The sequence below is a fragment of the Salvelinus alpinus genome, chromosome 4 (assembly GCF_045679555.1).
Source record: "Salvelinus alpinus chromosome 4, SLU_Salpinus.1, whole genome shotgun sequence".
NCBI classification, from domain to species: Eukaryota; Metazoa; Chordata; class Actinopteri; order Salmoniformes; family Salmonidae; genus Salvelinus; species Salvelinus alpinus.
The window spans coordinates 43,799,460-43,943,638 of record NC_092089.1 but is presented as its reverse complement, the minus strand read 5'-3'; the positions used below and the strand labels follow the sequence as shown (position 1 = coordinate 43,943,638).

At 43.0% G+C, this 144,179-nt stretch overlaps 7 protein-coding genes across 14 annotated transcripts; 4 read left to right on the top strand and 3 right to left on the bottom strand.

Annotated features, from left to right (window-relative positions):
* The first annotated feature begins 25,808 nt into the window (after positions 1 to 25,808).
* On the top strand, positions 25,809 to 27,233 carry LOC139573634 (GSK-3-binding protein-like). Its single transcript, XM_071397307.1, has one exon. The coding sequence runs from the start codon at positions 25,921 to 25,923 to the stop codon at positions 26,407 to 26,409; it is 489 nt and encodes a 162-aa protein (XP_071253408.1). The 5' UTR covers positions 25,809 to 25,920; the 3' UTR covers positions 26,410 to 27,233.
* Positions 27,234 to 47,654: 20,421 nt separating this feature from the next.
* Positions 47,655 to 57,279, bottom strand: LOC139573632 (potassium voltage-gated channel subfamily V member 1-like). Its single transcript, XM_071397306.1, has 3 exons — positions 56,759 to 57,279; positions 53,441 to 54,464; positions 47,655 to 49,316 (listed from the first exon to the last, which is right to left on the bottom strand). The coding sequence occupies exons 2-3, from the start codon at positions 54,426 to 54,428 to the stop codon at positions 48,784 to 48,786; spliced, it is 1,521 nt and encodes a 506-aa protein (XP_071253407.1). The 5' UTR covers positions 54,429 to 54,464; positions 56,759 to 57,279; the 3' UTR covers positions 47,655 to 48,783.
* Positions 57,280 to 63,424: 6,145 nt separating this feature from the next.
* Positions 63,425 to 73,695, bottom strand: LOC139573629 (solute carrier family 22 member 13-like). Of its 2 annotated transcripts, XM_071397301.1 has the most exons (12): positions 73,061 to 73,695; positions 70,266 to 70,318; positions 69,925 to 70,186; positions 66,115 to 66,218; positions 65,881 to 66,035; positions 65,539 to 65,707; positions 65,045 to 65,165; positions 64,814 to 64,908; positions 64,422 to 64,636; positions 64,131 to 64,239; positions 63,779 to 63,988; positions 63,425 to 63,671 (listed from the first exon to the last, which is right to left on the bottom strand). In XM_071397301.1, exons 3-12 carry the CDS (start codon positions 70,168 to 70,170, stop codon positions 63,593 to 63,595), a joined length of 1,503 nt encoding a protein of 500 aa, XP_071253402.1. In that variant the 5' UTR covers positions 70,171 to 70,186; positions 70,266 to 70,318; positions 73,061 to 73,695; the 3' UTR covers positions 63,425 to 63,592. The 2 variants fall into 2 exon arrangements, with proteins under 2 accessions (XP_071253402.1, XP_071253401.1); XM_071397300.1 differs by having other exon boundaries at positions 69,925 to 70,318.
* Positions 73,696 to 73,926: 231 nt separating this feature from the next.
* Positions 73,927 to 80,981, top strand: LOC139573631 (protein DEK-like). Of its 3 annotated transcripts, none has more exons than XM_071397303.1 (12): positions 73,927 to 74,061; positions 74,860 to 75,023; positions 75,251 to 75,349; positions 75,606 to 75,715; positions 75,840 to 75,934; positions 78,106 to 78,226; positions 78,364 to 78,666; positions 78,852 to 79,031; positions 79,243 to 79,342; positions 79,450 to 79,592; positions 79,684 to 79,752; positions 79,948 to 80,981. In XM_071397303.1, exons 2-12 carry the CDS (start codon positions 74,888 to 74,890, stop codon positions 79,957 to 79,959), a joined length of 1,368 nt encoding a protein of 455 aa, XP_071253404.1. In that variant the 5' UTR covers positions 73,927 to 74,061; positions 74,860 to 74,887; the 3' UTR covers positions 79,960 to 80,981. The 3 variants fall into 3 exon arrangements, with proteins under 3 accessions (XP_071253404.1, XP_071253406.1, XP_071253405.1); XM_071397304.1 differs by having other exon boundaries at positions 74,049 to 74,341; XM_071397305.1 differs by lacking the exon at positions 74,860 to 75,023 and having other exon boundaries at positions 73,987 to 74,061.
* A 1,611-nt stretch (positions 80,982 to 82,592) lies between these two features.
* LOC139573630 (succinate-semialdehyde dehydrogenase, mitochondrial-like) lies at positions 82,593 to 87,989 on the top strand. The gene is made up of 10 exons (XM_071397302.1): positions 82,593 to 83,083; positions 84,001 to 84,084; positions 84,189 to 84,359; positions 84,494 to 84,610; positions 84,721 to 84,864; positions 85,010 to 85,153; positions 85,292 to 85,450; positions 85,574 to 85,737; positions 85,988 to 86,046; positions 86,203 to 87,989. The coding sequence occupies exons 1-10, from the start codon at positions 82,802 to 82,804 to the stop codon at positions 86,412 to 86,414; spliced, it is 1,536 nt and encodes a 511-aa protein (XP_071253403.1). The 5' UTR covers positions 82,593 to 82,801; the 3' UTR covers positions 86,415 to 87,989.
* A 492-nt stretch (positions 87,990 to 88,481) lies between these two features.
* On the bottom strand, positions 88,482 to 107,865 carry LOC139573628 (dyslexia-associated protein KIAA0319-like). 4 transcript variants are annotated; one of them, XM_071397299.1, is made up of 18 exons: positions 107,513 to 107,865; positions 106,380 to 106,457; positions 104,707 to 105,365; positions 103,929 to 104,100; positions 103,699 to 103,761; positions 103,477 to 103,569; positions 100,781 to 100,913; positions 100,173 to 100,378; positions 99,809 to 99,974; positions 99,549 to 99,697; positions 99,095 to 99,246; positions 98,824 to 98,962; positions 98,535 to 98,694; positions 98,304 to 98,440; positions 97,945 to 98,067; positions 97,745 to 97,835; positions 90,391 to 90,479; positions 88,482 to 90,300 (listed from the first exon to the last, which is right to left on the bottom strand). In XM_071397299.1, the coding sequence occupies exons 2-18, from the start codon at positions 106,429 to 106,431 to the stop codon at positions 90,143 to 90,145; spliced, it is 2,742 nt and encodes a 913-aa protein (XP_071253400.1). In that variant the 5' UTR covers positions 106,432 to 106,457; positions 107,513 to 107,865; the 3' UTR covers positions 88,482 to 90,142. The 4 variants fall into 4 exon arrangements, 3 of the variants coding, with proteins under 3 accessions (XP_071253400.1, XP_071253397.1, XP_071253396.1); XR_011674633.1 differs by adding an exon at positions 90,834 to 91,051 and having other exon boundaries at positions 90,275 to 90,300; positions 98,535 to 98,962; XM_071397296.1 differs by having other exon boundaries at positions 98,535 to 98,962; positions 107,479 to 107,865.
* Positions 107,866 to 111,131: 3,266 nt separating this feature from the next.
* On the top strand, positions 111,132 to 114,415 carry LOC139573627 (tyrosyl-DNA phosphodiesterase 2-like). Of its 2 annotated transcripts, none has more exons than XM_071397293.1 (6): positions 111,132 to 111,455; positions 111,726 to 112,517; positions 112,928 to 113,019; positions 113,175 to 113,293; positions 113,462 to 113,632; positions 113,715 to 114,415. In XM_071397293.1, exons 1-6 carry the CDS (start codon positions 111,424 to 111,426, stop codon positions 114,018 to 114,020), a joined length of 1,512 nt encoding a protein of 503 aa, XP_071253394.1. In that variant the 5' UTR covers positions 111,132 to 111,423; the 3' UTR covers positions 114,021 to 114,415. The 2 variants fall into 2 exon arrangements, with proteins under 2 accessions (XP_071253394.1, XP_071253395.1); XM_071397294.1 differs by having other exon boundaries at positions 111,163 to 111,455; positions 111,772 to 112,517.
* The last annotated feature ends 29,764 nt before the right edge of the window (positions 114,416 to 144,179 follow it).

Below are 144,179 nucleotides of genomic sequence, written 5' to 3'. Positions count from 1 at the left end.
ATGAATGATCTCACACATACACACTCAAACACACACACAAATGCACACACAACAACACTTCTTTAGACAAGACTGAGGAAGTAGCACGACACAATTAATAGAAATTGGGTCAGGCGCTGGATTGCCACCAAAACACACCCGCTCCCTAACCTTTAGAAAACCACACTGGGGCTCTCACACATGCGATTATCTCTCTCCCAAGGCCAATCCCAGATGACAGCTTCTCGCATGTCAACAATCCTCTCTGTGCAAACACACACACACACACACGCACACACGTCTCACACCCGCACGCCTAGTCAAGTGTTAGCGAAAGGACATATGTACCTTCGAAGATTCCAAAAGAGTCTGAAAACCTCAACTTCTCCCAGAAATTGAGACCTTTTTGAAATGTTTCCTCTTTGCCCAAAATCAGCTCAAACTCAACCCAGCCTCTCCAACTCCTTCCTAATCGTATTACTCCACTCTAACGTGTGTCTCCTGCTTTTCCTAGTCATTAACAGGATTTTCCCCCAAACAGCAGAATTTCCAGAGCCTATTCCCAACCAGGCAGCCTGGAATAGGGGATGGATCAGGCAGCTTATAGGAATAGGGGGATTGCAGCACATTCACAGAGCTGTGTTTATTTTAGCCCTTACTTCCTTAAACCAGTGTCTCCCCAGTCTGGAGATAATCTGGAGAAGAGATGCTAAATCAGCAGCTTTCTGAGGCTAAGGCTGTTGACTGGTGTGGACTCTCTTCTACTTCCTCCTCTTCTTCTTCCTCTCAGTGAATGGTTTTGGGGCTTTACCTTTAAATCTGAACTCATAAACACACAAGACGCAAAGCACGCAAGGTCTGGACAAGGTGTTCTCGAGGCAAACCAGTGGCACAATGGTGCTGTTACTGAGAAAATGGGTGAAAATACACTACATGATCAAAAGTACGTGGACGCCTGCTCGTCTCATTCCAAGATCATAGGCATTAATATGGAGTTGTTCCCCCCTTTGCTGCTATAACAGCCCCCTCCACTCTTCTGGGAAGGCTTTCCACTAAATGTTGGAACATTGCGTCCATTCAGCCACAAGAGCATTAGTGAGGTCTGGCACTGATGTTGGGCGATTAGGCCTGGCTCGCAGTCGGCGTTCCAATTCATCCCAAAGGTGTTCGATGGAGTTGAGGTTAGGGCTCTGTGCAGACCAGTCAAGTTCTTCCACACAGATCTCAACAAACCATTTCGTTTTGTACCTCGCTTAGTGCACGGGGGCATTGTCATGTTGAAACTGGAAAGGGTCTTCCCCAAACTGTTGCAACAAAGTTGGAAGCACAGAATGATGTAGAATGTCATTGTATACTATAGTGTTAAGATTTCCCTTCACTGGAACTAAGGGGCCTAGCCCGAACCATGAAAAACAGCCCCAGACTATTATTCCTCCTCCACCAGACTTTACAGTTGGCACTATGCATTGGGGCAGGCAGCGTTCTCCTGGCTCCGTTGGACTGCCAGATTGGGAAGCATGATTCATTACACTAGAGAACGCGTTTCCACTGCTCCAGAGTCCAATGGCGGCGAGCTTTACACCACTCCAGCTGACGCTTGGTATTGCACATGGTGATCTTAGTCTTGTGTGCGTCTGCTCAGCCATGGAAACCCATTTCATGAAGCTCCCGATGAACAGTTCTTGTGCTGACGTTGCGTCCAGAGGTAGTTTGGAACTTGGTAGTGAGTGTTGCAACCGAGGACAGACGATTTTTACACACTTCAGCACTCGGCGGTCCCGTTCTGTGAGCTTGCGTGGCCTATCACTTCGCGGCTGAGCCGTTGTTGCTCCTAGACTTTTACACTTCACAATAACAGCACTTACAGTTGACTGGGGCAGCTCTAGCAGGGCAAAATTTTTATGAACTGACATGTTGGAAAGGTGGCATCCTATGACGGGGCCACGTTGAAAGTCACTGAGCTCTTCAGGAAGGACATTCTACTGCCAATGTTTGTCTATGGAGATTGCAGAGCTGTGGGCTCAATTTTATACACCTGTCAGCAACGGCTATAGCTAAAATAGCCGAATCCTCTAATTTGAAGGGTTGTCCACATACTTTTGTATACATAGTGTAGAAAAAGGGGGAACGACAGTAACATACAGTGCCTTCAGAAATTATTCCCACCCCTCAACCTTTTCCGCATTTTGATTTGTTCGAGCCTGAATTTAAAATCGATTCAATTTAGATTTTGTGTCACTGATCTCCCCACAGTACCCCACGATGTCAAAGTGGATTTTCTTTCTCTGAGTATTCAACCTTTTTGTTATGACAAGCCTAAAGTTCAGGAGAAACAATGTGCTTAACAAGTCACACAATAAGTTGCATGGACTCACTCTGTGTGCAATAAGTGTGTTTAACATGATTTTTGAATGACTACTTCATCTCTGTACCCCACACATACAATGATATAAGGTCCCACAGTCGGGCAGTGAATTTCAAACACAGATTGAACCACAAAGACTAGGGAGGTTTTCCATTGCCTCACACAGAAGGACACCTATTGGTAGATAAGTAAAAATAAAACAAGCAGAGACTGAATATCCATTTGAGCATGGTGATGTCATTCATTTGTATTATTAATCCCAGTCACTACAAAGATACAGGCATCCTTCCTAACTCAGTTGCCAGCGAGAAAGGAAACCGCTCAGGGATTTCACCACGAGGCCAATGGTGACTAAAACATTTACAGAGTTTAATGGTTGTGATAGGAGAAAACTAAGGATGGATCTACGACATTGCAGTTACTCCACAATACTAAACTAATTTACAGAGTGAAAAGAAGGAAGCCTGTGCTGAAAAAACAAACAAAAAACCCTGCATCCTGTTTGCAATAAGGTGCTAAAGTAATACTGCAAAAAATATGGTAGAGAAATTAACTTTTTGTCCTGAATACAAAGCATTATATGTTTGTGGCAAATCCAACACAACACATCATTAAGTACCACTCTTCATATTTTCAAGCGATGTGGTGGCTGCATCATGTTATGGATATGCTTGTCACCGGCAAGGACTAAGGAGCTTTTTAGGATAAAAAGAAACGGAATAGAGCTAAGCACAGGCACAATCCTAGAGGAAAACCTAGTTCAGTCTGCTTTCCACCAGATACTGGGAGACAAATTCACCTTTCAGCAGGACAACAACCTAAAACTCAAGGCCAAATATACACTGGAGTTGCTTACCAAGATAACAAGTTCCTGAGTGGCCTAGTTACAGTTTTGACTTAAATCTGCTTGAAAATCTATGGCAAGACCTGAAAATGGGTGTCTAGCAATGATCAACAACCAACTTGACAGAGCTTGAAGAGTTTAAAATAAGAATAATGGGCAAATATTTTACAATCCAATATTTTGAGACTTACCCCCAAAAGACTCACAACTGTAGTAACTGCCAAAGGTGATTGTAACATGTATTGACTCAGGGGGTTGAATTCTTATCTAATCAAGACATAGTCAGGGTTTTTTTAAGTGTTGAAATGTTTCTTCCACTTTGACATTACAGAGTATTTTGTGTAGATCGTTGAAAAAAATTATGATTAAATCCATTTTAATCCCAATTTGTAACACAACTGTTAGTTGAGAATTATCTGTTAATTGAATGATTAGAATATTCCGCCCTTAAACATATAATTGTATGGAATTGGTTAGAATGTATAAAATCATAATCAATAAATGTGTAGTCCTAGTCAGAATTAGGGTAAAACAATTTTAAACATTTTAAACACAGATTGTCTGAGCTCGGTGCCGACCTGACTAGAGATTTGGGAGAGAACGGGGAGTACGTCTCAAGGACAAGGTCTCCCTAATCTCTGTCGGCTGGGTAGTGTGAATGTGTGTGTGTAGCAGGACATTGTGTGCGTATGTATGTGTGTGCGTATGGTTGTGTGAATGTGGTGCGTGGGAAGTCAGTATAAAATGAATTGTTTTGTATTCTTGACTTCAGAACGTTCCCGTGAATAAACCTTTTTGACTATTTTAGCTGGGCCTCCGTCTGATTCATTCCACCAGGATCTTACAAATTCTGGTTTGCAGACTGAGTAATAGAATGAAATTGAGTTATATACCTTGAGAACATAATTCTCTTATCAACAACAAATGTAGAAAAAGTCAAGAGGTGTGAATACTTTCTGAAGGCACTGTCGAGAGACATAAGGAAGGAAGAAGACTAGAACAGGCTAGAAACGCTCTCTCTCTCTTGCTCTCTCTCTCGTAGTTTGTCTCCAGGTATGCCTCTGCACCCTGACTGGGTCCTCGGGGATCTGTTGGTGGCGTGTGTGTTGGAGTTTCTTCTGCAGGCCTTTAAAAAACACCTGAGTCAGTGAGAGAGGCTTCTCTAACAGCTGTTCAGCCTCATTTAGACCCAACCCGCTTCACTCAATGATTAAAACACTGTGTGCATCAGCAAGAAGTTGCCTCACCGCCCTAAACCCCCCATTCTATCCGCAGTCCCTACACAGCTCAGAGAGACACCAAAAGTTTCACTCTATTATCAAGAAATGGGAAGAATTAAGGTGGCCATCAGTAATAAGCCGTAATAACTTAGCAGAGGGTTTCTCTTAATCTCTTATACTCGATCTGCACTGCTCTGAGAGAGTTGAACAGATGCAAAACAAATATTGATGTGTCACTCTGTATATTTTTCTTCAGATGAAACTGAGAGGACATGAGAGTAAGGCACTTTAGTCTATTGAGATGCACCCTAGATCAGAGGAGGTGCTGTTCTGCGAAACAATACAAAAGTACATTCTCATACATAAAGGCAAAGATAGAGGGAGGGAGAGAGAGAGTGAAAAAAGTTCCCAGAAGGAGCAAAAAGTGCATAATGAGAGAGAGAAGGAGGGAGAGCTGGAGAGTCAGAGATAGCGACGGCTGCCAGCGAGAGTTGTAAGCATGACCTTGCCTGATAGGATGACAAAGGGAACCAGCGGCACACTCATGAACGCACACACACACACACACACACACACACACACACACACACACACACACACACACACACACACACACACACACACACACACACACACACACACACACACACACACACACACACACACACACACACACACACACACACAAACAGAAAGTTTCTCTGTTCATTATTCATATGGCCCCTTGTTGATTTTGGGCGTTCGCCCCACATTCTAAATGCCAGGGTATCTCATTTGGATGTTGGCAGCCCCAGACACGGCTGCTGTCTGCTCTGCATTCTTTATGCATTTTGCCGTTTTCTTCAGTTATTCTTTCTCTCCCTCATTCCCCCTCTTCGCTTCCCCTCTATCCTTGCCTGTCCTCTTCTGTCATTGTCCCAAATATACTTCTTTCTTTTCCCCTTCTTTTTATATCTATCTATCTCTCACCTCACCTCACCCCGGCCTTTAGGGACACACATCAGGTCTCTTATTCTTCTTAATGATCACCAGGCGTAGAGAGGCACGAGGCCCTTTTGTGTTTGCATACGTCTGAGTGTGTAAGACATTTGTCTGTGCGCATGCGCATGTGTTATTTTTATATATGTGTCCATGCATTGGGGAGAAAACTCGCTGAACTTGCTGATACCAACAGTTTCCGTGGCTGAAAAACAGCATTCAGAGTAATGATGAAATAAGTCTGTAATGATGTCCTCTACATTAGCTATGTATATCAGACTAAAACTCGTTCTCCCATCTTTCTTTTTCGCCTTCTTATGCACTGTGCAGCACATAAACAAAACGAGGCCGGGGAAAGGCAACGTTCACCATGCCACTCTGATCAAAGAGCATGCGTTGTTTTTGAAATAGAAGAACACAGCGCACGAGGAAAGAGAGGGCACAAAAGACAGACAGAGAGAAGGACACAGAGGGAGGGTGAGAGAGGGAGGGTGAGAGAGCGGAGGGTGAGAGAGCGGAGGGAAAGTTTTAATAATGCATCTGGCAATCCTGACGTCTCCTAGTTATGGCAGAGTCATCCTGAAATGTCCAATTAGTATGAAATATTCAGGCGTGGTGTGTGTCTGTAGAAAGCGACAGAGAGTGGGGAACGGACACAGAGAAGGGGGAATGAGTGTGTGAGTCTGGAGGTGACAGGCTCTATGAGGGACACTAACAACATGCCCACGGTCTGAGAGTGCAAAGGAGAGTGATCATGAAATACTGGGGAGCTCCTAGTGTGTGTGTGTGTGTGTGTGTGTGTGTGTGTGTGTGTGTGTGTGTGTGTGTGTGTGTGTGTGTGTGTGTGTGTGTGTGTGTGTGTGTGTGTGTGTGTGTGTGTGTGTGTGTGTGTGTGTGTGTGTGTGTGTGTGTGTATTTGTTTGTGTCTGTGTGTGTGTGTGTCTGTGGTGTGTGTTTATAGAGATATTCTCATCCAGCGGGTGCTTGCTGTAAGGGTTGCCTCATAAAACCCAACCAGGAGAGTTAATAACACCTGTCCAGAGAATGGCTGGTTCAGCTCTATGGCTGGTGACACTGATCTCTACCCTTGTCTGCTGCATTACTCTTTACAAGCCCCCCTTAGTAGTTCTGTATTCAGAAGGTCAGTCAAGCTTTCCACCAGTCCTATTCAAAAATGAATGGGCATTGTCTGGCTAATTAGCTAATACTACTTCACAGTGTTGCAATGTTGTGTTAATACGTAGAGATAGATGGTCAAACATGCTTGTAGACACCGGAGAAGGAGTCACATAAAACTGCTGAATGTAAGCCTAAGCTTACATTCAGTGGAGGCTGCTGAGTGGAGGACGGCTCATAATAATGGTTGGAATGGAGTCAATGGAATGGTATCGACCACATGGAAATCACATGTTTGATGTCTTTGATACCATTCCATTGACTCCATTCCAGCCATTATTATGAGCAGTCCTCCCCTCAGCAGCCTCCACTGGTGGGAGAGCTCCACCCATGGGACTGGTGGATAAGTACAGTGCATGTTATCAAAGGAAAGACAGAGAGGGGAAACACATGGGTTAGCCAACATGACCATAGTCATTCTCCACAGCACACAATGTTTCCACAATAACCGTTCACATTTTAGTTGGACGTGACAGCACTTCATCTAAAATGAGTTAAACATACAGCAGCTTCACTATGCATTTCAGCTCTACATATTTTGAGGTTGTTTGTCTATCTATCCTGTCTGCTGTGGATGGGAGGAGGGGGAAGAGTAGAGGAGGAGGAGAAGAGGGGGATGAGGAAGGGAGGAGCAGAAGGATGAGAGGAGTGGGAGGAGGAGAGAAGGGAGGAATAGAGGAGGGAGGACAGGAGGAGGAGGAGGAGGGGTAGGAGATCAGCATTCTGCTCCACTCCGATGTGATTCGCGGCACTGGCCACGTCTGCTGGCAGTAACAGATTTTCTGCTGCTCGAGCAGAGCCAGTTCATTTTCTCCCACTTGTACAAACACACACACACACACACACACACACACACACACACACACACACACACACACACACCCACACTCACACTCACACTCACACTCACACTCACACTCACACTCACACACACACACACACACACACACACACACACACACACACACACACGCGTACATACAAACACATGCATACACACATACACTCACACCACACGCATACACATATAATCACCCCAATTGTTATTTTAATTTAACCTTGACAGAGCGGCAAGCAGCAATACACATGTTTACACACTACTGGCCCCAAGCAATAGCAAGTTACTCATTGTTTGAGTTTGTGGAGGGAACTGGCGAGACTGAACGAGGGAGAGAGGATCCCTGCTGTTGTTGTAGGACTAAGAGGGAAAAAGGGATGAGAAAAGAGAGAAAGAGAGATGGAGCTACAGATAAAATGATTCTAGGAAGGGGCAGGGTTAATGCAGCCTATAGCAGTAACATGTAACACTGACATTCTGCAATGACAACAGAGTTTTGCAGCAGACAAGGACAACATTGCACTTGCCTGCCAAAACATTTGAACCTGAGAATATTACAACATGGCATTGGCTGCTTAATGTTATATCATAAATCTCCCCTACCCTCGTTCACCCTCTCTCTCATTTTCTGTCATTCTCTCGTTCTCTCTCCCTCCATCCCTTCATCCCGCCAGTCGGGCCTGTGACACGGTCGGTTCACTTTGACGGCTGGGGGACAGGAGCCGAGGACCCATGATTTTTCAGCGGGCACTTTGATGGGCCGAAAAGTGCGTCACTCATTAGTGGGAGTAAATCGTGTCATCTCTCTCCATCTGCTCCCCCCTCTCTCTCTCTCTCTCTCTCTCTCTCTCTCTTTCTCTTCCTCTTATGCTCTCTCTGTTCATTGCCTGTCTCTCTCTTCATCGCTTGCTCTCTCTGTGTTTGTTGCATGACTTTTCTCAATCCCTTTCTCTCTCATCCCTTTTCCTCTCCCTTCACATCAACAACAGAACAAAATAGCGTACTTGTGAGTATTAATATTGAGCAGAGTACTGGGTAAAAAGAAGATTGTGTAAAAAGGAGAAGAATCTATGGACAGTGGAGGAGAGAAGAACAGGAGTCTAGCAAGGCCAATGTCCTTTAGACACTCAATATACATTTAAGCCCCAGATGGGGTACATACTGCAACTGATGAAATATCAATGGATATCTACCAACAGCTACTCCCTACACACTCATCGACACACACCCACGAAACTTGCGCGCGCGCGCACGCACACACACACACACACACACACACACCCGCTGTCTTAGGGAGACCACAGACAGACTGCTGACAGGCAGCAGGACATACTATGGTCTGATGTGTGTGTGTGTGCGCTCTGCTGTGTCATCAGGGACACTGACCTGAATCTGCACCACGACAGGACCCTGTACAGGACTGAGGAGGGAATGTAGGGTTAGGGAAGGGGGTGAAGAAAGGTGGAAGGGGAGAATGGAGAGGAGTGGGGAAGGTGTGCATGTGTGTGTTAGTGGGGTTCTGTTTACCTTTGTGTATATGAGAGTACTACAACACAACAGTAACTACACAAACAAACTAACAGAGTAGTGGAGCTGGTATAGGCTCATGCTCTGAAAATCCCCCAAATCTGACATGGAGAATTACCAGCGCCTTCCCAATGGGCTTAGACACACTTGAATCCCCACTACCACTAGGAGGCATGAGCTTTGTGTGCGTGTGCGTGTGCGTGTGCGTGTGCGTGCGTGTGTGTGTGTGTGTGTGTGTGTGTGTGTGTGTGTGTGTGTGTGTGTGTGTGTGTGTGTGTGTGTGTGTGTGTGTTCCTGCCCAAGGTAAGGCATAGGATGGCCAACATACAATACAGATACAGCAAGTATAAAAATGGATAAAGAGAGAGGAGACATTGTGATGGGAGACGAAGATAGACAGATGGTGATTAAAGAGGGGAGAAATTCAGAGAGAAAAAAGCATTGGACTAAAGGAGAAAAAGGAGAAGAGGAGAGGGAAAGATGAAGAAAGGAAGTAAAAAATAAAATTGACAGAGAAAGAAAAAACTGATTAAGAGCGTCTGAAATATCTGTACAGTAAATACATCTGTGTCTCCCTCTGGTGGTTATATTTAGTAACTCTGAATCCCCTGAAGCTCTAGGTTGAACTTGCCCTTAGGCACAGATCTAGGATGAGATCCCTCTCTCCAAACTCTAACCTTAACCATTAGATGGTATAACTCAAAACTGAACTTAGATCAGTGTCTAGGGGAAACTTCATCCATACACTCCCTCGCTGACCCTGGCCTCATAACTCCCACGAAGGTTGACATCCTTGTCACTTGTCACTGATATTTCTGCAACAATGGCACTCATTCCGTCAAAGGCCTGACCTTCGCCTTTGGCAATCAGCAGAGGATGGTGTTTGTCAGTTTGTATGTGAGAGAGTGTGATCAGAAAAGTATGGCTCCAGCATCCTAACAGATTACCTACCATAGGGATTTTATGAAGGCATAACTCACCTCCATATTGGACTGGCTGCGTTCGAGCTGGGTGGACGAGGGTCAGCAGGAGGGGGTGTGTGTGTGTGTTCCACATTTGTGTCTGTGTCTTGAGAGTTTGTCTTTTCGTTGATGTATGGGAAGTCTGCTTTTACAACTGTTGTGGTCTGGGGGTGTAGAAGTATGAATGTTCTGATATGAAGGTATATCACCAGACTGATTTCCCCAGGTAGTCAAATCAAATCAAATCAAATTTTATTAGTCACATACACATGGTTAGCAGATGTTAATGCGAGTGTAGCGAAATGCTTGTGCTTCTAGTTCCGACAATGCAGTAATAACCAACAGTAATCTAACCTAACAATTCCACACTACTACCTTACACACACACACAAGTGTAAGGGATAAAGAATATGTACATAAAGATATATGGATGAGTGGTGGTACAGAACGGCATGGCAGATGCAGTAGATGGTATAGAGTACGGTATATACATATGAGATGAGTACTGTAGGGTATGTAAACATAAAGTGGCACAGTTTAAAGTGGCTAGTGGTACATGTATTGCATAAAGATGGCAAGATGCAGTAGATGATATAGAGTACAGTATATATACATATGAGATGGGTAATGTAGGGTATGTAAACATTGTATTAAGTGGCATTGCTTAAAGTGGCTAGTGGTACATTTTTACATAATTTCCATCAATTCCCATTTTTAAAGTGGCTGGAGTTGAGTCAGTATGTTGGCAGCGGCCGCTAAATGTTAGTGGTGGCTGTTTAACAGTCTGATGGCCTTGAGATAGAAGCTGTTTTTCAGTCTCTCGGTCCCTGCTTTGATGCACCTGTACTGACCTCGCCTTCTGGATGATAGCGGGGTGAACAGGCAGTGGCTTGGGTGGTTGTTGTCCTTGATGATCTTTATGGCCTTCCTGTGACATCGGGTGGTGTAGGTGTCCTGGAGGGCAGGTAGTTTGCCCCTGGTGATGCGTTCTGCAGACCTCACTACCCTCTGAAGAGCCTTACGGTTGTGGGCGGAGCAGTTGCCGTACCAGGCGGTGATACAGCCCGACAGGATGCTCTCGATTGTGCATCTGTAGAAGTTTGTGAGTGCTTTTGGTGACAAGCCGAATTTCTTCAGCCTCCTGAGGTTGAAGAGGCGCTGCTGCGCCTTCTTCACAACGCTGTCTGTGTGGGTGGACCAGTGCAGTTTGTCCGTGATGTGTACACCGAGGAACTTAAAACTTTCCACCTTCTCCACTACTGACCCGTCGATGTGGATAGGGGGGTGCTCCCATCCAGGTTCTGACCATGCCCAGATGGAAGACAGCAGAGGGATACAGGGTGCTATGGATGCTGACTGTGACTGATGCTGGTCATAACTGATGTGGTCTATAACTTATGCAGTCTGCCAACTCAAGCATGCTCCCCAACAGATGCAGAACTTGTCATACCAGTAGTACACACTAACGTTTTCAACTGAAAATGAGAGAGAGAATACACGTATGGAAAAGAGAGGAGCGAGTGAAAGAGAAACATCTAACGGAGAGAGAACTAATGGGGGCGGTGAGAGGATAGAGCAGGACGAAAAGGAGGGAGGCTACTCTTGATGGATTGGCCCCTCAGGCTTTAGCTGTAGGCACAGAGACTACCCCTAGAGACACAGAGGTGTAGAGAGAGGGGGAGAAAGAGACATAGTTGGGAGGGCGAGAGAGAGAGAAAGGTAGACAAATTGAGGGGGGGGGGAGAATGAATGAAAGCAAATGGCGAGGAAGAGAGACGGTAAGAGAAAGTGTATGTGCGCATGTGTGTGTAGGTGTAAATTCTCCAGAGAGACCTTAATGGGTTTGGAGAAGCCCGACACAGGGAGGTCATAAGAGATTGCTCCCGGCTTTCTCTGTGTGTGTGTGTGTGTGTGTGTGTGTGTGTGTGTGTGTGTGTGTGTGTGTGTGTGTGTGTGTGTGTGTGTGTGTGTGTGTGTGTGTGTGTGTGTGTGTGTGTGTGTGTGTGTGTGTGTGTGTGTGTGTGTGTGTGTGTGTGTGTGTGTGTGTGTGTGTAGTGGAACACCTTGGGGTGACCGTGGCCTATTGAAGCCTGAGAGCTGACAAAACCTCCACAGTAGAATGATATTCCAGGGGGCTGCCTGTCATTGTACAGTGGAGCCAGAGTGTGGCACACAGTAGGAGGATAGTTTGAGCTCTAAAGAAAAATGTAGACTGGAGACAGAGACCGAGACAGACACAAAGGAAAACAAAGAGAGAAGAAGAGAGATGATAGAGAGCGAGAGACAGCAAATTTGCGGTAGAGAGAGAGGTGAGAGGTACAAGGGATCATATCTGTGCTCACTGACTTCCTCCTGGGTCTTCCCATCCAAACAGAACAGATATGGATGGTTGCCGATGTGACACATTGAGGGAAACAAAGGGGAAATCAGGCAGAATTTGTCACATGAAGCGTAAAGCAACATGACCCTCTGTCATACAAATCCTCATGATTCATCAGCCGGCACGCCCAATTGTGTTGTGTTCGCTTTCCCAACCTATCAGTATCACACGCCAGGGCGACCAATTCTTACACACTCAAGCGGCGCGACCCTGTTAAGCGCTCTCTGAAGATGATGAGATGTGATTCTAAACTGAGATTCCCCTGAAAATCCTGATTCCTGTGTTATTTTGCTGGGCGGTGTGGTATAAAAATACAACCGGCCAGTACATCACGCACAAACGGTGAATATAGTAGATATATGAAAAAAAGAAGAGGAGAACACTGTTGTTCTCCAAGGTAAGAAAGAGACTATTACTGAAGCATTTTCACAAAGGGTCTCTAAAGACTCAGCACATACACCCTGTTACTGGACCCCTAGTCTCTCTCATGCTGAAGGGGACAAATAAATAGCCCTGTGTGAACTATTCAGTCTAAAAACAGATACACTGCTACATAACACAGCAGTCCATAGAGGTTTGAGTACCTGATGCTGTGTGTGTGTGTGTGTGTGTGTGTTGATTTCTGATGGTGCTGATTGAAGAGAGGTCATCTGACGTGAGACGGATGTCATGGATGCTACTGGTTATTTATGTAGTTAATATTTAGACGAGGCTGCCTCGCGCTAAGCAGCCGATCAGGGACACACCCATAAACCATAGTCGACACATTACAAGGCCTCCGCTCAAACACACTCATTCACTCAGACAAACACACTCATTCACTCAGACAAACACACTCATTCACTCAGACAAACACACACAGTCATGGACAGGCGCACAAACAATAGAGCACGAGACCCTCTAACATAAACCAACACATAGGCACACACCACACCAGCAGTGACATAAAGACCTGGGGGTAAACTCAAACACACCACACCAGCAGTGACATAAAGACCTGGGGGTAAACTCAAACACACCACACCAGCAGTGACATAAAGACCTGGGGGTAAACTCAAACACACCACACCAGCAGTGACATAAAGGCCTGTGGGTAAACTCAAACACATCACACCAGCAGTGACATAAAGGCCTGGGGGTAAACTCAAACACACCACACCAGCAGTGACATAAAGGCCTGGGGGTAAACTCAAACACACCACACCAGCAGTGACATAAAGGCCTGGGGGTAAACTCAAACACACCACACCAGCAGTGACATAAAGGCCTGGGGGTAAACTCAAACACACCACACCAGCAGTGACATAAAGGCCTGGGGGTAAACTCAAACACACCACACCAGCAGTGACATAAAGGCCTGGGGGTAAACTCAAACACACCACACCAGCAGTGACATAAAGGCCTGGGGGTAAACTCAAACACACCACACCAGCAGTGACATAAAGGCCTGGGGGTAAACTCAAACACACCACACCAGCAGTGACATAAAGGCCTGGGGGTAAACTCAAACACACCACACCAGCAGTGACATAAAGGCCTGGGGGTAAACTCAAACACACCACACCAGCAGTGACATAAAGGCCTGGGGGTAAACTCAAACACACCACACCAGCAGTGACATAAAGGCCTGGGGGTAAACTCAAACACACCACACCAGCAGTGACATAAAGGCCTGGGGGTAAACTCAAACATACCTTGGTCAAACATCAAGTTTCATGTTTCAAGTTTTAATGTCACGTGCACACGTATAGTGAAATGCCTTTCTTGCAACCTCTAAACCCAACAATGCAGTAATCAATAACAGTGTAATACTAAAATGAACATAAGGTAGAACAACAACATACGAGAAATAGAAATAAGAATAACACAAAGTAAGTAAGCTCTATATACAGGGTCAGTTGCAATACCATATTTACAATTTGCAGGGATACTGGATTAATAGGGCTCCCGAGTGACGCAGCGGCACTCTAAGGCACTGCATCTCAGTGCTAGAGGCATCACTACAGACCCTTGTTCGATCCCGGGCTGTATCACAACCGGCCGTGATCCAGAGTCCCATAGGGCGGCGCACAAATGGCCCAGCGTCATCTGGGTTAGGGGAGGGTTTGGCTGGGGTAGGCCGTCATTGTAAAATATGAATTTGTTCTTAATTTAACTGACTTGCCTAGTTAAATAAAGGTTAAATAAAAAATAAAGGTAGATATGTATAGTGTGTGTGTGTGTGTGTGTGTAGTCAGTATAAATGTGTGCGCATGTTGTGTGTGTGTGAGCAAATGAAGTGAGTGTGTAGGGTCTTGTGAGTGTGCATAAAGTGAAGGTCTGTGCAGCCATTTTGTTAGCTATTTAGCAGTCTTATGGCTTGGGGATAGAAGTTGTTCAGGAGTTTATTGGTGTCAGACTTGATGCATCTGTACTGCTTGCCGTGCGGAAGCAGAAAGAACAGTCTATGGATTGGGTGGCTGGAGTCTTTAACATTCATCCACTCACACACAACAAGGGAGGTAGAGAGCCATGGCGTGCTGAACAACACATACTATCTATACTCTCTCCCACTAAGACGAGGGATCTGGGACCAGTGTCCCACACTGTTATATAATAAGTCATGACCCTAATCCAACCCTCTCCTTCCTGGGGTCATAGGTGTGATTCTAGGAAAACCACAGTAGCAAATACATCACACAGAACATGGGTGGAGATCACAGGGGGCTGCTAAGGGGAGGATAGCTCAGAATAATGGCTGTAATGGAGCGAATGGAATGGCATCAAACACATGGAAACCATGTGTTGGATGTATTTGATACCATTTCACTGATTCTGCTCCGGCCATTACCACGAGCCCGTCCTCCCCAATTAAGGTGCCACCAACCTCCTGTGGTAGAGATGGGGCCGACATGTGGACATTCCCAGAGTCTGTATTGATGACCCAACATTCCTGCACGGGCCATACAGCATGCTGAATGGCTGAATATCTTCATCACAACATCACCCGGTCAATATGTTTATCAGTCTGTTAATATGTTTGTCTGGCTGTGATAACTGATAACAGTGCTGTTGTCAATAACGGTTCACACAGTTGAAAGACGATTATTCACAAAGGACTGTTATGTTTGCAATTAAAATTCTAATCAGGTCCATGGAAATGCTGATACATTAAAGAGATGGGATTAGTGAAAATATATTTTATCTTACGAGAATAGCAGGTGAATCAATATCTCAAGATCGACATGCACTACTACAACTGTGTGGAGTCCGTTCAATAAATAGACACTGCCCTCTAGTGGTTCAAAACAGGTGTCAGTTATGTTTATTTCCTGTGGGTGTACTATGATACCATAACTATTGATATTGCGGTGACTCATTATATTTGCATTGAGGCACATTATGACAGTAATAATATTAGGCACATTATGACTGAATGACAGGTTATACATGAAATTCTATCATTTCAGTTTTGATTTCATTGACTGAGATCCACAAATAGTTTTTGATGCAAGAAATGATATTGAATCTGACCTTTACGTTTGACCCTTGTGGTATGCGAGAGAAAATGAGATTGTGTGTGTCTGTCTGTTGGTGTGAGATACCCTGGCAGTATATTATTACCAGTCTGGTCAGCTTTCAACACAACTGGGTTGAATTTAAGTGTTCTTATGTCATTTCACACACATAGACATGTGCACGGGCACACACACACACACACACACACACACACACACACACACACACACACACACACACACACACACACACACACACACACACACACACACACACACACACACACACACACACACACACACACACACACACACACACACACACACCAAACTGTGACTTGCAGTTCAGAGAAAAGGGTTGGTGTTCCCTTAAAGGTGTGGCATGACCACAGCACATGTAGCATGCACCCATAGACAATGATAGAGGACTCTAGTGGCTAAAAGGCTGTTTTATCTTGGGCAGCACCATTGCGGCTTCCACCATGCTTCCTCCATTTTAAAGTGGTCAACTGGGTGGGGATTCCTATGGGTTGTAGCCTCAATTGCACTGCCCATGCTGTCACAGATATAAAGATGAGTCCTCTATCTTAATCTCTATGCGTGCACCCATCAGTTGTTGAGAGAGCAACTAAAATCTAAACCAATTGAATCACAAGTAAGAAAACTAGCCAATCACAAGGAAACAGTATCTCTTCGGGTAGATTTCCTTATGGTGAGAGGGTAGAGCCAAGAAACGTGTCAATGTTTACTACAACTCTTCAGAGATATCTCTCAGTGTGTGTCTACATATACCAAGATGGATTTGTACAGCAGTGAACCTGACACCCTCCGGACAATCGCTATGAAAAACAATGGAGACAGGGAAGAGGAGGGAGGGGGAGGAGGAGGTTGTTTGTTGTAGCTTTCCTCGTATAACCGCTGGTCTCATGATATATTCATCTGATTACTGGTGGTGCCTTTTGGCAGTGTGTAAACATAGTATCATACGAGCAAAACAACCTGTCACCCCATAGACTGGGTCTATGATTACAGAGATAGATTACACATATTATTGACTGTAGGGTGAGGTGGGTCAGATTGGTAGACTCAGGATACCATGTGTAACATGTCAACATGTTTACTTTAATATATAATTGTTTTTTGTTTTCTGTTCCCCAGGTCACATAACATATATTTGAACCATCATACTCTATGGTTAGGATTTGGGTAAAATGTTATCTTATGAGAACAGTTTAAAAAACAGAGGTATTCACTCAGTTTGCTCTTGCATATCGTGTACCAATGTTGACAAAATCCTCCTCCCTCATACTGTTGCGTTTTTGGTTGAGAAGAGGGACAGCTTAGGGGACGCTGTCTGGTGTGTTGACCACCAGAGCCTAGATAGGATAGGGTTTCTATGCGTGTGTGCATGTGTCCGTGTGACAGACAACGTAGGCAGAGTACAGGGCCTCTGATACACATGGAGACAGCTGGTTCTGGATCTGGTTAGATAGTTCATGTACTGTCAGACATACATACATACATTCATACATACATACATTCATACATACATACATACAATTTGTCTGTTGTGGGATGTGATATGCCCAGAGCCAAATATACTCCATCCCACTCTGAATGCTGAGAAAACATAACGTACTCTGCTGTCATGGGAGACAGAACAGCAGATGATTAGATATGAAAATGTTGTGTAACACTTTATTATTGGGGCCCCTGCATAGGGGCTGTGTACAGTTCTGTCCATTAAAAAAACGTTTTTCTCTTGAATGTTCTACCATTGTGAAGGAGACCAGCAGAGAGCCATGTGGCAACAAGCAGAGAGAAAAATAAGGGGGAGGTGTAGGTAGGAGAGTTTCTAGAAAAACAGAAAATGTCTGCCCTCGTACCGACACGTCCTACACGATAAAGCTTTCGCTGTTTGTTCCCTGCTTCAGAGTCTGTTTGGACTCAGTTCCATAACCTTTAGTCAGACAACATGGCGGACATCATTCACCAGGCACTTTACAATCTGTGCTAAATGTGCTTGTCAGCAGAATACAGTGGCTATGATAGAGTTATGTACCAACAAGCTCTGTCATAACTCACAGCCTTGTGGGTCTAAAACTGGGTGACGCTTGACCCATCCCACCGGCCCCATGGCCATATTGTTGAAAATGTCTCACTCAAGCCAGCTGTGTACTAATGGCTATACTTAGAAAAAAAGAGCCCAGACGGTCAAACGACTGAAATAGCCTCGAACCAGGGTCCCCTATTTCAAAACAGATGGCTCTATTTACTCTGAAGTTCAATGCCACTTCTCTCCTTGTTGGGCCTGTTTGTTTGTTTGGGTGATGGGTCATGTTTGCCTGATGTGTTTTCCTACAGAGACAACATGGCGGTTTTGACCAGTGTATTCGAGGAACAAACTGTTTGGGAAAAGCTGATGACATACTGTATTCGTATGTGTTGCTGTGGATGATGACGAGCCTATTTTGCATAACACTGATCCATTTAAATCTTGGACATGTCTAATGACTAATGAGTCCACTTTCCACACTAGACCATATCACGCACACAGTGCATCAATGTCGACCTCTGGCAATGGTCAGCATGATCTTACCGGCTATTATAATTGGATCTTACTGAGTGTGGGCCTCAATCCAACTTCAATGCTAGGTGTAGACAGAAGGCTCATCGATAACAACAGCCATTCCTAAGGTAGCATTCTCCTCTCACTGCTACGGTCACTGTTGCCCTTTGTACTGGGGTGAGGCCAGAGAGAGAGAGGGAGAGAAACTGTGACAGTTAGATAATAAGATATGGTGAAAAAGCAGGACAGTGAACGCAGGAGCAGGACTGGAGAACGGAGACTCTGCGCAGAGTAAACATAGCCAATTGGCTCATGCGTTGGCAGCGGGCCAGCATCAGAGGGCAATCGGTGCATTCACTGGAACACGTGCTCCTGCCGGCCAACAACACAAACCTGGCCTTCACTACGACACGGGGGCCTGAAAAAGGGTGGGAGGGGAGAGAGGGGAGGGGCCAAAGGGAGGGATTCTTAGAAATAGTAAATGAGTGTGACAAGTGTGGCCCACCAAAAACAAATGTGCCAAACAATGGGCGTCAGTCCCATATCAACTCAGTCAACTCGGTTAGTGAATGGAAAATCTTGATTGGAATTTCTGATCATTGGGATATTTAAGACGTTTCATCTGAAATTAGTTTCAATCTGAAAATGAAACGACTGAGTTGAAATGGAAACCTCCATTCTCATTATTCATTTAATCCCAAAAAATAAATATAATGTTCCATAAAGAATATGGATATGTGTATTAATTCACACACACACACACACACACACACACACACACACACACACACACACACACACACACACACACACACACACACACACACACACACACACACACACACACACACACACACACACACACACACACACACACACACACACACAGACACACACACGGAGCTTTATACTGTCGCCGTCTCCTTCTAAACTCCTGTAATCTCACATACACACCAAATCAGATCACAGTCCCAGGATTTGTCCAGGGTGAGGTTTTCTGAGATTGAGAGAGAAACACCCTCCCTCTAGGCAAGCCTGCTATTATTCCTGCCTCCCTCTCTCCCCAGCTCGTTTCCCAGGCTCCCGTTTGGCTTTGTTTTGACTGGGTGGAGGATCACCATGCTAGCCTGGGGAAGATGAATGCTGACTAAAAAGGGGCAATAAACGCACCATGGGTCTATATCAACTAGCAATGGAGCCAATTCTATTTTGAATTCTATCAATTCATGAAGTGAAATCAAATTCAATTCAGAAATAAAAGAAATCGGGCCATTATTTCTATGAGGAATAATTTCCTGAATTGGTTAACTGTAAATGGCCCTATAGAGCCCTATAGAGCAAAATATTTGATTTGCATGGTGAATGTATGGTGAATGCACATGTGGCCTTACAGCCCCACAGCTCCCACAACAGACACACTATGGCGTAAATCCATTTGAATTCAATCACTTTTTGACAGCATCCCATTTGATTTAAACAAAACTTTCCATACATGGTTGCCCATGGAAGAAGTGGTCAGAAAGGGACTTTTTGGACCTGAATGCCAAATCATTCAGGAGATAAACGGTGCTCAAACTTAATATACTTTAAAATGACTAAAACCAAATAGAAATTGTGTAGAAATGATAATGGTCCTACATTCATACAGTTTATTGACCGTGTTCAGCTCACACAATCACTGAAATGAAGGCTAGACAGTCAGGAAGCATAGAAAATGAAAAATAACATGGATAGGGGACTATTTTATCATATTTTAACAGCGAGGAAATAACACATTTTCAGTGCAGCCCTCTGGACCGCATTGAAGACCGAATGCGGCCCCAGGGCAAAATGAGTTTGACACCCCTGACTTATGTAAATGGTCAAGTCTATTCTATTATCTATATTTCTATGATTTCACTAGGTTTTCTATGTAGGATTAACAGTATAATTTATTCCCATTCAAGTCAACATTATCTGATATGTGGATCTCCAACCATTTTTGCAGTACCATTTGAAAGTTGACATTTCAATTTTTTATTTTATTCACATGATACCCGCCCTTTATTCAAGAGCATGTTGTGTCTCAACCGATGGCGGGCACAACACAACAACCTCAGATTATTTTTTTCAAAAAATTATATAATAGTTTGACAACCCTGTTTGTAAGCTTTTAAATTATTTCAATCTCAACCGTTTATCTTTTCCAGTGATTAAGACATGGATGGATGTCTCATGGTATGATGGGGTATGTAAAAGGGTCAACTTTGAGCACTTTTATCTCTTGAATGTTTTGGCATTCAGGTCCAAAGTGTCACTTTGAGCATGTATGTATGAAAGGTTTCGTTCAAATTAAAAGGGGTGATTTCAAAAACGGATTGAATTCAAATGGATTTACCCTATGACACACACAAATACAAACAGCCGCTCTCACAAACAGCCCTGGAATTGATACTAAATTAATCTCCTAATGTATTGTTGTTTCATAGCAACTAGAAACCCCTCCTGTGACTCTGATCCACTGATCTGAGAGCCTGATTAAACACCCCCACACACTCGCACTGTTGATGCACAAACACCCTACATAAAAACAAAATGAACACAAATACACAGGGATTATGCTTGCTCAGTGTGAAGCATTGGGAGGTCAATAAAAACAGTCAATACCATGCAGGCATTTCAATAGCAAACCCATGTGGTTGGTTCACTATCTCCATATCCTCCATGTTGCCCAGAGTAGACAGTTACATCCTTGAATAGGCTTGTTCTAAAAAGATGTCTTCTTGTTCACTGTGCTCAAGGTTTTCCAAACCCCTGGCTGCATCTAAATTGGCTTAAAGGGCATTGTTTCCTTATCTGCTTTCCTTCATGATGACCACTTCTCCAAAGCAGCAGGAGGCAATAGGGGAAAACAATAACGGATACATATCCAACTAATCCATCAATCAAATGGGACAAAAGTAAAGGAGAGAAATAGATTAATTCAATCACAGTGTTAGAGCACAGACCCTGTTATCCAAGCAGGTCTGTTGTCCTTGGGAATTGGGAGGAGCAGATTGGACCATTTTTTTGATAATCTTTTGAGGAAGAGTTGTTAGAATCAGAATCAGTTTCCAATTCTCTACTTTCAAATCCTTAATCCATATAAATTCTATGGAATACCCCAATGTGCAATTCCTGTAGGATAAAAAAAAACATATGCAGAATTAAGTAAAGGGGTCACAAAAGGAAGCTTTGGTAAAGTTGTGCGAACAACTCAAGGCTCTTTCATGCCTTAAGCACTTTGTTCAGTGTGTTTGGTTGTGTACCAAGGAAACGCCTCACTAGCATTAGCAGGAAGTGGGAAAATGTCTCGCTAATCTCAGCTAGCCCACTGCAAAGAGGATAGGACTACGAATCTACACTCACAGGAACTCACACACTCTCCCTATGTTGACAAATTTACTGTGAAGCACAAGGATTATCGCCTAGGTTACTTGGCAGTAGCATGCTTTGTGCTTTGACAACAATGAAAGAAAAAGAGCCATTGATAAAGTATTATAAATGAAAGGGAAAGGGGGATACCTAGTCAGTTGTACATCTGAATGCCTTCAACTGAAATGTGTGGAAATGGTGGCTCTTAACATTCATACAATAACACTTCTCAAATCCTTATCTCACACTTTGAAGTAGATTATTTTACCGCAGCCCACACATTCTGGAATATGACCCTCAAGTCCTTTATTTCTATGTTTAGTCTATGTATTTGATATCTGTTCTATAAACACAGCATGTTCTGGTATGTTCTAATCTAATTCATGTTCTAATCTACTATTCTCCTCTTTCTCTGTTTATAGAATGCTTGAGTGGCATGTATGAACCTTGTTTTATACTTCAGTTTTACTTGTGTTATTATTACTAACATTAGTAGTAATAATAGTATTAGTGTTATAGTGCTTGTGTTGACCTCTTGCTCCTTTGTAGCATTTCAAAATAAACCTTTCCATACTCATTATGGTCCTCATTGCAGAGAACAGCATTTCAGAAGCAGGCACCTCCCAAATGTCTCTTACTGTACTTTCACCTTACATGACTTTGAGAGGCAGAAATCCAGAGGCAGACGGGTTACACAACTCTCAGTGAAACAGCATGTACAGTACAAACCTGTATGGGGTCATTTGGTGGTGCTGTGTATTGAATGTTATGCAAAGGTCCAACAATGCTCTCTGTTTACTTTAATGCAGATCTTTACACCAATAGCAGTAGAGCAAGGTCTGACATACAACCAAAACATATGTTTTAGATTTCATACACACAGTATAGCAGTAGAATAGTTTAATGCAAAGTAATGGATGAAGCAGGAGCTCTGTAAGAATGCTCCAAATAGTATGCCTAAATCAAATAAAAGTAACTTCAAACCAAGTTATGGCAACACATTATTGTGCTAATTACCGATAATATTAGGTAGCCTACATTTGTCAGTTGGTTGTACTATCCTTTTAAAGGTAGGTCCATATGGTCGCTTAAATGTCAATGTTCTTAAATAGTTTTCTGACATTGTAAGTTGGCTGTAGTTGCCTGCAATAGCTAACTTTAGTCTAAATTACTAAGAGTACATTGACCTGGAAATGCTATTTCAGGGTCAGCCATTTAACATCCAGATAGTTTACCCCCATCATTCTGTGGACATCTTTCGGGGTAAGAAACTGTTTAAAGTATTTTAAAATATTGTTAATTTACAACACTTTGTAATTAAGTAGTGAGTCATTGTTAATCCCTTCCTTCAATGACATCTCATTTCAATCAGCTATCTAGTACAAGCATCATCCATCCCAATTACTGTCACGCATCTATATGCATTACCGAGTCATCAACTGAGGAAGTTATGTCAGCATACAGGGTCTAAGATTTTGTCCAACACACTGTCTGTTTCTCCATGGAGCAGGTTCCTAGAACTGACTCTCTATGGGGACCCAGTTGATAGTTGCACCATGGAGCAACAGCACGCCGAGCAAACTATCCACCGCCTCTGAGCAGGATCCCTTAATCACTGACACAGCGCATGCATTCTCCCTAACCAAATTAGACATGACATTTAAGGACCTAAATTAAGGGTGGAAAACAAGCTACGCTGTTTATAGGCAAAAGTGGAGCTTAGTGTTTGGCTGTCTTTTGGGCAAACTGGGAGTTCCGGTTGAGGTGATGGTACTCACAGCACTGACAAATTAATGTGAAATTGACTCTGACACTCTCCCTCCTTCTCAGAGTTAGAATACCCCCTGATAGCCGTTTCAGATCAAACATGAATTGTACTTCAGAACTTGGGTGTGTATTATGATACATTTTTGTTGTGCCATTCTTTCTAAATCAGACAAAAGGGTGTGGTAAATAAAAAGGTACCTGGACTACAACTGTGAACAGAAGTTGTGCAGCACTGAATTCTACAGCCAGGAATCTACTTCCACAACCCCTTAGTATTATGAGGCTGTTATGTGACTCGACAGATAGCCTGTAAATTACAGGAAATCAGGTGAAGTAAGGTCACTATGCTCCTGAAAAGAGTATCGGGTGACAGCATGTAATCTTTGTTGATCAATCTCATATGGTGAGAGAGCTTTATGATTGGCTGAAGGTTGCAGAGCGTTGCTTTCTCTCAAGTAACAGCATGCACTGCAGCTCTGCCAAGTGAGTCCTACAGCCAATGGCATTCACTGCATCATGTTCACGATGCAAACATTGCCATGTGATAGGGAGCTGGATAGTCAATTGCACTTTAGATTAAGTTGTAGATGAAGTTCAGTTCATGGTAAACACACCAGAGGGCCAAATTATTCATTGGAAAAATGGTATATTAATAAACAGTAGAGGATGCCCTCTTCTCTTTTACTGAATCAAAGATATATGATAAAGGTCAATTATTCTAATACAAGATCTCTGGGAGCATCACATTACATATCCATCAAGTTCAACTCTACCAAATATTTACTGAAGCCAACTACATATTTTTGCTGAGTTTCAGCCCAAATGAGACATTACAAAAGGGCTCTGTCTGTCTGTCATGTAATCTCTGTATGTCCCATAGGTCAGGATCTCATTGTCAAACTCGGATGAGTAACTTGACTGTTAGCTCAGGGTTTATTTATGTTGAACAATGTAATAGTTATTTTATTGTTTTTCAGTGGATGCAATACTAGGAAGAGCCTTATATGGTGTCAGCACATACTCAATGGAAGGAAGAAACCCAATGACCCTCTGCTTTGGCAGAGCTCCAAGTCCTATCAAAGTCAAATGAATAGACACTATACACTCAATACACTGTTTCCCCAGTTCCCCTCCCCCTCTCCGACAAGGATAGAGTCATACTAGTAAAATGGGAACATTCCTGCAACAGGAACACAACCAGCTGCTAGTGCAGACCACAGACAAACAGGAATAGTTGTTGAGACAAACAGGAATTGTTGTTGACCAGCCAGCTGTTTACTGCATGTCTCAGTCATAGCGGAAGAGAATGAGGAAATCGATATTGCATTGTACTCTGAACCTAGTAAACATCTTATAAGTATAAACTACATCCACTACCCATACTGACTTTATTTTAAGCCTTGCGAAGTGTTAAGTAAATCTATCACGTACCCGAATGACATGAAGGGGCTAGGGACAGGCTGTAGTACAGACACGCACCACGTGAACACGATAGTCGCCCCTTATATGGTCATGAGGGCGCTCTTTGACTGGAGCGTTTGAGTTCAGTACGATTCGGAGAAATCAGAAACGTACTCCATGTTCTAACCACTGATGTAAATCAAACGCATACAGCACGTTTTACGCATACAGCACGTTTTGCGCATAAGAGATCGTGTATTCTGATGCATTTACAGGTACATCTGCACAAATTATGCATACAATTTTTGTTTTGTTTATTACCATAATGTAATAATTGTAATTGATATAATCCGAACATTAATCAATTATGGTTATTTCAACAATCCAGCAAATCTTCGTTAAACATTTGAAATATGAAGCATTTTAGAGTGGAGGGATGATATTGAAAATAATATTGCATGAAAACAATTGAATGATAGCTAACTGTGATAAAATACTTCTCAGTCAAAGGTTTTTGATTTCATGGGTTGTGGAATATAGCAATTTGCACCAAGAAATAAGTCAGGTGTATGACAACATGAGGTTGTTTTAAAAACATCGTTCTTTTGACCCACATAACATAGCTAGACAGTTACGAGTTACGTGTCCAGTTGGCTAGATGTGCCAAGACTGAATATAATCAGGGGAATCGTGCTTGTCGGTCTTTAAATAAGATATGAATAGTCAGAGTTGTGTTCAGAAAATGTATGTCATACATGCGGAATTTTGTAATAAAATGTATTATGTAATACTTTGTACGGAAAATAATAGAAATTATGATTCCCACTATTTGAAATAATTTGAATGATGATCGCACCCACATTGGAAATGGTACATTCCGGATCCTACGTCATCCATTGTTTACAAAATATCGAGAGGGTTACTTGCTTGCTTTTCTGCGGAGCAACGTGGTGAGAGGAAGGAACTGATATAGGCTCCCATTCATTTTGAAAATACAGCTAAGAAACACACAAAATACAACAAAATGCCTTGTCGAAAGGAGAACTACATCCTCTTGGAGCAGTCTGTTACCGTCGATTCGAAAGAAGTGGACGCTTTGGTCACGAAAATCGGCGAGGCGCTGCAGCTTCACAACAATAGTGCTAATCAAAAGACGATGTCGTGTCTCCACGGTCTCACCGGCAACTGCAGCAGTAGCAACATCAAACAAGCTAACAACAACAACAATGGCGTGGCCCTGCAAAAACGAACCGGGTGCTGCATACGACTTCGAAACCGGGGTCAACGTAGTAACAGAGCTAGTCCATACAGCTTCCCTGGCTCAAGTAACCAGGAGTGGGACAATTTCAAACCTTGGGACCGAAAGAGGATCAGCGCAGCTGTCGAGAACGACGACCCACATCAGTTACTTCAGGAATTAATATTGTCTGGGAATCTAATCAAAGAAGCAGTCAGGCGGCTGCAGTTCTCTACGACGGAGTGTGGAGATCTTTCGGACAATCTGCAGTGCTGATGATGCGGACAATGTATTCATTATCGAAATGTTACGGACAAAACGAAAATACTATTTTGCTGACATAGCTAGCTAGTTATAACGTTATACTATAAATGTTTAACGATTAAATATGTCATGACGGTAACGTTAGCATGTCTAATTTGTGACCGCTAATTTAGGCTTTTCATTTAGCCAATTAGTTAACGGTAGCCATGTTTGAAACTCACTTCACCTTTTGATGGTTAATTTAGATTTTTGTTATGGGTTGGGACTCTCCTTTTCACTATTCGTTGGCTTAATTAGTAGTTATGTAAACCAAGTGAATACTATGTTAACATAGTGAACGCTTTACGTTGACCTTGTTTACAAATCTAATCAGGCCGCCAGTATTGCCTGTTTTGTTTTTGTCCGTTAAATTTGAAACGAGCCGATTTAAACCAAGGTCTTACGTTACTAGTTAGCATGCTAGGCTAGCGCCACACTCATGCCAGGGTGGATTCCAAACGTCCCCGGCAACCCAACACTAACGGCAGCTTTGTATTTCCTTCACAAAGAAGGAACGGGATCAACAACCAGCTACCAAACCGTGTAAGAGACTGAGGCAGGCGACATTTCAAATGGTTGACTAAATGTCTCTTCGAACTGTCTGGGGGCTGTGTATTTTTCATAATGATGGGACACTGTTGTGCTTAACCTTAATTCCAATGCGGATTTGTGTTTATAATTTTCCAATTGTCTGTCAAGTTATTTACCATGACCACTTCGCAACGAAGTATTTCATAATGTTCCTGAGTATTCAGGCCTTTTGGTGTCTTAAAATAAACACGGTGTTTTTTTTTCAATTTGGTGTGTGTGCTTTTCGCCATCAAATAAAGGTTCCAATAAAATATAGCTAGTAACTGCAGCATTTGGGAAGCCTGTCAACACACTGCTATACAAAACGTACACCGAACAAAAATATAAACATGCAACATTTTCAAATATTTTACTGAGTTCATAAGGTAATCGGTATCTAGTGACCACCATTTGCCTCATGGAGCGCGACACATCTCCTTCGCATAGAGTTGTTTGTGGACTGTGGAATTTGTCCCGCTCCTCAATGGTTGTGCGAAGTTGTTGGATATTGGCGGGAAGTGGACCCTGCTGTCGTACAATGGGTGACATGTCTGGTGAGTAAGTAGGCTATGGAAGAACTGACATTTTCAGCTTCCAGGGATGACATACAGATCCTTGCGACATTGAAACATGAGGTGATGGCGGCGGATGAATGGCATGACAATGGGCCTCTGGATATCATCATGGTATCTCAGTGCATTAAAATTGTCATGATAAAATGCAATTGTGTTCGTTTTCTGTAGCTTATACCTGTCCATTCCATAACCCCACTGCCACCATGGGGCACTCTGTTCACAACGTTTACGTCAACAAACCGATCGCCTACACAACGCCATACACGCTGATACCTGCTCCATGCAGTTGAAACCGGGATTCATCCTTGAAGAGCACACTTCTCAGCGTGCCAGTGACCATCGAATGTGAGCATTTGCCCACTGAAGTCAGTTACGACTCCGAACTGCAGTCAGGTGAAGACCCTGGTTAGGACAAAGCGCACACAGATGAGCTTCCCTGAGATGGTTTCTGACAGTTTGCAAAAATTATTCGGTTGCGCAAACCCACAGCTTCATCAACTGTCAGGGTGGCTTGTCTCAGACAATCCTGGATGTGAAGGTCCTGGGCTGGCATGGTTATACCAACTTGTGACATTGTGTTGTGTAACAAAACTGCACATTTTAGTGGCCTTTTATTTTCCCCAGCGCAATATGCACCTGTGTAATGATCATGCTGTTTAATCAGCTTCTTGATATGCCACACCTATCAAGTGGATGGATTATCTTGGCAAAGGAGAAATGCTAACTAGCAGGGATGTAAACAAATGTGTGGAAAACATTTGAGAGAAATACACTTTTCATGAGTATGGAATATTTCAGAGATATTTTGTTTCAGCTCATGAAACATGGGACCAACACTACATGTTGTGTTTATATTTTTGTTAAGTGTAGTTTCATAGGTGATTACACTTTCCCCATTTTAAATGGTACTGCTTTATTTATTCCATCAATTAATGCTCAAAAACATTTAACCCCTGTTCAATATGTTTTTTGGGGGAAATTGTTGGGCCTTGCCTGTGTGTGTAGTCGCTGTTGGAAAGGACACATGTCAATTTTCTACAGTGTTATGTTCTGGGGTTTGCCCCCAGTGGCCTACACCACACTGGTTGACGATAGTTTGTGGAAAACATGTTTTGCTCTTCCCTTTACTATATAGCCAGTGTGAGGGCCAATAAATTGTTGAAGTGTCTCCTCCCCCATTCATTTCATACTGGATGTTCAGCTACACCTCATTATCATTTATGGTCACAATAGCAGATGTTCGTGCAAATAAAGAATAGATGGTGGCATGTTTTGGTTGTGTCTTACATTTACATTTAAGTCATTTAGCAGACGCTCTTATCCAGAGCGACTTACAAATTGGTGCATTCACCTTATGATATCCAGTGGAACAACCACTTTACAATAGTGCATCTAACTCTTTTAAGGGGGAGGGGGGGGGTTAGGAGGATTACTTTATCCTATCCTAGCTATTCCTTAAAGAGGTGGGGTTTCAGGTGTCTCCGGAAGGTGGTGATTGACTCCGCTGACCTGGCGTCGTGAGGGAGTTTGTTCCACCATTGGGGTGCCAGAGCAGCGAACAGTTTTGACTGGGCTGAGCGGGAACTGTACTTCCTCAGAGGTAGGGAGGCGAGCAGGCCAGAGGTGGATGAACGCAGTGCCCTTGTTTGGGTGTAGGGCCTGATCAGAGCCTGAAGGTACGGAGGTGCCGTTCCCCTCACAGCTCCGTAGGCAAGCACCATGGTCTTGTAGCGGATGCGAGCTTCAACTGGAAGCCAGTGGAGAGAGCGGAGGAGCGGGGTGACGTGAGAGAACTTGGGAAGGTTGAACACCAGACGGGCTGCGGCGTTCTGGATGAGTTGTAGGGGTTTAATGGCACAGGCAGGGAGCCCAGCCAACAGCGAGTTGCAGTAATCCAGACGGGAGATGACAAGTGCCTGGATTAGGACCTGCGCCGCTTCCTGTGTGAGGCAGGGTCGTACTCTGTGAATGTTGTAGAGCATGAACCTACAGGAACGGGTCACCGCCTTGATGTGAGTTGAGAACGACAGGGTGTTGTCCAGGATCACGCCAAGGTTCTTAGCGCTCTGGGAGGAGGACACAATGGAGTTTTCAACCGTGATGGCGAGATCATGGAACGGGCAGTCCTTCCCCGGGAGGAAGAGCAGCTCCGTCTTGCCGAGGTTCAGCTTGAGGTGGTGATCCGTCATCCACACTGATATGTCTGCCAGACATGCAGAGATGCGATTCGCCACCTGGTTATCAGAGGGGGGAAAGGAGAAGATTAATTGTGTGTCGTCTGCATAGCAATGATAGGAGAGGCCATGTGAGGATATGACAGAGCCAAGTGACTTGGTGTATAGCGAGAATAGGAGAGGGCCTAGAACAGAGCCCTGGGGGACACCAGTGGTAAGAGCACGTGGTGCGGAGACAGATTCTCGCCACGCCACCTGGTAGGAGCGACCTGTCAGGTAGGACGCAATCCAAGCGTGGGCCGCGCCGGAGATTCTCTGAACTGAGTATCCAGAAATTGCATCCTGTTAAGTCAAAGTATACCCGACTGAATCTCCATAGAGGTCTAGGGATCAAAAGATGCCAAAATATGAAATTAAGAAGAGAACCACCACTGTTGACCCAAATCCTTAGTATTTTCTACATGACACAAGAGAGTTTGTTCTGCAGTAGGCTACATTAGGAAAATGTTGCAATATTCCCTCTTTCTAGACTATGGTGTGACCCAAAATCAGATCCATGTCCACACCTACTTGTGTTTATTCTACAGAAATTGCTCCTCCATATAAACCTGTTTGGTGAGGACATGTTGAGAAGTAGGCATAGCCATATACTATCCTCATGGTGAAACAGAAACTGACCTTGTTTTCATTCTGTTGGTTTGAATCTGTTGATGACCCCATGTGGATAAAACTATAATGATAACCACTTTAATTTTCAGTACACAAAGTGTGCTACTGTGGAACAGACACCAGATGGCAGTATACGACTAGGATGTGGAAAACATCAAATTACTTATTTTTTTGCCTGTGAATATTTTAGTCATTTTGGCTTCCAAATAACCTCAAAGAATAAGATTATGTAAACAAATGGACTTCTGTATACACATATGGGAATTCACAGCTAGTGTGACAGGCTATGAAGTTGAGATTTACACCAATTTCAACCACAAACAATACTATAAATAATTTGTAAGAGCATTGTGAGGATTTTGCTGGCAACAATCAGAAGCCTATTGTGGCTTGTATGAGGTATAAATAAATGAGGGTTTTCATTGTAAATAGAGAATCAAACCTTCGTAGAGCCTTATCATTTTAAAAGATGTTCAAGAGAAAACCAAGTGTGCCAGTGCCACTCCCTCAGGATATGCCAGATACTGGAAACCTTGCTGCTGCTATTACTTTCAATGTCACAAACATTGAATCCTAGATAATTGTATACATAAGGACAAGCTCCTTGTCCTACATTCTTCCCTACAATTACCAAATACAATCAGAGAGGGTTAGAAGAGTGGGGCTGAAGTCATTTGAATGGCATCCAATCTCTTTTAAGATAATCATAGGTGACACTTTATTTGACCTTAACCCTTATTTGGAAGGTGCTTTCAGGACAAAAATACCCACACCTAATCAGCAGCCATTGTGAGGTGCCACCCATCTCTCCTCTTGCCCTGATCAGATATCAGCTTGGCATATGGAAGGCAAACGTTAGAACACACCTGCATGTTTAACTGGAACAAGCAGCAACAAAACGTTGTTTAACGTACTGATAACACACAGGGTTCATTAACCTCATTACCATGTCTCAACTGAAGTGCCCCAGCAAAACAAGGGGGCTGGTCTACCAAATGCCACCTCATAGAAGCTGGGAGAGAAAAAGCTTCATAGGAAATCTATTAATATTTGATTGGTATGATTGTTGTATACTGACATTGTTCTAGACACAGTCAGGTGCCAAACCAATGGCACATCAGCCATTGGTTTGTTATGCAGCCCTGTCTGAGCCTTACTGTATGGCACGTGTCAAAGCGTGCCTGAGGGTTTTTGCTCCGCCCTTGTGTAACAGTATAACTTTAGTCCGTCCCCTCGCGCGAACCAGGGACTCTCTGCACACATCAACAACAGTCACCCACGAAGCATCGTTACCCATCGCTCCACAAAAGCCGCGGCCCAAGGGGAACCACTACTTCAAGGTCTCAGAGCAAGTGACGTCACCGATTGAAAGGCTATTAGCGCACACCACCGCTAACTAGCTAGCCATTTCACATCCGTTACACTCACCCCCCCTTTCGACCTCCTCCTTTTCCGCAGCAACCAGTGATCCGGGTCAACAGCATCAATGTAACAGTATAACTTTAGTCCGTCCCCTCGCCCCGACCCGGGCGCGAACTAGGGACCCTCTGCACACATCAACAACAGTCACCCACGAAGCATCGTTACCCATCGCTCCACAAAAGCTGCGGCCCTTGCAGAGCAAGGGGAACCACTACTTCAAGGTCTCAAAGCAAGTGACGTCTCCGATTGAAAGGCTATTAGCGCACACCACCGCTAACTAGCAAGCCATTTCACATCCGTTACACTTCTACTTGATTGGTGAATGGTCACTAATTAGTAAGGAACTCCCCTCATCTGGTTGTCTAGGTCTTAACTGAAAGGAAAAACCCAAAACCTGCAGACATTTGGCTCTCTCTGTTTCTCTTTCTTTCTTTCTTTTCTCTCCCCCTTTCTCTCCATTTCTCACTGTCTCAACTCAGAATGAAGAGTGGAGTGACGTCTGTGTATCTGTGTATCCTTACCTAGCCCCGCTCGACCATCCTGATTTGAGAGCTTAAACAGAATGTAAGCTTGCTAGATATGGATGGTCGTACAAGGCTAGTCCTTACCAGTCAATTATGAAATTTGAACGGAAAACCAGTTAGATCGATAGGCGTACAAAGTTATAAAAGCTGATTTGTAGCCCCTAGAAATCTTTTTGGTGTCGGATGAAATATATATTTAGCAGTTAAGCTAGCTACTTGGCATTCAATATCCTTGCAACATCGCTTAAGCATGGAAAGATATTTATGCCATCTCTTTGACGTGCGTGTGTTTAGCCCTTGAGCTAACTCTGGCACTGGATAAATATGAACATTTAGCTTCAGTACAAGACTGAGTCGGCAATGCCTATGATGTTGGATTAAAATCAGGGTGTGAGTCATTCCTTCAGACTACAATGTGTCGTAGTCATCTTGATTTACTCTCTCTCTCTCTTTAGTCTTTTTAGCTTGGGACTGCTTCGCCAAGTGTGCAAATCCCTTCCCAGAATGTGTGGGCCCTAGAGGCTCACAGCGAAATATTTTGGATGATATTTAAAATCCAGTTGTCACTTTGAACAAAATGTTTCACACGATAACTAATTAGTGTCACTTAGGTTGGAAGCTGGTTTATCTCAGGCTGGTATTTTCAATGTAGTCTTATGTCTGTCGCTATATTCAGACATAAAAAAATAATGTGAAAGTCACTGAACAACTGGAAAAGAGAGAAGGACAATCAAACATGTAGAGGGAAGAAGTTGCCCCTAGCTAGACAGTAAAGGTCAGTTTAGCATTTACCCTCCTATATGGTTAGGATTTGAAGAGGGTAAGCAGTCACAACTTGCAGACTTGTTTACGTGCTGCTGTGCGTTTTGTTGCTAACCTTACTTTGCTACCTGACAACTTTACAGTTTTTACTTTTTAATTACCGTTTATATTTTCACTCCGGGCGCTTTATCTGGAAATGGTTCGTCAGGACCTCCACCAGCCAAAGCTAAGTAGTAACATTAACATGATGCCTTCTAATTATAGTCGCTGTACTCATAATATACAGGAGAACGATCGCCTTACGGCGAGGATAGCTGTGCTGCAAGCCCAGCTTCAGACGCAATCGTTAGGCAAGGGTAATTTCAGTGTAGGAAAGGATGAAACAGGGTCTGTGCCACCAGTAAGTACAGATAGTAATGTTAGTATAAATCCCCTCGCACAGTCCCCGCAGCCGGACAACTTTCTCATGGCTTCTGAAGGGAAATGCTGTAGGAATGCTCAACCGGTGTCACTCATTCAGCCTACAGAAACTTTCAACCGGTTCTCCCCATTAAGCAGCCAGTCGAGTCAGAGGACGAGCATTCTCTGGTCTCTACTCCTCCCGTTACGGGGTCTGAGACGTCGAAGCCTCCCACCATTAGCTCTGACAAATTGAAAACCCTAGTCATTGGCGACTCCATTACCCACAGTATTAGATTTAAAACGAATCATCCAGCGATCATACACTGTTTACCAGGGGGCAGGACTATCGACGTTAAGGCTAATCTGAAGATGGTGCTGGCTAAAGCTAAAACTGGTGAGTGTAGAGAGTATAGGGATATTGTTATCCACGTCGGCACCAACGATGTTAGGATGAAACAGTCAGAGGTCACCAAGCGCAACATAGCTTCAGCGTGTAAATCAGCTAGAAAGATGTCGGCATCGAGTAATTGTCTCTGGCCCCCTCCCAGTTAGGGGGAGTGATGAGCTCTACAGCAGTCTCACAACTCAATCGCTGGTTGAAAACTGTTTTCTGCCCATCCCAAAAGATAGAATTTGTAGATAATTGTCCCTCTTTCTGGGACTCACCCACAAACAGGACCAAACCTGGCCTGTTGAGGAGTGACGGACTCCATCCTAGCTGGAGGGGTGCTCTCATCTTATCTACGAACATAGACAGGGCTCTAACTCCCCTAGCTCCACAATGAAATAGAGTGCAGGCCAGGCAGCAGGCTGTTAGCTAGCCTGCCAGCTTAGTGAAGTCTGCCACTAGCAGAGTCAGTGTAGTCAGCTCAGCTATCCCCATTGAGACCGTGTCTGTGCCTCGACCTAGGTTGGGCAAAACTAAACATGGCGGTGTTCGCTTTAGCAATCTCACTAGAATAAAGACCTCCTCCATTCCTGCCATTATTGAAAGAGATTGTGATACCTCATATCTCAAAATAGGGCTACTTAATGTTAGATCCCTCACTTCCAAGGCAGTTATAGTCAATTAACTAATCACTGATCATAATCTTGATGTGAATGGCCTGACTGAAACATGGCTTAAGCCTGATGAATTTACTGTGTTAAATGAGGCCTCACCTCCTGGTTACATTAGTGACCATATCCCCTGCGCATCCCGCAAAGGCGGAGGTGTTGCTAACATTTACGATAGCAAATTTCAATTGACAAAAAAACCACTAAATTTCCGTCTTTTGAGCTTCTAGTCATGAAATCTATGCAGCCTACTCAATCACTTTTTATAGCTACTGTTTACATGCCTCCTGTGCCATATACAGCGTTCCTCACTGAGTCCCCTGAATTCCTATCGGACCTTGTAGTCATAGCAGATAATATTCTAATTTTTGATGACTTTAATATTCACATGGAAAAGTCCACAGACCCACTCCAAAAGGGTTTCGGAGCCATCATCGACTCAGTGGGTGTCACGCCCTGGCCTTAGTATTCTTTGTTTTCTTTATTATTTTAGTTAGGTCAGGGTGTGACATGGGGTTAGGTTTGTGTTTTTGTATTGTCTTGGGTGGTTTGGAGTGTCTAGGGGGATTTGTTAGAGTGTATGGGTTTGTGTTGAGTGGATGTGTCTAGAATAGTCTATGGTTTAGTGTATGTGTCTAGTATAGTCTATGGTTGAGTATAGGTGTTTAGAAAAGTCTATGGCTGCCTGATTTGGTTCTCAATCAGAGACAGCTGGTCATAGTTGTCTCTGATTGGGAGCCATATTTAAGGGAGCCATAGGCTTTAGGTATTTGTGGGAAATTGTCTATGTAGAACGTTTGTAGCCTGTATGTATGTGCACAACGTTTGTAGCTTCACGGTCGTTTTGTTGTTTTGTTAGTTTGTATAGAGTTTTGTGTCGTGTTCATCTTCGTGGTGTTAATAAAAGAAGATGGCTTATTTTCCAAATGCTGCGTTTTGGTCCGTCTCTCAACCACACGATCGTGACAGTGGGTTTTCTCCAACATGTCTCCGGACCTACTCACTGCCACAGTCATACTCTGGACCTAGTTTTGTCCCATGGAATAAATGTTGTGGATCTTAATGTTTTTCCTCATAATCCTGGACTATCGGACCACCATTTTATTACGTTTGCAATCGCAACAAATAATCTGCTCAGACCCCAACCAAGGATCATCAAAAGTCATGCTATAAATTCTCAGACAACCCAAAGATTCCTTGATGCCCTTCCAGACTCCCTCTGCCTACCCAAGGACGTCAGAGGACAAAAATCAGTTAACCACCTAACTGAGGAACTCAATTTAACCTTGCGCAATACCCTAGATGCAGTCGCACCCCTAAAAACTAAAAACATTTGTCATAAGAAACTAGCTCCTGTCACGTTCCTGACCTTATTTCCTTTGTTTTGTCTTTGTTTAGTATGGTCAGGGCGTGAGTTGGGGTGGGCATTCTATGTTATGTGTTTCTATGTTGGGTTCATTTTCAATTAGCCTGATATGGTTCTCAATCAGGGGCAGGTGTTTTACGTTTCCTCTTGAGAACCATATTAAGGTAGGCTGTTCTCACTGTTTGTTTGTGGGTGATTGTTCCTGTGTCAGTGCCTGTGCCACACGGGACTGTTTCGTTCGTTCGTTCGTTCGTTCGTTCGTACGTTCCTGTTCGTGCGTTCTTGTTTTATGTTCTCAAGTACAGGTCTGTTCACGTTGTTTTGTTATTTTGTATTTTGTCAAGTGTTCTTCGTGTTCGTCTTTCTTTAATAAATCGTTATGTATTCAACCCACGCTGCATATTGGTCCGATCCTTGCTCATCCTCAGACGAGGAGAAGGACGAGCGTTACAGCTCCCTGGTATACAGAAAATACCAGAGCTCTGAAGCAAGCTTCCAGAAAATTGGAACGGAAATGGCGCTACACCAAACTGTAAGTCTTCCAACTAGCTTGGAAAGACAGTACCGTGCAGTATCGAAGAGTCCTCACTGCTGCTCGATCATCCTTTTTTCCCAACTTAATTGAGGAAAATAAGAACAACCCAAAATGTATTTTTGATACTGTCGCAAAGTTAACTAAAAAGCAGCATTCCCCAAGAGAGGATGGCTTTCACTTCAGCAGCAATAAATTCATGACCTTCTTTGAGGAAAAGATCATGATCATTAGAAAGCAAATTACGGACTCCTCTTTAAATCTGCGTATTCCTCCAAAGCTCAGTTGTCCTGAGTCTGCACAACTCTGCCAGGACCTAGGATCAAGGGAGACACTCAAGTGTTTTAGTACTATATCTCTTGACACAATGATGAAAATAATCATGGCCTCTAAACCTTCAAGCTGCATACTGGACCCTAAATCCAACTAACTACTGAAAGAGCTGCTTCCTGTGCTTGGCCCTCCTATGTTGAACATAATAAACGTCTCTCTATCCAGAAAAGAAAAAAGCTGTTGCACAGCAACTCACTGCCTTCCTGAAGACAAACAATGTATACGAAATGCTTCAGTCTGGTTTTAGACCCCATCATAGCACTGAGACTGCACTTGTGAAGGTTGTAAATTACCTTCTAATGGCGTCAGACTGAGGCTCTGCATCTGTCCTCATGCTCCTAGACCTTAGTGCTGCTTTTGATACCATCGATCACCACATTCTTTTGGAGAGATTGGAAACCCAAATTGGTCTACACGGACAAGTTCTGGCCTGGTTTAGATCTTATCTGTCGGAAAGATATCAGTTTGTCTCTGTGGATGGTTTGGCCTCTGACAAATCAACTGTAAATTTCGGTGTTCCTCAAGGTTCTGTTTTAGGACCACTATTGTTTTCACTATATGTTTTACCTCTTGGGGATGTCATTCGAATACATAATGTTAACTTTCACTGCTATGCGGATGACACACAGCTGTACATTGCAATGAAACATGGTGAAGCCCCAAAATTGCCCTCGCTGGAAGCCTGTGTTTCAGACATAAGGAAGTGGATGGATGCAAACGTTCTACTTTTAAACTCGGACAAAACAGAGATGCTTGTTCTAGGACCCAAGAAACAAAGAGCTATTCTGTTGAACCTGACAATTCATCTTGATGGTTGTACAGTCGTCTCAAATAAAACATATCAAGACTGTTTCAAGGACAGCTTTTTTCCATCTACGTAACATTGCAAAAATCTGACATTTTCTGTCCATAAATTATGCAGAAAAATGTATCCATGCATTTTTCACTTCTAGGTTAGACTACTGCAATGCTCTACTTTCCGGCTATCCGGATAAAGCACTAAATAAACTTCAGTTAGTGCTAAATACGGCTGCTAGAATCCTGACTAGAACCAAACAATTTGATCATATTACTCCAGTGCTAGCCTCCCTACACTGGCTTCCTGTTAAGGCAAGGGCTGATTTCAAGGTTTTACTGCTAACCTACAAAGCATTACATGGGCTTGCTCCTACCTATCTTTCCGATTTGGTCCTGCCGTACATACCTACACGTACGCTACGGTCACAAGACGCAGGCCTCTTAATTGTCCATAGAATTTCTAAGCAAACAGCTGGAGGCAGGGCTTTCTCCTATAGAGCTCCATTTTTATGGAATGGTCTGCCTACCCATGTGAGAGATGCAGACTCGGTCTCAACCTTTAAGTCTTTATTGAAGACTCATCTCTTCAGTAGGTCCTATGATTGGGTGTAATCTGGCCCAGGAGTGTGAATGTGAACGGAAAGGCACTGGAGCAACGAATCGCCCTTGCTGTCTCTGCCTGGCTGGTTCCCTTCTCTTCACTGCCTCTAACCCTATTACAGGGGCTGAGTCACTGGGTTACTGGTGCTCTTCCATGCCGTCCCTAAGAGGGGTGCGTCACTTGAGTGGGTTGCGTCACTGACATGGTCTTCCTGTCTGGGTTGGCGCCCCCCCTTGGGTTGTGTCCCGTGGCGAAGATCTTTGTGGGCTATACTCGGCCTTTTCTCAGGATGGTAAGTTGGTGGTTGAAGATATCCCTCTAGTGGTGTGGGGGCTGTGCTTTGGCAAAGTGGGTGGAGTTATATCCTGCCTGTTTGACCCTGTCCGGGGGTATCATCGGATGGGGCCACAGTGTCTCCTGTCCCCTCCTGTCTCAGCCTCCAGTATTTATGCTGCAGTAGTTTATGTGTCGGGGGGCTAGGGTCAGTCTGTTATATCTGGAGTATTTCTCCTGTCTTATCCGGTGTCCTGTGTGAATTTAAGTATGCTCTCTCTAATTCTCTCTTTCTCTCTTTCTTTCTTTCTTTCTTTCTTTCTTTCTTTCTTTCTTTTCTCTCTCTCGGAGGACCTGAGCCCTAGGACCATGCCTCAGGACTACCTGGCATGATGACTCCTTGCTGTCCCCAGTCCACCTGGCCGTGCTGCTGATCCAGTTTCAACTGTTCTGCCTGCGGCTATGGAACCCTGACCTGTTCACCGGACGTGCTACCTGTCCCAGACCTGCTGTTTTCAACTCTCTAGAGACAGCAGGAGCAGTAGAGATACTCTCAATGATCGGCTATGAAAAGCCAACTGACATTTACTCCTGAGGTCCTGACCTGTTGCACCCTCGACAACTACTGTGATTATTATTATTTGACCCTGCTGGTCATTTATGAACATTTGAACATCTTGGACATGTTCTGTTATAATCTCCACCCGGCACAGCCAGAAGAGGACTGGCCACCCCTCATAGCCTGGTTCCTCTCTAGGTTTCTTCCTAGGTTTTGGCCTTTCTAGGGAGTTTTTCCTAGCCACCGTGCTTCTACACCTGCATTGCTTGCTGTTTTGGGTTTTAGGCTGGGTTTCTGTACAGCACTTTGAGATGTCTGCTGATCTAAGAAGGGCTATATAAATAAATTTGATTTTGATTATTTTGATTAATTGTGGAAATGTACAGGTTGGATGTGTCAATGCATACATTGTGAGGATTAATCAACAGAGACCCACTCTAAACTGACAATTTGTTTTGTATTATGATGTTGTTGGAGTGTGGAGATGACTTCTGGTGACACTCATTCAGACATCAGGTGATCAAAGGCATGGCTTCCACAAGGAATTATCCTATCTCTGACTGGTTCACCATGACTTGATTGAAATGATTTTCACTCATCGATTAAAAATTATGAAGGTATTAAACTGTGAGTATGATTAAGAGTTCCCGAGTGGCGCAGCGGTCTAAGGCACTGCTTCTCAGTGATAGAGGCATCACTACAGACCCTGGTTCGATTCCAGGCTGTATCACAAACAGCTGTGATTGGGAATCCCATAGGGCGCCGCACAATTGGCCCAGCGTCGTCCGGGTTAGAGTTTGGCTGGGATAGGCCGTCATTGTAAATAAGAATTTGTTATTAACTGACTTGCCTAGTTAAATCAAACATTTTATTTACAAGAGGAAAAGTGAAAGACAGAAAAATCATCCTCACTTAATTGACACGTTTTAAAAAGCTGTTCCAATTAAAGCATACAGTGCATTCAGCAAATATGCAGACCCCTTGACTTTGTTCCACATTTTATTGTGTTACCCCCTCATTCTATAATTTATTAAACCGTTAAATCGTTCTACACACAATACCCCATAATGACAAAGCAATATATATATATTTTTTTAGAAATGATAGCAAATTTATACAAAATAAAAAACGGAAATATCACATACACCTAAGTATTCAGACCCTTTACTCAGTACTTTGTTGAAACACCTTTGGCAGCGATTACAGCCTCAAGGATTTTTGGGTATGACACTACAAGTTTGCCACATCTGTATTTATGGAGTTTCTCCCATTCTTCTCTGCAGATCCTCTCAAGCTATGTCAGGTTGGATGGGGAGCGTCGCTGCACAGCTATTTTCAGGTCTTTCCGTTGCTGTTCGGTCGGGTTCAAGTCCGGGCTCTGGCTGGGCCACTCAAGGACATTCAGAGACTTGTCCCGAAGCCACTCCTACTTTGTCTTGGCTGTGTGCTTAGGGTTGTTGTCCTGTTGGAAGGTAAACCGTCACCCCAGTCTGAGATCCTGAGCGCTCTGAAACAGATTTTCATCAAGGAACACTCTGTACTCTGCTCCGTTCATCTTTCCCTCTATCCTGAATTGTCTCTGCAGCTGAAAAACATCCCTGCAGCATGATGCTGCCACCACCATGTTTCACCGAGGGCTGGTGCCAGGTTTCCTCTAGATGTGACGCTTGGCATTCAGGCCAAAGAGTTCAATCTTGGTTTCATCAGACCAGACCAGAGAATCGTGTTTCTCATGGTCTGAGAGTCCTTTAGGTGCCTTTTGGCAAACTCCAAGCAAGCTGTCATCTGCCTTTTACTGAGGAGTGGCTTCCATCTGGCCACACTACCATAAAGGCCTGATTGGTGGAGTGCTGCAGAGATGGTTGTCCTTCTAGAGAGATGGTTGTCCTTGTCTCCCATCTCCACAGAGGAACTCTAGAGCTCTGTCAGAGTGACCATCGGGTTCTTGGTCACCTCCCTGACCAAGGCCCTTCTCCCCCGATAGCTCAGTTTGGCCGGGTGGCCAGCTCTAGGAAGAGTCTTGAGGTTCCAAACTTCTTCCATTTAAGAATGATGGAGGCCACTGTGTTCTTAGGGACCTTCAATGCTGCAGACATGTTTTGGTACCCTTCCCCAGATCTGTGCCTCGACACAATCCTGTCTCTGCACTCTACGGACAATTCCTTGAACCTCATGGCTTGGTTTTTCTCTGACATGCACTGTGAATTGTGGGACCTTATATAGACAGGTGTGTGCCTTTCCAAATCATGTCCAATCAATTGAATTTACCACAGGTGGACTCCAATCAAGTTGTAGAAACATCTCAAGGATGATCAATGGAAACAGGATGCACCTAAGCTCAAGTTTAAGTCTAATAGCAAAAGGTCTGAATATTTTGTTTATAAAAGTGTGTTTTGTCTTTGTCATTATGGGGTATTGTATGTAGATTGATGACAACCATTTTTTATTTAATCCATTTTAGAATAAGGCTGTAACAAAATGTGGAAAAGGTGAAGGGGTCTGAATAATTTCTCGAATGCACTGTATATCAATATCAAAAGGCAACCTAATCCAAAGCGCTCTATCAAATAAACAGTGTTTTTAATCTCCTCACATTTTAAATATCAACTGGCATTCTATCCAGCCCACTTGTGTTTTAGAGATTTCCACTGACATGATCATAGATGGATTACATATTCCACCCACTGACACAGGAAGGAGAAACTGTATGCTGAGCGCTCACTCAAGCTCCAAGTGGCACTCTCATGCCTTTTTCCTCCACCACACTTTATTTCAACCGAGAGTGCTGTTCTAGTATTGAGCCATAAAGTAACATAAGAGCCCTTAATATGTGTGTTTTAATCGCTCACATCTTGACTTGTGACAGTTTTTAGTCCTCGCAACTGGACTGAAAACATCGCCACTGCGCTTGTAAATGAAAACATTAAAAGTAGTGTTACTCAACCCAATGTATACTGAACAAAAATATAAACACAAGTAAAGTGTTGGTCCCATGTTTCATGAGGTGGAATAAAAGATACCCACATTTTTCTATATGCACAAAAAGCTTATTTCTCTCCAATTTTGTGCACACATTTGTTTACATCCCTGTTAGTGAGCATTTCTTCTTTGCCAGGATAATCCATCTGCCTGACAGGTGTGGCATATCAAGAAGCTGATTAAACAGCACGATCATTACACAGGTGCACCTTGTGCTGGGGACAATAAAAGGCCACTATAAAATATGCAGTTTTGTCACACAACACAATGCCACAGATGTATCAGGTTTTGAGGGAGCGTGCAATTAGCATTCTGACTGCAGTTATGTCCACCAGAGCTGTTGCTAGAGAATTGAATATTAATTTCTCTACCATAAGCCAGGATGTCGTTTTAGAGAATTTGGCAGTACGACCAACTGGCCTCACAACCGCAGTCCACGTGTAACCGTGCCAGCCCAGGACCCCCACATCCGGCTTCTTCACCTGTGGGATCGTCTGAGACCAGCCACCTGGAAAGCTGATGAAACTGAGGACTATTTCTGTCTGTAATAAATCCCTTTTGTGGGGAAAGACTAATTCTGATTGGTTGGGCCTGGCTCCACAGTGGGTGGACCCTCCCAGGCCCACCCATGGCCAGTCATGCTAAATCCATAGATTAGGGCCTAATGAATTTATTTCAATTGACTGATTTTCTTACATGAACTGTGACCAAGTCAAATCGTTGAAATTATTGCATGTGGCGTTTTATGTTTTTGGTCAGTATAATTACGTATTTTGTCTTTCAGCATAGGTGGTCACTACATTTACGTTGGAACCAGGAAATATGAAAGAAGTGAACCAAACAGAAACATTGCAAATGAACAATAACAACCACATGAATAATAGACCAGAAGTCTAAAGCAAACACTGCGCTAGTGATATCAGACCAATTTATTATAATTTGAGTGTTACTGTAGGCTTTGTTAGGGGAAATGGGGGATGTATATAATTCCAGGTGCTAGTTCCCAGCTCATTAACCCAGTTACATTAGACAGGAGGGGTGTATTCTTCCAAGGACAAAGCAAAGGATATTCCCTGTTGGGTTCAGAGGTCAGACAGGTGGGTGGAGCTTGAGGAGATCACACTACTGCTGCATGCCTTTCTCTCCATGCACCACGTCAATGTAGACCACTACTTATAACCTCAGTACTGAATAGCAGGTAACTCATTCTAAGAATACTTACAATTGACTGTTGTAATAGCACCCCCCCCAAAAAAATAAATCCATGCAGCTTGTCAGACCACTTCCAAATGGTTAAACACTGATTATAACAGTCAGAGATCATCATCTTAACAAGACTTTTGCTGACAATTTATAGAACATGGCACTGGAACTTTACTAAAGACGTACCATGAGAGTTAACTGCCGATCCTAATGAACTATGGGACCCTGGAAAGCAAGGGGGGGATCGATTCTCTATTCTGCTTCCAAAATGGGCACTGTGCTTCCTTGAGGACTGTGTGACGTAAGGGTTTAATGAGACTACGTTTGAAGTTTGGGATGAAAGACTTGTGCTCAGGGCCTCAGCGATGGGGGAGGACCAGATATCTACACACACGAGGCACTTGAAATACCCCCAGCAACAAGCAACAGGCTCTGTATTGCAAGAGCTGGGTTCTGCAAGTCCATTCTTTTATAACCATACTATTAGAACGTGAGGATAGTTTTGAAGCTATAGCAGGACGTTTCTCTATAATTTTCAGTGCCCTTGGCCCGGTGTTCTCTCCCTGAGTGTCCCAGCAGTGTTTTTGCCTCATGGCGTGTTTTGTTCTCTCTCTGCCCCTGGGAATGCTTGGCCCTCATTTTGACTTCTGCACCATCCTGCTTCGGATTGAGGCTCTGTACTAGCCATGAAGTTGCAATCGCGAACCGCTTCAAATGACATTGATGACATAGTTGGTTGCCAATGTCAACAATGTTTATAAACGACAACACAGGTCATAAACAATGGTGTAACAAAGCCCTTTTGCTTTAACATTGTTACTTTACTCACCTACAGTAGATTGTGTGTCCTATTTCCGACAGGGCTTTAGTACAGCAAAATGAGAGATGAATGGGGGGGAGGAAAGGGGGAACATTTGGGTAAAACATAAATATTCTATTGATCTCACACACACTGAATACTCACATCTGTCCTCTGCTACTCTGACCTATTTGTGAAATAATACCAGAAATTACTGGTCAATCTCTTCTCATGTCTCTTTCACCCCATACCCCTAAAAGAAGATGTACTACATAGCCCAGCACATGTCCTTCTGCCTGTCCAGGCGGCAATATCCCTCCTTGAACCACTCTACGGTCATCTTAAAATAGTAAGAACGAGTGAGAGAGAAGATGGCAGAGATATACAGGGAAAGTAAAAGCAGAGAAGGCAGGGTTGTTTATCAAATGGAATCTTTTTTTATAGAAACTTAAACATCTTGACATACATTTGACATACATGTTAACAAGAAAGTATGATATTGTGATCAGTAATGTAAACTATATTCTCTAGCAGTTTTTCCTGACTAAACCTGCTGTATGTTAAACACAGCTGCAAGGCTGCGGGATGTCTAACCATTTCCCTCAGGCAGAAAGATTTACCTCAGGGATAGAACTGTTAGCAAAGTGAATATACTTCCAGAGCCATGATATAGGAATTGAGTTTGGGGTCCAAGTACTTAGACACAACTAGCATTCAAACTAAAACAGTTTATATTCTCCTCTCTATTACCATCCTGTATGAGAAACAATACAGTGGCTATTGCCTATGTTTGATAGTTACTCTTTTAAAAAGGTAACATCGGTTGAGTGGTGTATGTCTGTTTAGTGTAAGTAACTTGTACTGGGGCTGCTTGTAAAACCCAAGAGATTTATCCTCTAAAAAGAATCCAGGAAAAGGATGCAGTAAAATAAACAGCTTAACCCATAAAGCATCCAAAGTAAAAACTGTGATGACATGCCTGGTCCGGATGGTGTCTGATCACTGTCAACACACTCTCTCTCCCTCAGTCCCTCTCTCTGATCTCTCCCTTCTCTTAACTGTCTTTCTCTTTCACACACACACAGTTTTGTTTTGCTATCCTTGTGGGGACCAAATAATTGATTCCAATCCAAATCTTATTTTCCCTAAAATTAACCCTTAACCTAACCATAACACTAACCTTAAACCTAAGACTAACCTAAACCCCTAATCCTTAAAACTATACCTAACCCTAATTCTAACCCTAATTGTAACCCTAGAATAGGATTTTTCAGGGCTCACAAGGATAGTTCAACACACACACACACACACACACACACACACACACACACACACACACACACACACACACACACACACACACACACACACACACACACACACACACACACACACACAACTACTTAGCTTGCCTGACTGTGTGTGTGTGTGTGTGTGTGTGTGTGTGTGTGTGTGTGTGTGTGTGTGTGTGTGTGTGTGTGTGTGTGTGTGTGTGTGTGTGTGTGTGTGTGTGTGTGTGTGTGTGTGTGTGTGTGTGTGTGTACGTTTTCTCCAGAGGTTTGGGAGTACTTGTCCAGCTGGGACATGGATAGTGCTCTCATCCCTGTAGATCAAACACATGCAAATTAATTATATTCCAATAGCCTCACCAGAGAGCATGCTGATTGGTGCGCTCTGTCTGATTGACTCCCTTATTATTTGAGCTTCATGTGTGTTTTATATAAACTCACAGGGCCTGTTCAAACGGGACTCATCTGATGCAGCATTAAAAGGACTATTATCACTCTCATGTTGATTACTCTCCTGCCAACACAAAACGTTTTCCTGGGGTTGATGCCAGTTCTATTTGTCATGTATTCCCCAAATACAAATACAGAGGATAGAACATTGTATAAATGATACAATCCCTCCAATAACATTGAATGAGTGTACTGAGATGCACTCTGGAGATGGATGTGGATTATTGTCCTTGATTCTCTCGTCTAGACAGGTGGTTCTCAACCCGTGTACCACAGCACACTGGTGTACCTCAAGGAACTCTCAGATGTGCCTTGAAACTTTTCCTATTATTGAAAAAAAAATGTAACAGTCAATTATAGGCTAAACATGACATGTGGAATGCACAAGGGATTTTTGACTTAGAAGCATTAGTGCCAGTCAGATAATACATTAAATGGGATCTGTATCCTAACATGTTTCTCAGGCTGTTTGAGGGGCGCACATCACGAGCAAAGTCATTTGTATAATTTTGTTTCATCTGTGAAAAACATTAGCACAGGCAAATCTGATATTTATTATGGCTCTGTGCTTAGCTATACCACAGCCTGGTTGCACATTTGCCATGCAGAAAACCGCTCGTCTGTAGCCCAAACCGTTCTAAACTAAATTAACCATCATAAGAAAGGAACTATCAAAACTATAAAAATATTTCAAATAAACCCTATTTAACCTATATTTTTTTTTTAATTGTCACAGAAAATAGATGATTTGCAGTATGGCTCAGATGAGATGGAGGTCATTACCACTAAATATATTAATAGGGACATTTTAGGTGTGCCAAAGAATTTTATATCCCATCAATGTGTGCTAAGGTTTAAAAAAAAGTTGGGAACCACTGGTCTAGACAAATAAGTAGGCCAGAGGTCCCTTGTGGTAAAACAAGGGGTCACAATGAAAATATAAAAAATGTGTTCTGCCAAGTGAGAACTACTACTGTGAACTACCGCTATTTTGTTTGTTTGGCCAGAAATGGTTGGGAAAGGGTTCACTGTAAATCAATTTTCCTCTACATCTTCTCTCAAAACGACTCCCATACCATGTAGCTGTACAATATGCACACAATCCACTCTGTTCCATTTAATGAAACATTCATCACTACTTCAGTGCTGTATGCCCAATGTCTCAGACTGCTGATGAATATTTAGACTGTCCTCATATGTTGACCGGCCCATAAAGCATTGACATCTGTGCAGGTTGGCCATAATATCAGGGACTCCTACATGTCCAAGAGATAAGGGGCTGGCCCTGTGACCCAAAAGCCATGTAAGGGAATCTGTGACTGTCAGGAGTAAAAACAATACTTTCTTGAGAATGTTCGGGAAAAGCTCTTCAGTTTCGGAGAAGGCTGAAGGTGAGGTTTGGAGTAGGCTAAAAATCCCATGGTCTGGAAATATTTTCCCTACATGATTAAATACAGTATAATCCGTATGTATGTACAGTATATCATTTACAGTATTTACAGGTGACTGCAGGGGAGAAATGTGAGAAAAATATTTTATTTTAGTGCTACATAGAGAAAACATTCTACTCTGAGGGCAGGTTGGATTGTGTTATGGAGATGGAACGGTCTCTTCCCACTGGGCACACCACTTAATTGCGTAATATTTGGTTGATACGTTGATCAATGAGATTACAGCTATTTTCACCCACTCAGAAATACAACCAGAAGTTTGTTGAATTCCTAATGTGGTATCACAATGATTCCCTTACATGGCTTTCACTCCTAAAAGCACAACCAAATTCCAATGGAAAATCAAATGTCAGATTTTTGGTTTAGTTGTCACCAAAGTGTGTTATCACTGTGCTTTCAACCATTTAAAAGCACAAAAGTTCAAATGAGAATACAAGGGTAGATAGTTTGTTTATTAATTTATACAACAACTTAACGTGTTATCACTGTACTTCATATACTAACACAACCAAATGACCTGGATTGCAATTGAGATTATTTAAGTACATGGTGTAAGTGGTCAGAGCTGTTTGAGATTCTGAACAGATTATTACAGCAATTGTGAAGATCTCCACAGACCTGAATCCAACATATATTGTTATTATATTATTATCAAAATTCCATTTGAAATCAACCACAGCTTGAAACCCTCAGCCTATATTTGTCTATATTTAGTTTAAACAATAGCGTTTGATGACTTCCCAAATGCTATACAGGCCTAAATAGCATCATTGATGTTATATGATTGATAAAGTATGGTCACATTTCATTTGCTCTGTCAAACCTACCCTGTGGAATGACTTTAACCAATTCCGGATATTTGTGTGTGCTCTGCATACAGACTTGACTCGGAGACTCCTCCTCCCAGCGCTCTAATGGTATTTCACTGTGACCCCGCAGGAAAAAGAGACCGGGGTGAAGAAGAAGTCACATCTGTTTATTGCTCTCCAATGAAATCATGTTGTACTGTTCTATACACCCCAACATACTACATCTTTCAGCGGAGAGAAGTTTTGAAATATCAAACACAATGTAACATCACTCAGTCTATACTGTACATCTTGTCTATGTGACACATACAGAGGAGACAGAACATGCAACAGTTGTGTCAGAGAACACAACACCGAAAAAGGTTAGCCATGAAAGTTGTGGCTAATCTTTCAGGTGACCTATAAGTAATTGTCCCCCATCATCCTTTAGATATGTCCTATACATTGTACACACTGTTGTCATATTCTGACGGTATTCCTAAAGCTGGAATCCTTAATGGTGAAACAACCACGTCCGCTTGCAATGTTTTTCCCCCTCTGACATCATTGCACGAGCTATAAAAGAGCACAGTATGAACCGATTACATTTTTTACCATGCTTCGCGACGCTCCTCAGCTCAGCAAGAAAAACAACAGTGGTGGAGTAGCCAGTAGTGTTGTTTCCCCCAACTGCAGATTCCATCTTTAACCCAATTGACTTAACTTTTCCATAGCTTTTTCTCCACAGCTGCCCTTGTGGTCCGTCTCCACACTACCACCAGAGCTCACCCCCTCCACTACTCCGTGTGCTGGCCCTCTCCCTCCCCTGCAGCTTCAGCATCTCCGTCACACTCCTAGCGTAAACATCCCTCAGGTTCACCCCTCCTCCCCTTGCTGCCTCACCCACCTCCGAGTCACCCAGCGAACCCCGCGCCAGCCTCTTGAGCGCCTCCCCGTGCCGCAGCGCCGCCTCCTTCATCTTGAGAGTGAAGTAGCAGGCAGAGAAGCGTTCGTTGATGATAGCGATGGGCAGTGCCAAGATGAGGATTCCAGACAAAATGCAGAGAAAGGCCAGTACCTTGCCCAGGGTGGTGTCGGGGCGGATGTCTCCGTAGCCCACCGTGGTCATGGAGGTGGTGGCCCACCACCAGGCACACGGCACGCTGCTGAAGGTGGTACCGGGGATGTCATGCTCCAGGGCAAACTCCACCATGGCGAAGATGGAGATGCCCACGGAGAGGAAGAGGAGCAGGAGACCCACCTCCTCGTAGCACTGGGTGATGGTCAGGCCCAGGGACTTGAGGCCTGGGGGACACAGAGATACAGAGGGCTGGGGTCAATTATACATCTTGTAAGGAGATTAAATGACAGATTACTTATTCAGGTCGTACACCTGAAAGTGCATTGTCTAACGTTAGATAGTCTGACGGCTGTCTGCACTGATGCGTTAGCATGATGCCATCTGTTGGAAGACCATGCTGAAAGTGTACACTCTTTGATGGTATGCAAATCTTAGTGTGGCAGGGGCACACTTTCAAGTGTATAATAATTTACCTGAATAATTAACTCTTAAATCAGTCTAAATACCTTTTCACTTGCCTAACATGAAGGTACTGTAGTGCGTCTATCCAACTTATATACTGTATTCCACAAACAGCTAATGTAAACAACAACAAGTGTTGATGTGCGAAACTCATGACTGAGAATTTAGTGGGGAAAATTTAACAGCAAGCTGGCAGTTAAAACAAGTGCAAAACTCTAAATATACACAACTGAGCAGGTGGTAGGACTATTCACACGCTGAAATTGCTTGTAAAGCTCTCCAAACTTCTCAAGTAGAAAATAGATATTGGGTGAAGTTTACCAAGTTAACTTTATGTTCTTTTTATCAAATCTCTGGCACATAAATAAATAGACTTAATAAAAGGTATCACTAGTCACTTTAAATGACGCCACTCTAATAATGTTTACATATCCTACATTACTCATCTCATGTATATACTGTATTCTATACCATCTACTACATCTACATCTATCTATACACCATCGCTCATCCATATATTTATATGTGCATATTCTATTCATCCCTTTACATTTGTGTGTATAAGGTAGTTGTTGTGAATTTGTTAGATTACTTGTTAGATATTACTCCACTGTCGGAACTAGAAGCACAAGCATTTCGCTACACTTGCATTAACATCTGCTAACCATGTGTATGTGACCAATAACAATTGGTGTTGATCAACTGAAACACTATTGTGAAACTATATGGGATCAAAATGCGACCTAGCTAGCACATTATGTTCTTTGGAAGTTCTGGGAAAGCACGTTTTTGGTTTTCCCATTGGTTCTGGAAACGAAGCCATAAGTTTCCTGAGCGGTAAAACTGAACATTTTTTTTAAACGTTCTGAGAACAGAAGTGAACATTTAGCCTGTTCTGGGTACATTTTTAGGTAGGTTCTGAGAACGTTTTACTATGGTTCACTGGTTTTATTAATTATAGGTTATTTGAAGGTAATTAAATCATGTTCTGAGAACATGTTTCAATTAGCCTTAATAACACTGCTAGCTTAGTTTGGATTAACTATGTTGAACTCCAAGCACAGATAGGACACATGTAATTTTTTTTGCTTAGGCATTAATCATGCAAACAAATAAAAAAATTATTATGGCACAGCGTCAGTGAGATTCATACCTATGCTCATCTGTTCTCTATCCATGGAATTAGTCCATTGTACCACTAGGAGGGAGCTAGCATGCCATTTTTTTTACTCATACAAAGCTGTTCATTTTAGTCTATTCAAACATTTTAAAGGAACACTTAACAAGATGGATGATAGTGAGTTGTGTTGATGCTGAGAACAGAATGTATATATTTTTCATTTGCATTCCTAAAATGTTCTCTGAACATTACTAAAGTTTTCTTGTGGTTTTATGGAAAGTTTTCATAACGTTCTCAGAACAAATTTGAGAACATGACCAAATAGAACCATGAGGAAACCTATAGGAAACATTATGCTGTACTACTGAAATTCACACAGAAGAACGTTGTATCTTAACGTTCTCGGAAAACAATGTGAGAATATGACTTTAAATAGAACCATGAGAAATCCTGAAGGAAACGTTATGCTGAAGTTCTGAAATTCCCACAAAAGAAGGTTGTTTCTTAACATTCTCTGAACTATTTGAGAACATTCCCAATTTCAAACAAGTTGGAGAACATTCTTAGAACATTACCAAAATTGAAATGAAATGTAACCATGTTTGAACATTTAGGACACGTTTTGTTGAAGTAAGAAAATAAGAAAATAAAGTTTTTTTTTTGTCAAGTTCCTTAAATGTGCTGAGAATGTTAAAGTCAAGCAACTATCCTGCACCATTCCAAGAAGTATGTGGGAAGGTTGTATGCAAAATAACCATAGGACAACCACGCTCTCACCAAGCTCTAAGAAACATATGGCTCTCAGAACGTTATGTGCTCGCTGGGTCCTTTATTAGATTATATGGGTGCTTTCCAATAGCACAAACAAGGAGGGTTCATAATAATAACACACTCTCAAGGACAACGCCAGCTTTACGGTCTCTCTGAGCTTCATGTATCTGTTTTCATATTGCTTTTGTATGATCTTTTTTCCCTTATCTAATCAGATTAGAAAGACACCCTGAGTGCTGTGTCCAGAGATCTTCAGGAGCAGAGGAAAGAATGATATTATATTAAAATAGGAGATAAGTATAAAATGATACAGTTATCGGGATGCACCTTTGTTCAGGATATTGTCACAGACATATTGTCACAGACATATTGTCACACACATGACAAGAACACTCCTGCCTTTATATTTTCAAGTCACTTTAGTCAGATCATGGGACTTAAACTGAGCAAATGTCATAGACTCCTCAGGGATATCAAGATGTCCCAGCATGTAGACAAAGTGGAGAACATGCCCAGTAAATCCACACTTTTCCCCTAAAAGCATCTGTTTTATTAATGGCCATCACCCAGAGTGAGAAATCTATTTTTCTCTCTCTCTTTCTTTTCCTGACGCCATACTTACCAGTTTGTTGAAGTAGCATACTAGAGGGAATATGTCACAATTGCAGTCATGGATGCCAACAAAGATTTGTAATATATCCCATAATTCTATAAAAGTGTAATGATGGCCTAGTGTGTCAGTGCATCTAAGATCAAAGACAAAGTCGACCTCTCATCACATTTTCTTTTTTCTTTCCTCTTCATTGAAAGGACAAGATGTGACGTGCTGGCTCTGTATCTGCCACAGTCTCTGATCTACTGCCTCCCCTCTTATCTTCTCTTTTGGTGTGGTAACATCATCTCCCTTCATTATGCATGGACTCACAGCCTACATCCCAAACCAGGGTTCTCATCCCTCGCCAAAATCAGCAACATCCAAGCCATTCACGCGCACGGACGCACATTTACCAAGACACACACAAATGGACTCAGGAACATTCATCTGTCAGGCCCCCTTTTCTCAATCTTCTGAGGAAATTTGTGAAATATTAATTAATATTTTTTTCTCCTTCTCCTAGCCTGTCATCTTTCCCTTTCTCACTCTTGCTATTTAGTTCTCTGTGAACTCTGAAGCATTTATTTGGGCTGCAATTTCTGAGGCTGGTAACTCTAATGAACTTATCCTCTGCAGCAGAGGTAACTCTGGGTCTTCCTTTCCTGTGGCAGTTCTCCATCATAGTGCATGAAGTTTTTTTGCGACTGCACTTGAGTTCTTGAAATTTTCCAGATTGACTGACCTTCATGTCTTAAAGTAATGATTGACTGTCATTTTTATTTGCTTATTTGAGCTGTTCTTGCCATAATATCGACTTGGTCTTTTACCAAATAGGGCTATCTTCTGTATACCACCCCTACCTTGTCCTAACACAACTGATTGGCTCAAACGCATTAAGAAGGCAAGGCACACCTGTTAATTGAAATGCATTCCAGGTGACTACTACAAATGATTATACTGTATGTGTCATGCCCTGATCGGTTTCACCTGTCCTTGTGCTTGTCTCCACCCCCTCCAGGTGTCGCCCATATTCCCCATTATCCCCTGTGTACTTATACCTGTGTTTTCTGTTTGTCTGTTGCCAGTTAGTCTAGTTTGTCAAGCTTACCAGCGTTCGTCCTGTCAGCTCCTGTCTTTTCCCAGCCTCTCTTTTTCTCGTCCTCGTGGTTTTTGACCCTTGCCTGTCCGGACCCTGTACCTGCCCGCCTGACCACTCTGCCTGACCCTGACCCTGAGCCTGCCTGCCGTCCTGTACCTTTGCTCCTACTCTGGATTATCCACCCCTGCCTGCTTTGACCTGTTGTTTGCCTGCCCCTGTTGTCACAATAAACATTGTTACTTCACACAGTCTGCACTTGGGTCTTACCTTGATAGTATGTATAGATAGATGACTACATTACCTGTGGAGTGGCGTCCCAGTTTGAGCATGCGCAGGGACCTCATGAGCCTGAGCACCTGCACCACGCGGCCCATGTTCTCCAGCTCTGTAGAGCCACCGTGCAGACTCTCAACTGCCAGAGTCACATAGAAGGGGAGGATGGCTAGCAGGTCGATCACATTGGGAATGCTACGGGTGAAGCGGCACTTGTCGCGTACGCAGACGAAGCGTAGCACCAGCTCGCCAGTGAACCACACCACGCACACATATTCCAGTGCATCCACGAAGAAAGGTGTACCCCCGTCACTGCCCCCACTCTCGTTACCGATCCCGTTCCCACCCACATCCCCCAGATCCAGCGAGATGAGCACAATGTTGACAATGGATACCGCCACGAAGATGATTGACAGCGTGCCGTAGGCGCGTGCCGCTCGTGAAGACTCTGGCTTCTCCAGCAGGTCCCACAGGCGCCGGCGGAGATCTGGGCATGCGGCGTCGTTGAAGTCTTCGTCCTGGCTTTCGTCAGCCTCAGCCTCGTTCCGCACATCCAGGCTCTCCTTGAGCTCCTTGCGGCGGTAGTAGCGTCCCCGGCAGCAGGGATCGATGCAGAGCTCGTCGATGCCCCAGTACTCAATCTCCTGGAAGAAGGAGAGCACGCAAAGCTCCTCCCTGACATGCAGGTGGCCTGTGCGGTAGAAGTTTATCACATACTGGAAGGTCTGTGAGCTGCGGTCGAAGAAGAACTCATTCTCCAGGAAGTCAGTGTCGTCGCAGAGCTCCAGGGCAGAGTCCCGTGTGGACAGGGCCAGCTTGCCCAGCCGGGTTTCTGGGTGGGATGCCAGCAGCTCCTGGGAGAGAACGTAGCGGCTGCCACCCACATTGATGGTGAAGAAGTCCAGTGGGTCGCCACAGACAAGAGGGGGCTCGCTGTAGAAGACGCTGGAGTCTATGGACAGGAGGGAGGTGCTGTCCCCGTAGAACTCAGCTGGGCTGGATGAGCTGCTCATCATGGCGGGCACAGGCCTGCCTGGGGTGGAGGGGAAAACCTGAAGGGCACCAGGAGTGCAGTTGGGTATCAAGGAAAAGGTAAAACACTGAGGTCAACAGTTGTTCAGGTTCAAAGTAGTGACTGGCACCAAAGCCAATTAAGACCACCTAGAGAACAGTTAACATGTAAGTCAGAATCTTCATAATAATTCCAAGAGGAATTCTCTACTCTGTCCCTGCTTGTTCCATCCCCTGTGTAGCCTATTAGCCATGTGGCAAGGGAATACATTTTACTGCTTGGCTAGAAGCAGCCATTAGTTATCCCTAATCCTCAGTTAAACTCCTTCTGCTCCCTGAATGAAGGAATCCACATTTCATTGGCTGCTCCTACCAAGAGCATCGTGTCTGACATCAGATGAGTGAGAGGGGGAGAGAGAAAGAGAGGGGAGCGAGAGAGAGGGAAAGACAGGGAAAGAGCCTCTGGCCGTGTCCTACTTATTCAAAGCTCTTTGTAGAGATTTAAATATTTTAGCTGGCCTACCTAATTAATACAACTAATATTCCTATTCCCGCAATCATTAATTCCCTTTGTTAAGTCTATCTGCTATCTAACAACCTCATGGTGGTAATTAAGTCGCACATATTTAAAAGATAAATCCTGAAAAATGGATATCAGAGCAGTTGATCTGTCGGCAAGAACACAGACACTGTAGAATGTGCTCACCTGTCATGACTGAAAGGAACTACCATATAGTGAAAACATGCTCTGTGTGTAAAAGTGGTGAAGGATGATGATGATTTTCCTCCATTTTAAGTGAGAAGAGGAAGATAATACCTATGCTATACCAATTGATATTGTAACAAATCCAAAAGGGGCATGTAATGAACACGAGGGGACAGAGAACTGGTTTCAAGCCCAGGGCACAGCAGGTGTTTATTGTAAAGGACCACAGGAGGAGGCAGGTAGCTGGGTCCAGGGGCAGGCAGAAGGTCATACACAGGGTGTCCAACAAGGCAACAGTACAGGCAGGGAAAAGGCTAGTAACGTAGTCCGGGAGATCAGGCAATAGGTTGATAACAGGAAATCCGATAGGCTAAGGTACAGGCAGGGAATAGGCAAAAGGCGTAGTTAGTGAGGCAGGCAAAAACTATCATACACGGGAGGAGTAAATCGCGGGAAAACCAGCGCTCCGAAAGACTTGTGTCAGAAAACAAACAATACCTCACAGTGATGGGGTGCAAAGAACTGAACTGAACTAAATAGTGTGTGATAATGACATACAGGTGATTAGAATTCAGGTGATTGGGATGTGGAGAGTGAGCTGCGTTCAGGGGATCTAGGTGTTTGAGAGTGTGAGCTGGAAAGTGGGCTGGAATGTGTGCTGCGTTCAGGGGATCTACGTGTTTGAGGGTGTGTGTTGGAAGCAGACGTTACAGGGCAAAATGTCAATTGCAATTTAAATCAAAAACGTATATGATCCTACCAAACAAGTTACTGAGTATGGAGATATTCTGATTATGTTAACTCTACATGTTTCTACTGTCTCTAAATGGCTGTGTGAGCAAATACACATATAATGAGAAAATAAAATAAGACGCCAGAATCATGAGTAAATTGGATTTTCATGCAGACAATCACATTAACGAATGTGGTCATTGCAGAAGATATTTGATGAGCATACATGAGCAGACTGTATCACAACTGGCCGTGATTGGTGCCATAGGGCGGCGCACAATTGGCCCAGCGTCGTCTGAGTTTGGCCGGTGTAGGCCGTCATTGTAAATAAGAATTTGTTCTTATTAACTGACTTGCCTAGTTAAAAAAAAAAATACATGACAGAAAAGGCAGGATAAATGGGGGTGTCTAGACAATAACATTGTAAAATGGCATCCTATTACACAATACCTACAACAACATTATATTACTGGCTCAACATCATAATGAAAACGAAATGTACTCATGTTTTTCATTTCACTTGCAAATAAAATAACTACCTACATTTTGTAAGCCTAGTGGGTGAGCAGTTTGGATTATGTAATAACAGAGCACCACATGTGTTTCGAATGAAAAATAGCTGTAGATTTTCTGGTTATTATATAAATCATGAATAAATATGCAATATACAAGTTGCTCTCAATTATTTATTACATTGAAATAAAGTATTCATACGTTTTGCATTAAATTGTTATTTGTTGTCAGAGAAATTAGGTTACTGGAATGAACCATCTCTGAAAGATTAGGCTGTACTGTATCAAGTGGACCACCAAACTACAGTAGTAGTCACGAAACTAGCCCGAATAATATCATTTAGCCAATTTAACAACTTAACAAGGGGAAAAAGATTGGTCTTACCTGGCTATATATCGAGAGTTTTCATCTTGATAAAAGGGATGGTTGAGTTTTCCATCCTCTCCATTAGCAAGTTATTTTTTATACTCTGCGTAAAACAGTCAGTTATGTGTTTTGACACTAGTGTTGGTCATGATTCTTATCTTCTTGCGAGCCGAAGTGAAAAAGAGCGCCAGTTACTCGAAGAAAACATGACAAAACTCCGTGCGTTTCAGACAGCTCTATGACCTCAGATGCGCACCGCGCACTAGACCATCTTGGCTCTGTCCTTGCTATCGTGGATCCTTTGGACGTCCCTATCCCTTTAAAGTTGAAATAAAAAATGGTTTAAGGTTAGGGTTAGGTAAGGGTTATGGTTAATGGTAGGGGTTAATGTTATGGTATGGAGGTCCCAATGATTCCGGATTGTTCTAACCCTTTTGGCTCGCGGTGCTTTTTCAAAATGTTGAGTAGCAACGCAAGGAGTGGCGTTAGGAGCGAACTGTTTTTCTGAATATAGCGCATGCAAATGTCTTATGATGGATCTTTAAAAATCCAATATAGCCTATTCATATTAGAAACCATGAAAATAAATATTTCATATGAGTTTTGAACGCGGGCTCGTCATTAATGATATTACGTTATGCAGATGGATATTTCCAGAGAAATGGCATTTTAGACAATTTCACGAAATTGTTCCAGTAAAAAAGGTTCCAAGAGTGTGCAGGGCAAAGGGTGGCTACTTTGAAGAATATCACATATAAAATATATAAAATGTGATATAATATAAAATATTCACTGCTCAAAAAAATAAAGGGAACACTTAAACAACACAATGTAACTCCAAGTCAATCACACTTCTGTGAAATCAAACTGTCCACTTAGGAAGTGATTGACAATAAATTTCACATGCTGTTGTGCAAATGGAATAGACAAAAGGTGGAAATTATAGGCAATTAGCAAGACACCCCCAATAAAGGAGTGGTTCTGCAGGTGGTGACCACAGACCACTTCTCAGTTCCTATGCTTCCTGGCTGATGTTTTGGTCACTTTTGAATGCTGGCGGTGCTTTCACTCTAGTGGTAGCATGAGACGGAGTCTACAACCCACACAAGTGGCTCAGGTAGTGCAGCTCATCCAGGATGGCACATCAATGTGAGCTGTGGCAAGAAGGTTTGCTGTGTCTGTCAGCGTAGTGTCCAGAGCATGGAGGCGCTACCAGGAGACAGGCCAGTACATCAGGAGACGTGGAGGAGGCCGTAGGAGGGCAACAACCCAGCAGCAGGTCCGCTACCTCCGCCTTTGTGCAAGGAGGATTAGGAGGAGCACTGCCAGAGCCCTGCAAAATGACCTCCAGCAGGCCACAAATGTGCATGTGTCTGCTCAAACGGTCAGAAACAGACTCCATGAGGGTGGTATGAGGGCCCGACGTCCACAGGTGGGGGTTGTGCTTACAGCCCAACACCGTGCAGGACGTTTGGCATTTGCCAGAGAACACCAAGATTGGCAAATTCGCCACTGGCGCCCTGTGCTCTTCACAGATGAAAGCAGGTTCACACGCACATGTGACAGACGTGATAGAGTCTGGAGACACTGTGGAGAACGTTCTGCTGCCTGCAACATCCTCCAGCATGACCGATTTGGCGGTGGGTCAGTCATGGTGTGGGGTGGCATTTCTTTGGGGGGCCGCACAGCCCTCCATGTGCTCGCCAGAGGTAGCCTGACTGCCATTAGGTACCGAGATGAGATCCTCAGACCCCTTGTGAGACCATATGCTGGTGCGGTTGGCCCTGGGTTCTTTCTAATGCAAGACAATGCTAGACCTCATGTGGCTGGAGTGTGTCAGCAGTTCCTGCAAGAGGAAGGCATTGATGCTATGGACTGGCCCGCCCGTTCCCCAGACCTGAATCCAATTGAGCACATCTGGGACATCATGTCTCGCTCCATCCACCAACGCCACGTTGCACCACAGACTGTCCAGGAGTTGGCGGATGCTTTAGTCCAGGTCTGGGAGGAGATCCCTCAGGAGACTATCCTCCACCTCATCAGGAGCATGCCCAGGCGTTGTAGGGAGGTCATACAGGCACGTGGAGGCCACACACACTACTGAGCCTCATTTTGACTTGTTTTAAGGACATTACATCAAAGTTGGATCAGCCTGTAGTGTGGTTTTCCACTTTAATTTTGAGTGTGACTCCAAATCCAGACCTCCATGGGTTGATAAATTTGATTTCCATTGATAATTTTTGTGTGATTTTGTAGTCAGCACATTCAACTATGTAAAGAAAAAAGTATTTAATAAGAATGTTTCATTCATTCAGATCTAGGATGTGTTATTTTAGTGTTCCCTTTATTTTTTTGAGCAGTGTATATATAATATATAATATATAGGTTTTCTAACTGCAACACCTTTTTTTGTCCATTCAAGCATGTCCCTGAAAAGGGGCTCATCTACATGCACCATTGTTAACATCAGCTCATATGCATTTGCAAAAGTCCCCCAATCATTTGCTTTGAATCGGACAGAGCCAGGGATCCTCAATTAAATTTTCCCCCGCCATTTCAGTTCTTTAATGATATTTATTTTCCTTCCTTGTTTTATGAGAGGAAGCCAAGGAAGAGGAGAAACGTCAAAGTAATTTTTGTAGGATTTTGGTGCTTAAAATATCCACATCTATTTGTACAGATCCAGGACACTATTTTCAAAGGTAGGTTCATGAATTCCCATTTCGTCTCTACTTGTCACAGTTCACCTTCCGTTGACCCCAGAGAGCCCTCGGATCTTTTCTTCACTTCCCATGGCAATTATGGAAGCGTTGCGACAGGGCAGGCTTTGTCTGCTGTGACTGCACCTCCACAGCTCTCCAGACATGCAATTACTGTCCATATATAGGTGGTCGTTTCTCATATTGTTCACCCATGTGCATGGAAAGAAAATTTATAAAATAGGATATAATGGGTCCTATGTGACATGCAGGACATCAGGATCCAGGTTTATATGTTCAGTGTCTACCAAAAATGATAGTTTCAAGTTCATATGGCTACAGAGTTAATAAACTCAGCAAAGAAATGTCCCTTTTTCAGGACACTGTCTTTCAAAGATAATTTGTAAAAATCTAAATAACTTCATTGTAAAGGGTTTAAACACTGTTCCCATGCTTGTTCAATGAACCATAAACAATTAATGAACATGCACCTGTGGAACGGTCATTAAGACACTAACAGCTTACAGACGGTAGGCAATTAAGGTCACAGTTAAGAAAACCTAGGACACTAGAGGCCTTTCTACTGACTCTGAAAAACACCAAAAGAAAGATGCCCAGAGTCCCTGCTCATCTGCGTGAACGTGCCTTAGGCATGCTGCAAGGATGCATGAGGACTGCAGATGTGGCCAGGGCAATAAATTGCAATGTCCGTACTGTGAGACGCCTAAGACAGCACTAAAGGGAGACAGGACAGACAGCTGATCGTCCTTGCAGTGAAAGACCACATGTAACAACACCTGCACAGGTTCGGTACATCCGAACATCACACCTGCGGGACAGGTACAGGATGTCAACAACAACTGCCCGAGTTACACCAGGAACGCACAATCCCTCCATCAGTGCTCAGACTGTCCGCAATAGGCTGAGAGCGGTTGGACTGAGGGCTTGTAGGCCTGTTGTAAGGCAGGTCCTCAGCAGACATCACCGGCAACAACGTCGCCTATGGGCACAAACCCACCGTCGCTGGACCAGACAGGACTGGCAAAAAGTGCTCTTCACTGACGAGTCGCGGTTTTGTCTCACCAGGGGTGATGGTCGGATGAAGGAATGAGCGTTACACCGAGGCCTGTACTCTGGAGCGGGATCGATTTGGAGGTGGATGGTCACAGCATCATCGGACTGAGCTTGTTGTCATTGCAGGCAATCTCAACGCTGTGCGTTACAGGGAAGACATCCTCCTCCCTCATGTGGTACCCTTCCTGCAGGCTCATCCTGACATGACCCTCCAGTATGACAATGCCACCAGCCATACTGCTCATTCTGTGCGTGATTTCCTGCAAGACAGGAATGTCAGTGTTCTGCCATGGCCGGCGAAGAGCCCGGATATCAATCCCATTGAGCACGTCTGGGACCTGTTGGATCGGAGGGTGAGGGCTAGGGCCATTCCCCCCAGAAATGTCCGGGAACTTGCAGGTGCTTTGGTGGAAGAGTGGGATAACATCTCACAGCAAGAACTGGCAAATCTGGTGCAGTCCGTGAGGAGGAGATGCACCACAGTACTTAATGCAGCTGGTGGCCACACCAGATACTGACCGTTACTTTTGATTTTGACCCCCCCCCCCCCCCCCTTTGTTCAGGGACACATTATTCCATTTATGTTAGTCACATGTCTGTGGAACTTGTTCAGTTTATGTCTCAGTTGTTGAATCTTGTTATGTTCATACAAATATTTACACGTTAAGTTTGCTGAAAATAAACGCAATTGACAGTGAGAGGACGTTTATTTTTTTGCTGAGTTTATATCAATAGTATATTATTGTGCTATTGAGTCTTTTTAATTTATCTGCAGTCCAACTAACATTTATCTAAGCAATTTGGGGGCAGTTTCCAGAGGCACTGTAATGTCTGTACCATTTCTCCCATTGAAAAGTTACTTGGCACCATCTGCTGTTCATGAGAGGCATCACCAACAGGGGCGCCGCCAGGGATTTTGGGCCCCATGAAAAGATATCACATTGGGCCCCACCACCACAGGCCACACCAACCCTGCGCAATTGCTGTAACCACATACCTTCAGAACCCAATCAAGCCATTCAAAGCTTTAAATAACTCTACCTTTGCAGGCTTGCAACTCTCTTGTATTCCAATATTTACTGTACGATATATACTGACAGTGAGCTGTGAAAATATAACACTGTGCAGACATGCATGCAACATTCTGCATACAGTGGAATTCACTATTTGATCCAAGACTGATACCCTCTATAAGAAATGTGCTAAAGGCCATCTTTTACAGTCTAAATTACATTTTAATGGTACAATTCTTGAATGGAAAATTCTCTTAACATTAATGAATAACTTAAAATAAATAACTTAAATATACATTAACCTATTCAACTACAATAAATTAACATTATCATCTATAGAATGATATAACAAATAAAATAATAAAATCAGCAGCAGATTGTTGAACTAAGTATCCATACCAACTAGAAAATAAGCTGCTGTAAAAGTGGAAACTGAAAATGGAAAACAAAATGGAAATGAAAAGTCCTGATGGTGGCGCTAGAGGAAAGGTCAAGTGGTCACCAAATCAATAGGTTTCTTTCACTTGGTCTTGATTGTGCACAACAAATTGTATGACAATCCAGCCATTACTTTGAGATACATCCTGTTCTGTCTTGTTCTCAGTCTGTGGGCATCATGTGTGTAGTGATCCAATATCCATAGCCATGCCATTTAACAGTTTTCACTGGCCCTTGCTCAGCCTTACTCACCAAGAGCCCAGCGCCGGGCCTTCTTGCTAGCAAAGTCACTGATCAAGTCTTGAAGTCCAGCTTTCTAGCTAACAGACTTTCAATGGACAGCATGGCAAGACTGCAAAGCTTGTCCTGGGACATAGTGGACCTCAAATAGTTTATCAGTTTTAGCTTACTGAAAGCTCTCTCGCCACTAGCAACAGTCACAGGCAGTGTGCAAAATATATGTAAAGCAATGCACACTTCTCCAAAAATGCTTTGCAGCTGCATCTTCCAAATTGCATTCAGGAGACCAAGAGGGGACAAGATAGGGGTGAAAGTGGCAGCATATACAGTGTTCAGGTGTCTTACTTCATTTTGAAACTCAGGTGTAAGATCTCTGGAATACTTCATAAATCTGTGGTTGGCACACAGAAGGGACTTTATCCTCACTAAACTGCCAAACTTTCAGAACAGCAGAGAATTCTTCTACAATTTTTTCAGTGGTGTGGAACCTAGTGTCAAAGTCACTTATGATGTTGCCATAGCAGTAAAAAAAACACTGTGTTCCGAAACACCGTTGCTGCACTGTCCTGAGCTGTCTCCTCTTGAGAGGTCTCCTCGTGGAATCTCTTCCTTTTCCTCTGGCGGCTGTGTTCCTTGCTAAATTGAGGTGCAACATCCATTTGCGTAGAAATCAGTGTTGCCTCAGACAGCAGAGACTCCCATCCATCTCTAAGAGCCTGCATCTCTTCCTTTAAGGCTCTGATATTGGCTGCCTCTGTGTCATCAGAGATTTTTCCTGTCGTTAATACATTGCAGTACCTATGTCATTCAACACAATGCTGCCCATCTCCTTCAGTTGGGAGTCGGGCTGGTTCAGGGGTATGGGGATGGGGAGACAGGGCTGCTGAGCCTGAAGCTGCATCTGTTGGGCCTGGCACCAGGCAGGGGCAAGTGATTTAGTATGAATAGCTTGCTAAAAGTTTGCCTGCATTGATTATATGTCGGCTAAAACATCTCTGGATGTTTACTTTTTAACAAAAACAAGAAAATTAAAAGAAACCGCAAGTTTTATTAGTACATTGTAAATCAAATATTATATTAATGACAATAGGTTAATAATTTAATATAGAATTTATTTTACCTAATGTTCAACAAAAAAAATGAGGGCCCCTCAGTCACAGGCCCGTAGAATCATCCAACCCACCCCCTCCCCATATGGCACCCCCGATCACCAAGATTAATATTGTGATAGGCCCATTTTATTTTATTCACAACATCAATCATTTTGTATTATTCATTCATTTAAACAAATAATTAGTCCCAAATGGGTGGTATCATTTACAAAAAATAAGAGATATTTTAGAGTAATATCTAACTCACACCTCCAGAGAGTATGGACCAGACAGTGATCAGAATTTTGAGCTCCTCAATTCAGTTGGTTTCTCCTCCTCATCAAGTCCGTTTTCAATAGTCCCGCTCTCTGATGTTCTAAGATCAACAAGTAAAAATCAATAAGTATGGTGCTTGCTTCAATTCACATACTTCACAATTCAAATATAGACAGCTAAAATGTCGAAAACAGAGGGGTTACTCACATTGTCTTCTCCACGAGTGGGTCTATGTAGTCTTGGAGCTCAGTGTTGAGGGTCTCTGGCAGTAGAAAGCACAGCCCCCCGCCGATGAAGGGCAGGAGGCCACAGATGAGCATGGGCAGGGCCTGGTGGTACACCTCTAGCAGATGCATCAGAGGGGCCAGGATGCCCGCCCCACGGGCACACATGGAGTTCAGACCCACACCATTCTGTCTGCAAGGAAGACATGAAGAAGGACATTGCAATAAATGTATCCAAAAGTGGATGAGGAGAAAATTTGACATGTATACACAGTATGAAGAATGAGGATATTATTCTGCTGTAATAAACAGTATACATTGGGAATGTAACTAACCTTACAACGGTGGGATAGAGCTCAGCAGTATATACATAGACAATAGTGAAGGAGGCTGCTATAGCAAACTTTCCAGTCACTGCAATGACTGTCACCAATACTGGAAGGTCTAAGGGTCAAAATAAGACAGAAATAAGTACCACCAACAGGTATGTTTCAGAATATAACGCCAACTACACCAAGTTCAGGGAAATTTGACAAAGATAAAACATTTGAATGCTACACACTATAAACCCAGATAGGGTAGATGGTTGAGCATTTGCATAACTGGAAACAGCCTTCGGTAGTCACCTTCAGGAATAGCAAGAATTAGGAGACAAGCTGCTCCACCAAAGAAGAGAGTGCCTGCCTGACAGAGCCTCCTGCCCAGGCGCTCCAGGAGGGTGTAGCAGCCCAGGCGAGAAAGAATCTCTGCCAGGCCAAAGATGAACTGGGTCAGGTAGATGTCCAGGCCAAAATGGCCCACGTTAAGACTCACGCCGAAGTAGACCAGGCTGGTCACAAACCTGCCCCAAGGGAGAGTGGAAAAAACAGCTTGTAAAAACAAGATGGGGCATGAAGAAATGCACGCCATGAAGGAATGGACTACAATTGTTGTGAATTAATGCATTTAAACAGTATTTTGAATATTGATCATAACAGATGTTAAGTTTGTATTTAGCTAAGTCATTGGTCACACAAACCAGATGTAGCTCATGGTGAGAGCACGTTTCCTCAGGTTGGGTATCTTGAAGAGGTCCATCATACTGCCCGTTGTAGACGTGTTCTCAGCCTCCAGCTAGAAGAAGATGCAACTAAATAATCTATACCACAAATGCAACTTCATATTATATATATATATATATATTTTTTTTTACATGTTTACATTCTGTATCCCCAAAGTAAATTTATTCCAGTAAGGATGGTTAAATCACCATGTCGAGTAATGACTGGGGGACCTCTCTCCTGTTGACCGCAGCTGCCCTCTGGAGCTCCTGCCTGGCCTCATTCTGCCTGCCTTGAGTTAGTAGCCAACGGGCCGACTCTGGGAGAATCCTAGCGTGTACACACCCACACCCACACAATATTGGTCTACAAATCCCCCAAAAATGTGTGGTCATCCAAATATCCCTTCCAAAGAGGTAACTACACAATACATAAATAAGCCTTTGCTTTGATGAGAGGACAAACTCATCCACATAAAAATCAAACCTTACATCAGTATCTGGGGGCAATTTAATCGTTCCTTCCCTCCACCCGCTGCCCACGCACAAGCCACCATAAGGTATGAAGGTCAGGCTCCCCATAAGGTATGAAGGTCAGGCTCACCATAAGGTATGAAGGTCAGGCTCACCAGAAGGTATGAAGGTCAGGCTCACCAGAAGGTATGAAGGTCAGGCTCACCAGAAGGTATGAAATTCAGGCTCACCAGAAGTAGACAGCCAGTAGGAGGACGGGGCTGGAAAGCACCAGCTGCAGGGCCCTCCAGTTGCGGACCCCGTAGGCGATCCACGGCAGCAACATCAGCCCCACGGCATAGAAACATTGTGAGATGATGGTGAAGAGGGCCCGCTTAGATGTACTGGTCCACTCAGCCCCTTCCAAATAGGAAAATAACTATCACACACTACAATGGTTTGGGGCTGTCAGCTCACCCAATAGTCAAACACTGTTTGATGATTGTAGACAGTACAAGGTGTTATATTTTGGCTAATTGAGATTAGAGATTGGAGTTTATGTGGTAAGAGACAACCTGGGAGTATTGCCCCACCTAGCACAAATGTGTTCATGGCAATGCCTGATATTGTCATGCCGACCACGAACCGAAGGCTAATGTAGACATAGATGTTGGGGGAGAAGGCAGCGGCCACTCCAAACAGCAATTGGAAGAGCAGGGAAACGAGGATGGCGAAGCGACGACCAAACCTGCGGGGGTATTTCACATTTTTGGGGTGACCTCTTCACTAAACTTGTGACAATTTAAAAAGTGGGTTGTGTGTTTTACCTGTCTGCCATAGGTCCAAACACCAGGGACCCTATTAGGAGGCCGGTCATGTAGATGGACTGTGATGCGTCACTCACACCTTTGTTGTCACACACCAGGTTAAACTGATGAGAGGGAAAGGAAAGAGGAGAGAATTTAGTTGCCTTTGATGATAAGGAAATGGATTGCTTCTTTTCATAATAAAAGCAACATATATGCCTAATCTCACAATATATCAGATACAGTGCATTCGGAAAGTATTCAGACCCTTTGACTTTTTCCCAAAAATGTTACGTTACAGCCTTATTCTAAAATGGATTAAATCGTTTTTCCCCCCTCATCAATCTACACACAATACCCCATAATGACGAAGCAAAACAGGTTTTTATAAAAATACATAACTGAAATATCACATCTACATAAGTATTCAGACCCATTACTCAGTACTTTGTTGAAGCACCTTAGGCAGCGATTACAGCCTCGAGTCTTCTTGGGGATGACGCTACAAGCTTGGCACACCTGTATTTTCTCCCATTCTTCTCTGCAGATCCTCTCAAGCTCTGTCAGGTTGGGATGGGATGCACAGCTATTTTCAGGTCTCTCCAGAGATGTTAGATCAGGTTCAAGTCCGGGCTCTGACTGGGACCTCTCAAGGCCATTCAGAGACTTGTCCCGAAGCCACTCCTGCGTTGTCTTGGCTGTGTGCTTAGGGTCATTGTCCTGTTGGAAGGTGAACCTTCACCCCAGTATGAGGTCCTGCGCGCCCTGGAGCAGGTTTTCATCAAGGAACTCTCTGTACTTTGCTCTGTTCAGCTTCCCTCGATCCTGACCAGTCTCGTAGTCCCTGCCGCTGAAAAACATCCCCAAAACAGGATGCTAACACCACCATGCTTCACCGTCGGGATGGTGCCAGGTTTCCTCCAGATGTGACGCTTGGCATTCAGGCCAAAGAGTTCAATCTTGGTTTCAGACTAGAGAATCGTGTTTCTCATGGTCTGAGAGTCTTTAGGTGCCTTTTGGCAAACTCCAAGCAGGCTGTCATGCCTTTTACTGAGGAGTGGCTTCCATCTGGCCACTCTACCATAAAGGCCTGATTGTTGGAGTGCTGCAGAGATGGTTGTCCTTCTGGAGAGATGGTTGTCCTTCTGGAAGGTTCTCCCATCTCCACAGAGGAACTCTGGAGCTCTGTCAGAGTGACCATCGGGTTCTTGGTCACCTCCCTGACCAAGGCCCTTCTCCCTCGATTGCTCAGTTTGGCCGGACTGCCAGCTCTAGGAAGAGTCTTGGTGGTTCCAAACTTCTTCCATTTAGGAATGATGGAGGCCACTGTGTTCTTAGGGACCTTCAATGCTGCAGACATTTTTTGGTAACCTTCCCCAGATCTGTGCCTCGACACAATCCTGTCTCTGCGCTCTAAGGACAATTCCTTCGACCTCATGACTTGGTTTTTGCTCTGACATGCACTGTCAACTGTGGGACCTTATATAGACCGGTGTGTGCCTTTCCAAATCATGTCCAATCAATTGAATTTACCACAGGTGGACTCCAATCAAGTTGGAGAAACATCACAAGGAATATCAATGGAAACAGTATGCATTTGAGCTCAATTTTGAGTCTCATAGCAAAGGGTCTGAATAGTTATGTAAATAAGGTATCTGTTTTTAATTTTTTATTAAAATAAAAATTAACTGTTTTCGCTTTGTCATTATCAGGTATTGTGTGTAGATTGATGAGGATTTATCTGATTTAATCAATTTTAGAATAAGGCTGTAATGTAACAATGTGGAAAAGGTCAAGGGGTCTGAAAACTTTCCGAATGCACTGTATCTGTGGATATAAAAGTGAATAAAGGTTGAAAACAAGACCTAAGCATTGACTTCATGAACAAGTCAAGGCCATTCTTACATAACTAAGGTATAACTCTGATATACAGTTGAAGTCGGAAGTTTACACACACCTTAGCCAAATACATTTAAACTCAGTTTTTCACAATTCTTGACATTTAATCCCAGTAAAAATTCCCTGTCTTAGACCAGTTAGGATCACCAAATTATTTTAAGAATGTGAAATGTCAGAATAATAGTAGAGAGAATTATTTATTTCAGCTTTTATATTTTTCATCACATTCCCAGTGGGTCAGAAGTTTACATACACTCAATTAGTATTTGGTAGAATTGTCTTTGTTTAACTTGGGTAAAACGTTTTGGGTAGCCTTCCACAAGCTTCCCACAATAAGTTGGGTGAATTTTGGCCCATTCCTCCTGACAAAGCTGGTGTAACGGAGTCAGATTTGTAGGCCTCCTTGCTCGCACATGCTTTTTCAGTTCTGCCCACACATTTTCTATAGGATTGAGGTCAGGGCGTTGTGATGGCCACTCCAATACCTTGACTTTGTTGTCCTTAAGCCATTTTGCCACAACTTTGGAAGCATGCTTGGGGTCATTGTCCATTTGGAAGACCCATTTGCGACCAAGCTTTAACTTCCTGACTGATGTCTTGAGATGTTGCTTCAAGATATCCACATAATTTTCTTTCCCCATGATGCCATCTATTTTGTGAAGTGCACCAGTCCCTCCTGCAGCAAAGCACCCCCATAACATGATGCTGCCACCCCCATGCTTCACGGTTGGGATGGTGTTCTGCGGCTTGCAAGCTTCACACTTTTTCCTCCAAACATAACGATGGTCATTATGGCCAAACAGTTCTAGTTTTGTTTCATCAGACCAGAGGACATTTCTCCAAAAAGTACAATCTTTGTCCCCATGTGTAGTTGCAAACTGTAGTCTGGCTTTTTTATGACGGTTTTGGAGCAGTGGCTTCTTCCTTGTTGAGTGGCCTTTCAGGTTATGTCGATATAGGACTCGTTTTACTGTGGATATAGATACTTTTGTACCTGTTTCCTCCAGCATCTTCACAAGGTCCTTTGCTGTTGTTCTGGGATTCATTTGCACCTTTCGCACCAAAGTACGTTCATCTCTAGGAGACAGAACGTGTCTCCTTCCTGAGCGGTATGATGGCTGCATGGTCCCATGGTGTTTATACTTGCATACTATTGTTTGTACAGATGAACGTGGTACCTTCAGGCATTTGGAAAATGCTCCCAAGGATGAACCAGACTTGTGGAGGTCTACAATGTTTTTTCTCTGAGGTCTTGGCTGATTTCTTTTGATTTTCCCAAGATGTCAAGCAAAGAGACACTGAGTTTGAAGGTAAACCTTGTAATATATCCACAGGTACACCTCCAATTGACTCAAATGATGTAAATTAGCCTAACAGAAGCTTTTAAAGCCATGACATAATTTTCTGGAATTTTTCAAGCTGTTTAAAGGCAGAGTCAACTTAGTGTATGTAAACTTCTGACCCGCTGGAATTGTGATAGTGATTTATAAGTGAAATAATCTGTCTGTAAACAATTGTTGGAATAATGACTTGTGTCATGCACATAGTAGATGTCCTAACCGACTTGCCAAAACTATAGCTTGTGAACAAGAAATTTGTGGAGTGGTTGAAAAACGACTTTTAATGACCTAAGTGTATGTAAAGTGTATGTAAAGTGTATGACCTAAGTGTATGTAAACTTCCGAGTTCAACTTTATATACAACAAGTGCCTTCAAGGGACACAGATTTAAAACACAGAACATAGTGATTGATGTCTAAACTTTTAGGAGAAAATTAGGGACATTATAAAAACTATTGTCAAGCTGCCAAATCAAATAGCGTAAACAGAACCAAACTAACTTGGGCTATCTGCACAAAACTGAACTTCTCAACAGGTAGTGCATAGAGTTAAATAGGAGTTGGGGTAATGCAATGATTGCGCTCATCCCTACCTCTGTCACCAGAGTGGGGTTTCCTTGGGGTGTGTCGTAAACCCACCCATCTGTACAATATATGGTGCTGTTGATTCCTTGCTCTTGAATTGTTTCCAAGTCCAAGTCCACCGGTGTGAACATACGACAGCTCTCATATTCCCCAACATCATTCATTGGAAGTGTGAGATTTTTCTGTTGGTCATAGGTCAATTTGGGTCCACGGGCGAGTATCCAGTCGGTGTTGCAGTGGTGAGGAAAATTCATACCTGTGAAAACTTGGCTGAACATGTGAAAGGCCATGAATATGTTGGGTATCGATATTGCCAACAACAGGCGATTTTGAAACGCTCCAAACTCACCAACTACTGGGAGTATCTTTCCGAATGCAACCATTCTCTTCTCGCCTGGGGTCCTGCATGGAAGACATTGGAAAATGAATCCAAGAAAGCCTACCACTTTTGTAAAATAGGGGCTACCTACCTAAAACTATTAAGGATTCTTTGACCAGTGGTACCCCTTTAGGATAACCCTTTTTGGTTCCAGGTAGAAAGGTTGGTTCCAGGTAGAAAGGTCAAGGAACCAAAAAAGGTTCTCCTACAGGGACATCCAAATGATAATTCATGGTTATATATTTTATTTAAGGTTTATTTTTGAATTGTACACATTGTCAGCTAAAAGCTGAATTGCAGCATACATACGCCTATGTAAGTAAGTAAATAAAAAAATATGATATGCAGTATACAGTACAATATTACAGTTAAGCAGCACTAAGCAGTCTCACAAAGGCATAGGGATGTTGTAATATCTGTCAATCTGAGTAGGGGGAAGGTTCAGATTGTGATTGGATCGGGTAGATCTGCCACTGAATTGGCCTTTCTTCTGAGGTAGCCATTTGTTGTAATCCTGGGATTTTGCAAGCTTCTGGGCAAAGGATCTGCAGAGATGGGTGCGACCGGACTCCAAGCCCAGGTCATTGCATGCAGGAGGTGTATGGTGCCCATGATGATTTTGTTTGAATGTCGTTGGATGTTCTCAAGTTGGTTGTGTTGGTGGGCTGTGAGACCTGGGTGCCATACTGGAGCGGCGTACTCTAGCACTAGATGGACAAAGCAGGTGTAGAATGTCAGAAGGTCTTCTGGGAGGAAGGTTGAAGTGGCGATGATGGTTCTTCATGAAGAGCCTTCGGTTTCCTTTTGTGGTAATGTCGGAGATGTGTATGTCCCATTTTAGGTTGGCTTGGAGTGTAACACCAAGCACTTTGGTGCTGGACACAACCTCAAGTGTGTGGCCGGAGATGTATAATGGAGGAAGGTGTCTTGATTCTATGAGGTTCGGGTCATCCACAAAGGCCTAGGAGTTGGATAGGGTACCCTCTGATTTTTATTTTATTTATGCAACCTTTATTTAACTAGGCAAGTCAGTTAAGAACAAATTCTTATTTACAATGACGGCCTACCAAAAAGGCCTTCTGCGGGGACGGGGGCTGGGATTTTTTTTTTAAATACACACACACATAGGACAAAACACATATCACGACAAGATACAACACAACACTACATAAAGAGAGACCTATGACAACATAACAAGGCAGCAACACAAGACAACACAGCATGGTAGCAACACAAAACATGGTACAAACATTACTGGGCACAGACAACAGCACAAAGGGCAAGAAGGTAGAGACAACAATACATCACGCAAAGCAGTCACAACTGTCAGTAAGAGTGTCCATGATTGAGTCTTTGAATGAAGAGATTGAGATAAAACTGTCTAGTTTGAGTGTTCGTTGCAGCTCGTTCCAGTCGCTAGCTGCAGTGAACTGAAAAGAGGAGTCACCCAGGGATGTGTGTGCTTTGGGGACCTTTAACAGAATGTGACTGGCAATAGATGATATCTCAGATAGGGGGGAGTGAGGCCTAAGAGGGTTTTATGGGTCTTGTGACGGGTATACAGAGATGATCAGTTTACAGAGGAGTATAGAGTGCAGTGATGTGCAGTGATGGCCGAATGGTAAAGAACATCTAGCCGTTCGAGAGCACCCTTACCTGCGCCATTGACGTGAGCCACGAATACAATTGGACCAAGCCGTGTGCCCTGGGGGAGGCCACAGGAGAATTCTTGGGCCTGGGATAGAGTCTCATGGGATCTTGTAACCTGGCTACGCCGGAATGGATGTTTCAAATTCATGGCATGATCTGTGGTCGGACAGATAATTGCAAAAGGTGTTTCATTGCAATTGCGTGATCCACAAGATCAAAGGCCTTGCAGTAGTCTGTCAGGACCCATGTGCTGGAGGTGCCTCTGGTGTCTGCTGTTCTGTACAGGCAGTGGGTGGTTGAGCGTCCCTTGAGGCAGCCAAACTGTTGTTTGGAGATGTTCTTTTGAATATCCTGTGTTGCCCATTCAGCAACAAAACCTTCACACAGAAGGGGCGTGAGCGAGATGGGCCGTAGCTGGTCAATCCTCGGTGGATCACTCTTCAGCAGGAGGACTATTGTCTCCTTCCATTGATGTGGACCCACTCCTTCAAACAGGGAGGTGTTGAAGAAGTCAGTCAGGTGGGTGGATATTGCAACAGCAACTTCCCTGATGAGTCTGCCACTGATGAGGTCAGGACCTGGGGCTTTTCTGGTTGGAACGGAGAGTAGTTTCCTGTGCATTTCCCATGGTTCAACAGTAGGGAGTGGCATAGCTGACAAAAATGCAGGTAGGTCTGACAGGTTTAGTGTAGGTAATGATGTGGTGACAGATGAAAACTTGGCATTTATAGCATTGGCAATGGCAGAATGGTTGTCTGGGTCGAGCCTGTCAACTTTGATGGAGATTTTTACTCCTGGTCAGAGATTTATTTTGATGGTACCTGCTTTTTGCTAACCATAACGAGTGTAGCATAAAGAGTGAACAGTGCATCAAAGATGCAGAATTTTCTTTAAAAAGGTCAAATATGTTATTTCCAGTCACATAAATAAACCTATATTTTAACCCCAGAAAGCAACCTGGCCTTTGATTAATACACTCAGCTTATTATTACTGACCATCAAGTCGACCTAAAATAGTCAGTCTAGTGTGGGATAGAAAAAAATCACATTCTGAAAAAGCACTAATATTGTGAAATAGCCCAAATGCAAGTCGTGTCATCAAGTTTAAGGCCTACCTTTACCAGGTGAGTCCCTTGCCTGGCCCCCGCTATTTTGCCTGCGCAACAGGGTAAAGGTGGTAGCAGCACAAAGTACTGTACAGTGTAGTTAACTGATGAATTGACGTGGCAAAATGTTAACTCTTGAGGGAGTTCTATTATCCTGAGCCGCGTAGCAACGGTCAATGGCCCGTGACGCGAACGGGCAAAAGTGGTGAGGGATGAGCGCCAGTTTCAACTCGAACAGTAATCTGCGCCAATAGATCATGTTGTCAACAAGGTAGCATGATGCATCGTCCAGAAACATAAACACATCTATTTTCCATAAAATATGTATTCGAATTTTCAAACTACTTTTCAGTGGGAAGGCAGATAAAGCGTTTTTATCAAAAACAATCAATTTTGCATGTAAAAAACAACACAATGTACTCATTACTCCATGTGCTTATGGCCGGTTCAAAACAACTGTGAACTCGAAAAAAAATACAAGGTCGAATCATGACGTCAGTGATATTCAAATCGGAAAGTCTGAGCTCTTGAAAGAGGTCCGAGTTCCCGAGTTGGAATTCTGAGTTGGCTGACTATTCAAATGATTTTTCCCAGTTAGAGTGCGTTTTTTTCGTTCCGAGTAACCAGTTCTTTTTAACGCGCATTTGTAGCCGACTTCGCTGCGGACTTTGACGGGTCACCCGGCTGACGCCCGGGAGGCAGCTCAGTTCCAAAGCGAATGCAATCACCCGTCACCCGCTATAAACTCCTCCCGCAGGGGTAACTCGGGCCAGATAATCAAATCCCCTCATTGAGTGTATTATCCAATCGATCAATAAAACCAGGGAAATACTGACGTTGGATGTTAGATTAGTCCTAATTGGCTCATTTCTAATATTGTGTGGTTTAGTTTAGTCATGGTCGACTAATTTCTAATGTTGTGTGGTACGTCATCTAAATGATTGCCATTGCCGCCCACACTGCAACAAACCCGCCATTTGGAACCTAATCCAATCCTGTTTGATAACAAGGTAAAGTATTGAATATATTGGCATACTGTAATAGTTGGCTATAGATTTCCAATGAGCCAGAATGGTCATATTAAGTATCATTGTAGTGATAAAACAAATTTCAGAAGTTAGACGCATTCAGTAACTAAAAATAACTGGATGGCTGCTACGTTGACAAGAAGACTGAGCTAACCGCGGTAGCTAGCCAAGTCAGGCAGCATCAGCGGGAACGTATTGACTTTACTAGCTAGCTATCTCGTTGATAGGTTTCTACCTAACACCGTCATTGTCAATAAAACGGGTTAGTAAATATCTAGATAGCTAGCTAGTTTTCAGTCTGTGTGGTGGTAAACTTTGATACATGGCGTATAGTTGGCTAGCTAGCTAACGTTAACGTTAGCTCTCTGTGTTCAAAACAAACCTGCGCGCCAAATCATGTCTGCGGGCGCCACACTGCAAAAAGTTAAACACCACAAGATTGAATGTAACTTACTGTTGTAGCTGGCTAGCCATGTATACTTATAATGACAACTATCTGGTGGTGGGTAAATTGTGATTGATTGTAATTTTAACTAGCTAACGTTAGTTTTTGTTGTATTGTTTGGGCTTGCTAACCCCTTAACATCTTAACTTAGCTTAACTATCTAACAATGTTCTCAGACATGACATTGTCAAGTCCGATGGAAAGTTGTTGACTAGCTAACGTTAGCTTAATGTTTTTAGTTATATTATTCGCATAAAAAGGAGGGACTATAGTCAGGTGCTTCTCCAGGGATATCTGGCTAAACTGATGGTGGAACTACTTTCTTCCCAAAACAGGGCAGCAAATGTTACAAAGTGCACTGACATGACTGAAACAATGGATGAAAAGATGGAGGTTTGTCCCCTGTCAGATGAGTTAGAGAAAGAACCAAAGGTTGAATACCTGGCGGACTCACCAGAAAAGGCCCGAAAACCACGGAATGAAATGAGTAGAGACATAAGTATGATAAGTCAATGATGTTTATGAACCCGTTTTGCTCAAAATAGGCCTACACTGTTAATTTATAGTTCAGTACAGGTATCTAGCTAGTTATCATCCTTCCTTTACCTTCCTCAGCTTTGCATGGGTCCAACTTGTTAGTTATTGCATGCACGGAGGCCTGGTTTGCTACAGTTGATGAAGCCAGCAGCACTGAATTATATTTGACCTGTTATGTTCTTCTTGCAGCTCTATCTCAAATAGTTGAAGGGAAGAGGGAGAAAAAGATGGTGCAAAGACTTGATTTCCAGGTTGCAAAACCTGCAAAGGTGCTGAAAGTTGAAAATGGTAAGATGGAGCATCCTCAGACATGCCTATCACCAAAGGCTATAGATGTGCACAGAGAACTTTTCCAAAGTTTTGTTGACATGAGACAGAATGAAGCCTGTAAATAAGTTCTCATCAGTCTCGTAGTCTATTGGGATGCAACGGTATCATGTACCAGCCCCGCTGGGATCCCATATAATGCTTCCTCCACCATTTTGCCCTCAGTAGTCAGCTCATTATTTAACAGTACAACCCTAATGTTTTCACTCCCTCTCAGGTGGCGGAGATAAATTAGGAGACATTGCGAGAGTGAACCACCACCTCGGAAAGCTGAAGGTTCCAGATCTGAAACCGCTTCATACAATTCTCTTTGATATGCCAGGTAAGGTAAGTGTATCTTACACTTTTTTTAAAGGCTGAGTAATGTCACAATGGACACCCCTGTGTGGGTAAAACAACACTAGAGTTGTTGTTGTTAGTCGGTTGTCATTATTGGTGGTTCTTTCCTCAGATTGCCACAATGAGGAAAAATATGCGGCTGTTCAATGGCTTCCCGTTCGAGGTTGACAGTGATCCCTATATAAAGAAGAAGGAGAGGATGATGAAGTAAGAAGGAGAGGGTTGCGCAGTTAGGACTTGTGAAACAACAGTAGTAGCGTTTATACCGTACCAGTCAAAAGTTTGGACACCTAGTCATTCAAGTTTTTAATTTTTATTTTATTTTCTAATAGTGAATACATCAACTATAAAATAACACATATGGAATCATGTAGTAACCAAGAAAGTGTTAAACAAATCAAAATATATTTGAGATTCTTCAAAGTAGCCACCCTTTGCCTTGATGATAGCTTTGCACACTCTTGGCTTTCTCTCAACCAGCTTCATGAGGTAGTCACCTGGAATGCATTTCAATTAACAGGTGTGCCTTGTTAAAAGTTCATTTGTGGAATTTCTTTCCTTAATGCTTTTGAGCTAATCATTTGTGTTGTGACAAGGTAGGGGTGGTATACAGAAGATAGCCCTATTTGGTAAAAGACCAAGTCCATATTATGGCAAGAACAGCTCAAATAAGCAAAGAGAATCAACAGTCCATCAAGAACTTTGAAAGTTTCTTCAAGTGCAGTTGCAAAAGCCATCAAGCGCTATCATGAAACTGTCTCTCATGAGGACCACCACAGGAAAGGAAGTTCCAGAGTTACCTCTGCTGCAGAGGATAAGTTCATTAGAGTTAACTACACCTGAGACATTTTGCCCAAATAAATGCTTCACAGACTTCAAGTAACAGACACACCTCAACATAAACTGTTCAGAGGAGACTGCGTGAATCAGGCCTTCATGGTCCAATTGCTGCAAAGAAACCACTACTAAAGGACACCAATAAGAAGAGACTAGCTTGGGCCAAGAAACACAAGCAATGGACATTAGACCAGTGGAAATCTGTCCTTTGGTCTGATGAGTCCAAATTTGAGATTTTTGGCGCCAACCGCTGTGTCTTTGTGAGACGCAGAGTAGGTGAACGGATAATCTCCGCATGTGTGGTTCCCACCTTGAAGCATGGAGGTGTGAGGGTGCTCTGCTGGTGACACTGTCTGTGATTCAAGGTGCACTTAACCAGCATAGCTACCACAGAATTCTGCAGCGATACGCCATCCCATCTGGTTTGGGCTTAGTGGCACTATCATTTGTTTTTCAACAGGACAATGACCTCCAGGCTGTGTAAGGGTTATTTGACCAAGGAGGAGAGTGGTGGAGTGCTGGATCAGATGACCTGGCCTCCACAATCACTTGACCTCAACCCAATCTAAGATGGTTTGGCATGAGTTGGACCGCAGAGTGAAGGGAAGCAGCCAACAAGTGCTCAGCATATGTAGGAACTCCTTCAAGACTGTTGGAAATGCATTCCAGGTGAAGCTGGTTGAGAGAATGCCTTAACAGCTTTGCACTCTCTTGGCAAAGGGTGGCTACTTTGAAGAATCTCAAATATATTTTGATTTGTTTAACACTTTCTTTGGTTACTACATGCTTCCATATGTGTTATTTCATAGTTTTGATGTCTTCACTATTATTTTACAATGTAGAAAATAGTAAAAAATAAAGAAAAACCCTTGAATGAGTAGGTGTACAGACTTTTGACTGGTACTGTATATATTTTTTTACCTTTATCAGGGAATCATACTGAGACCAAGGTGTCTTTTACAGATGAGTCCTGAATTAAATAAATGACAGCAAATACAAACGTCAAAATATAAATGCAAGCAGAAAGAAACACGGTCATTAGAAATTAACATTCATCAGTAAAAAGGTCCTCAATCAGCTTTTTGAATTGCACTAGAGGCACCAACACATCCAGTTTTAGAACATTTTGAAGATTGTTCCACAAGGTGCAAGAACTAAAAGCTGATTTACCCAACTCAGTAGGGACCAAAGGAATTTCCAGAGTTAACCATCCCTGAGACAGGTTCAGGTAACTTGTGTCTAAAGTTGAGTAATTATGTTTGGTACAGTGGACTTTTTGTTTATAAATGAAAACGGCAATGTATCAACCTACGTAACTTGACATCAGAGGGCCAACTAACTTTCTGGTAGAGAATGAAGTGATGAGTACTAAAATTGTCGCCTGTAATAAAGCGCAGTGTGCTATGATAAACTGCATCGAACGGCTTTAATGAAGTAACATGTTTAAACATTATCTGAACTATTGTTGTGGATCAAACGTACTCTATTATTGCACAATAAACAAGCAAACTAATGACTAGTATTTGTGTGCTCTGATTCAGGATAACATGCGTACGGTTGAGGACCATCTGTAAAGTGTTGGACCTGGAGAAGGGTGGAAACCAGTCAGTCCTCATCGACAGGATCATAACTTTCCTCATGAGTCCCAGAATATCAGGAAAGGTGAGTTAAAGGTCTTCTTTATTTTTCAAAAAAACTGTCCTCAACAGTTTTCATGTAGTGACTGCTCTTTAGCTAGATACACATTTCTTGAGTTTGTTGTCTTGTCAAACCGAATACAAAATCCTTCCCATCTGCAGCCTGTTATCTCAAAGAAGAAGAAGTCTAAGAAGAATATCTCAACCAAAGACTCTAAGAGCAAGACCAAGGCTAAGGCCAGGAGTACATCCAGCAGTCCCCGGAAGGTCAAAGCAGAGAGCAAGTCCAAAGCCATCGTCACTGATTCTAGCAGTGATGAGGATGATGACGACGACGACGAAGAGCAAGGAGTCACAGTAGAACAAGACGAGTCAGACGCCGAAAAGAAGAGCTGGAAAGCGGGAAAGCGGGAAAAGGTGACGACCGATGAAGATACCGATGATTCTGAAGACTACGGCGATGAGGTGAGCAGAACTGAAATGTTGTAATGTAAACTGATAGGTATTGTCCATTGGAAATGTATTTTCCCCTATTTGGTCTTGGACAATACTAGTGGCACTATATAAATATTCTAGAATTGTAAAAGGGAACGGTCAACCTGTTCTGTCACTCAAAGATTAACCACAGTCCCTTCTCTCCTACCAATCAGGATCCCAAGTCAAATCCAGCAGCCAAGGGCAAGAGAACACCTGCCAAGAAGCGCGCGCAACCAGCAAAGAAGGCAGCTCCTGCCAAAAAGAAAACGAAAGACTCCGACCAGTCTGAGTCTGATTCAGACAAGGATGATGAGGATGAGGATGAGAAAGACAGCGAGAGTGAAGTTGAGAAGGTGAGATTCTTCTGTCAATCTGTCTCTGATTCTGGATTTGCTCAACTCACAGCAAGTCTTGTGAATACAAAAGTCAACAGTTTGTGTTTGTGTTCATATTTGTATGTAATTATGTAACAGATCATGTCTATAATATCTCGATAGGGTTTTTACCCATTTGTCTTTTTATCTTGAACCAATGGAATTAACTCATGGATTGACTTGTCCTCAGCCAAAAAATAAACCGTCAGCTAAGAGGGCAGCACTGGCTAAGACCAAGAAAGCAGACAGCAGCAGTAACAAACAGAAAAAGACTGCCAACAAGGGCAATGGTAAGAATCTGTAGATGTACTTTTATAGCACGTTTCATACGTCATTGGCAACCTGTAGCCTAATGCTTATTGTTATGTTTTTCTCTGCTTGTTTCCCTAAATGGCAGCACTCGACAGCTCGGACGACGATGAGCCGTTGATCAAGATGATCAAGAAGCCTCCTACAGATGAGCAGCTAAAGGAGACGGTGAAGAGGCTGCTGAAAGACGCCAACCTGGAGGAGATGACCATGAAGAAGATCTGCCAGAAAGTATGTTTGCTTCTCAAATATCTGATTTGATATCACAATGTTGGTTGGTTTACCTGTAAAAGTCTCTAACGCAACAACTTCTCTGTCCCAGGTGTACGACACATACCCAGAGTATGACCTGACCAGCAGAAAGGACTATGTCAAGCAGACAGTAAAAACGGTGAGTTACTTGTCCTCCCTTGGTGTTCTGGAATATCAGCACTGTGCTTGCCTTATCGACTACTCAAGTCTGTCAATGTCATTACCCCCCCCCCCCCCCCCCCCAAAAAAATGTGTGTGAATGCTTTTCAATTATGTTTTATCTGTTGGCAGACTGATTTCTTTGTATAACCATCTGTTTTGTTGTTCTTTGCAGCTGATTTCCTAAAGAACATGGAAAAAGACACAAACAGTCCTTGTGACAAATAACTGTGAATGTTCCAATGCTGGAAAAGGATAATCAAAAGAATGTGCCTATCTTCCTAGAACTGCTCAAACGCCCAGTTTTACTTCGTTGTGTTTGTTTTTATTTAAATCCTAATGTTTTTATGTTTCCATATTCTGTAATTTCCAACTTGATTGCGCACTTCTCTTAGGTCATATGTAACATGTTACTTAAGGCTTATGCATTTGAGTCATTGCTTGTTAATAATCTGTGCTTTGTTAATACACTTAACTTTACAGTTTTTCTACTGATCCCAAGCAGAGGGTGTTAGGCTAAACGAACAGTGTTTTAGAGATTCAAGGTTGGTCACTATAAATGGAAACATGTCCTCAGGCAATGCATGAATTCACACACTGTTGATTTTAAATGTATTTCCTGAATTGACCAGTCAAAATGGAATAAGGGCTCTCTATAGCTATCCTTTGCCTTCTGTGGAGGATTTCAAATCTTTCCCTCTGTGGTTTTGATGCACATAAAACAGCCTTATAGCAACAAGGCTGGGGTGTATTCACTAGGAACCAAAAGGGGAGGGCCCTACTGGAATTTGACCAATAGAAACTCTGTTTTTAGTAAGCACGCGTTTTCTGTTGCAAAACATTTTGGACTAATAATGCCACTCCTTTTCCATTCTCCCTAGACATTTTGTGTGAAATTGTTTTGCATGGCAAGCTGTTCAATTGAGTTTGGAAAAGTATTTATTGTCATGGTCAAGTCTTCAAACATATATTCCTTGATTGCATTTATAAGACTTTTATATGTAAATGTTTACATTTTGTTAATCATTCCCCTTTGATGAGATCCTGTTTTAGTCCTTATTTTGTCTCTGTATGCAGTACAGGATTCTGATTTATGTAGTCACCTTGCTCAATGAAGAGTTGGATCTTTTTAGGCAATGTACCTTTGACAAAGTAAGTCATTGAATGAAAATGTTCTGCATATAAATTTTCATCAGATTTTTGAACTAACACTTGTCTATCTAGTGTTTTGCTAAAGCCAAGACACTCATTACTAAGGTGGTAAACAGTTATGATATTGGCCCTGTTACAGCGCATCAAAACCATAATGTCATGTAAATTGTGCCTGCCAGATTGAGCTACAAACAATATTGGTCAGTACTATCTGGAATCCTTGGGATGTTCCTAAGTACCCATTTTACATTTAAAGTTCAATGGGGCTGAGGAATGTCTCAAGGATCCTGGATAGCAGGGACTAAATAATATTGGCTGTGTTCAAGAGGATCAAAACAGTATTATAAACTGGGTGGTTCGATCCCTGAATGCTGATTGACTGACAGCTGTGGCATATCAGACCGTATACCACGGGTATGACAAAACATTTGTTTTTACTGCTCTAATTGTGTTGGTAATCAGTTTATAATAGCAATAAGGCACCTCGGTGGTTTGTGGTATATTGCCAATATACCTCGGCTAAGGGCTGTGTCCAGGCACTCCTCGTTGCGCCTAAGAACAGCTGTTAGCTGCGGTATATTGGCCATATACCACAACTCTGGCCATATTGCTTAAATGTATCATTGGTAAATTGTGACTGACTATTAATAATGAGTCATTATTTATGATGCAAGGTAATTTGTAGATCATTAGTTGTCAGTCTGCTGAAATGTCGAACAAGCCCATTGAGCAGTTAATACAATGTGATTTATAGATTCGCCTTTAAAGTCGGCTTGCGGCTGAACGTTGACAGATTAAGACTACTAATGATGCAACGTACACATGCCTACATTTCAGGGAAGCTGGTTATAGTTTGCGGGCTCTTATTGGACGCAAGAGAAGATATCCGAGCGTGTGCATTGGCCAACTAAACACAACAATGGCGATGGGAAAGACAGACGATGTAACGCTGTAACAAACTATCGATACCTTCGCTTATTTCATAATTATAACTAGCCTAGTATCTTAGATACTGTCTTTGTATTGAAGCACTTGCAGTCAATACGAAGAATACATGTATTGTAAGAAATTGTATAAGATACTGGTAACTTGTTTTAACCACTTCTCAACATAAGCTATAACTTGGCACAACATCCACCCATCCCCCACTATACCCCCACTTTTGTACCTTGTTAAGTAACCACAGACCCACATACTCAACCCTCCCCCATGAATAGGACTCTGTTAAAACAGAGGCATATACATTATGCTCAAGGATGAGACTATAAGACAATGAACTGTGGGAAGGGCCAATGGAAACGTCGACATCAGGCCGAACAGGATTACCCACGACCCAGATCGACCAATCGGAAGGCCAGACTTCAAGATCAACCTACTTTGCTAGTTGTCTATATAATCTGTATGTACTGTGTGGAGCGGCCTCTTCTCCGACGATTTCATAAGAATCTGACAGAAAGGGGCCGTGCACGTTTTTGCCTGATATCTTTACACTTGAATAAAACGGCCTTATTATAAAATTATCCACCTCGTCCTATTGTCTCTACTTGATCTCCTGTCTCCTGTAAACGTTTTATCAACAGTAGCTACACATTTGGTTGCTTTCGATAATGACAATTGTGTTTACAATGTATCTATTTTGAGCGAAGGAACACACGAATTATGGTTTTAGTCAGTAATGTATTGCGTGCATGTGCGTGCGTGCATGTGCATGATCACGTGTTTAATGCGACCGCCTTCAAGACTGGTTCAAACTCGTATCTATCCACGGACGACAACCTTATTGAAATTCACCAGTCACTGAAGCAGTTTTGCTTTGACTGACAGAGCGAGACAGCATTCCACTTGAAACCTCTTGTGGACAAAGCTATTCTCGTGCTATGGGTAGTTTCTGTCTCCTAAGAAGTCGGTGTCTCCCCCGCCAGGTCGGCCTACCATTGGTCATGCATCGGCAATACAGCCTCGATATTTCCGCTCAGCTTCTCCGAACGCAGGGCTATGTGAACGGGCAATGGATCAATGCTCCCTCTACCTTCCCAGTGCTGGACCCAGCGACGGGGGAAGAGATTGCGAAAGTCGCCGACTGCGGTCCAGCAGAAGCTAAACTAGCTGTCGACGCAGCCTACAAGGCATTCTACTCCTGGAAGCAACACACAGCGAAGGTATTCCTCTACTTTAATTATGCTGAAATACAGTTGACTTGACAGTTGACGATCCGCAATTCTGTGAATAACATCTTGATATTTTTTTTCCTTCATCAGTACCACCGCTTTCCCCACATTTCCTAGTTGCATGAAATCAACAGTGTGACAGCTGCTTTCCCTAACTATTGTGACTGGCATGCATGTTAGGCAGAATATAATAACCTAATAGAGACAGTCAAAGTGCACAATTACATATATATTACAAGCATCATAGCCTATACCCCAGGGTTCATTGTTTTGGGGCCTGTACTGTAGTGTACGCTCAATAATAGCCTGGCCCGCAAAGTAGCCACTCCAGGTTGCAGGGCTGTTTTTTTACTGTCTGTGAGTGATTATGCAATTATTAAGCCAACTCACTCACTGCCATATTAATACTCCACTAAGCGTACATCACTAAGCAGGGAGCCTTGAGAGAATATCAAAGTGACTCCAACATCTTATACTGTAGCTTGGGGAGATTCCTGTTCACGACAGTTTTGTCTTTGATCTGGTAAAGATGGCCTCATTGTTCTGGTTTTCTGTCCATGCAGCCAACAAACAACCCCTCCCCTTCTTTGTACCCCCCCCCCCCCCCTTTCCGACTCTCTGTCCCATTTTCGTCTTGCAAATAAATGCTCTGCTGCTATGCATGTGAAGCAATGCTTCTGTGCGAGAGGGACTGAGTGAGTGGAAAGGCAACAACCAGAGGCACCACTCACCATCAACACCTCATACACTTTCAATACACAGCACACATTGTTGCATCAAGTTCCATCTCTGTTATCAGGAGCTGCTAGTTCCAGGGAGCGCTAGTAAGACCAGACGGTGTCCTCCAGATTCTTGTGGATCATGCAACTTACTGATTCCATAATCTGATTTAATGTTTTCTTCCTTAGGAAAGAAGTGTCCTTCTACGGAAATGGTACGATCTGTTGACGTTGAACAAGGAGGACCTTGCTAAGCTGATCACCTTTGAGTGTGTGAGTATTGTTTTGCTGGATGCAAAAGGGGTGCTGTCCTGTCCGTGTAATGATTTGTATTTCGTTCTGAGTTGTAAACCACTTGTGTGTTCTGCACCTCTTAGGGTAAGCCCATGAAGGAGTCCCTGGGGGAGATTGCTTACGCTGCTGGCTTCTTGGAATGGTTCTCTGAGGAGGCGCGCCGTGTCTACGGGGATGTTGTGCCCTCGGCTGCCAAGGACCGTAAGATCCTTCTGCTCAAACAACCTGTGGGTGTGGCCTCAATCATCACTCCGGTGAGCTGTAATGCTTCATCCATCTACTATATGTCAGGGATGTCCAACTTAGGTCCTGGAGAGCTAAAATTATGTAATGCTTTTCACTTCCTGCAGAACACCTAATCTAGCCTATTTCCCCCCCCCCCCCACAGTGGAACTTCCCCAGTGCTATGATCACCAGGAAAGTGGGTGCTGCCCTGGCCGCGGGCTGCACCGTCGTGGTGAAACCTGCCGAGGACACACCCCTCTCTGCCCTGGCGCTCGCTGAGGTCAGTGCTTCCGTTTCCACAACCACACTCACTGTGTACTGTGGCTGGGTCCCAAATAGTGATACACTTCATTTGTCTAATTCATATGTTTACTTTTTGTGTGTGTAAAGCTGGCAAGTCAGGCCGGGATCCCTGCGGGGGTGTTTAACGTGGTTCCCTGCTCCAGAGAGAAGACCCCCTCTGTTGGGATGGTCCTCTGCACAGACCCCCTGGTGGGGAAGGTCTCCTTCACTGGATCCACTGCCACTGGAAAGGTATGGACACTGATCTAGAATGGCTTCAGAGTTAGCTTAATCAATCCTGAAAATGCAATATACATTTCATGTTAGTCTTAAATCTTCTAGGTGGATAATTTTTCTATGAAAAGGCCTGTGATCTTCCTGATAACTCCATCCTCAGATTCTCTTGAAGCACGCTGCCGACACCATCAAGAGGGTTTCAATGGAGCTGGGTGGCCATGCCCCCTTCATTGTGTTTGACAGTGCGGATGTGGACAAGGCTGTGGCGGGAGCCATGAACTCCAAGTTCAGGAACTCAGGACAGGTACTGAAATAAATAATTTTGTGTCTACTGTACTGGGGGATACTGTGAAATGCACCATATCGAAATGTTGCGTGTCATTCTAGTCTTAAGTCGTGGCCTAACCTCCATGTCCCTCAATGTGCCCTTTGACCCCTGTAGACATGTGTCTGCTCCAACCGTTTCCTGGTCCAGAGTAGGATCCACGATCGCTTCATAGAGAAGTTGGGGAAGGCCATGGACGCAGAGCTCCGTCTGGGCCACGGCTCTGACCCAAACACCACCCAGGGACCCCTCATCAATGTCCGTGCCTCTGAGAAGGTAACCTGGTTCCTTCTGTCAAGTGGGTGTTTGTATTATAGCTATACTATAACTATTATCTGCATGATATTGTTTATATTCTGATATGTTACATAACCTTAATATATCCTATGTCTCTCCCAGGTGGAGCACCAGGTGATGGATGCAGTGTCGCGGGGGGCCAAGGTGCTAAGGGGGGGGAAGCGTCTGGACGGCTCGTTCCATCAGCCCACTCTGCTGGTTGATGTCACTACAGACATGCTGTGTACCAGAGAGGAAACCTTCGGTCCTCTCCTGCCTGTCATCAGGTCAGTGGAGCTAGGAGAGATCAGACAACTCAATCACAATTGAAGAGAGTCCCCCCCCCCCCCTTAAAAGATTTAGATGCACTATTGTAAAGTGGCTGTTCCACTGGATGTCATAAGGTGAATGCACCAATTTGTAAGTCGCTCTGGATAAGAGCGTCTGCTAAATGACTTAAATGTAAATGTAAATGTAAGAGTGGATGGATGCTAAAATGGAAGCTAACTCAAGTTGTTTGTCTTTTCCTTATGACAGGTTTAGCACAGAGGAGGAAGCACTTGCCATTGCCAATGCATCTCATGTGGGTTTAGCAGGTGAGCTAAACATTATTGTATGCACCTTGCTGTCATGTCTGAAAACCCCTCAAACCTATAATAATAATTATTTGACAGAGCCAGTCTGATTTACTGATTCTATTACTATATCTCAAAATCTGAGTTTCATTCAACTACGCTCTGCTACCCCCCCAGGGTACTTCTTCTCCCAGGACGTCAGTCAGATCTGGCGTGTGGCGGAGAATCTGGAGGTAGGCATGGTGGGGGTGAACGAGGGTCTCCTCTCCACCCCAGAGGCCTCCTTCGGCGGGGTCAAACAATCAGGCCTGGGCCGTGAGGGCTCCAAGTATGGCATTGAGGAGTACCTGGACGTCAAGTACATGTGCTTTGGAGGGCTAACCCCCTGAGGGAACACTACCCCCCCCCAAACTCCGGGACTTCCCCAAGTAGGAAGCGATGATTTTGGGAAAAGGGAGGATTCTTATGCTCTAGTAACAGTTACTTACTCATATTTAACATAAAAAACAACAACAATAATGGATGACAATCGTCAAATATGATTCCTTCACAAATTATTGTGAGTCTGATCCGCATCCTCATTGAGAGCCTTCATCACTCTGCCGAGAAATCCATGTTACATGGTTTCCCTCTCCTTATCCTCTCTGACCACTGGTCTATAAGAACTGGTGAAGGGAAAGCAATATGGTGACAACCCAAACCAGTTATCCATGTTAGTTAAAATGAGAGTTAAAGACCTAGTGCAGTCAACATGAATTTTCTGTTTTTTATATATATATTTCCACACTGAGGTTGAATCAATTTTGTGAAAAGGGTGATCATGCCCTTTTTAGTTTAACAGCTGTTTGGAAAGACCGCCTGAAGTTTTTGCCTGCCTGGTGACATCACCAGATGGTAAATTGGTTAATAGACCAATAAGAAAGAGTTCCAAACCTCTCTGCCAATAACCACTCATTTTCAGTTTCCCCCTCCTCACTCAGGCCACTCCCAGCCAATCTTAGCAAAATTCTTGTTTGAGAAATTGCTCTTTGCTAAGAAGCTATTTTTGTAAGTTTTGTTTTCAATTAAAATGTTCAAAATCACAGTAAGGTACTTACTTGTTACCCAGATATTATTTGATGTTGAGATAAAAATGGCTGCATTGGAACTTTAAGTGTAGCCCCTTAAAGAGGATAGGAAGCCACAATAGTATTTGGACACAACCCCATAGACGTCTCCAACCTGTGGGATCCCATAACGATTTGGACCTTTAGGGCTGAATCATATGTTGAGATACAAATTAACAAATGTGTGTTCTCAATGTAGGATTGGGCCCTTAATGAGAAGCACTATATAACTTGAAGCCTAGCATAGAGTTGGGTAGATTTAATAAGCACATCATTTGCAAATACTGAGATTATTAATATGCACAAGAGACTTAATCTGTTTTTAATAGGAAGATTATTTATAATTTGGCTATTTTCTAGAAAAAGGAGCTTGGCTGTATCCAGATGCCAGTTGTATTACATATGTCACTTGATAATAGTGTGGTGAAATTGTGAATGACACTATTTTGGTAACCGTTGAGGAATAGCTTTTTTGGGCTAAGCAGTTAGAATGAAATGTACTGTGTAACATCCTCTGTAAATAGTTTTAACTGTCCTAACTACTAAACCTATTGTAGACCATGCCACTACATTAGTACAGGTTATGTTGTCGTTGGTAACTATTCTTCCCACATACAATATATTATCCAGTAGAGCTGCCTTTGATATTCAGACAGTTTGTACCACCTATGTGCTGTATCTGAACCTGCAATGTAAATGTTGTAGTGTTCTCTGAAACTGAAGTAATGTCTCTTGCCAAACTTTGTCAAACAAGTGCCGTTTGAATAATTTTACCAATTCTGTTTTCTGGTTGTGACACTCATTGTAAATATTAATGGAGTACTTCAGAAAATGTAAAATAAATGACTGTGTTACTTTGTTTGTCAAACAGTATCAATTGGTTTACGTTAGATCAGTGTTTCCCAACTCTGGTCCTCCAGTACCCCCAACAGTACACACTTATGTTGTAGCCCTGGACAACCCTCATTCAACACATTGAGGGCTTGATGATTAGTTGACAAGTTGAATCAGGTATGCTTGTCCAGCGGTGGAATAGAAATGTGTGCTGTCGAGGGTACTGGAGGACCAGGGTTGGGAAAAACTGCCTTACATCTTACTCATTTTGGACAGGAAAGAAAATGACACAGAATTCAGAACACTGTTCATTGATTAGATGCATTTGTTTAATTTTGTCAATATATTATCTGTAAAAACATTGGTAGCTGTAATTAGTTAAGAAAGCAAAGCAAATACCAAAAATTGGGTGGTGTAATGGGGAAAATCCATGAATATAACATGGCTGTTCGTGTTTCTGTCCATATTGGGGAAATATCTCCCCAGTCCCTTACGGGGGAAAAAATGTAAACTGGACATGCTTATGTTGCTTTAATGTCAAGTATTTGATCCATTCAATCAATGGCTACCTGTCCTACATAGTAATGTTAATGATCAATTCCATCTGTCCTAATTATTTTGCACTATTTATTTAACCGTTATTTTACCAGGTAAGTTGACTGAGAACACGTTCTCATTTGCAGCAACGACCTGGGGAATAGTTACAGGGGAGAGGAGGGGGATGAATGAGCCAATTATAAACTGGGGATTATTAAGTGACCATGATGGTTTGAGGGCCAGATTGGGAATTTAGCCAGGACACCGGGGTTAACACCCCTACTCTTACGATAAGTGCCATGGGATCTTTAATGACCTCAGAGAGTCAGGACACCCGTTTAACGTCCCATCCGAAAGACGGCACCCTACACAGGGCAGTGTCCCCAATCACTGCCCTGGGGCATTGGGATATTTTTTAGACCAGAGGAAAGAGTGCCTCCTACTGGCCCTCCAACACCACTTCCAGCAGCATCTGGTCTCCCATCCAGGGACTGACCAGGACCGACCCTGCTTAGCTTCAGAAGCAAGCCAACAGTGGTATGCAGGGTGGTATTACTATAGTCATGTAATCAGACATTCTCTGACACTGAACGAGGGGGAGGGGGAATCCATCATTACACAGAGGAATTAATGATTGAAAGCATGTTACCCACCATGTTCAAGTTAGATAATAGATCTTACCAAGGGAAGGAAGAAAGGATGCATTACCAAGTACCTGGATATAATAGGGTCTCTGTTAGCCATAGGCTTATAGTGCATTTTGGCACCTTTATGGCTTGTCCCATGAAATGCCTGGTTATGTTTCTTCAGGCCCATTTATAAGACCCATTATGCTTATTTAGCATAAAGAAGCTTTATAATGAGAAAGATACCAAAACTATACAACTAGTTTGGAGGACAAGTGTGCTAACTCAAAACAGTAGTTCAAATACAATAAAATGCTGTGTTGTATTGTGTCAAAGTCCAAGACACTCATAGAGAGAGATCACAGATAAATTGAGTTTGATTAAATGACTCACGAGTAGCATCACAAGATGGACTTTGGGTACTAAACATAAGAATTATGAGACTTTTCCATCAAGCCATTTTGACAAATCCAAATTGCCAAAACATTTACAGGAGAGGCCTCAGATGCTCACAACCAGGGCTGGGCTTGTCTCCATTTCCTATAAAATAATGACAGTAAAAAAACATTATTGGATAACAAGGCAAAGTTAAAGGTCAGTAGTAGTCGGTAGACTAGTATGCATAATGGATAGTTGTATGTACATTCACCAATCTGGTTATCTGTAGAAGTATGTGAGGCCACAGAACCTCACTGTGCTCCTCACAAAGAGCACCTTCATCCTTAGTGTCAAATTATTCAAACAATCTGTATGCATGTAAACTCAATGCTACTGTTAGTTCCCAGAATCCAGGGATGCCCAACTAGTATTCTACGGCCTTTGGATTTTCACATCTCCCTGGTGCTGAGTTGTCCAATGAATGTCATAGAAAGTACACATCTGGTCGAAACCAGTTTTTGAATAGAAGACGAGACTGAAAACAAGCTGCACTCGAGCTGTGCACCCCGGCCATAATCCCAAGAGTGGGTTTCACTCATGTTGTACAATAACCACCCCAGTTCTGTGCGTTCCTGCTCATCCGTAGGTGTTCCCGTTGCGGGCAGCCTGAGCATTGGTCCGGTTTCTGCTCCGGACCGGTTGGTCTCGGCTGAAGATGGTGTCCTGGTCACTGTCCAGCTCTGACTCGGACATCATGAGGCTGGAGTTGTGCTCCGTGCTCCTGTGTTTGATGTCTGAGAAGGGCACAGACCAGGTAGATCATGGCAGGGTGACCAAACACAGGAAATGTTTGAAATGTGTTGAATGAAAAATAAGACACTTACTGTATTTGGGCCTCAGCTCCATTTTCTCCTGTTCGTCCATGTTGTCCAGTATAGTGTACTTGGTGTTCTTCCCGACCTTAGTGCGCCTCCTAAACAAAACACATTTCTATTAAAGTTCCAATGCAGCCTTTAAAAAAAATCTCAATATCAAATAATTTCCAGGTAACAAGTACCTTACTGTGATTGTTTTCAATTCAAATAGTCTAAAAGATACATAAATAGCTTCTTAGCTAATATCCATTTTCATTTATTTTTACTATTTTCTACATTGTAGAATAATAGTGAAGACATCAAAACTATGAAATAACACATATGGAATCATGTAGTAACCAAAAACGTGTTAAACAAATCAAAATATATTTTCAATTTGAGATTCTTCAAAGTAGCCACGCTTTGCCTTGATTACAGCTTTGCACACTCAGCATTCTCTCAACCAGCTTCACCTGGAATGCTTTTCCAACAGTCTTGAAGGAGTTCCCACATATGCTGAGCACTTGTTGGCTGCTTTTACTTCACTCTGCGGCCCAACTCATCCCAAACCATCTCAATTTGGTTGAGGTCGGGTGATTGTGGAGGCCAGGTCATCTGATGCAGCATTCCATCACTCTCCTTCTTGGTCAAATAGCTCTTACACAGCCTGGAGATGTGTTGGGTCATTGTCCTGTTGAAAAACAAATTATAGTCCCACTAAGTGCAAACCAGATGGAATGGCGTATCACTGCAGAATGCTGTGGTAGCCATGCTGGTTAAGTGTGCCTTGAATTAGAAATAAATCACAGACAGTGTCCCCAGAAAAGCACCATCACACCTCCTCCTCCATGCTTCATGGTGGGAACCACACATGCGGAGATCATCCGTTCACCTACTCTGTGCCTCACAAAGACACAACACAGCAGTTGGAACCAAAAATCTCAATATTCAATATCAATATAAATCAAAATATATTTGAGATTCTTCAAAGTAGCTACCCTTTACTTTGATGACAGCTTTGCACACTCTTGGCATTCTCTGAACCAGCTTCATGAGGTAATCACCTGGAATGCATTTCAATTAACAGGTGTGCCTTGTTCAAAGTTAGTTTGTGGAATTTCTTACCTTCTTAATGCGTTTGAGCCAATCAGTTGTGTTGTGACAAGGTAGGGGGTATACAGAAGATAGCCATATTTGGTAAAAGACCAAGTCCATATTATGGCAAGAACAGCTCAAATAAGCAAAGAGAAACGACAGTCCATCATTACTTTAAGACATTAAGTCAATCTGGAAAATTTCAAGAACTTTGAAAGTTTCTTCAAGTGCAGTCACAAAAACCATCAAGCGGTTTGATGAAACTGGCTCTCATGAGGAACACCACAGGAAAGGAAGACCCAGAGTTACCTCTGCTGCAGAGGATAAGTTCATTAGAGTTACCAGCCTCAGAAATTGCAGCCTAAATAAATGCTTCACAGAGTTCAAGTAACAGACACATCTTAACATCAACTGTTCAGAGGAGACTGCATGAATCAGGCCTTCGTGGTCAAATTGCTACAAAGAAACCACTACTAAAGGACACCAATAAGAAAAAGAGACTTGCTTGGGCCAAGAAACATGATATTGGACACACCTTGATTTTCCAAGATGGCGTAGCAGTCGGGCGTGTGTTTTGTCTTGTCCCGTGTAAATATAGTTTTCCACCAGAGACTCTGGGTTCGAGCCCAGGCTCTGTCGCAGCCGGCCGCGACTGGGAGGTCCATGGGGCGACGTACAATTGGCCTAGCGTCGTCCGGGTTAGGCCGGTAGGGATATCCTTGTCTCATCGCGCTCTAGCGACTCCTGTGGCGGGCCGGGCGCAGTGCACGCTGACCAGGTCGCTAGGCATACGGTGTTTCCTCCGATACATTGGTGCGGCTGGCTTCCGGGTTGGATGCGCGCTGTGTTAAAAAGCAGTGCGGCTTGGTTGGGTTGTGTTTCAGAGGACGCATGGCTCTCGACCTTCGTCTCTCCCAAGCCCGTACGGGAGTTGTAGCGATGAGACAAGACAGTAACGACTAACAACTGGATACCACGAAATTGGGGAGAAAAAGGGGGTAAAAAATATATATATATATAGTTTTATATATCGTTTTCTCTTGTATATATTTATTATATATTTTAATCTCACTTTCCATCTACGGACTGAATATACTCTCCTGCAACCCGCCTCACCCAATGTGGTACGGATCTGCTATTTTTATACTTTAGAACCGGAACCCCCATCAGAAGTTAGCCAGCTAACTAGCTACTAGCTAGTAGTCAGTTAGCCACTGCTAGCGGTCTTAACCGTTAACTCGAACAACAGCCAGCCTCAGCTCGCTCAATACCTGCTAGTCTGCACAGTGCGATATCAACCCAGAGCATATCGGACTGCTTTTTCTCTACCAGATCTCTGGATTCCTACAGCAAGCTCTGAACCTTTACACCGGATCATCGCAGCTAGCTAGCTGCAATCCGAGTGGCTACTCCTGGCTAACGTCTCTGTCCCAAAGCAAGCACCAGTTAGCCTTGAGCTAGCCTCGAGCTAGGCCTATCTCCCGGCTTGCCGAAGAGATCCACCAGCTAATTCTTGGGCTACAATACCTCTTTTGCCAATTGGCCTGGACCCTTTACTGCCGACACGGAGCCCCGCCAATCCTTCACGACTGGTCTGCCGACGTAATCGTCCGAGGTGGTTTCAACAGGCTCTTCCATTGCGACATTGCCAAAGGCCCATCTGCTATCCCCGGCCCGCTAGCTGTCTGAATCACCGTGTCTCCAGCTCGCCTAGAGTAGTAGCGACTACTGAATCGGCTCCCTGACTCACCTATTGCTACGCATTGGGCCCTATGATCACTCGGCTACACATGCCTCTCCCTAATGTCAATATACCTTGTCTATTGCTGTTTTGGTTCGTGATTATTGTCTTATTTCACTGTAGAGCCCCCAGCCCTGCCCAATATGCCTTAGATAGCCCTTTCGTCCCACCCCCCACACACACGGTGACCTCACCTCGCTTAACTGGTGCCTCTAGAGACAAAACCTCTCTCATTGTCACTCAATGCCTAGGCTTACCTCCACTATACTTACCTCCATCTGCTCCTTTCACTCTGTGTTCTGAATGCACTGGGTGACCAGTTCTTATAGCCTTTAGCCGTACCTTTATCCTACTCCTCCTCTGTTCCTCTGGTGATGTAAAGGTTAACCCATGCCCTGCAGCCCCCAGCACCACTGCCATTCCCCAGGCGCTCTCATTTGTTGACTTCTGTAACCGTAAAAGCCTTGGTTTCAAGCATGTTAACATCAGAAGCCTCCTCCCTAAGTTTGTTTTATTCACTGCTTTAGCACACTCCGCCAACCCTGATATCCTAGCTGTGTCTGAATCCTGGCTCAGGGAGGCCATCAAAAATCCAGAAATTTCGATCCCCAACTACAACATTTTCCGACAAGATCGAACTGCCAAAGGCGGCGGAGTTGTAATCTACTGCAGAGATAGCCTGCAGAGTTCTGTCAAACTATCCAGGTCTGTGCCCAAACAATTCGAGCTTCTACTTTTAAAAATCCACCTTTCCAGAAACAAGTCTCTCACCGTTGCCGCTTGTTATAGACCCTCCTCAGCCCCCAGCTGTGCTCTGGACACCATATGTGAATTGATTGCCCCCATCTATCTTCAGAGTTCGTACTGTTAGGTGACCTAAACTGGGATATGCTTAACACCCCGGCCGTCCTACAATCTAAGCTATCTCAATCTCACGCAAATTATCAAGGAACCAACCAGGTACAACGCTAAATCCGTAACCATGGGCACCCTCTTAGATATCATCCTGACCAACTTGCCCTCTAATTACAACTCTACCATCTTCAACCAGGATCTCAGCGATCACTGCCTCATTGCCTGTGTCCGTAATGGGTCCGTGGTCAAACGACCCCTCCCCCCCATCACTGTCAAACGCTCCCTAAAACACTTCAGCGAGCAGGCCTTTCTAATCGACCTGGCCCGGGTATCCTGGAAGGATATTGACCTCATCCCGTCAGTAGAGGATGCCTGGTTGCTCTTTAAAAGTGCTTTCCTCACCACCTTAAATAAGCATGCCCCATTCAAAAAATGTAGAACTAAGAACCCTTGGTTCACCCCAGACTTGACTGCCCTTGACCAGCACAAAAGCAACATGTGGCGTTCTGCATTAGCATCGAATAGCCCCTGCGATATGCAACTTTTCAGGGAAGTCAGGAACCAATATACACAGACAGTTAGGAAAGCTAAGGCTAGCTTTTTCAAACAGAAATTTGCATCCTGTAGCACTAATTACAAAAAGTTTTGGGACACTGTAAAGTCCATGGAGAATAAGAGCACCTCCTCCCAGCTGCACACTGCACTGAGGCTAGGAAACACTGTCACCACCGATAAATCTACGATAATCGATCATTTCAATAAGCATTTTTCGACAGCTGGCCATGCTTTCCACCCAGCTACCCCTACCCCGGCCAACAGCTCTGCATCCCCTGCAGCAACTTGCCCAAGACCCCCCCCCCCCCCCCCCCCCGCTTCTCCTCCACCCAAATCCAGATAGCTGATGTTCTGAAAGAGCTGCATAATCTGGATCCCTACAAATCAGCTGGGCTAGACAATCTGGACCCTCTCTAAAATGAACCGCCAAAATTGTTGCAACCCCTATTACTAGCCTGTTCAACCTTTCTTTCGTATCGTCTGAGATCCCCAAAGATTGGAAAGCTGCCGCGGTCATCCCCCGCTTCAAAGGGAGAGACACTCTAGACCCAAACTGCTATAGACCTAGATCCATCCTGCCCTGCCTTTCCAAAATCTTCGAAAGCCAAGTTAACAAACAGATCACCGACAATTTCGAATCCCACCGTACCTTCTCTACTATGCAATCTGGTTTCCGAGCTGGTCATGGGTGCACCTCAGCCACGCTCAAGGTCCTAAACGATATCATAACCGCCATCGATAAAAGACAGTACTGTGCAGCAGTCTTCATTGACCTGGCCAAGGCTTTCGACCCTGTCAATCACCACATTCTTATCGGCAGACTCAATAGCCTTGGTTTCTCAAATGACTGTCTCGCCTGGTTCACCAACACCAACTACTTCTCAGATAGAGTTCAGTGTGTCAAATCAGAGGGCCTATTGTTCGGACCTCTGGCAGTCTCTGGGGGTACCACAGGGCCGATTCTTTTCTCTGTATATATGAATGATGTCGCTCTTGCTGCTGGTGATTCTTTGATCCAGCTCTACACAGACGACACCATTCTGTATACATCTGGCCCTTCTTTGGACACAAACCTCTAAATTAGCTTCAATGCCATACAACACTCCTTCCGTGGCCTCCAACTGCTTTTAATTGCTAGTAAAACTAAATGCATGCTCTTCAACCGATTGCTGCCCGCACCCGCACGCCCCACTAGCATCACTACTCGGGATGGTTCTGACTTAGAATATGTGGACAACTACAAATATTAGGTGTCTGGTTAGACTGTAAACTCTCCTTCCAGACTTACAGTAAGCATCTCCAATCCAAAATTAAATCTAGAATCGGCTTCCTTTTTCACAACAAAGCCTCCTTCACTCATGCTGCCAAAAATAGCCTGGTAAAACTGACTATCCTACCGATCCTTGACTTTGACGATGTCATTTACAAAATAGTTTCCAACACTCTACTCAGAAAACTGGATGTAGTCTATCACAGTGCCATCCGTTTTGTCACCAAAGCTCCATATACTACCTACCACTGCAACCTGTATGCTCTCGTTGGCTGGCCCTCGCTACATGTTCGTCGCCAAACCGACTGGCTCCAGGTCATCTATAAGTCTTTGCTAGGTAAAGCCCCGCCTTATCTCAGCTCACTAGTCACCATTGCAACACCCACCCGTAGCACGCGCATCCCCAAAGCCAACACTTACTTTGGCTGCCTTTCCTTCCAGTTCTCTGCTGCCAATGACTGTAACGAATTGCAAAAATCACTGAAGCTGGAGACTTATATCTCCCTCTCTAACTTTAAGCATCAGCTGTCAGAGCAGCTTACCGATCATTGTACCTGTACACAGCCAATCTGTAAATAGCACACCCAACTACCTCATCCCCATATTGTTATTTATCTTCTTGCTATTTTGCACCCCAGTATCTCTACTTGCACATCATCATCTGCACATCTATCACTCCAGTGTTAATGCTAAATAATGCTAATGCTAAGTAATTATTTCGCTTCTATGGCCTATTTAATGTCTTACCTCCCTAATCTTCTACATTTGCACACACTGTACATAGATTGTTTTATTGTGTTATTGACTGTACGTTTGTTTGTGTAACTCTGTGTTGTTTTTGTCGCACTGCTTTGCTTTATCCTGGCCAGGTCGCAGTTGTTAATGAGAACTTGTTCTCAACTGGCCTACCTGGTTAAATAAAGGTGAAATAAAAAACAAGCAATGGACATTAGACCGGTGGAAATGTGTCCTTGTATCTGATGAGTCCAAATTTGAGATTTTTGGTTCCAACTGCTGTGTCTTTGTGAGGCGCAGAGTAGGTGAACGGATGATCTCCGCATGTGTGGTTCCCACCGTGAAGCATGAAGGAGGTGTGATGGTGTGGGGGTGCTTTGCTGGGGACACTGTCTGTGATTTATTTCTAATTCAAGGCACATTTAACCAGCATGGATACCACAGCATTCTGCAGCGATACGCCATTCCATCTGGTTTGCACTTAGTGGGACTATAATTTGTTTTTCAACAGGACAATGACCCAACACATCTCCAGGCTGTGTAAGGGCTATTTGACCAAGAAGGAGAGTGATGGAGTGCTGCATCAGATGACCTGGCCTCCACAATCACCCGACCTCAACCAAATTGAGATGGTTTGGGATGAGTTGGACCGCAGAGTGAAGTAAAAGCAGCCAACAAGTGCTCAGCATTTGTGGGAAGTCCTTCAAGACTGTTGGAAAAGCATTCCAGGTGAAGCTGGTTGAGAGAATGCCGAGTGTGCAAAGCTGTAATCAAGGCAAAGAGTGGCTACTTTGAAGAATCTCAAATTGAAAATATATTTAGATTTGTTTAACACTTTTTTGGTTACTACATGATTCCATATGTGTTATTTCGTAGTTTTGACGTCTTCTATTATTTCACAATGTAGAAAATAGTAAAAATAAAGAAAACCCTTGAATGAGTAGGTGTGTCCAAACATTTGACTGGTATTATATATATATATATATATATATATATATATATATATATATATATATATATATATATAAACACAGGAAATCACATGTTTTACTGCACTGGGCCTTTAACAAACAGCTAATCATAAAATCTATATAGGACATTGCTGTGTGTCTGAGCAAGAAAGGAAAGGTCACCTTTTGCAGCAGTAGACACACGTCCAGGTGACTGTCACGATGAAGACAATGACCATGAAGAAGGACAGGATGAAGTAGAGAACCCGCCACTCTGCCAAACAGAATAGAGAAAGGACTGGCACTGTGAATGTAGCATCTCACAGCAGAAGGGGCAAACAAGTATGTCGTCCTCTCAGGACCGATGAATGAACATGGCTCACCACAGTTGCTCTCTCCATCACCAAAGAACCGGCGAATGAGGTTCTCTGTCCAAAAGGGGTCACAGACGCACTCCTTGGTGATTGGGTCACACGTCCCATGGCCCGAGCAGCGGAGCAAGCACACTGTGTGGGGTGTGGGATGAACACCAATACACAAACAGGATCAGCATACACCACGGCAGAGGACAAATACAGACAGCTTTCTTAGTCACCAAGTGATGAGACGTCATCTAGTCTAATTTAATCTCTCATGTAATATAATCAGATATGGTCTATAATGTTGTTATAACATTGAAACAGGCTTTGATATAATATGGTATGATAAGGTAAGATGTGGTGTTCTGTGTTGTGGTACTCACTGACTGTATCCACTCGAAGGACTCTGAAGAGCAGGTATTCAGTCTTCTCCCTCAGCAGCTGACCACGCAGCAGAATGGCCAGTTTAGGACCAGGGACTGGCCCCTCAGGACCCTGCACTGAGAACCTCAGCACTGTGCTACACACACACACACAGAATACACATGAACAATGTGTAAAAAAAACAAAAAAAACATGAGTGCTTTGTATGTGTTTTCTGCATTGGGCAGTACCTGATATCTGAGTGTCCCCATAGGCCCCTTAGGTGTAGGTCATTGTCCAGGACGTGGAGCAGTGCGGCCAACTGTCTGAGCACTGTGTCCTTCTGTGACACACTCACCTGGGCCAGCGCCACCAACATCTCCACCTCCACCTCCTCACGACCCCCAGGGTCTGTGGACACACAGAGAACATACCCACTCTGACAGAACACACATATGCTGTACGTGCTGTTCAGCTCTTCCTCCTCATGCTCGTCATGGTCCGTGGGGAAACACAGTCTGAGAACACACACACATCTACCTGGCCGCACTTCCATGGTGGCTGTGGCGATGCTGCTGCGTCCCTGGGTGTCTGTGACACGCAGCTGGAACAGATAGGTCCCCTCCACCAAGTTGGCCAGGTACAGGGAAGCCTGCTGCTCTGAACCATACAGCACGTCCTGGGGGAACGACAGGACAGAGTAGTTCCTACCTTAAAGTAGTTCCTACTTCCTACCAGTTTAGCTAACAGCATATTACAAGTTCAAACTATATTTACCGTATACCTAAGTATCAAGACTCCTCTCACTCACCCCAGCAGCAGGGCTCTGACTGTCCCGGACCCAGAGGAAGTGCACCTTGCCTGGGTCACCATCCGTCACTGAGCCTCTGAGCACCAGGGAGTTGTTGGGCAGGGTGACGGTGTGGCTACCGCTGGCATGTGCTACAGGTGGAAGGCTTCTGGCTGAGGGAGGATGGACAACAGGCTGTAGATAAATACCATCATTTTCAACCAGCCTGGGTGATGATGTCTCATCTTGTTTTGAACAGTTTTGCGGTGTTTGAAGCATTGTTTGTTTTCTTAGCAGGTTGACGTTTATTGTCATGAATTATTGTTAGGGTTAGGCATTAGGGTTAGCAGTGTGGTTAAGGTTAGGTTTAAAATCACATGTTATTGCTTTGTGGCTGTGCCAGCTAGGGACCACTCTGCAGAGCTGCCTCCAGTACATGAGTCATCACAATAAATGCCAACCTGTGTTTTCTTACCCTCTTGAACCCTGACTGTGAGCAAGGCACTGTCTTTCAGCCCTTCTTGGTCACTCACAGTCAGACTAAATGTATAGCGGCCCGCTCTGAGGCCCGTTACTATGGCTATGGGCTTGTCCACACCCTCTGTCCTTGACCCTGGAGGACCTCTATAAAACAACAGAGAAAATGACATTGTGAGAAGGCTCTTCAGCTTGTTCTTCATATCTTTATAGACTTTTATGGACTCAACCGTTGACCTATATGAACAGCGTTGGTACCTGATGGTGTCCCAGTGGTAGCTGGTGACGGCGTGGTCATCAGTGCTGCTGCTTCCGTCCAAGGTGACGCTGGTCACTGGGAGGGTCAGCTGCCTGTTAGGACCCACTATAGCCACAGGGGCTCCGTTTGACTCCTTGACCTCAGCTATGGGGGTGCTTTTGTTCTCTATGAGACAGAGAAAAACAGGTAATTTGTTGAAACATGTCCTATTCATGTTTTGATACCCTTGGCTTTACCTTGGGTTTACTACTAGGTGGACTAAGGTAAAGGAATGCCTGAAGTACACTGCCTGAGGACAATCCAATGTTGTAGAACATATCTGATACTCTGTTATAATCTTAATACTGTCCTTATGTAATTTACCTGTCTTATGAGTGACAGAGGCACTGACAGAGGAGGTAGCTGCAGTAGGGTCATCCTGCCTGTGGGCCAGGGTAGCAGCAAGGCCAGAGCTGGAGGTGGGAGTGACATGGCTGGGGTAGGGCATTTGGTCATTCTCCACTGACTGAATGACCTTCACTGTAGCCATGGTGGAGTCTGACAACCCGGCAGAATCTGTAATGGTCAACCTGGAAAAAATCAAGATGATTCCAGCTATTCTTGTATTGTGGTGGTGGTGGGGAAACATTGATGGTAATGGCTTACACATTACCATCAATGTCTATGTCACGTTTCCATGAGGCTTCATTTAAAAAGAATGTCAGCTAAGGTTTTTTATAGGGAAGATATAACTATCTAAAGAAGAAAGAAAACCTTTGGTCCTGTATTCCTGTTAGTTAAACACCAACTATGATTAATAGAGACCGTGCACTGTAACTATCAGTGCAGTCTGACCTTTGTTCCATGGTAGAGCAGCATACCCAAACTATTGTATTTCTTTATTTCATTCACTATTTGAATTTCAGGCTTGAATTGACTGGGATGAAATTGATTTGGACCCTAAGTTTAGGCCACAGAGGTCCTATCCATACCTGAACGTGTACTCCCCAGGGGCAAGGTTGGATAGGTTGAGAATCTGTGTGTCCGAGAAAGCTCCAAGCTCTATGGATGGACCTCCAACCTGCTCCCAGTGATGGCTGATGATCACTCCATCATCAGAACTCTCTGTGAGGGACCATCAAACACAAGATAGTCATAATATAGGCCAAATCTATTCTGTAAACGGACGCACATGATATCTCATTAGGTGGGTGCTTGATAGAATTGACAGTCAAATAACTGGACAGGACCTGCAAACTCAAATTCATCAACAGATTTAAATACTGTCTGTCACGATCGTCGAAATAACATTCGGACCAAGGCGCAGCGTGATATGGGTTCCACATATTTTTATTCGTGAAACGCACAAAACAAGAAAAAAGCAACCGATACGTGAAACTAAGGAGTGCTCACAGGCAACTACACATAAACAAGATCCCACAAAACACAGTGGGGAAATGGCTGCCTAAATATGATCCCCAATCAGAGACAACGATAAACAGCTGCCTCTGATTGGGAACCATACCAGGCCAACATAGAAATAAAACAACTTAGATTACCCACCCTAGTCACACCCTGACCTAACCAACATAGAGAATAAAAAGGCTCTCTATGGTCAGGGCATGACACTGGCTAACGTTATTTAAATACAGCAGTAAGACAATATTTCGACCCAAAACAGATCTTCATCCTCGATTGAAACATTGTTTTTGTTTCACATCAATAAATGTTGGAGCATTTGAGTGTGCATACCCTAATTGCTCTTAGTCCAGTATTTTGATATTAGACTAAACTCCTCGATCTGTAATGTTCATTCATCTGTCTGATACTACTGCTCTGGTGACAAGAGGAAGACTGCCCTCTACTGATTCATCAACACCATGTCCAGCAGCATCTCAACATCCACAGGGGAACATTTCTCCTTTCCATTTCTCATTTTTGGGTGACTGTCATGATGATAAATATTTAGATAATACATGAACCCAACAGCTAAAACAAATTATTTATTGAGGTTGTTACAAACTTGGAAAAGAAAGAACACACTGATGCAAAAACCATTTCTCAATTTAATGAATATGGTCTTGCATTTACATTTTAGTAATTTAGCAGACACTCTTATCCAGAGCGAAATACAGGAGCAACTAGGGTTAAGTGCCTTGCTCAAGGGCACATCGACAGATTTTTCACCTAGTCGGCTCTGGGATTCGGTTACTGGCCTAAACACTCTTAACCACTAGGCTACCTGCCACCCCAGCTATATAGTATTATATGCAAACTATTCAATTACACGATATCTGAAACAGATAGCTTATTTTGTTTACAATAATACAGTAATTGTTCATTTATAAGGCGTTTAGAAGTAGAATATACACGCCACGATGGAAATGGCCGCTTCTCTGTTGCCCTCTTTCATTGGGAAGTTTTGTTCTAGCATCTATTTTTTTCAGTATTTGACATTGTTTATTTTAAAGTGCTACCCCAAGATTATGTTAAAGTAGGCTAGCTTGGCCTGAAAGCCATTCTGTTAAAATATGTTCTAATGTTCATTAGGTATAACCCATAAGTCCTCACAGTCTTTCTATGTCAAGCAAACAGTATGTATTGTAACTATAAGAAATAGTTTAAATTCAGCTTGTAAATTGAAATCAGCATTTTCCCCACATTTCATATATCTAAGTCAGAGGAGAATCACTGGGTCCAACGTGACAGTGGCCTACATGTCAAATCGCTGGTCTCCAAGGGGAAAAGCCTGGTCACAGCTCCATCTCTTGGCTCTAAGGGCGAAGCCGCTCACAGTGCTACTGGTGACCTGCACCACCCGTCAAAGCCCCAAAAGGCTAAAGTCCTATATGAGTCCATCCTGCTTGTTGACCCCATCAACCCCAATGAAATCAGGATGATCCTGAGGAAGGTTGGTTGTCTAAGCTCATCTGAGACGGCTGTGTCATGTCCTAAGCTATCCCAGCGGGCCTCACAGTGTCCAGTCCTGTCCCAGAGTGCTGTGCAGCATGTGGAAGGCAGTGCCTGTCAGGTGCCTGGCCACATTTCCTGCCCACTGACAGAGAAGCTGCTGAACAACATAATAAAGAAAGAAATGAAGTTAAAAAAATACATAAATAAAAAGAAAGGACCTGGAAAAGAAATGGAGCAAGCTGCAGAGGCCTAAAGTGATCCTCAAGCTGCGACGGGGCGAAACCCGCCCTCAGCAGCAGCAGACTGAAGACAACAGCCAGCCAGATGTAAGGGGGCTCTGCCAGTATGTCAGATAAGGCGTCTATCAACAAAGGACAGAAGAGAGCAGCCAGCCAGATGGAACGAATAGAACTCCAAATCCAAACGCTTCTTCAATATCCCTCCCAGCCAGAAGAAGTCTAGAGTCATTAATATTTAGTCATATGCATTTGCACCCAGCCACGTAGCCAATCACACATACACACACAAGCACTAACAACATTTGCTTTTAAGTTTAGGTTTGCAGCATCTATTAGTTTGAAAATACACTTTTCCATTAACCACACACAGTCAGTGTGTAGTATTTGTATTCATATCAGTCTGTTTTATGGTACATCAGAGCTGTGACTGATCATTCATCTGATATATATTTATCTTTAGTAGGCCTACTCTAAAAGTAAATAGTAAAATTATGGTAAGATTAGTCACCATCCAAAGCCAACTATTTCATACATACGGCTGCCGTTGATGATGGTTGAGCTGGTTGGAAGTGACACGACCTGGGTTACTGGGAGGGTGACGGCTTTGGCGGTCTGGTTCCTTCTCGCCGCTGTAAGGTAAGAGATATTCCATCCATTAGGACTGTCAGCAATGTGTGACTGCTGTGTGCCCTTTCTAATTAATCCAGGAAATAAACTTCAGATCATGCTTGTAAAAAACATTGTGTTTGTGACTGTACCAGTTTGTGGCTCTGGGCCGACGGAGGCTACCAGTTCCACTGTGTCCCTGGGCAACGTTCGCTCTACAGGATTGTCAGATTATACAGAGACAAGCGATTGAGAATAAAACAAGAAAATATGAGATAGAAACAGGTTATGTAACAGGGGGAACAAAGAATATGAAAGACTACCTACAGATCACCAATTAAGGTTAAAAAAAAATCCAATGAACAAAAACAAATTGCAGTACCTGTCTGTGTGGATGTGGTCAGGGGTACAGTACTGGACAGATGAGATGGGGCTTTATTGGGATGGGAAGTCCTTATTTGGCTCGGTTGGGAGGAGTGAACACTGTCATTCTGTGGTTTGGGCGTGAATGTTGGCCCTGAGCTGGCCAAGGATGTGTTCTGTAGTTCACTATCCTACAATGAAAACAACAGCAAATACATTACTATTTGTATTAGTAAAACAAGACTTGTTAATAAAGAATCTGTATTGCAAATTCCCAAATTAACCCTCTCTCCAAATCCCCCTCCTGGGAATGGCTGACAAGCCTACATTAGCAAGAGAAGCTATGTGGATTACAGTATGTCCTATTCTCAAAGGATACGTGAAGGTCAGGCGCGCTGAGTGAATGTGACTACAGAGCAATTGAGTCAACAAAATGTCACTGTAATAACACACACACACACACACACACATATATGCAGACTGTCAGCTGGGTGACCGTTTATCATACCTCAGGGAAGTAAGCCTATTTAAAATGTCCCAGCTGTCTTTACAGGAGATATTTCCAACTATCTGCCTTAATTTAGACAGACTACGTTTTCATGGCCAGGATGTCCACTAATTGTGAGCTAAATCTAATCACTGTATTGGATCAATGGAACATAAAACATCTATGTAACCCAGTATCATTTCCATCATGTCCTGTCAAACATGTGGTCCTCATACTGCCTGAAACCCTTTCCATGCCATCATTTATTGTTGCGTTATGATTCCTGCCCATTGTTTCATCTGAAACTTACTTTCTTGTTTTCAGGTGTAGTGCCAGATGTGGGGTCACTGGGGGGTGCCCCCTGGTTGATAGCTGCCCCAGTGGAAGGACTGGGCAGGCTGCTTTCAGCCCCTTCTGTTGCAAATCTCAGCCCCACTAGCCTGCCTTCACTTTCCGATAGGTTGAAACCATCCCTCCCTTCCAATGCTGCAGGCCAATCTAGAAGATCCCCACCGTTATCCTCAGGGCCAAGTTCACTCTCAGGGTATTCCAAACCCATCCCACCTGGGTCATCAAAATCCATCTGGGGCCCATCTAACAGGGCTAGGTCCTTCAGTGCCTCCACGTCCCCAGAGGGGCGGGGCCTCCAGCGACTGGGGTAGGGCTCCCCCCTGACCAGAGACTGGAGCAGCAGGGTCTGGGGGGATCCTCTCTGCAGGAAGGCCATATAGGAATCAGCTCCAGGTCTCTGTCTGGGCTGACAGTTCTCCCTCTGCTGGCAGCTGAGGATGTAGCAGCGACGCTCAAACAGCCAGGCCAGGTTACAACCGGGCACATCACAACACGCCTCGGCACACTGCGCCAGAGATGACACGTCCGGCACCCGCAGGATATTGCTGCTCCTCAGGGCCGGGGAGACCACAGCCTCTGAGTAGGTCGCACCCTGCCAGCACTGTGACGCCTCTGCAGCTATGGTACAGAGCACAGAGATATATGGTCAAACAGCTTTTGCTTATACTTTGCTTAAATTTAGTAAAAGTCAGCAATAAAATCAGCTTGTTTCACAGTGGGAAGAGTCGCCTTCCAACATGCTCCACTAAGGCATTAACCAGATGGAACCATTAAACGGAGGAAAACTAGCATTAATTATTCAGCGATCACTTCACTGATACTGTGAGCCTAGGTATACTCACATCTTAGCTCTCAACAATATCCTCTGATAACTGAGGGACAAGGAATCAGCTGCTTTCTTTGTGTCACTGAACACAACACAGTGGCGAGTGTACGATAATGAACAAATGGACTCAATAACAGCAAACGTAATTCTTCTGCTGCTCTCACAAGGGGATATTGAGTGCACAAGCAGATCCTGGTAAACATCACCCAAATATACTGCCACTCTTAGAATGAATCAATAAGCTTTTTGGAGGTACTTAAAGGGCATATTTGGGTTCGTTATCCTGTTACTAATTGTTCATTTTAACCCGGGAAAAGCATCTCTCAGTGAAACCATTGTCTTTTTAACAACATGGGTGTCACACCCTGATCTGTTTCACCTGTCTTTGTGATTGTCTCCACCCCCCTCCGGGTGTCGCCCATCTTCCCCATTATCCCCTGTGTATTTATACCTGTGTTCTCTGTTCGTCTGGTTTGTCAAGTCAACCAGCGGTTTGCCTCAGCGCCTGCTTTTCCCAGTCTCTCTTTTTCGCGCCCTCCTGGTTTTGACCCTTGCCTGTCCTGACTCTGAGCCCACCTGCCTGACCACTCTGTCTGACCCTGAGCCTGCCTGCCGACCTGTACCTTTGCCCCACCTCTGGATTATTGACCTCTGCCTACACTGACCCTGAGCCTGCCTGCCATCCAAACATGACTGCTGTTTGTTAACTTTATGAATGCTACAATACAACATAGAACACATAGCAAGAATATTCATTTAACATGAGGTACAGACACAAGAATGTAATTTTAAAGATGTCCCCTAACCTTCCACATAGTGCAGGATGAGACCGAGAAGCAGGTGAGCTCCTGTCTGCATGATGCACCAGACAGACTGATCTAAACCTGGAACACAGAAGAAATCAGAAACATTACACATTGTCCCAGATAATACTAATAATAATCACATCACCTACTGTATCTACCAATGACCACTTTGATACTCACAAAAGCAACATGGATTCTCCTACCCACAGAGAATGACCATTAGTATCCTCCTGCCTCATGTTGAGTGGATGGTGTGTGACTCCTCCATCCTTGGCAAGGATGACACAGCATCGCTCTCTGCCCATACCTCCCATGGTGGACTCTACTGGTGGTAACCTGTTACTACTGTCACCCTGCTGTGTGCTTACTGGGTAGGTAAACAATTATCATATTTATGTTGTTTCAGCTAATTGTTAAGGGTAGTGGTTAGGATAAAGTGTTATTCTAATATAGGGCTAAAGATCAAGGGTCACTGTTAGTCACTGTATTTGAACTCAGGACAAAGCACTGCATTTGAACTCAGGATTGATCCCATTATCTGGGTTTTTGTATACCCTGCTGAGAAAGTCACTGAATAAGCTGACACCATAGAAGGCTCTAAATAACTAATTAATCAATCAATTACTTAATCATGAGTAAACCTAACATATTGGTAATGTGTGGTCGCACTAAAACACTACATCCAATAAAGTCAACAAGCTGATTTCCTTTACTTTCTCCCGATCCCCTAACGTTATATTATAAAACGCTGTTTCACCACCAAGGACAGCGACTACCCTCGGCGAGAGAGGTAGTGGAGAAAAAGGGGTTTATGAGGCCTTTGATATTGACGCAACCAACTTTTTTTCTAGACTGGGGTCTGCTACAGTATTCTAGAAGCTAACGTCATTAGCCTACTAACCTCACGGTTGTTGAGGGGATAACATGGTTCGACTGTGTAGCCTACTACAACAGGATATCGAATTTAAATAGATACTACCGAGCAAGCCAGAGCAGTTCAACTATTCAAAGCAGCCCTACAGCACTGTTACTGCTCATTCATACCTGTTACTGCTCATACAGCACTTGCGAAAGATGTAGCTACACGTGAGACACTCACCAAGGATGAAGGGTGCAAAAATGTATCCAAATACCGTTAGAAGTGAACGTCGTTGTTCCAGTCGAAAAGACAAATTAGGGGGTGTAGTGTCCCGGCGCTCAGACACTGTGCAGTCGAAATACGCTTAGCTCGGCTCGGTTGTCACTGTCTTGTTCACGCCAGCTACTGTACCATCCTTCTCCGCTGTTCCCCTGCTGCTGTTACCAGTAGACATCCTTTGTAGCTCTTTTGGGCGCAGCCGGCTGGGTGGTGGTGTGTCTCGAGAGGCAATTTGATCTGCAGCTGAGCAAAATTAATGCGCACTGATATTCGGGGAAAGGATGCTCATGTCATGCTGCTCACCATCACTGCCTGGCCTCGGTGGCTTGCCTTCCATGCAAGGGGAGGAGGACGATATATCTTCAATATACAGTACCAGTCAAAAGATTGGACACACCTACTCATTCAAGGGTTTTTCTTTATTTGTACTATTTTCAACATTGTAGAATTATAGTGAAGACATCAAAACTATGAAATAACACATGGAATTATGTAGTAACCAAAAAAAGTGTTAAACAAATGGAAATCAAATTTATCAACCCATGGAGGTCTGGATTTAGAGTCACACTCAAAATTAAAGTGGAAAACCACACTACAGGCTGATCCAACTTTGATGTAATGTCCTTAAAACAAGTCAAAATGAGGCTCAGTAGTGTGTGTGGCCTCCACGTGCCTGTATGACCTCCCTACAACGCCTGGGCATGCTCCTGATGAGGTGGCGGATGGTCTCCTGAGGGATCTCCTCCCAGACCTGGACTAAAGCATCCGCCAACTCCTGGACAGTCTGTGGTGCAACGTGGCGTTGGTGGATGGTGCGAGACATGATGTCCCAGATGTGCTCAATTGGATTCAGGTCTGGGGAACGGGCGGGCAGGTCCATAGCATCAATGCCTTCCTCTTGCAGGAACTGCTGACACACTCCAGCCACATGAGGTCTAGCATTGTCTTGCATTAGGAGGAACCCAGGGCCAACCGCACCAGCATATGGTCTCACAAGGGGTCTGAGGATCTCATCTCGGTACCTAATGGCAGTCAGGCTACCTCTGGCGAGCACATGGAGGGCTGTGCGGCCCCCCAAAGAAATGCCTCCCCACACCATGACTGACCCACCGCCAAACCGGTCATGCTGGAGGATGTTGCAGGCAGCAGAACGTTCTCCACGGCGTCTCCAGACTCTGTCACGTCTGTCACATGTGCGTGTGAACCTGCTTTCATCTGTGAAGAGCACAGGGCGCCAGTGGCGAATTTGCCAATCTTCGTGTTCTCTGGCAAATGCCAAACGTCCTGCACGGTGTTGGGCTGTAAGCACAACCCTCACCTGTGGACGTCGGGCCCTCATAACACCCTAATGGAGTCTGTTTCTGACCGTTTGAGCAGACACATGCACATTTGTGGCCTGCTGGAGGTCATTTTGCAAAGCTCTGGCAGTGCTCCTCCTTGCACAAAGGCGGAGATAGCGGTCCTGCTGCTGGGTTGTTGCCCTCCTACGGCCTCCTCCACGTCTCCTGATGTACTGGCCTGTCTCCTGGTAGCGCCTCCATGCTCTGGACACAACACTGACAGACACAGCAAACCTTCTTGCCACAGCTCGCATTGATGTGCCATCCTGGATGAGCTGCACTACCTGAGCCACTTGTGTGGGTTGTAGACTCCGTCTCATGCTACCACTAGAGTGAAAGCACCGCCAGCATTCAAAAGTGACCAAAACATCAGCCAGGAAGCATAGGAACTGAGAAGTGGTCTGTGGTCACCACCTGCAGAACCACTCCTTTATTGGGGGTGTCTTGCTAATTGCCTATAATTTCCACCTGTTGTCTATTCCATTTGCACAACAGTATGTGAAATTTATTGTCAATCAGTGTTGCTTCCTAAGTGGACAGTTTGATTTCACAGAAGTGTGATTGACTTGGAGTTACATTGTGTTGTTTAAGTGTTCCCTTTATTTTTTTGAGCAGTGTATTTTACATTTGAGATTCTTCAAAGTAGCCACCCTTTGCCTTGATGACAGCTTTGCACACTCTTGGCATTCTCTCAACCAGCTTCACGAGGAATGCTTTTCCAACAGTCTTGAAGGAGTTCCCACATATGCTGATCACTTGTTGGCTGCTTTTCCTTCACTCTGCGGTCCAACTCATCCCAAACCATCTCAATTGGGTTGAGGTCGGGTGATTGTAGATGCCAGGTCATCTGATGCAGCACTCCATTACTCTCCTTGTTCAAATAGCCCTTACACAGCCTGGAGGTGTGTTTTGGGTCATTGTCCTGTTGAAAAACAAATGATAGTCCCACTAAGCGCAAACCAGATGGGATGGCGTATCGCCGCAGAATGCTGTGGTAGCCATGCTAATTAAGTGTGCCTTGAATTCTAAATAAATCACAGACAGTGTCTCCAGCAAAGCACCCCCACACCATCACACCTGCTCCTCCATGCTTCACGGTGGGAACCACACATGCAGAGCTCATCTGTTCATCTACTCTGTGTCTCACAAAGACACAGTGGTTGGAACCAAAAGTCTCAAATTTGGACTCATCAGACCAAAGGACAGATTTCCACCGGTCTAATGTCCATTGCTCGTGTTTCTTAGCCAAAGCAAGTCTCTTCTTCTTATTGATGTCCTTTAGTAGTGGTTTCTTTGCAGCAATTCGACCATGAAGGTCTGATTCACGCAATCTCCTCTGAACAGTTGATGTTGACATGTGTCTGTTACTTGACCTCTGTGAAGCATTTATTTGGGCTGCAATTTCTGAGGCTGGTAACTCTAATATAATTATCCTCTGCAGCAGAGGTAACTCTGGGTCTTCCTTTCCTGTGGTGGTCCTCATGAGAGTTTCATCATAGTGCTTGATGGTTTTTGTGACTGCACTTGAAGAAACTTTCAAAGTTCTTGACATTTTCCAGATTGACTTGATGTCTGGAAGTAATGATGGACTGTCGTTACGCTTTGCTTATTTGAGCTGTTCTTGTCATAATATGGACTTGGTATTTTACCAAATATGGCTATCTTCTGTATACCACCCCTACCTTGTCACAACACAACTGATTGGCTCAAACGCATAAAGAAGGTAAGAAATTCCACAAATAAACTTTGAACAAGGCACACCTGTTAATTGAAATGCATTCCAGGTGACTACCTCATGAAGCTGGTTGAGAGAATGCCAAGAGTGTGCAAAGCTGTCATCAAGGTAAAGGGAAGCTACTTTGAAGAATCTCAAATATAAAATAGATTTTGTTTTGTTTAACTATTTTTTTGGTTACTACATGATTCCATATGTGTTATTTCATAGTTTTGATGTCTTCAACTATTGTTCTATAATGTATGAAATAGTAAAAATAAAGAAAAACCCTGGAATGAATAGGTGTGTTCAAACATTATCAACATTATACCTATTATTATTATTATTATATAACTTGATACTTGTTTTAATCCATATATTTATTCGATTTTCAAATAGGACTATCAACAGAGTTGGTACAGAAATGCCCCCCCCCCCCATTTAAAAAATAAATAAATACATAAAGTACAAACAAAACAACAAACAATTAGAACACCTTTTATTATTGTTATTATTATTGTGCGGCCCTTGCCGGGTCACTTTCAGTTTCACCCAGTGACGGAATGGTTTCTCTCGAGAGGGGGCGTATTTACGAAGAATCGAAACCAAAGTTTCCAGTCTGAATTTCTACTGCAATCCATGGTCCGTCATGAAAATAGTAGTATTTATTTTATAGTCTGAATTTGAAAATCTGCATTACTATATAGCATGTAGTGTTAAGTAAGCAGCCTAACTTACATGTCACCTTATTTGGAAAGGACCTGTAAGGCCTACTCTGTCAGTTGGGAGTAAGTGGAGCTGAATGCAGTTTTTGTTCCCATGGGTGAAACAGTTGTGAAAAAGTGAACAGAGATGGGGGACAAGCAACAAGACTCAGTGGAAAGGTAAGTGACAAGCCAGATATGTTTGCGATAGGTTATAGGCTATGTCGGTGGGGGCACGGTGTGACAACACCTGGTATGTGGTGGGTTTGATTCCTGCGCGATCCACATACAACACTGAATCATGTTAGCGATCAATTTGGATTAAAGAAAGCATCTACTAAATCAGAGGCCATATTATTATAGGTGTCTGGCATTTTGTAAAGTCAGTCTTTTTTGGGGGGATTAACTAATACCTCTCTTGTGATCCTCTTATGATACCTACATAAACAGGCCAGCAGATGGCAATAAGAACCAAACGAGTGACTCCCTCCAACAGGTTACAGCCCCTGGAAATTCCAAGGGGAGAAAGAAGAAGAGAGGAAAGAAAAAGAGGAGTGCCGAGAAGATGGAGGACAAGGAGGGAGAGATGGACAAATCTGCCCCATTGCAGTCTGTCCTGGTTCAACCACAATCAGAGGAATCTAACCCAGCCCAATCCCCATCAGTGCAAGCTGACCCACCCTTAGGGCAATCTAATCGAGAGAAACCTACACCAGAGCAACCTATCCCGGAGCAACCCAAACCAGAGACACCCAAACCAGCACAATGTAACTCTGCCCAACCACCTACAGGGCATCAAAACCCAGCCACGCTCCCTTCAGCGCTACCCAATCAAGCCCAACCAGAGCAACCCAATCCAGTGCACCCTAACCTAGGCCAACCACCTTTAGACCATCTCTCCCTAACCCAGTCAAAGGAGCAGCCACCTCAAGCCCAACCACATCCAGATCAGGGTCCTCCAACCCGGTTATCCACAGATCAGTCATCTCCACAACAGTCTTCACCAGATCAGCCAGATCCGTCATCTCCACAACAGTCATCACCAGAACAGCCAGATCAGTCATCTCCACAACAGTCATCACCAGAACAGCCAGATCAGTCATCACAGTCATCTTCAGACGAGGACAAACCTAAGAAAAAGGGAGATCCAAACAAACTTTCCCTTCTGACCTGGAACATAGACGGCCTGGACCTGAACGATATCAAGGAACGTCTCTCAAGGCTACTGGACTACCTGATCAAGTGAGTCACATCAACACACAACACATTTCGTCATATAGTTTTTAGGATGAGAAGTTTGTGTGTCATTCCCGTAACCCACCCCCCCACTGCGTGGAGAGAAGCTGTGACCAATAGAAGGGAGACAGTCGTCACAGTTAATGAGATTTTGGCGCATTGCTTTTGAAGTCTGTCCTAGATTCATCTTCGGCAAAATTTTCTTATTCACTTTTGTCACGGAGTAAATTCTTTTTACCCTCCCTTTTAAAACTGCACATATGAACCTTTATTTTTCATCAAAAAGAATGTTCTTTTTTTTCATTAACTGCCTGGTCAAGTCACAGAAAAAAATTATATGTTTACGAGTCATTAAACAACATCTTAAGCAGTGAAATAGCGTTGTGTTGATTTCTCATGTTCTTTCTCCCTTGAAGGTACCACCCCGACATTGTGCTACTGCAAGAGGTTATTTCACCAATTTACCAGGTTTTACAGCAGGTTCTGAAGCCGTATCATCTGTTGCCGGGTAAGCAATAACATTATAAAAATAAAATGTCTTTAATAATATTTTTTAAATAATCTCTCAGTATGACATCAATGCAATTGTGGATTATATGACTGTAATTATGTACTGTGTTTATGGTTATCCTTCCTGTGTTATGTTGATATGGTCCATCCTAGGTAGTGACAGAAGCTATTTCACTGTCATACTGCTGAGGAAGTCCAGAGTTCAACTTCTGGAGAGTAGCATAGTGAATTACCCTACCACAGAGATGAGGAGAAATCTGCTTATGGCCCATGTAAGAACTCTCTCTGTACCTTGCTTTATCTTTTCCCGTCGTCTCTCATTCCATCAAATGTCATTAAGTAATAGAAAATGTGCACAGATACTCAAGTTACACATGCAGATCTCAAGTTACGATTCTGCCCTTACTCAGTGTCTCTCTGCTCTCTCTGTCGTGGACCAGGTTTCTTTCCTTGGCCATCCGCTGTGTGTGATGACGTCCCACATGGAGAGCATGAAGCCCCAATCCCTGGAACGCCAGAACCAGCTGAGGACGGTGTGGAAGACAATGAGGGAGCAGCCCCAGGACCACAGCGTCATCTTTGGGGGAGACACCAACCTCAGGGACTGGGAGGTGAGACAGGGAGAGAGCGAGCGATGTGTTTGACATGTACATCATGTGTGTATGTCTGCAACGTGTCTGTGTGTGTTTCCAGGTGAAGAACCAGGGCGGTCTACCCGAGAGCATCTGTGACGTATGGGAGTCCCTGGGCCAGCCGGAAGACTGCCGGTACACCTGGGACTGTGTCACCAATGACAACAAGGACCTCCCTTTCCCCGCACGCCTGCGCTTCGACCGCATCTTCCTGAGGCAGGCCGGCGAGGGGTCAAAGGTCAGCCCAGATGGCATCACCCTGGTGGGCCTGGAGAGGTTGAATGACTGTCAACGCTTTACCAGCGACCACTGGGGTCTCCTCTGCACCTTCGTCATAAAACCACTCAGTCAAGCAACACCTGAATGATACAAAGGGAACCGTTAGCTGTCCATGTCATGTCAACCTGGAACAGCATAGAAGTCTTTGCCCATCTTATTTATGTACATTGGGAGATTTCGAGATTTCGACCTAGGAAAGAACAGGATTATGGGCACAGCAATAGTGATTAATAACTTCAATTTCTATGTTTGGCAACTGCTGCTGTTCCAAGGCACACTTTTAATTTATCCAGCCACATATTTGTCTGTGCCAACAGGTTATGTACCCTAGTCAAGGGCACATTCATACTGTCTTTGGACTTGGAAGCAGAAACTATATTGGCTACCCTCCAGGTTATAGTATCTGATTATTTTCTATCACTGTTTTAAACATCACAGCAGCATCAAGCCAATTTCACAATAAACACATTTTGTTCCAGACAATTATTTGTATTTGTAATTATTACACTTTGATATGACTTTCTATGTCATTTTAATTTGCAAGGCTCTATTGTTTTAGAGAACAGTTTATTAACTTGCTGTTACTGTAACAGATCTCTACCATTTTGCACTCAAAGTGAACGTGTTGTGTATTAGAAGCCTTACCCAACCATTCAGTAAAAATAGCACAGAAGAACCCCATACCAAACATTTTCCTACTCCAAATTAATGACGTTAGTTCTGGTTTCTCTCCACTAGAGGTAGTTCTGGTTTCTCTCCACTAGAGGTAGTTCTGGTTTCTCTCCACTAGAGGTAGTTCTGGTTTCTCTCCACTAGAGGTAGTTCTGGTTTCTCTCCACTAGAGGTAGTTCTGGTTTCTCTCCACTAGAGGTAGTTCTGGTTTATCTCCACTAGAGGTAGCTCTATCCATATCCCAGATCCACTCACTGCGCCAGACACTGAGTGGAGAAATGACCTCCAAAAATAAACTCCTTTATCGCATTAGGGATAAAGCCAGCCCTATGAATAACACCTGTCTAGTCCTGATAGCACCACCCCAACAGAGCCACCCTCACTGTGAGAGAGAGAAAGCGTGGCGAATTCATTCATGAAACCGGTGCTTTGTCAATGGTATCCATCGTGGCATTAAGCTGCCAAATCAGACAGGAGAAAATACAGACACAAAACAGACTTCAAACTGTTTTTGTGACTACATGACCACTTGTATGCTGTTTCCTGAGCAGCTGGTCTGGTTGAGACTGACGGTATCTAATAGATGTTCTGTCTTGACTGTTTCTTTAATGCTTTTCTCCTCTCTTGGCGTTCTCTATTACTGATAACCTCAAGAATGAATGCTCCCTCATTGAAATGCCTTGAACATTTTGCTATCAATAATGTGCATCAATGTGTATGCAAACGTAGCAGCTGACTCATGTATTTTTAGGGAGGGGTTGGTTGCAAGGCTAATGATTTGTTTTGACAACCATAGATAATTTCTTTATTTCGCTGATCATATATTTCTTGTGTTAGGGTGTGCGTTAGGGTGACTTTCTTCACAAAGTGTGTGAGTCTGTGCTTTTGAGTAAGTGTGTGTAGGCATCTTTGTGTGCTATTATGTGCATGATTGTGTGCGTATGCGTGCATGTGTGTGTGTGCGCAGTCACGATTGTGTGTGTATGCATGCGTGCGATTATATACTGTGTGTGTGTGTGTGTGTGTGTGTGTGTGTGTGTGTGGGCTTGCGCACGATTGTATCGGTTTGCTGTGGCTTTCTGTTCCTGCACAGGTTGTTTCCTGAGTTATCTCCCCTAGGACCAGTGCACCCTCTTGTCTGTTTTAGATGGATGGCAGTATCTTCTGTAGGGGGAGAAATGGGTGAACAGGGCCCCAGTGTTTTCCTTTGGAAAATTGATTGGGAGCTCATTTTCTCAGCTGTTTAATCCGAGCCGAATGCAAATATGTCGGCACAGTCTGCCGGAAATTAGGAGAGATGGCAACCTGTCAACGTGAGGAATTATTTGTTACTGGCGTGGCTTCAGCGAGCGGGCTAGCTTACATGTATATAAATGCACTAGCGCCTTCTCCGTTAACATCCTCAGTAAATAGCCTGTCAGTCAATCAGCCAGGTGCATTCTGGGACAGTAGCCAAAAATAGTTTTATTTGTTTTGTTTTGGGGAGGTACAGAGGATGACCTGGAAAAGGTGCAAATCCTCTGTGTGTTAGACATCACACTCATCCTCTCATGTGATGATACTGTCTCTAGGAATGAAGACTAAAGCTGGTTGAAACGATCATGTCTATTTGTTTTATTTTCAAGGTTGTAACCTGACCAAAGAGACATACAGGCCTGTAGTAGAATATCCAATTATCAATTTTGACAGTGTCATTATTCATGCAATTATCACGTTTATCCATAAAAATATCTATGTCCACTTTCTATCTACATACAATTAAACATAGTGTGGAATATGATTCACATATGAATTATCATGCAATCTTCTTGCTGAATATTAAAATAGGTGGTCAAACAACAAAGCAAAAACATGGTCAATTTGCTTTTCTACTGTATCAGAGACTAGGGCCTTAGAATGGTTAATATTGGTCATATGTTATCATGTATTGATATTCACTGTGACTTTAACATCATTCTCAAGGTCAGTCTCATGAGGCACTGTACTGTTCCTTCCAGGATTCAGCAGTGTGCGGAGGCTTTCTCCTATACACTACAACTCCCTCCCTCCTTCATGTAGTGCTGTGGACAAATGTTGTTCTAATTCCTGTCCAAGGCAGCAGTCTAAAGGACAGGCCTCTAATGAAGAAACAAATGCCTGTAATATGTCTATGTCACCACCTCTTTGTCTTTTCATTGTAGTCCACATCCTCCTCTCCTCTCTCCCTTTTTCTCTTTTCTCCTCCCTCGCTCCAACTGATTTTCATAATCAATCGCTCCCAATCTCAGCTGTGCAGTAACTGAAAACCATACCCTCCCCTCTGTTCCCTTTCACCGATCCTGTCAAAGTTTTTCTTGTTTTTAAAGTGCCTGCCTCAGCAGCTTGGTTCCCCATTGGTTAACCTCTCTGACCCAGCCTACTGATTTGGCTGGGGGTAGCTGATTCACAGGAAGCGTACACAGGAAGGGGTTACATAAGTACTTCCTCTCCTACCACTGGCAGCCTCTCATTCAGTGTGTGCATGTAGAGCACATTTCTATACCCTTAAAGCTAACAAGGGTCAATAAATATGTCTGATGTGTTTTTGGACTCGAGAAACAGATACAGTTGTGATGAATTCAGAGTTTTTTTTTGTAAACATAGACATGAGAAGAGGTGACAACTTTCTCTGTTCTTACTGTACAATTGAGTCAAACCATCCAGTCTAGGCTGTAACCAGAAGGTAATGGCCCTAGGGCACAAACCATCCAGTCTAGGCTGTAACCAGAAGGTAATGGTCCTAGGGCACAAACCATCCAGTCTAGGCTGTAACCAGAAGGTAATAGTCCTAGGGCACAAACCATCCAGTCTAGGCTGTAACCAGAAGGTAATAGTCCTAGGGCACAAACCATCCAGTCTAGGCTGTAACCAGAAGGTAATGGCCCTAGGGCACAAACCATCCAGTCTAGGCTGTAACCAGAAGGTAATAGTCCTAGGGCACAAACCATCCAGTCTAGGCTGTAACCAGAAGGTAATAGCCCTAGGGCACAAACCATCCAGTCTAGGCTGTAACCAGAGGGTAATGGCCCTAGGGCACAAACCATCCAGTCTAGGCTGTAACCAGAAGGTAATGGCCCTAGGGCACAAACCATCCAGTCTAGGCTGTAACCAGAAGGTAATAGTCCTAGGGCACAAACCATCCAGTCTAGGCTGTAACCAGAAGGTAATGGCCCTAGGGCACAAACCATCCAGTCTAGGCTGTAACCAGAAGGTAATAGTCCTAGGGCACAAACCATCCAGTCTAGGCTGTAACCAGAAGGTAATGGCCCTAGGGCACAAACCATCCAGTCTAGGCTGTAACCAGAAGGTAATAGTCCTAGGGCACAAACCATCCAGTCTAGGCTGTAACCAGAAGGTAATAGTCCTAGGGCACAAACCATCCAGTCTAGGCTGTAACCAGAAGGTAATAGCCCTAGGGCACAAACCATCCAGTCTAGGCTGTAACCAGAAGGTAATGGCCCTAGTGCACAAACCATCCAGTCTAGGCTGTAACCAAAAGGTAATAGTCCTAGGGCACAAACCATCCAGTCTAGGCTGTAACCAGAAGGTAATGGCCCTAGGGCACAAACCATCCAGTCTAGGCTGTAACCAGAAGGTAATAGTCCTAGGGCACAAACCATCCAGTCTAGGCTGTAACCAGAAGGTAATGGCCCTAGGGCACAAACCATCCAGTCTAGGCTGTAACCAGAAGGTAATAGTCCTAGGGCACAAACCATCCAGTCTAGGCTGTAACCAGAAGGTAATAGTCCTAGGGCACAAACCATCCAGTCTAGGCTGTAACCAGAAGGTAATAGCCCTAGGGCACAAACCATCCAGTCTAGGCTGTAACCAGAAGGTAATGGCCCTAGGGCACAAACCATCCAGTCTAGGCTGTAACCAAAAGGTAATAGTCCTAGGGCACAAACCATCCAGTCTAGGCTGTAACCAGAAGGTAATGGCCCTAGGGCACAAACCATCCAGTCTCGGCTGTAACCAGAAGGTAATGGCCCTAGGGCACAAACCATCCAGTCTAGGCTGTAACCAGAAGGTAATAGTCCTAGGGCACAAACCATCCAGTCTAGGCTGTAACCAGAAGGTAATGGCCCTAGGGCACAAACCACCCAGTCTAGGCTGTAACCAGAAGGTAATAGTCCTAGGGCACAAACCATCCAGTCTAGGCTGTAACCAGAAGGTAATAGTCCTAGGGCACAAACCATCCAGTCTAGGCTGTAACCAGAAGGTAATAGTCCTAGGGCACAAACCATCCAGTCTAGGCTGTAACCAGAAGGTAATGGTCCTAGGGCACAAACCATCCAGTCTAGGCTGTAACCAGAAGGTAATAGCCCTAGGGCACAAACCATCCAGTCTAGGCTGTAACCAGAAGGTAATAGTCCTAGGGCACAAACCATCCAGTCTAGGCTGTAACCAGAAGGTAATAGCCCTAGGGCACAAACCATCCAGTCTAGGCTGTAACCAGAAAGTAATGGCCCTAGGGCACACTGTAAGAAAGTGTGACCTTCTTTGACCCGCTTTGATGCATGGTCAATCATACTAATATGACTGTAATATTGTTCTCGGGGGGAATGCTGTGTAAAAGTATCTGATCAATAGTAATCACATTTAAGTTTCAAAAGAGGTGATAGAAGACCCTAAGAGGTTATTAAGGGACTTTTCAACCCCCCTATTGGAGCTCAGTCCGTGTCAGAGAGCATATGTGTGAAATGAACTGGGGTCATAAAGGGGTCGTATTAGCTTGCACCACTGGCTAGCTGCAGGAGGAACAGTGGCCTTGCTTTTCCCTCTACCATAGTGGAGTGGCAGTGGCAAAACACTGGTGGAATGGGGGAGGAAATGTTTTGGAACTGTAGATATGTGTGTGGTCAGAGCTAGAAGGATCAACAAAGGGCAAATTGTTGCCAGCAGCAGAAATGCTGAAACAACTTCACACACACATCTCATTTCAGAGGCCCCCCAGGCTTTTTGTTGGGGTAGCTGGCCCCTTTGATGTTATCCTCAGTCTACCATACATATCTGTCCTATCGCCGGAGATTGCTTGCATACACTTCCTTGTCATGCCTACCTTGACATGTTAAGACATACCCAGTAGATAATTTCACATTTCCTCACCATCAGCTGTTGAAGACAGGTCTAATCTTCCAGCCGACATATTTTGGCCTGATAAGCAGGACCTCTCAATAAGGATAATCGTTTAGCGGTGCCAAGATAACAACTTTGAAGAGAGGAGGTTTCTGACTGAAAGATCAGAAAGTAGATAGCATTGCAACAGACACCCTAAAGCTTAGGTAAGGATTTTATATGAAATGTGGGATTTGATTTAATCCTTCTGCCAAAGAAACCTGTAGTTGGTATTTCATCTCTCTCTGTGTTAAAGGTGTAGCGGAGGTCAACTAGTCGTAGACGGATAAGCAACTTTGGATTTTCTCAGTACAGGGCGGTGTCATTACTTTAGTTCTGGTTCTCAGCTAGCTGAAACTTATCTGGTGGCTCTAAGGCAGCACATTTTGATTTGGTTTCATTTATTTGACCATTTGAAAACATAACTGAGCTGTGTAAGTGGATGCACAACGTTTAAGATCACCACAAACAAGTTTGCAACTTATTTCCATTGTGGTCCTTACATTAGCAAGTTGACATTGGACCCATGCTGGCAGCCAATGGCACCAGCAGCCAAATATACCGTGGAAAAATGGTTGCCCATATTTCCATATTTTTAGGTAAATCACCATAAATGAGAACGATTTGTCATTTAATGCCACTGAACCATCTGCCTATTACCAAGCCTGATGTCCTTACCAAGGCTGTCATCATTAAATAAAACATTCAACTATCTTGAATAAATAGTGGTATTTGTTTGACATGGTGGGCTCATTTTGAAATGAATGGATTGAAATCCATAAGAAAGCTAGACTTCAATTTTGAACTAAATGCTCACTACACATTGGTTTGAACAGTGAAGACAGAGGTCAGGTGAGAAGTGATTTAGTCAATTTCGAGATAAGAATGATTATATGGCCATGATTGCAAAGACAACCTTTTTCTTGTACAGGGTATTCCAGTATGTGGCCTGAGTTGGTAAACAGTCTGACCCTCTGGGGACATTTAAGGATACCTCTCTGGACATCATGTTGCATTTTGATTTGATTTGAGCTAATCCAGACGGCCCAGGTACAAGATCATTAGATTAGGGTGGACAGTATAATGGGTAGGATTATGCAATCCAGTTTAATATGAGATCGCCCTAGTTTAGCGACACGTTATGTAAACGTATTTGGGGTTTCAATGATAATGAGTTCCTGATGGTTTGTCAGGCGATGTTCACCTTCCATAAACGCTGAGAACAGGGACAATAGACACATCCCTTAGCTGAAGTACACTGTATTCAACTTCCTGCTGTATTAAACAGTATTTGATTGGATTTATTTGATTCTTTATCCAGGAAGTCCCTTTAAAATGAAGAGTATATAAGAATATATTCTTTAGTGAGACCTTGCTTACTGTACAACCAATACAGAGTTATACATATGAGCTGTCATAGCACCTTCTATGTCCCACCAAAATGTGTATGAAATGTTTTCCTAATCCGAACATTTAGCTAACAGTGTGTCGTGTCTTTACTATCCTTATGACAAGGGTAAACTGTGTTCTTTCAATGGACTGTCATTATCATGAATTGAATTGTGTTATTATCCCATGTTGCATAATATAGTACTGTAAGTATAGTCACGAAGACATGGCCATTGACTTGTTTTTTCATCAGTACAGACACGGACAGAGAGTACATACACACACAGTGCATTGAGATGGGCGGCAAGGTTGATTTCAGCACCATGGACAGTGTTAGCTGAACTACCTGAGTGAGAATGGGAAGAGAGAGTCTAGAAGAGGGGAGATAAGAGGAGAGAACAAGATGAGAGAGCAACGAGGAGGGCAGAGGAAAGAAAGAGGAGGAAGATATAGGTGATAAAGGACTGAAGAGCTGAGGGGAGAGAAGAGGTAGAGGAGAGCAGGATAACAGGAGAGAAACCGAGGATTTATATTTATATGGCTCTGTCCTTGGAGGGACCTCTGTGTTAATTCCTGAACTAATGATAACAGAGGCAACAGCTGTCGTATTGCTCTGCCCTGAACATTTGATTAATGAGATTTTACTATTCGCCAAATGCACGGTATAACTAGCCGATTATTAAACTCAACTCCACGGTTTATGATGGAGTTGAGTGGCGACTAGTGTGGGCGGACTGGAGCTCCTACGTCACATAACATTTTATCAAAAATGAACGATGTTGTTTGTAATTGCGGGCTATTCTTTGTGTGCTGACATCAATCGTTTTTAATTTAATGTGAATCTGAATCTGGTAACAGGCTTGTGATTGAATAGGTTTCTGATTGAGTTTGTCAGTTGGGTAATTTATCACGCCGGATAGGGCCAAGCACAAATCTAAAACCTGATGGTTCAGTTGAGACTCCTGTGTCTCTTTCCTCTGATGCCTGATCATCGGTAATTACAGCTTTGCTGCATCTTTCATCCTGTCTTTCCTCATGACTACACAGGCAAATACATGTCAATCAGATGTTGGAGATGGGAGTTGTTGTTGGCTGTTTGATGGTAATTATTGAGGAAATGTATTGGAGCTTTTACTGTTTGTGTCACACTGCAATTCCGTTTGGAAACCCTGGTTAGGGGCCGTATTTGTGTTGTTCTGCTATAGATTCCGACAGTGAGCAGAACCATATGAGACTCGGGTGAGACCCATTTCCCTCCCTCTAATCCCTGCTGTGTTGGTTGGTTCTGCCTCAGGCTTGTGTCGGGGGTTGGGACACAGTTGTTGAACACCACCACCATGGGGTCTACCCCCTGCCCAATGCCCGCCTGGCATTTCCAGCTGCCGACGCCGTGACTCGTGATGTTCACTAGATGCATGCGCCATGGTGACTGTCTGGCTGGTTGACACTGGTGGCACCCCCAACTCACTTTCTAGATTGATGTTGAGTTGAGCGAAGCATTTGAAAAGGCATACACAGCATACTGTCCTCAATATAAAACGCAAACAGGGAAAATGTTCCCATGTGTCTCTTCTTTGAGATGAGATTCTGCAATCATCAGTCATACTAAGATCCCTCAGTTCTTATCCATCAAATGATCTAGTCAACTACACAAACGCAGCACTTTGAGAAATTCGGACAGATTCTCCTGCTATAACTGCATCGCATCCTCCTGTAAATATCCACATGCATCCATTCCTCCAGTGGGTTGACTGGCAAGGCTAAACACTCATTTCCTGGCCAGGAATTGTTTTCGTGATTTGTCTCCCCGCCTTGCTTCTTCCCCTCCCTTCCCCTCTTTCCCAGTGTACCTGTATTATTTTTTGCCAGGAGGCAGGATTGCTCCTGGAAAGCGGCTGGCTAAAAGATGCATCTAGTTATTATCATCATCATTATCACAGGCTTTAATCTTGTCCCTTATTGAGGCACTGTGAAATGACATCCAGGCTCTGTGAGACTGTTATTAGAGCCACGGTGAGACACAACACTGATTTGATTATTTGGTTCTTGGAGGGACCTCCTATTGTTTAACGTTTCTGCAAAGCAAATTGCAGTTTGATTTCACATGTGCTGCAAAAATAAGATGATTATTGAACATGACCCTAAAACAGATAAATCCCCTTTAACATATTCTTTGAATGGATCTTTCCTATTGGCAAACTCCTATTGCTGCCTATGCAAAATATATTATTTTCTAAATTAACAAGAAATGTTAATTATCTCTTTTAACATTTCTCCCATTTGCTCCTTAGCTGAAAGGTTCTACTACTCTTTAGCCCATTAATGGTTCTCATTTGTTTCATCTGGTTCTCACTGGTTCTCCTCTGGCTTTCCCCTCCCAGTGTTCAGGATGAATGTTCAGTAGTGGTGGGCATTCATTCATTGCCTCTGTATCAGAGCTGCTGATCAGATGGAGAATGGCTGTGCAGAATAAGGGAACAATGCAAACAGCCCTCTCCTGGATGAAACAATCTCCCCCCAGGACAAGAAAGCAATTCCAGCCAGCCTTGTAGTTAAGATTTAAACACCACTGCTAAACAGCATATACCGTATGTATCGCGCACGCGCGTGTGTGTGCATTTGTGCGTGTGTGTGTGTGTGTGTGTACATGGGTTGGTACACGTTATGAATGTAGTTGGATGTTGTGGTTGTGGAATCATGGAGATTCACTGTAGAATGCTGTTTTTATCAGATAAAATGTGTGTGTTTGTGTGCCTGCCTGCCTGCCTGCCTGCCTGCCTGCCTGCCTGCCTGCCTGCCTGCCTGCCTGCGTGTGCATGTGATGTGAATATTCCCCACTTCAGATAGTGATGATAGCCCAATCTCTCCATTGATTCACCTATCACTTTGTCCCCATCAACAGCTGTCACAGACCCTCTACTGAACAGTTCCTATCGATAATGGACACTTGTGACTATATAGACCTGTCAGTGGTCAAGGACTCACCTGTCCATAGCTCTCTCAGCCTTCTGACAGGCAGAGTTGGATCAATGCATAGCGACACCCGGTGAGGTAGGGGGAAGGGGACAGTGTGACACGAGGTGGGTGACACCACATGGAGTGTGTACAGCCCAGTATATCACTGGGGCCGAGCTCCCTGCCATCCAAGACCTCTATAATAGGTGGTGTCAGAGGAAGGCCCTAAAAATTGTCAAAGACTCCAGCCACCCAAGTCACAGTAAACGGCTACCCGGACTTTCTGCTTTTCAGCCCCTACCTACATGTACATATTACCTCAATCAATCACCTAACCAAACCTACATGTACATATTACCTCAATCACCCCAACTACCTCGTACCCCAATACATTGACTGGGTACCAACTCTTTGTATATAACCTGCATATAGCCTTGTTATTGTTATTTTAGTGTTATTTTATTGTGTTACTATTTTATTTTGATCTATTTGTTAGTTTTCTTACTTTTTAACTGCATTGCTGGGAAAGGGCTCGTAAGTAAGCATTTCACGGTAAAGTCTATATTTGCTGTATTCGGTGCATGTGACAAACAATTTGATTGGATTTGATTTGATGGAGCATTGCTGACATGCTCCAGTCCAAGGTATTGGAGAAAGAGTCATACACATTGTACATACACAGACAGATGCACATACACACAGGCAGAACACAAACACATACACATAATGCAGACTTGTGCACGCATGCACACAATTGCACACACATACAAATGCTCACAAATGCATGCACACACACATGCACCAGTACCCAGGCAGGTGCAAACACACACACAAACAGGTAAACTCACTCACACATACACCAATTTAATTTCTCTCTACCCCTCCCCCCAACACACACACACACACACACACACACACACACACACACACACACACACACACACACACACACACACACACACACACACACACACACACACACACACACACACACACACACACACACACACACACACACACACACACACACACACACACACACACACAATCACCTTCCACCTTTCCATCAAACCCACTCCCATACTTCACCTATGACCTTTGACCTCACTTCTTCATTACATTCGATGAAATAGTTACCTGAACTTCTCAACCCTCTTTTTTTCTTTATCTCTGGTAGGGATTTTCTATCAGTCTCCATATGATCCCCTTTCTATTTTCTGTCAGTCTCCACATGATCCCCTTTCTATTTTCTATCAGTCTCCACATGATCCCCTTTCTATTTTCTATCAGTCTCCATATGCTCCCCTTTCTATTTTCTATCAGTCTCCATATGCTCCCCTTTCTATTTGCTATCAGTCTCCACATGATCCCCTTTCTATTTTCTATCAGTCTCCACATGATCCCCTTTCTATTTTCTATCAGTCTCCACATGATCCCCTTTCTATTTTCTATCGGTCTCCATATGCTCCCCTTTCTATTTTCTATCAGTCTCCACATGATCCCCTTTCTATTTTCTATCAGTCTCCACATGATCCCCTTTCTATTTTCTATCAGTCTCCACATGATCCCCTTTCTATTTTCTATCAGTCTCCATATGCTCCCCTTTCTATTTTATATCAGTCTCCACATGATCCCCTTTCTATTTTCTATCAGTCTCCATATGCTCCCCTTTCTATTTTCTATCAGTCTCCACATGATCCCCTTTCTATTTTCTATCAGTCTCCACATGATCCCCTTTCTATTTTCTATCAGTCTCCACATGATCCCCTTTCTATTTTCTATCGGTCTCCACATGCTCCCCTTTCTATTTTCTATCAGTCTTTACATGATCCCCTTTCTATTTTCTATCGGTCTCCACATGATCCCCTTTCTATTTTCTATCGGTCTCCATATGCTCCCCTTTCTATTTTCTATCAGTCTCCACATGATCCCCTTTCTATTTTCTATCAGTCTCCACATGATCCCCTTTCTATTTTCTATCAGTCTCCACATGATCCCATTTCTATTTTCTATCGGTCTCCACATGATCCCCTTTCTATTTTCTATCAGTCTCCACATGATCCCCTTTCTATTTTCTATCAGTCTCCACATGCACCCCTTTCTATTTTCTATCGGTCTCCATATGCTCCCCTTTCTATTTTCTATCAGTCTCCACATGATGCCCTTTCTATTTTCTATCAGTCTCCACATGATCCCCTTTCTATTTTCTATCAGTCTCCACATGATCCCCTTTCTATTTTCTATCGGTCTCCACATGATCCCCTTTCTATTTTCTATCAGTCTCCACATGATCCCCTTTCTATTTTCTATCAGTCTCCATATGCTCCCCTTTCTATTTTCTATCAGTCTCCATATGCTCCCCTTTCTATTTTCTATCAGTCTCCACATGATCCCCTTTCTATTTTCTATCAGTCTCCATATGCTCCCCTTTCTATTTTCTATCAGTCTCCACATGATCCCCTTTCTATTTTCTATCAGTCTCCACATGATCCCCTTTCTATTTTCTATCAGTCTCCACATGATCCCCTTTCTATTTTCTATCAATCTCCACATGCTCCCCTTTCTATTTTCTATCAGTCTCTACATGATCCCCTTTCTATTTTCTATCGGTCTCCACATGATCCCCTTTCTATTTTCTATCGGTCTCCATATGCTCCCCTTTCTATTTTCTATCAGTCTCCACATGATCCCCTTTCTATTTTCTATCAGTCTCCACATGATCCCCTTTCTATTTTCTATCAGTCTCCACATGATCCCCTTTCTATTTTCTATCGGTCTCCACATGATCCCCTTTTTATTTTTTATCAGTCTCCACATGATCCCCTTTCTATTTTCTATCGGTCTCCACATGATCCCCTTTCTATTTTCTATCAGTCTCCACATGATCCCCTTTCTATTTTCTATCAGTCTCCACATGATCCCCTTTCTATTTTCTATCAGTCTCCACATGATCCCCTTTCTATTTTCTATCAGTCTCCACATGATCCCCTTTCTATTTTCTATCGGTCTCCACATGATCCCCTTTCTATTTTCTATCAGTCTCCACATGATCCCCTTTCTATTTTCTATCAGTCTCCATATGCTCCCCTTTCTATTTTCTATCAGTCTCCACATGATCCCCTTTCTATTTTCTATCAGTCTCCATATGCTCCCCTTTCTATTTTCTATCAGTCTCCACATGATCCCCTTTCTATTTTCTATCAGTCTCTACATGATCCCCTTTCTATTTTCTATCAGTCTCCACATGATCCCCTTTCTATTTTCTATCAGTCTCCACATGCTCCCCTTTCTATTTTCTATCAGTCTCTACATGATCCCCTTTCTATTTTCTATCGGTCTCCACATGATCCCCTTTCTATTTTCTATCGGTCTCCATATGCTCCCCTTTCTATTTTCTATCAGTCTCCACATGATCCCCTTTCTATTTTCTATCGGTCTCCACATGATCCCCTTTCTATTTTCTATCAGTCTCCACATGATCCCCTTTCTATTTTCTATCGGTCTCCACATGATCCCCTTTCTATTTTCTATCAGTCTCCACATGATCCCCTTTCTATTTTCTATCAGTCTCCACATGATCCCCTTTCTATTTTCTATCGGTCTCCACATGATCCCCTTTCTATTTTCTATCAGTCTCCACATGATCCCCTTTCTATTTTCTATCAGTCTCCATATGCTCCCCTTTCTATTTTCTATCAGTCTCCACATGATCCCCTTTCTATTTTCTATCAGTCTCCATATGCTCCCCTTTCTATTTTCTATCAGTCTCCACATGATCCCCTTTCTATTTTCTATCAGTCTCTACATGATCCCCTTTCTATTTTCTATCAGTCTCCACATGATCCCCTTTCTATTTTCTATCAGTCTCCACATGCTCCCCTTTCTATTTTCTATCAGTCTCTACATGATCCCCTTTCTATTTTCTATCGGTCTCCACATGATCCCCTTTCTATTTTCTATCGGTCTCCATATGCTCCCCTTTCTATTTTCTATCAGTCTCCACATGATCCCCTTTCTATTTTCTATCGGTCTCCACATGATCCCCTTTCTATTTTCTATCAGTCTCCACATGATCCCCTTTCTATTTTCTATCGGTCTCCACATGATCCCCTTTCTATTTTCTATCAGTCTCCACATGATCCCCTTTCTATTTTCTATCAGTCTCCACATGATCCCCTTTCTATTTTCTATCAGTCTCCACATGATCCCCTTTCTATTTTCTATCAGTCTCCACATGATCCCCTTTCTATTTTCTATGTCTTCCCTATTTCTATTCTGCCCCACTCTATATGCAGCATGGCACACTCTCTTAATTTGTTGATGTCTCCATCTATAACATTACTCTAATACACACAATACACACACACACACACACACACACACACACACACACACACACACACACACACACACACACACACACACACACACACACACACACACACACACACACACACACACACACACACACACACACACACACACACTACCTCTGTGTTTCTACTTCCCAGTGCTAGTATCGACACACCACTGCGTCCTGCCCTTTGGCACTGATTCCTCACAGTAATTCAGTTTCTAAATAAAGACATTGACTCTGTCAGAGAGGGGTAGAGAGAGAGAGTGAGAGAGAGAGAACAATGGATTTCTCCTTGAGTTTGGCCTCAGTGACATGTGGCCTGAGGGAGACGGCTTGCTGAAGGCAGTGCTGAAATGGATACCGAATAAAAAGCAACAATGACTATATCGCAGGGTTTGAGTTAAACCCAAAAGCTATGTTTTAATCACTGACTGTTAATGGAACAGCAACAATGATGGATCCATTCACATTTACATTAAAACAGCTGACTTAGGACATCTGAAGTTTTATATTTATGCCAAAAGGCTGGATGACAAATAAAGGGTGCCCTCCTGCATAATGTTACCATACAAAAATCCAAGGACTCAAGTTGGCAGTTCAAATGACATGCAAGGGTAAGCGATACAGAGGTCAAATATACAATTGCATTCAAGACATGCGAAACTGGACACGACTAATAAACTTTGATTTGATTTGACATCAATTGATTATGAATGTTGAAGGATTTCTTATTTTTTTAAGGGATGTTGGTTTTCAGGTATACAAGTGAGTGTCTAATTTTCCTCTCTCATGTGTAAATGCAAGTAATTGTTTTACTCTCACTGATGAGCATTCAATCCTAGGCTCTATTCAGTGTTGTGTCTCCCTGTGGCTCTAAATCCTGTACTGCAGCATTTATATAGTAGTACTGTAGGCCTATCCTATCCGAGTCATTTCAATGTGGAGAATTGGGTAATATTTGTTAGATACGTTGAACAATGAGATTCCAACCTATTTTCACCCACTCAAAAGACAGCCAAAAATGTGTTTAATTCCCAATGTGTTATAACTATGCTTTCAACCATTTAAAAGCACACCAAAATTAAAATTGGAATACAATGTCAGATATTTTGTTTATATATACAACAACTTAATATGTTATCACTGTGCTTCATCTAATAGCACAACCAAATTACCTGGATTGCAGTTAGTTGAGATTACATTAAAGTACATGGTCCAAGTGAAAAATGCCATTTGAGATTATGTGTAGATTATTATAGCAATGGTGAAGATTTCCACAGATCTGCGACACTGAACATGCATACTTTCTATGATTACATAAGAAGACATTTATTGCTACAGTAACCTCAAAATGTGGCCATGGATGTGTTACTCCTCTTTTAAGGTTGAATAAATACTGTTGTATGTAAGATAGCCTCAACATTAGGCTATTTACTGTCTTACAAAAGTAATATTGAATTGTGTTTGGTTGACAACACAACAAAATATCAACATTTAAAGGAGATGTATCAACTTCTTGGATAATTCCATCTGAGCCACTGGCTTAATCCTATTCTTCAACTTTTATTTTTGGTTGAGATGGAGACGTGAATCTAACATGTCATTTTTTTAACTTGTCCGCAAGTTAAAGATGCACTGCGGGATCTTGAGCAAAACATTTCTTTACATATTACACAAATTGGATTCGTAGCATATCATGAATAGCAAAAATCGTATGATATCACACAAATTGCAAAATTCCTAACATATCACAGAAAATGGATGACATGGTACACAATTGGATGACGTAGTACACAAAAAACAGGGAACATTTTTGGCTCGTGAGCACCACTTTCAAAACTACTGTCTGAAATTATACAAAAGTTTGAGAGTGGATCTTTAATAGGCTATTAACCAGGTTGTAAAAGCCGTATTGAATTGTGTTTGGTTGTCAACGAAACCAAATATAAACTTTTGAAGGAGATTATCTTCTGCTTGGATAGCTCCATCTGCCACTGAGTCTGGCTTTAATTCCAGTTTGTCTACAAATTAATAACTGATATGTTGGATTCACATCTCCATTTCAACCAAAATTCTAAGTTAAAAAATAGGACTAAATCACATCAAACTTTAAATGCACCATAAATACAGTTTCATTTTATTTATTTATTTTCTTTAACTTTTATTTTTGGTAGAGATGGAGACATTAATCCAACATATTACTATTAACTTGTAGGTTCCATGGCTGCCAAATCTTTACGTTTCTCAAAGTTAAAGTCGCTCAAAGTCAAAATCCCCTCAGAGAACCTCACAGTCAAGTCAAGCCATTGTCTAAAGATGTTTTATTGTCACATACACCAGATAGGTGCAGTAAATGTGCTGTTTTACATGGTCAGCCATAGTAGTACAGCACCTCTAGAGCAAATTAGGCTTAGGTGCCATGCTCAAGAGCACATCAACAGATTTGTTAGCTCAGGTACTTGAACCAGTAACCTTTCATGAATATTCCAAATTTTTGCTGTGAAAAAAGTCAAGTATTCCAATCATTCATTTGGAGCCAAATGATGAACCAACCTCATGCTCTTTGAAAAGGTCAACGTACTTTAATTGTCTGAAAAATCCTCGGCATAACAGCAAAATATGCAGCAGGAATCAAAATCACAACATTCTTCTTGATTAAAATGTTTCCACCAAGTGCTTCTGCTCGGGGGTCTGTTTGCTACCTTAACACCACGGAACAATGACAATTCAAACTGCAGTCTCAGGCATCAACTCGGCCACCTGGAGTTTTGCTAATAGCTCAAGACCCTTTGACTTCGAGAAAGATGCCAGTAAGTCATTTACGTGCAGACTCATGCTAATGCTAATGGACTCGTTTGAGTGGGAAGGCTGAAGCAACCGACTGCAGACGCAAGTCGAGGAGTGAAATCGAGTGAGGTGCATCTGCAAAAGCCGAAAGTCGGACACTGATGTGGTTTTCCAACAGAAAGGCTGAGTGGAACATGGCTCAGTGTAATGTCGAAATGAACATGTTTCCAACAGAAAGGCTGAGTGGAACATGGCTCAGTGTAATGTCGAAATGAACATGTTTCCAACAGAAAGGCTGAGTGGAACATGGCTCAGTGTAATGTCAAAATGAACATGTTTCCAACAGCCGTATCGCACACTCACAAACTGTAAATATATTGTACTATTTTTATATATATATATATATATATATATATATATATATATATATATATTGTACTATTAATTTGTTAGAGAGAGCCTCAAATATCACATTCATTTGTCAATTGTATACATGAATCGTACAAAGTTGGTTCCTGTTTCAGTCACTTCTTTGGTCAAAGAAAAAACACCCTAATTATTGGTTGACAATTGAGCCTCCCACAATGCAGGCGATGGCTGCAGGACGAAGTTGGTGAAGAGCAACTGCAGAAACTTGCAGTTGACTGCAGTCAAACTTTCATGACCTTTGATAGCATGTTTTTTGTACAGTTCATGCAGTCGTCATGTAGGTGCAAGTTGGACAATATTTATCCCCATAATGATACACACTTTGGAAGGCGATGACCAACGATGGCAAAAAGTGACAAAAGTGATCCACTCGAACGCGCCCAATCTATGGCAGGTCTAAACTCCTGTGATCCTTGCAAAACAACTGCAACCATCTGCAGCAATGATTTATATATACACTAGATGACTGACAGGGGATGTCGTTTTGAAGCCACTGCGTCTCCATCTTGACACTTCCCCACCGTGGTAAAATATATTTTGGAAGCTATAGAAATCATTTACTACTAGGCAGGTTTCCATTGACCCAGGTTTATTAGACAAAAGCAATGTCGCAAAAAAAATGGAAACTTATGTCATGCAATAAAATAAAATGCAGAAAATTTGATTTTCTGGATTTTTGTTTTAGATTCCGTCTCTCACAGTTGAAGTGTACCTATGATAAAAATTACAGACCTCTACATGCTTTGTAAGTAGGAAAACCTGCAAAATCGGCAGTGTAACAAATACTTGTTCTCCCCACTGTATTTGTGAATTCTACATGTCATATATAAGACTGCACAACGAACTCATGCTGATGGCAGAGCAGCAATATTCAACCATCAGCAAGAACAAGAAATTTGCAACATGGTCATAGCCAACAATTCCATCAGGCTAAAAGAGATCAAAAGTTTAATCATAAATGACAACAATATCTTTGCAAATATCAATTCTGTCAGCATTTCCACTATAGACAGAGTTTTGAAAAAAAATAAAATGACTATGAAACAATTCTACAAGGTGCCATTTCAGGCTCTGATCAGGCCCTACACCCAAACAAGGGCACTGCGTTCATCCACCTCTGGCCTGCTCGCCTCCCTACCTCTGAGGAAGTACAGTTCCCGCTCAGCCCAGTCAAAACTGTTCGCTGCTCTGGCACCCCAATGGTGGAACAAACTCCCTCACGACGCCAGGTCAGCGGAGTCAATCACCACCTTCCGGAGACACCTGAAACCCCACCTCTTTAAGCAATACCTAGGATAGGATAAAGTAATCCTTCTAACCCCCCCCCCCCCCCCTTAAAAGAGTTAGATGCACTATTGTAAAGTGGTTGTTCCACTGGATATCATAAGGTGAATGCACCAATTTGTAAGTCGCTCTGGATAAGAGCGTCTGCTAAATGACATAAATGTAAATGTAAATGTAAATTTAAGAGGAATCGTGACAGAGTGAAGAAGCCGCGGTACCAGTATGTCCAGGTAAACCAGTGGTGTCCACATGGTATATTGTACAGGGAGTTTTACTGTACTTCAAATGATGCCTGTATATACTTCTTGAAGTTGTAGATACCCATAAGAACAGAAAACACTTATACTTTACTAAACTGTCTGATTCTAGAATAGGCTATGTGAAACTAACTCTATATTTTGTTTCTGTGTTACTATATAGAGAATAATGGAGCTGGAAGGACATGAAATGACCCACATTCTTGTTTTTGTGGACGAGGCTGGGTTCAATCTGACCAAAGGCAGGAGACGTGGCCGCAATCTCATTGGACATCGAGCCACAATTGGCACACCAGGCCAACGTGGGGGCATAATTACAACGTGTGCTGCCATTTCTGAGAATGGTGTGAGAACACATATTCCACACGTTGGGCCCTATAACACCCAACTTCTCCTCTCCTTCCTAAATACACTTTACAGAGACCTAATACCAGAACATGAAAGGGGTTAAGTTAGACCAGATTTGCCAAATTATGTAATTGTGTGGGATAATGTCAGCTTCCACCGAACCAACATTGTTAGGGAAGGGTTTGCTGTGCATGAAAGGATAACAATGGAGTTCCTTCCACCATCCTCCCCATTCCTGAATCCGATAGAATAGTTTTTGTTCAGCATAGAGGTGGAAAGTATATGACTATCAGGCAGATGTCTCCGTTAGATGCCATGAATGCTGCTTATGAGGACATCACAAGCAATCATTGCAGGGGATGGTTGAGCCACGCAAGGAGATTTTTCCCCCGGTGCATCGCAAGGGAAAAATCAGATGTGACGTTGACAAAAAACTCTGTCCAGACCAACAAGAGCGACAGGATGTCCACCAAGAAGATGGGAATGTGTAGTGTTACGTACTGTGAGGAAATACAATTTATTGCTTTTTACAGAACTACCACAGGTTTTTTCATCGTTGCGTTTTTTTTTGTTGTTGCATGGATGTCATTTTGTGCCTTATTTTCTGTTCACTATATATGACTTTACATGTAAGAAATATGTAAAAATGAACATGCAAATGTGAATTTTCTGTTTACATGTAACACATTGCTACAAAAATACATGTACTGTATACATACAAATGTGCATATCCTTTTCCTGTGTACTACAGTATTGACTTTTCCCAGCTAACTTTTACCTGCTGTTCAAATCGGTATCTAAAAACTCAGTATGATACACAATAGCATTCAGCTAGACAAAACTGGCATTCTTGTATAGTACAGTCAGTGTCAAAAAAAAAGTAGAACAAAACTGAAATGTTATATTTAACAAACATTTTCAGGGTTGACTGCCATGGTGAAAAAAACATCTAAACATTTTGACCAGATGACAAAAAAACTTTTTATTTTGGTGACGTTGGCCAATTTACTGACACAATAACTAGGTTTTGAAGCATTAATTAAATGTTTTGGGTGAGTTACTACATTTTGCATACATGCAATAGAGTTGTGATGTCCTATAAATCAATTGTGAGAATTGCACTTACAGTTTAGAGAACGTTAAGACTGTTTAAAAAAGAATTGTCAAAGCGATTGAGAAACTGTAATGTGGAATTTGCCTAAAAGAGTATTGGAAACACTTCAACCTCTTGTGTGTGTGTGTGATGTCATTATGCCCAGCTCTTTTTATCGACACAAGATAGCTAAATGGAAATGTACCCCTGCAGGCAATTGTTGCATCTTTTTTTAATGCATACTTTCTAAATGTCGAAACAAAATCACTGGACAAGTTAATGGAAACTTAGCTACTGTCTACATTTGTTTTTGCCACGTTTATTCTATTACAGACACCATAATGTATGAATTATGTTATGTGAGCTAAACATTAAAAAATAAAATGAAAAAATATATAAAAATTCCTTAAAGAATAATATTTATGAAAGTTCTAATGTCACTGTCCCCACTACAACAAAAAATACTTAAATACATGGCATTTCGTCAAACATTTCATTGAAATACTTTAGAATCCCATTCGTGTTTTATGTTTTTAATCAGATTCTGTTGAACTGAGGGAAGGATGAGAATACCAATTGGAGATGTAAGTATTATTCAAGCAGGGGGAATAACTATGCACCATGCTTTTCAATGGGATGTTTGTGTAGTTAAAATAAAGTCCACTGACGTTGAAAATCTAATTTGAATTAAAATAATTGTTTGTCAATGTCTAATTTAATCTTATTGAGAGAAATTTAAAGTAAGTCTAAGGTTGTATTGTTTTGTTCATAGCCCTAAGTAGGCATTAGTACTACCCTGCCAAGTAAAGCATTATCATCACCATCATAGATTACTCTTTAATTTACTCTCTACTGAGTTTATATTGGAAATCAGCAGAATGCACTTAACTCTATAGTCAACCATTCTCTTCCTTTAACAATGAGTGGTAAATGAAAGCTGAAGCAGAGTTGGAATAATTTATGTCCCTCAAAACGGCTTCCCGCTGGTGAACAGAGAAGTTAATTACCGACTCGTTTTACACGCTGACGTTCCTCCCATTGTGTTTGCTGTTTTAATTTACTCCTCAATGCCAGCACATTTTAAACTACAGAGGGAGGGAGAGAGAGAGAGAGAGAGAGAGGCAGGCAGGCAGTGAGTGATTGTCAGCTTTTACAATCTTACAAGATTTATAACATAAATTCATGCAATCACCCTTTCAAACGAAAGAAAGCTGAGGAAATAGAACTAGCAAAACCTAACCTAACTTCTGCCAATATTCCTGCCTCCTGAATGGAAGGGAGTATCCTATAGATGGTCAAGCCTGTTAAATGGAATGTGATTCACACAAATATGGGATATGTGGTTTATGTGATGAAATACAGCCATGCCAATGACAGGATGTCGTATACTTTAGTGCGGTGCAGGGAGAGGACAGGAAGGTCAACTGTCTCACGGTGGGTGGTTTCATAGGCATGGTCTGTGATGTGATGCATTACAGCCATCATATGTAGGCATCAGACTGGCTGTGTGTCATGCAAGTGCAGGCTATTACTACATACTATCTATTAAAGCTTCTACGCCACAGGAACTACAAGATTACATTTGTGGTCCAAGAACACTTCGCTACCCTTACAACATCCTGCTATCATAATGTTCTCAGATCCAACCTTGTTTTTGGGGTGAGTGTGAGGGTTTGATATTGGACATGACGTTAATGGTTTGTAGAATTGAGTTGGATAACGTCAATTTTTATAATAATGGATTTCATTGTATGCTTTTTCAGTATTCAACTAAACCACACCACAAATGATAGAAGTTCATTCCAGCAGATACATTTATGTCCTCAGGGTCAGCCTACTAGTTTTTTAATACAATTCTCCTGATATGAAATTATATATTTTTAAGTTCCGTTGTGTGACCTAATATGTTCGTGGCATGTTTCCATTCTGATAGTAAACCACGGGGCTCCTGCTATGTCCTGTCGGCCTGTCAAGCTCCCCCTCAGCAGATGAAACAAATGAATAATTTTACAGCTGGAGGATCTCAGTGAAAGGTTTTATGTTCAGAAGGCAATAATGTGATGACATTAGAGGCTCTCGCTCTTTCTCTCTCCCTCTCTGTCACACACACACATTACTCTAACACACACACACACACACACACACACACACACACACACACACACACACACACACACACACACACACACACACACACACACACACACACACACACACACACACACACACACACACACACACACACACACACACAGAGAGAGAGAGAAATACACACACAACTTTAATGATACTACAGAGGCCTCATTTAAATAAGCGCTCCAGGGCAATAAAACAGAAGCCATGCCAGTAGCAGTTAAAACATCAACACCATTGCTTCATGCACATCTGCACTCCAGGCGTTAATAAACATATGGAAATCATTTTGATATAGCTTTTCTCTACGCCTTCAAAAACGAAAGATTTGTTCATTGAAAATAACAGTTTAATCAATTTGTTAGGCACGGCGTTTGTAATGTGTCAGGGCTTTTCTGGATTGCGACTTAAACATACTGCATATTGTGTTGTTTCTGTGCGTTAGACCAAAGTGAATGACAAATCACTGGATGGGAGGCTATGACCAGGCAGTTGGACAGGGGGGATGAAGGTCAGTGGCTTAGTTTCTGCTGAAATGCTGTACATGTTGTCCTTCCAAATACATGCTGGCAGAAACAAAGACGAAGCTCCTATTGAGTGGCTGACACAACATCAATAACCCAGCAGTTTTTAAAGAAAATAACCCAACTAGATCAATCAAATTATTTGTCACATGCTTTGTAAACAACAGGTGTAAACTAACAGTGAAATTCTTACTTACATGCCCTTCCCAACAGTGCAGAGATTTTTTAAAAAAAGGGGGGGGGGGGGGGGCGTGGAACATAATTACAAGTAATTTGTAGACTGCAAATTGACCGCAAGAAGCCCAAACAGATATTGTATTTGACTAAAACATTATTTCAAATCTTATGTATGTTCGGTCACATCTCTCTATAGCGTGTGGGAATACTTGGAAACAGATTTCCAAAATGAAAATCACTTCGAGCCGATTTCCTGGTGTTAGTCTTTTATGTCCAACAATGAAAATGCAAAAAAAGAATAGATTATATTTATTTATTTTTTGCCCCTGAAAACTTGAGGGGCCAAATAAAACCACCCGTGGGACAAATTCAGCACACGGGCCTCCAGTTAGGGAACCCTGTTCTATAATATGAATATTATTTATTACATATTATAATAAAGTATACCACCTTACTGTATCTCAACAATGGGATTTACATAAGCTTTTAGGGAACTCCTACACTTTAGTAAGCCTCATTGAAACGACAAAAATGCCAATGTTCAACCTTAGCATGTCAGAACTATACAGCAGACATATGAACAGGAATGACATTTACTCCCATGGGTAACTAAAAAGAACTAGCTGAAAGCCACGCCCCTACTAAGCCAAGCCGCCAGTCTCCTGAACTGACCCAGTGAGTCATATCTCAATAACCCAGCAACAATAACCCAGCATTTTGGGGGGAAGGGCCCGTAACTAACTTACTCATTGTGTATTTATTCCTTGCATTATTATTTTTCTATTATTTATCTTTTTTTAAATCTCTGCATCGTTGAGAAGGGCCTGTAAGTAAGCATTTCACTGTTAGTCTACACCTGTTGTTAATGAAACATGTTACACATACAATTTGATTTGTTTTGATTTGACCCAACATCAATAACCCAGCAGTTTTTAAAGAAAATAACCCAACTAAATCAATCAAATGTTATTTGTCACCTGCTTTGTAAACAACAGGTGTAAACTAACAGTGAAATGCTTACTTACAGGCCCTTCCCAACAATGCAAAAATAATAATACAAGGAATAAATACACAATGAGTAACGATAACTTGGCTATATACAGTTTACGGGCTATATAACTAAGTGACCCAACACCTGCAACAAAAATGTTTTTAATAACTGTGTGAGAGCGAAGTCTTGCATCTCAATATCTGTGGTGCAGCTCGAGGCAACGTCATTTAGCCAAGTCTACCTTTAACTATAGTTTGTATGACAAACCTTCTTGGGAGGGTATGAGGTGGAGGGGAAGTAGATTCACTCATCTATTTACCGTTGCCAATTTCCTCGTCACATTAAGAAAGATTGTCCGAGACCTCCTGAGTGTCTTCACCTCCTATGTGATCTTGTCTGGCTCCTGTCTCCCTCGCTTTTAATTCATTGTCTGACCTCCGCCTATCCCCCCAGGGAAAGGGTTCACAGCAGTGACAGCTTGCTGGTTTAAGCGCTTGGCATTTGGAGGAACAAAAGGCACCCACACTGAATGGGCCCTGATGTCTCTCCTCCCGACGGGCTTGCCCACTAATGGGCCTGTAATGAATTTAAAAAATATGGAAAGGCATGTAAAAGCTCTTATCCAGATAAGGTAAAATAATCCCTGCATGAATTACGCAAGGCTACAATTGTTGCCATATATACACCACCATTATTAACCTTTGACTGCTGTCAGATGTAGACATGCCCTTAATCTGCTTATCTGTTGGTTGGTTTATTTTTTCAGAAGTTGCTAACAGGTGTTTGTCACACACAATTTTGTGGGCTTGAGCTGAAAACCTGCCTCTGGAACTTTGGGAGTTCATCAATGACAGCTACGTAGTCACAAAATGCCTTAAGGGGCTTCTGTGGTGGGAGAATTAATTTAAATCCAGGGTAGATTTACCGAAGTGATGAGCCTCGGGTATATTTACAACAATATAAATAGTGAATGGGAAGTACCATCGTATGACTTCTAAAGAGCACAAATTAAATACTGTAATTTCTACAGTAAGGTACTTTTTACTTTGGAATTTAATTTGAAAAGAGTTCATGCTTTTGGGGAACCTGACTCCTGGCCTTGACTCAATTGTACTGTATATGCACCAAGTTATGCAGTTTATGACAAGACAGGGAAATATTTCAAGAATACTGTAGGTCCATTCTGTATCATGTAATCCTTCAATGGATGGGTTACTACATGAGGCATTGATCATGCTTCCAGAGGTTATGGTACTGGAGGTTTTGAGAATGACACACTGAAATGCATGTTCCGCTATACGCCCATTTATGTGACCTGTGTATAGCAGGTGACATCAGATTATACTGTAGTATGGTGTGAACATAAAACATGAACTGGAATCTGACACCTTATACTATATAAAAACTCATTAGACTTGACTGATTGATTAACCATATGAATTACTAATGAGGCTGACCAAAACCCTTTATTCATTAATTTAATTAATTAATCCTGCCCATCAGTCAATTATAAATGGACATACCCCAATCGGATACGAAACATATGTGTTTAAAACCTCTAAAAGTCTATGCTGTTGGGGGGGGGTACTAGAAGAGAAAATAACTTATCCCAGCCATGAAAGCTGCCCGAGCGCATGGGGACATCGGTTACATTCGCTATGACAGACTCATTGTCCACCCTCCCTCCCAGAAGCCTGGAAGGGATGAGAGAGCCAAGCCTATGGGTTCGTAGCTTCAACCCCGCAGTGCACACACACGCCATCTGGTTCAGGTTATTAATCAACCTACCAGGGTGTTTACAAACACTACAGGAACAAGATCATCCACATGTGTCGATCACAGTTTTACTAATATTGTAGAACTTTGTTCTAAAGCTGTATCCATACCCATTGGATGCAGTGATCACAATATAGAGGCTATATCCAGGTAAGCCAAAGTTCTAACAGCTGGGCCTAAAATAGTGTATAAGAGATCATACAAAATGTTTTGCTGTGACTTTTATGTGGATGATGTTTGTTGGTCTGATGTAATTAATAGGGAGCATCCAGACGCTGCATTTGATGAATTTAGGAAATGGCTTCTTCCAATTATTGATAAACATGCACCTGTTAAGAAACTGACTGTTAGAACTGTTAAGGTTCCATGGATTGATGAGGAATTGAAAAACTGCATGGTTGAAAGAGATGGGGAAAAAGGAGTGGCTAATAATTCTGGCTGTACATCTGACTGGCTTACTTACTGCAAATTGAGAAATTATGTGACTAAACTCAACAAAAAGAAGAAGAAACTGTATTATGAAGCCAATATCAATGATATAAAGAACGACGGAAAAAAACTACTTTAAATGTACTTTAAATGAAATTATGGGCAGAAAGACAAATTCAACTCCATCTTTCATCAAATCAGATGGCTTATTCATCACAAAACCATTTGATGTTGCCAGTTATTTTAATGATTACTTAATTGGCAAAGTGGGCAGACTTAGGCAGAAAATGCCAACAACGAACAGTGAGCCATCATATTCATGTATTAAAAAAAGAATGAAAGAAAAGCATTGCAAGTTGGAATTTTGTAAAGTTAGTGTGGGAGAGGTGGAAAAATTGTTATCGATCAATAATGACAAACCTCCTGCATTGACAATTTAGATGGAAAGCTACTGAGGATGGTAGCTGACTCTATAGCCACTCCTATCTGTCAAATCTTTAATCTGAGCCTAGAGGAAAGTCTTTGTCCTCAGGCCTGGATGGGGAGGCCAAAGTAATTCCGCTACCCAAGAGTGGTAAACAGCAGACCTATAAGTTTGCTGCCAGCTTTTAGCAAACTGTTGGGAAAAAATGGTGTTTGACCTGTAAACAAATTAGCATGCTTATAGAGAAGGGCACTCAACATGTACTGCACTGACACAAATGACTGATGTTTGGTTGAAAGAAATTGATAATAAGATTGTGGGAGCTATACTGGCAGCCTTTGATGTTATTGACCATAACCTGTTGTTGAGAATTTATGTTATGGCTTTTCAACCTCAGCTCTTAATCCACGATATGGTAATCTATCTAATAGAACTCAAAGGGTTTTCTTTAATGGATGCTTCTTTAATGTCAAACATGTAAAGTGTGGTGTACTGCAGGGCAGTTCTCTAGGCCCTCTCCTCTTTTCTATTTTTACCAATGACCTGCCACTGGCATTAAACAAAGCATGTGTGTCCATGTATGTTGATGATTAAACCATATACACATCAGCAACCACAGCTAAAGAAGTCACTGAAACCCTTAACAAAGAGTTGCAGTCTGTTTTGGAATGGGTGGCCAGTAATAAACTGGTCCTGAACATCTCTAAAACAAAGAGCATTGTATTTCGTACAAATCATTCCCTAAGTTCTAGACCTCAGCTGAATCTGGTAATGAATGGTGTGGCTGTTGAACAAGTTGAGGAGATTAATTTACTTAGCATTACCTTAGATTGTAAACTGCCATGGTCAAAACATATAGATTCAGTGGTTGTAAAGATGGGGAGAGGTCTGTCCGTAATAAAGAGATGCTCTGCTTTTTTAGCACCACACTCCAAAAAGCAAGTTCAGGAGGCTCTAGTTTAGTCTAATCTTGATTATTATCCAGCCGTGTGGTCCAGTGGTGCAAGGAAAGACCTAGTTATGCTGCAGCTGGCCCAGAACAGAGTAGCACGTCTTGCTCTTCATTGTAATCAGAGGGCTGATATAAATACTATGCATGCCAGGCTCTCTTGGCTAAGAGTTGTGGAGAGACTGACTGCATCACTTCTTCTTTTTATAAGAAACATTAATGTGTTGAAAATCCAAAATTGTTTGCATAGTCAACATACACACAGCTCTGACACACACACACTTACCCCAGCAGATATGCCACCAGGGGCCTTTTCACAGTCCCCAAATCCAGAACAAATTCAAGAAGGCATACAGTATTATATAGAGCCATTATTGCATGGAACTCCGTTCCATCTCATATTGCTCAAATTAACAGCAAACCTGGTTTAAAAAAACAGATAAAGCAACCCCTCACGGCACAACGCCTCTCCCCTACTTGAACTAGATCAGCGTTTCTTAAAGTATGGGTTGTGACCCAAAGTGGGTCGCGGACCTGTTAATGGTGGGGCGCGATGTAAATGTATAATTATTTCATTAATTACTGGAATTGATTTGTCCAAGTCCAACTGCGCTCTCGGTTCAGTGCGATCTCTGTTAATCTGCGGTCTCTGCTCAGTTTGGCAGCTACGCGAGTGGGTGAGGTAGAGGGAGATGTCCGTGTGCTTCGCGGTTTACCGGATCTTTTTTGTGCAGTTTTCTTGAAGATCGCTCCACGACCCACACACTGCATTGCTGTCGTTCAAGCCACTGACTTGTTATTCCCACTCGCCATCACTCACCGCTGTCATGAAATGGACTCATGCTAGCCACAAGTTCTGACTGAGCTCAATCGTCATGAAACACAAATACAGTGATGACTTTTTGTCTCTTTCATACAAACTTGGAGAAATAACGAGGAGCGCCCACAATGTGTTTTGTGTGGGGAAGTGCTTAGTAATGAGTTTCTCAAAACGAACAAATTAATAAAACGACACGTCCTGACCAAACATCCAGGCACAACATTACGGTAAACCCAGGGAGTTCTTTCAGAACAGGGCAGAACGCTTCAGGAAACAGTGCTTCGAAAGTGGAAATGTAAGTCAACTAGCAAGGCATTGTTGTCATTTTATAACAGGTGATCATAAGCAGAACAAGGGAGTACTATCTCTCATAGTAGTAGATGTGAGTTTCTCTTTCAAACAATCCCCTGGCCTTGTAAAGTAACACAGCTAATAGCTAACGTTAGCCAAAGCAAGCTAACTAGCTACTGATAGTGCAACCCTAAGAAACAGTACAGATGAAGATGAAACATGATCAGGCCTACTGTACATTTTACTGTAGAATTTATTGTTGAAAACAAGTCTAGGTTGGAACTGTTGCAGTTACAAGTAATACTTTTTATTCTGAACTGGAATAAACTGATTGAAGCAAGATGCTTTTTCAGGCAAACACTCACACAGTTCTGGGTTGCTCATCTGCAGCAGGAAGCGGTCTCCTGGCTGACTGAGAAGGCAGTAGATCTGCTGATCCAGTTTGGCACCACATACCTATGCAAGTCAGGGTTCTCAAGTACAGAAACAGTGTCAATGCTGAGCATGACCTCAGTGTTGCACTGTCTAAAACTGAGCCCAGAATAGACATGCTTGTTGAAAGCTTCAACCAGCCGCACACCTCTCATTAGGACTGTGTGTGTTTTCTGGTCTACATCTGTGTGATGTGATCAATCCGTTTATTCCAGTTCAGAATAAAAAATATGTATTTTAACAGCAACAGTTCCAACCTAGACTTTCTATCAACAATCATTTTACAGTAAAATGTACAGTAGGCCAGATTATTTTTCATCTGTACTGTTACTTAGGGTTGCACGATCAAAAAGCCTGTGTGTGTGTGTTCTGTTATACATCTGTGTGATGTGATCAATCTGTTTATTCCAGTTCAGATTGAAATTATTTATTGTATTTTAACAGCAACAGATCCAACCTAAACAGGTATGTAAGAGTGTTTTTAATGGGGAAAAATAAACATGAAAATATATTTATGGGTATTTAATTGTTATATGTTTTTGTCTATATTGCATTTTTTTGGCATAAGGGCAATGAAATGTACCGATATTTACGTAT

Coding starts and splice junctions, on each gene's coding strand:
- LOC139573634 (XM_071397307.1), top strand. CDS start 25,921: ATGCCTTGTCGAAAGGAGAACTACATCCTCTTGGAGCAGTCTGTTACC.
- LOC139573632 (XM_071397306.1), bottom strand. CDS start 54,428: ATGATGAGCAGCTCATCCAGCCCAGCTGAGTTCTACGGGGACAGCACC. Junction 49,317..53,440: donor ACTGGGACGCCACTCCACAG/GTAATGTAGTCA, acceptor TGTGTCCCCCAG/GCCTCAAGTCCCTGGGCCTG.
- LOC139573629 (XM_071397300.1), bottom strand. CDS start 70,299: ATGGTTGCATTCGGAAAGATACTCCCAGTAGTTGGTGAGTTTGGAGCG. Junction 66,036..66,114: donor TTTGGACCTATGGCAGACAG/GTAAAACACACA, acceptor ATACCCCCGCAG/GTTTGGTCGTCGCTTCGCCA. Junction 64,909..65,044: donor CCCAGTCATTACTCGACATG/GTGATTTAACCA, acceptor ATCTTCTTCTAG/CTGGAGGCTGAGAACACGTC.
- LOC139573631 (XM_071397303.1), top strand. CDS start 74,888: ATGACTGAAACAATGGATGAAAAGATGGAGGTTTGTCCCCTGTCAGAT. Junction 78,667..78,851: donor CTGAAGACTACGGCGATGAG/GTGAGCAGAACT, acceptor CCTACCAATCAG/GATCCCAAGTCAAATCCAGC. Junction 79,032..79,242: donor GCGAGAGTGAAGTTGAGAAG/GTGAGATTCTTC, acceptor ACTTGTCCTCAG/CCAAAAAATAAACCGTCAGC.
- LOC139573630 (XM_071397302.1), top strand. CDS start 82,802: ATGGGTAGTTTCTGTCTCCTAAGAAGTCGGTGTCTCCCCCGCCAGGTC. Junction 83,084..84,000: donor GGAAGCAACACACAGCGAAG/GTATTCCTCTAC, acceptor TTTCTTCCTTAG/GAAAGAAGTGTCCTTCTACG. Junction 85,738..85,987: donor CCTCTCCTGCCTGTCATCAG/GTCAGTGGAGCT, acceptor TCCTTATGACAG/GTTTAGCACAGAGGAGGAAG.
- LOC139573628 (XM_071397296.1), bottom strand. CDS start 106,431: ATGCAGACAGGAGCTCACCTGCTTCTCGGTCTCATCCTGCACTATGTG. Junction 99,698..99,808: donor TACCACTGGGACACCATCAG/GTACCAACGCTG, acceptor GTTGTTTTATAG/AGGTCCTCCAGGGTCAAGGA. Junction 99,247..99,548: donor CACAGTCAGGGTTCAAGAGG/GTAAGAAAACAC, acceptor ATCCTCCCTCAG/CCAGAAGCCTTCCACCTGTA.
- LOC139573627 (XM_071397293.1), top strand. CDS start 111,424: ATGGGGGACAAGCAACAAGACTCAGTGGAAAG. Junction 112,518..112,927: donor CTACTGGACTACCTGATCAA/GTGAGTCACATC, acceptor TCTCCCTTGAAG/GTACCACCCCGACATTGTGC. Junction 113,020..113,174: donor GCCGTATCATCTGTTGCCGG/GTAAGCAATAAC, acceptor GGTCCATCCTAG/GTAGTGACAGAAGCTATTTC.